The following is a 102,595-nucleotide window of genomic DNA, read 5'->3' on the forward strand; positions in this document are numbered from 1 at the left end:
CTCCTCACCAAGCTGAGGTCATGTACTTTGGGCAAGGAAGCCACCCTGGGGCTGCCACACCCTAGCCAGGCCAGCCTCACTGTGCAGTGACCACACAGTTGTCTCCACTGAGTGCCTGAGGGCAGGTCGTCCAGGCTGGGCTGGTGTCCCAACCACAGAGCACTCGGCCTGGTGACCATTCCTACTGCTGTTGGGCCCCTCCCTCACTGACATGCTCACCTCGGTCCTATCAGTGGGGACTCCTGCTTTTTTTAAATTAACATTTGTTTGTAGAGAGAGGGTAAGGGAGGGAGGGAGGAAGGGAGGAAGAGAGGGACAGAGACATCAATGCATGGTTGCCTCTCTCATGTCCTGCACTGGGGATCTGGCCTGCAACCCAGGCATGTGCCCTGACTGGGAATCCAACCAGTGACCCTTTGATTCACAGGCCGGTGCTCAATCCACTGAGCCACACCAGCCAGGGCATTTGTTGAATTCTTGTTTTCCTCATTCTGTTCTGGTTGAAGGTTTATTTCTTCTTCTCCAAATCGTTGATTTGAGTCCCAGTTTATTTCCTGTCACTGTTGGTTCCCTATACATTTTCCTTTATTACCCTTTGCATACCCTTCACTTTTTCCTCTATTTCGCAACCACACTCAACCACTTTTGTGAGCATCCTGATTACCAGTGTTTTGAACTGTGCATCTGATAGGCTGGCTATCTCTTCATCACTTAGTTGTATTTTTTCTGGAGCTTTGATCTGTTCTTTCATTTGGGCCACTTTTTTTTTTTTGTCTTGATGCACCTGTTACTTAGTGAGGGGAGGTGCCTTAGGCGTTAAGCAGGGCGGGGCAACCCAGGTCCCTGTGTTGTGGCGCTCTCTGTGGGGAGGGGTTGGAGAGGGAACAATGGCACTTGCTCAGCTCTTTGTTGGATTTCAGTCACTTTCCCCCCTACCCACAAGCAAGTGGGCCCTTCTGGTACTGATTCCCCGCTGGGTGGGTTTGTGTATGTTCTAGGACCCTGTGGGTCTGTCTCCAACAAACTTTCCTGTGCGGCTGGGAGTTTCCCCCACTGCCTCAACGTGGCAGACCCTACCCAGCAGAGTCCACCTGTTGTGGTTGACGATGAGAATCAATGCACAGGTGACAACAATCCTGTGTGGAAAAAGGGGACAGGCACGACTACTCTCTCAAGAGGAGAGTGCCTATGGATGCCTGAGCCACTCCCTCAAGAGGGGAGCACCCTGACCCTTGCCTAGACAGGCTTTTATTGTTTTCCTGGGGTCTTACATCAAAGGAAGATTTATTATCTGTCACATAGAATATTATTGTCTATTTTCTAGATACAATCAAGGAAATAAAAATAACATGCAAAGGGGGATGGCAATGAGCTGATTAGCTCTGTCCTTGGGAGAGCTCACACAGGCTTTGGAAATTACTTTGAAGATAGACAATAAACATTTGTTGCTTTAGACCAGGGTGAGGGAGTTTTACCAAGAGCAAGCCATAACAATCTGTAAGCATTTTCTAGGCCTGATTCCCACGGGAAAACTTGGTTTGCAAGTCTGGGTTCTGCCCACCACTTCGCATCTGTAGGTTTTCCATACAGAGCTGAGTCACATTTGCCAGGCCAAGACAAACCGGTCCCCTACACCTCAACTCCCACAAGTGTTTTCAGCCAGAGGTTTGAGCCTTTATTTCCCCCTCACTGGAACCCTGGGTTGTGGGTCTGTCTTGTCCCCAGCTGTTCCTCCTGGTTTATCCACACCCAAATGTGGGACCGCCCGCCCTGGTCCCCCAGCTGCCGCCTTGCCGTGAGTCCTCTCTGTCCTGGCTGCCCATCTCTGCCCCTCCTGTCACTCTAGTTGATGTTTCTTCTTCAACTGCTTGGTTGTCAGACTTCCATACAGTTCGATTTTCTGGCAGTTCTGGTTACTTTTTATTTTTTAATTTGTTGTTGTCTTTCTTTTGGTTGTGCGAGGAGGCAAAGTATATCTACCTACGCCTCCATCTTGGCTGGAATCTTGCTTTCTAAATACCATCCTCCACTAGGAAGAAACTGCCATTGGAGAAATGCTGATTCCAGGGCTGGGGCAGGGAGAGTACAAATTGAGCCTGGAACATCTTGTGCCAGAAGGTAAGGGGGGGGGCACAAAGATAAAGAATGATGGGGACATGTCAAAAGAACTCAGGAGCCAGCTGAATGGGGCTCTCATGGGCCAAATTGGGAGTTTTAATATCAAAATAATGAGAGCAACAAAATACTACCCATTCAATAAAATACAAACTCATGAATCTATACTGATACACACAGATGAATATAAAGTAAACAGAGAGGGACTTTTTTTCCTTATACTAGAATGCCAACTAGTAAATGTTGCAGAGATGATGGAAACTTTAAAAAGTAGTATTTGGCAATGACCTAGGTGATTCAGGCAGAAGTCAATGGTAAAGGTTAAGAAAGTCAGGCAGAGGTTTAGGAATAATGGTGGGATCTTGAAAGAGCTCCCTACAAAATGCTAATCCACAGACGGAAAGATGGAGAAACCTAGCAGATGTCGGTGTGACTGGCAATCGCCTTGCGCTGGTGACAATCACACGGATGGTTCTGTGGGCGCAGGGACAACGCGCGCGGGCCGCCACCCTGACAGCTCCTGACGTCGCAGAGGCCCGCGCACCTGGGCGGGGGTGGCGAGGCCTCCGGTGCCCGCCGCCGCCTGGCTCTGACTCAGCGTTCCGGCGCCGCGCACGGGTTCAGTGCGCCAGCGCACAGCTGTGTCACGGTGACAGCGCCCCCAGAAACTGCTGGACTGTTGGAGAAGGAAGGTGGAGGGACGAGAGAAGGGGGAGGGTCGACGCGGCGGAGCGGGACAGGATTGGTCGGCCTGCTAGTGACGTTTCGAGACGCGACGCGAACTCCGGGCCGCGGCGGGACGGGATTGGCCTGTCTGGGAGTGTCGTCACCGGGCGCGCGGGAACAGTGGAGTGTAGGCAGCTCTCACTCATGTCGGTAGCGAATAAATGCCAGGGACCCCGGAGCGGCGAGATGCTGCGCTCTTCCGCGGGCTCGGATTGGAAAGGGTCACCGCTCGGGTCCAGTTTTCTTCTTTTCGACCTTGTACCTCAGGGCTGACCACGGAGGGGGCGGCCCAGCTCCGCGTCTGCGCCACCTTCGGCCCGTCTCCGCGACTGTCGGGGCTTCCCAGGAAAGCCAGGTACCAGGCCGGGCTGGGGCGGCACCAGGCGTCTTGGAGCGTGGCGCCAGGGTCACACGCGGTCATAAACGTCGCCAGTCGCCTGAGTCCCGGCTTGTGCGGAGAGATACCTTACTAATGCCCAAGCAGAGGGACCCCCGGTCGGGGGCTCTCACGCCGCTGCCATGGTATCCAGGACTGAAGTCGGGTTGTCATCAGTTCCTTCCACAAGGGTTCGGGGCACTTACTCGGTGTCCCGCGCTGTGGCACAGCGACAGGTGAACCCGATGTGGCCCCTTGCTCCTCAGGGCTGATGGTAAAGGACGGACCTTTCGTGGGGAACCAACGATGCCCTGAAGAATGACCGGATCCTTGAAGGGTAGCGGGGCTCTATGACTTAAGTGCAGCGTGGTGAGGGTGGTGGCAGAGGCCCTTTTGAGGGAGTGGTGCTGGACCGAGGGGAGGGGACAAGGTTGTGTTGGCTGGGGTTTGGGGGACCACATAGGAGACGCTCCCAGCCCCCAAGACTTGACTCCTGGGAGGGGCGAGAGTCTTCAGAGGTTGGGTGGAGGGGACCTCTCGGAGGCCGCGCTGGGCCTGTTTCCTCCCAAAAGCAGTAGCTCCCCTAGTTGTTTTCGTGTTCACGTGGTCAGCCCCAGGCAGTCATTACCGAATAACTTCTGAGTGAAACCCCACGAGCCAGGGAGCTAGAGCAAGGAGGGACAGAGCTGCATGTCTTTGGGATAGTATAGTCCACAGGTGCGATTTCGCCCTTAGTAATGGGCTTTTGTTTGTGTCCAGGAGTGCGTGGAGTAGAAGGGACTGTGACTCAGAGTTCGCTGAGGCTGCAACTCTGGCTGTCAGTGGTGCAGACTGAACTTGGGAGCCCTTTCAGCAGGAGTCCAACCTCGGACTCAGGAAAACCGGAATTCGGGGCGAGCTTCCTAAACTGGGAGTCCAAGGGGGTCGGTTCCAAAGGAGCGGGACTTGTGCTGCCCCTCCCCCATCTTTCTTTTTGCTGAGGGACAAGAGTTTGTGAGGTTTTAGGTTCCGTGGGGGGGGGGGGGGGGCCCTGGGATGATGGGAACGCCTAGTGTTTATTCTCTTCTGCTGTGAGTCAGACCCTAGGGGTGGACATGCTGCCCATCCACTCCTGCTAACCAACCGCCTGGGCTCCTGCAGGTGACCCCGCCCCTGCGGCTGCTCTTCCCACTTGTGTCTCACCATGGAGTTCCCGGGCTTGGGGAAGCATTGCTCAGAGGAGACGTGCAAGCAGCTAGGTAAGCGCTTCTCAGAGAATATTAATACAAGGTGGGCGTTTTGTTGGCTGTTTTGTGGGAGGGGAGCTGGCCATCAGAGTAGTTGCCAGGACCCAGTGGACAGAAGATGCTGCCTAGCGCCTCACAATGCCACATGCTTGCCCTTGAGACAGAGAGCCTCACGTGTGTTAAGTCAAAGGTGTACTTGATAGCCATGAAGAGCTCGGTGTAGGGGAATGCGTGCCTAGCATGGCAGTCCTGCAGTTCTTTTAGTCTCCAAACACTTTACTGTTGTTATATTTGTTTTTCCAGATTTTCTTCCACTAAAATGTGACACATGTGAACAAGAGTTCTGTAAGGATCATTTTGCTTATGCTGCACATAAGTGCCCCTTTGCATTCAAGAAGGTAATTACTCTCTGTTCAAAAGAGTCTCTCCCTCTCCAAAGCTGTGTGCTCCGAAGTAGGCACTGGCCTCATGTAGCTCATCAGTTGAAACAGAACAAAACTTTACACCAGCGCCTCAGTCACACTGGCTGTGTCTCAGGCGTTCAGTGACCGTGCGAGTACAGAGCAGGTCCACCGTCACAGGAAGTGTCGGACAGCAGAGCTCTGCATAGAGAAAACTCTATTTCCAGGGATTCATGGAATCAGATTGTTGTGCCCAAACATTCAAAGCTTACTTTACGTGTTACAATACTTAGTTGCTTTGACTTAAGGAAAAACAGAGCTGTGTTTTCCTGGGGCACAAGAAACAGTTTAATGTTTGCTGTGGAATGTAACCCGAAAGGTATTGAAATGCCTCCTTCTCTGGGTGACTGCACACTGATGTCACCTTTAAGTAACTCAGGTAGCACAGGACAGAAACTGGGAGATGACTAAGGACACCAGCTCGCTGAGTCCAGAAGTTTAAGGCCTTAGTTACGGACCTTGCAGGTGGCTTCCAACCTGTGCGAGCCTCGTTTCAGGGTGCCATGGAGACGGTTTCGGTGAGCTCTGGGTTGGCATTCTGCGGCGCCACCATCTCAGTGGTCGGTAATGGGATTGCCTTGCAGTCCATGCTCTGATCAGTGCCAGCCAGAGTCTGACCCTCCAGCAGGTCCCAGGTCATGGGGTGGGGCAGGGTGACTCACACATGTTACTCATGGTCATGGGGTGCTGATGACAACACCAGACTACCTGGCTTATTTCTGGACTTGACCTGCCCATAGTGTGAGGAAGTCAGAACAGGTCAGAATGGCTGTTGGCAGGGGGGAGGGAGCCAGACGGCTTCTAGTGGGGTTTTCTTCTGCCATCTCCACTCGGGGGTTTTGGGCAGGTTCACCTCTCACCCAGACAGTACAGGACAAGCAGTCCTCGTCCTGAGACCGCGGGACTGAGCTCGCCAGCTCCCTTCCTTGGCTGCCTTTACTCACTGACTCAGGGTCACTCTGTAGGTGGTTAGTGGTCCTTATGTTTAAATTCCAAATTCTACTGGATTCCGCACAAGGCAACTTCAAGTCCTAGGGCCACACCATTAATCCCGAAACTAACAGTGCTCTCTTCTCATGTGTGGTCAGCTTGAACTCTGGCTGCTTTTAAACGCACTGCACCTCTGTGCCTTTTCATCATGTGGGTTCTGCTCGTCTCATCCTGGAATTTCTCCTTCTGCGCATTATCCACAGGATGTTCAGGTCCCCGTGTGCCCGCTCTGCGACCGCCCGATCCCAGTAAAAAAGGGAGAGATACCAGATGCTGTGGTTGGCGAACACATCGATAGAGATTGTAAGCTCCGTCCTAGGAAGGAGGAGAAGGTGAGGACAGTCCTGTGTCAGCTTTGTGTGTGTTGACATCCTTGCGGGGCGGGCTGGTTCCCAACTGAGAGCACGCCCTGGTGCTTCGAGGACGGGACAGAACTCTGGCTGGACGCTGGTGTCGGCCCGTGTCGGGAGTAGCAGGCTTTCCACAGTTATGTGTACCGGTCCTCCGAGTAGTGAGGTCTGTGCCGGGGTTTACTGCCTTCACAGGAACGTCACGCTTTTCTCCTAAGATAGAGAGAGAACTTGGTTTTTGAGAACTGTCCTGTTAACATGCACTTTTTTCCGAGCGCCCCCCAGGGAAGTGTAAGAGCAAGTGAAACAGCCAGCCCGGGTGCCTGCTCGGCAGCGTTGGGGTTTCGTCCAAGCTCTGCACCTGTGCGTGGGGGGTGGGGCTGCTCCTTTGGCCCACTGCCGGTGTGCACGTGCTGTTAGAACTCAGGTGTGGCGTGTTTGCGCTGGCCTGGGGCGTCACCTGTTCACCACAGTGTGTGCTGAGTGCCGGGCTCCTGTCCCCAGTCTGGCTCTCATCCGTGTTCTTCTCCTCATGTCCCGCCTCCTAGCAGGTATGGGGTGGGCTGTGCTTGAAGACATAGCTGAGAGGTTCCCTGTGCGCTTCTCTGTCACAGGGCGGAGGGTCCCAGTTTTCCACACCTCCCTTGCTGTGGGTCCCTGGTCTCCTGTGTCCTTGGTTTATTCCCCTATTTTGGTGGTGGAACGTCTCCCACTCTCTCCCTGTGAATGAGGACTACAAATGTCCCCATTTGGAAGACAAATGGACCCGAGTTTCCAGGGTCTTTATCCTCTGCTTCTGCTTGGCTGGTTACCTGCGCTAGCGTCCTTGCTCCGAATTCCTCCCTCGGGCACCTGCAGGTGTAGCTTCATGTCCTTGGATCTACTGTTAGAGAATTCGCAGGCTGCCTTCTGTGCTCCTTGGTGGAACCAGTTTTCCTCTGGGCAGCCTGGAGGGTCTCCTCTCTGACCCGGAGCCTGGAAGCCACATGGAGCGCTCCTGGTGTGGGCCCGCCTTCATCTGGTGAGCAGGGCCCACAGAGACCCCTTCCAGACTGGAAGCTCCAGTGTTTTCCCCTGGAATGTCATCTTGGAGTCTTTCACTTCTTCCAGACCCCTAGTGGGGGCTCTGCCTTCACTGTGGTCACCTGCTCTGTCCACTCCTCAGGAAAGCGTGAAGGTCTGTGTTGTCCAGGCTTTCTCTTGAGCCAGTCCAATGCCCTGCCTGGGGAGCACACCCCTGGCTTCTGGAATTCCGGAGCCAAGTGGAGAAAGCAGTCAACTCTCGATGTGGAGCATGCACTCCACGCTGTCCTCCGAGTCCTCACGTGGTCTCCTGCCCGTGCCACACTCGCCCAGGCCAGCAGCTGCTCCTTGAGCCTCTCCAGGGCGCAGGCCTCCTGCTGGCATGGGCGGGGCCTGCTGCCAGCAGCAGACTCTCAGTGCCAAGTCCCTGTGCTGTGTGCACACGCTCGTCTCCCCGGAGGCAGCCCTCGGCCGCCAGGCCTTGCCGGCAGGCTTCCCACAGGCTGCTGGGCAGCGCCTCTGCACTGGCATTCCTACCTTCAGGGACTAGGAGGTGCCTGCAAATTTCTATCACAACCCCCCCAAAAAACCCCAAGAACTAATAGCTGTGGGGGCTAGAGAGGGCTGCTGTGGTTCCTGCACCGTGTGGGGACGCTCCCTTGTCTGTAGAGCCCCTGGAGCCAGCTGCTCAGGACCCCACATGGTGTCACATGCTTGGCCCCTTCCCTCTGTGTCCCTGGTCCCACCCCCACCTGGCACACCTTTAATCCCCTATGTGAGTCCCCAGCTGAATTGTTGCTTTTGTAGTTGTCACTTGTGAAAACTTCTGTCTCCTTCGTGTTCACTGTTTGGCAGAAACCTCGACCTCTTGGTTCCACACAGCCAAGCACTGTTTCTCCTTAAGTCCAACCAGGGGCTGTCAGGTAATTGCCTACTGAAGCAGTGGAGATGCTGACGTGACTTTGGCCTTCACAGATTTTCACGTACCGGTGCTCAAGAGGCGGGTGTAAGAAGAAGGAGATGTTGCCGGTGGCTTGTGACCAGTGCGGCGGCAACTTCTGTCTTCAGCACAGACACCCCCTGGATCACAGCTGTGCACGTGGGCGCAGCCCCATCAGCCTCCCCGGGTGAGGAGCCGTCCTGGCTGTGATGTGCTGGCCGCACACCTGCTGTGACAGGGGCCAAACCAGCTCCGTCTGCCGAACCTGCGCCACGGAGAGGGGAGAGCAGCCTGCGCAGTGCTCTCTGCTGGGTGGTGGTGGACGATAGGTATTTGCCGTAGGAGTTTGCGTGAATATGTTTTCCATTAAGGCTGGACTTTAGCTTGAAGTGGAGTCCAGCTGTCTTGTTTCCCGGGGCTTCCAGATGAAGAACCACTGCTGGGGTGGCCTCAACGACAGGAGTTCCTCACCCCTCAGTATAGAGGCTGAAGCTGAGGTCAAGTGTCTTGGGCTGGCTCCCCTGAAGGATCTCAGGGAGGGTCTGTCCCAAGCCCCTCTCTTTGCTGCTGGTGGGTGCCACCAGGCCTTGGGATTCCTTGGCTTGCGGACACATCCCCTGATCTCTGTCTTCATGTTCACGTGGCATTCTCCCTGTGTTCGGATGCCCACTCTCCGTAACAAGGCCGGCCGTGTTGAACTGTGGTCCCACCCCCCCCCACCCCACTGTGAACGCATCCTGATCAAGTACACCTGCGGTGGCCCCACTTCCACATGAGGTCAGTCTCAGGTTCCAGGGGTTAGGACCTCAACCCACCATTTTGTGGACACAGTGGAACCCACTCACTACTAATGTTAACCAGAAGTACCTTCCTCAAGTCAGTAGAAAATCTGCCTACATTTGCTGTTGAATAAAAATAGAAGTGAGTTACTTTCTCCACTATGTCGTGCTGTCCCCCCAGGTATATGCCGCCCCCACCCTCAGCTTCCCTGCAGCACTGGTGGCTGAGTGTGGGTCATCCTTTCCGTGTGGGGTTCAGCTCCGAGTGTCAGGTGCTCTGAATCCAAACCGGCAGGCACTTTGAACGCACTGGCTTCCTGTTAGCCAGCTTAGTGACTCCGGGGTGAGTCTAGATGGCACATGTGGTCAGTCATGCTTGTGTTGGGTGTGGCAGTCCCTCATCCCCGTAGCAAATGCTGAAAGGCCATTGCAGTGCGGCTGCTAGCTGGCCGTCGGAATGGCCCCCGGGGGTGTGGCTGAGCATGCACAGGGAGCATCTGGACCCCAGGCTTCTCGAGCCCCGGGGCCCATGTGCAGTGTGCTCCAGCTCAGGTGTCCCTGCGCAGGGACATGGCGGAACGGTCTCTGAAGTGCCCTGTCTGGCCTGTTCCTCTGTGATCCACCCTTCTGGGGGCGAACTGGGATGAATCTGAAGGTCTTTCGTTCTCTTTCGGGCCAGAAATAAAGAGATGGCCTGTATCTGTTCAAGCTGCACACCAGCTTATTGTTTGTTTTTGAATACTCTCTCTGTTTTGTGTGTACCTCTGGCACTTCCATACTTCTCACAGCAAAGGTCTGAAACTCTTTCAAGTTTTCCAGCAAAATGCATAAATCCTTTTTGCAAACTCAGCCATGAGAGGGGCATTCTAAGGTGGGTTATGCTGCTCTAACACTGTCCCTCCAAAGACTGTAAAATAAAACAGCTTAAAGAGCAAAGGGGCTGGGTGTCAGACCAGAGGGTGGCTCTGCCCAGGGCTGCAATTTTCTGAAGTCTCATCACTGAAAGAGCAGATGGCTGGTCAAACTCCGGTTTCATCATGAAGCTTCTGTCGTGACATGGCGGTCACCTCAGGAAAGGGGGAGGACTTCCACCCACCTTGTTAAATAAGGGTCCTGGTCCAGAGGCGGCCCCCAGCCCACTTCCCCGACTCCCCTGAGAGGACTGTCCTGGGACCACACTGACTCCAAGCGTTAGACCTAAACCAGCAACCTCAGTATGTGGCTCGAGAACTCTTGCTTCCTGGGCCCTCGGGTGTTAGGAAGTGGGGGAAGCAAAATGCCACCTGAGCTGGGATTTGATGCTGACCCACTGATCATTCAGCTCTGTGTCCCACACATGCATTGCCCTGGGTGGACAGACCCTAGTAGTTACTCTCTCTTCTGGTTTCATAGCCTCAAAATACTACAAGGGAAGGGCCTATATTCAGTGTCTGCTGTACAAGTAGTTGGTCAGAGCTCTTTCTGCAGTCGTCTCGGTGTGATTTGTTCTGGACCTGCAGTTCTCCAGCCTTCGAATGCATTAGAATCGCCCAGAGGCCCTGGGGGTACTATGGGTGCTACCCCCAGTGTGAGCCCAGGGGCTGGCGTGGACCCTTCCAACGTGCGCCCAGGTGAAGCTGCCACTGCTGCTTCGGGGACCACTTCCTGTGCTGGGGTCCACTGTGCGGTCACAGCAGGTGCTTCACCAAACATGCCAAAGGTGGTCAGCGCATCCGCTGCACTTGAACTTAAGGTTGAAACTATTGATTCAGTTACTAGAAAACTTCAGAGCATGTTAGGAACTTGGGTATGTGGATCTTTCTGAACTCTACATTCTATGAAATTTGAGTACAGACCAGGTCTCTCATAGAAATTACTGTCCAAACAGAGTAAAACACTGGGCTTTGAAAACAGTATCAGAAATTTAAAAAGTAAAGTATCTCACTGTTGAAAAGTTACATGTTGAAACGACAATATTTTGGATGTGATGGATTAAATAAAAAATTAAAGGTTTTTTTTTTTTTTTTTTACCGTTTTGGATTTTACTGGCTACTAACTAGAACTTTTAAAAATAGGTGGCTTGCATTCTATTTTTGTTGCACTGTTCTTGATCCTCAAAAGTAAAAGACAAAAACCATCCACATTTTATCAGGAAGAATTACCAGCTTCTGAGTCAGCTCGTGTTTCCTCCTTTGGGTGGGATTGGACCGTGTACCTGCTACACCAAGTTTTCTGGGGAGCTTCAGGCCCCCCGCGGCTCCCCGGTGCACCACGTCAACAACAGGCGTCCGGGTGGTTCACGGTGGAAGGTTAGGGGAGCACGAGGCCCTGCCCCTGTCACTCCGCGCGGCACTGAGTGCTGTTTGTGTCCAGAGGTTTTAGTTACTTACAAATTGCTTAATGGGGTGGGGAAGTCACAGGGAGATTAAGTTTTAATACGAAGTGCCCATATTAATTAGTATTAGGGAGTTTGGAGAATTGTCCGTAGTGTCAAAAGTTTGCAGGCGTCCTCCGTTCATTTACGTCCAAGGGACGCCGCACTCGGAGACACCCAACCCAACAAAAGCAGTCCCCCAGGCAAGGCACGCAGGTGTGGAACCCCAGCCCAGGCCGCTGCACGTGTTGGGAGGTTGCCTGGCAACCGACTACTCTCGGAGACTAGTGGCGTCCGGAGATGACGCCTCTGCCCGCGCCGGCTCTGCCCCCTCACAGCTGCCGCTTGCCATTGGCCCTCTGGGAGACGGAGGGGGGCTCCGGCCAATGGGCGGTGCCTCACGAAGGCGGGACCGCGTTAACTGGGCGCAGCGCCTGCCGGAAGCCGGAGTCGGTGGCCACGCGCAGGTAGGCCAGCACAGCGAAGTCCCGGGGTTGCTGGGTGGCTGCTGTGTTGGGGCGCGGGCGCGTCTGGAGGGCCTGCGGGGGTGCAGCGGGAGGGACACGCGGAGGGCTTCAGCGTCTTTCGCCTTCGGGGGGCCCTGCGGCACGCGGGGACCCAGCCGCAGGCCGCCCCCTTTTCTGTCAAGGCGCTTCGCGTGGCTCTGGCCTCTCCAGTTACCCGAACGTCGGCCAAGGACAGGTCTGGTGCACTTGCATGGATCAGGGGAGGGGGGAAAGGAATCAGAAGGCGGTGATGACCGCCAGGGAGAAACATCCCGCGTTATTCCTTGTCGTAGCGCTTGCTGAGGGAGCACGGGTGTGGGGATCTGCCCGGAGCGCTGTGCGGCCGAGGTGAGAGAGCGCGGGCCGCGGGTGGGGAGCGGGGACAGGGAGAGCGCAGGGGGCGGGAAGGCAGCCCCTGAAGCCTGCAGGCCTTGGCGGGGACACCCACTTTCTCCAAGTGAGGTGGGAAACCCTGGGCCGAGGGTTTCCAGCCGAGGCCAGACATAATCTGGTGCCGCGTTGTAAGTGGATTGGCGGGCTGGGAGACGGGCCCTGTCTTTTGGTGTTGGCTGGATGGTTTTGGCATCCTGGAGTTTTTCTCAGGCTGGCGTTTTTTAGGGGGATTAGCATCGTCATACGGATGCGGCCTTGAGCCGTTAGAAGCTGTGTCTGTTTCCTTCAAGTCTTTACAGGCCAGGGCTGAGGTCTAGTAGAGAGGGGGTTCAGAGGAGCCTGCTGGCAGCCAGCCAGGAGAGGATCTTTCTTGTTAGTGCACGGGTGTCACGCATCATCTGATGGTAACACTTTTGGTAGCTCTGGGGTGTGAAAGCCCTGTGGGAGGGGGAGGAGGGAGAATGGTGGGGGGGTGAGTGCAAGTGGACCGCTGTTGAGGATTTTTCCAGAGAAGGAAGCAGGCTCGGGGTGAAGAGTGCCTGGAACGGAGAGTTTGTAAGATGAGGGACCTTGTGGTTGATTCACCGGAGGGGAAGGGAGTGCTGCCTGGAGGAAGCGGGGACAGGCCCCTGCCCGCCGGATGAGCTCTGGACCTTCTGTCTTCACTGTGACTGGAGAGGAGGAGACATAGGGGCTTGATGAACTCCTATGACCGGGAGTTGAGTTCTTCGTTGAGATGGGAGAAGGGGAGGTGATGTTGGAGCTGGAGGGATTAGGAGAGGTGAGCGAGTGGATGAATGTCCGGGCATGTGGCCACTGTTGGGGAGAGTGGTGGACTTACTGGGCAGCCCGGAAGAGCCCTGTGGACCAGTGATCCCAGTGGGTCCGGTCCCAGGGGTCCAGCTGGCAGGAGCAGGTGCTGGAGTTGGGACTTTGCCAGAGGAGGAGTGGAGAGTGTGTGCGAGGGCGAGACTGTGATGACGGACCATGGACCTGATGTTGTGGACATGGAATGAAGAGGGGTGGGGGGCACTGGACCAAGGAGGTCCATGGGTTTCAGGTCTTGGTGAAGTTGAAGGGTTATTGGACTCCACAGTGCCAAGAGGTGGTGAGCTGGAAAGATGGGAGGTGGTGACACTTGTCGTAACAGGGTTTCAAGCTCAGCTGTGGGGGTGGAAGGGGTAGCAGAGGGTCAGGGAGCAGAAGGACAGAAGCTGGAGGCCATAAAACTTGGAAGGGTCCTGCATCCAAATGGACGGGAGCAAACCCACAGCCCTGGGTGTGGGAAGTGGGCCTCTGCTCCCAGGTGCCTGGGCCTGATCTGGAGGGCTGTGGATTGTGGGGACCCAGGCCTCCCTCCAGGCCCGCTGCCCTGTGAGTTGCGAGGTGCCCTGTGAGTTGCGAGGTGCCCTCTCGTTACCTGTCAGGACATCAGAAGTAACTTAGATGCACCGGGTAAGAACGGATATGTACACCAGGAGGGATTATTTTCAGATTTAAAGAGGCTGATTGAGTTTCCAAGGCCATGTGCAGCTGTGGCTGTCTGGCAGCCAGGGCCAGTTGGCTCTGACAGATCCCATCAGTGGCAGCCTCTGGGACTGCACAGAGTGCCTTTCTGTTTTCCGTTCCTTTTTAGGCTCCGCCCAAAGGGGCTGGAGGCAGGTAGGGTGTGTGGGGCTGGGGGGTTTCTTGATGCTCCCGCCAGGGCCCAGCAGCAGCTGGAGTTGGTTCAGGTTCTGCTTCTCCCTCCAAGAATCAGCCGGGCACTCCCTCAGGCATCCTGCTGTGAGGATGAGGGCTCTCTGCCCTGACCCCTGTGACATGCTTCTAGGCTCCTGGTCCCCCCCACCACACAGCCCACGGAAGTGATTGGTATTCAAATTCTTGATCCTCCTGTGCTTGAGAAAGCAGACACACCAGGTTCCGTCTGGCTCCTCAGGTCCCTTTATGTGGCCTCAGTCTCTGCTTGTTTCTCACTCCCAGGAGGCTGTCCCAGCTGCACCTGGGCTCCACCTGTGGGCGCCCAGCACCCAGGTGACAGTGCACTAGGCCCCCAGCAGCCTTTCTCTTGGGGAAGCCCGAGTCAGCCCAGGGAGTTTTTTCTTACACCCATTTACTGATTATTGTATATTTCCCATACGTACCAACAGCGGTCAGCCTACTGTTGCCCGCCCTGCATGTTAAAATCCTCACCCAGAGAAAGGGAATTCCCCAGGCTGTTTCTTGGGTCATTTCAGGTGCGGAAACGGGGGGTTGACTCTCTTTCACTTTTATATACTCTTATATTTTCTGAAATAGGTATTTGTTTCATAATAGGAAAATATAAAAACATTACATGGCTCAAGACCTTTTACTTCCAATTTATTTTCTCTGCTGCAGGATGGCAGCACAGAAGAGGAGGGTCTCTGGAGTGCCGGAGAAAAAGAGGAAAAAGCTGAAGGCAGCAGCGGCCGAGGCACCGGGGGCACGTGAAGGCGCCCAGGCCTCTGAGCAGGCACCTGAGGTAGGTTCGGTGCGCGCATGGGCCCCGCCTCGTGACCTGACGGGGACAGACAGCAGAGGTCCTGGTGCTGGCGTTTCTCTGGGTGGCACAGAGGATGGAGCAGGTCACCGTGCATGTGCTCAGTGACTTCCAAAAGCAACTGGCAGATAGGAACTTCAGTCACCTGTAGGTTGGAGCTCTGTCCGCCACTGTCCTCCCTCAGCCACCAGCCTGTGTTCTCAAGGGGCCCCGATGGCTCAGTGGAGGCGCAAGCGCTGGCACCTCTGGGCTGTGCGCAGGGAAGCCAGGGGTGGGGGGGGCCTGGAGACACAGAGCGTGGCCCTGGGACCGGAGTTCGGGAACTCCCGTGTGAAATGTCACGTCTAGCATGACTTCGGTTCACCATGGAAGTTTGTGTGTGTGTTTAAATTTGGTGCCCGAGTTCCGAGCAGTAGTATGTTGCCTCAGCATCAGGCTGTTCCTGGAACACGGGGCGTGCAGTGACCGAACGGCGCAGACCATACTGAGGCTCCACTCAGTGCCAAGTGGAGCCTGTCTGGGCGCTCCTCCCGCGGTGGGTGGGCACCTGGTGCTGGCCACTGCAGCGAGGCCGGGTCAGCGTGGTCATGTTGCCGTTTCCCATGTGCAGGGATGAGAGGCTCTGCTGTGGATGTGGCCTGGTCCCTGCTCTCGAGACGTTCTGCAGGGTTTGGCACATGTCCTCAAGGCGGACGTTTAGAGGCCTGCCATTCAGCAGCCTGACCGGGCCTTCCTCAGACGAGGAAGAGAAGCACCCAGCCCAGCTGAGGGCGTGCTGCAGGCTGGTGTGCGCGTTCACTCTACCACCAGGGTTTCAGGCCCTGACGTGGCTCGAGCCCCGGTGGTGTTTGACCCCGGGCTCTGTGCCCTGGTGCAGCAGGGCGACAGGGTGCCTTCGTCCCAAGCATGAGGAAGGGCTGATGTGCAGGGGGTATGCGGCAGGGGAGCAGGCCCTCCTGAGCCTCTCTTAGAAGGGATGTTAGCCCCAGTGCGCGTGACAGAGGGCCCTGGAGTGGGGTCCCCAGTGGGGTCCCCGAGGTCGCTGTGCTGGGGCTCCTTGAAGTGTCAGGGAGACACAGGGTCTCATGGCTGCTGGGCTCTACCAGGTGGGCAGCTTTGCCCCTGGAAGGCCACGAAAGCAGGCCCAGCTATCGATGGGGCATTGGAGGGGCACAGGGTGTGTGCAGAAAGATGCTTACTGTGTCTGGGCACCGTCTCTGAGCTGCCACTGTCCCCGCTGCGGGAGAAGTACAGGCTGGGACCCAGGGCCCCCACTTGTCCTGGGTACCCCCAGGGCCTGCCAGGTCTGCGAGTACATGAGAGCCAGGACACCTCCCCCCGTTGCCACCGCCCCAAGATCAGCACGCCCCTTCCCTTCGAGGCTGCCTGCCTTGCTGCACGCACAGACTCGCACAGACCCCTGTGCCCTGTGTGACCCTCACTCCCTCCCCTTTACCACCACCTGTCCCCAGTCACAGCTGTCCATGGGCTCCTGGAGCGGATGCACCCGTGGCCCCGCCCATCCTGCCTCCTGTAAATGCAGAGCCTCAGTCACATGGGATTTTCTTGGACCCTTTCGGTTGCTGCTTTCCTGCCTTCAGACGCCCACAGTTTCTTTTAAGTGGAGGCCATACAGTCACCTTCGTGACTTTGTTTTATCGTGGAATTTGCAGCTTCTCTTCCTCATGACCTCTGTGTGCTGCCGCTGGTCACTGCAGGGCCCGCAGGCATGTGGCTTTGTGGGGAGCACTGTGCAGGACAGAGGTTCTTCTGGTGATGTTCTTTTTGTCAAAGTGATTGTTCTTCATTATTGAAGTACATGTGCATTTAAAGAGATTTGGGAAATACAGGAGGAAAGCTTCATGGCGCCCAGGCACGTGCTGGGACTCTGGTGCAGTGGTGGGGCAGGGGGCGGGGCGCCTGGTTGAGGCAGCCACTTCTGCTCCATGCCCCACCCAGCTGCTGAGGGTCCCACTGCGGGAGACCCTCCCGCCTCGCCCCGACTGGCCGGCAGGGGGCACCCAGGGAGTTCTCGTTTTCCCGTGGGTCCTGGGCTTGGAAGGTTTTGGGGTGGGGGTGTCTGAAAGCTGGGCGCTGGGCTGGGGCTTGTGGCCCAAAGCCTTCCTTGTCTGGTGGGGGCCAGTCTGCCAAGGACATGCAGGTGGCTCTCCCCCGGCCCTAAGCCGACAGTGGTGCTTCTCCGCTCACTGCGGTTCTCACAGGAACTACGGCAGTGGAGCATTGGCCACTGCACCTAAGTGTGCGGAGGCTGGGCCAACGGGCCCGGGAGCTGGTCCGTCAGTGGGAGCTTGTGGAAAAGTACTGTGCTGTGCGCACCACCCCGGTCTAGGAATAACCTCCAGCATCCAGTGGAGAATGGAGACACTGTTGTCCCCACAGGGGCCACTGTGTTGTCCTCTGGAAACATCTGTTGGGGGAGGCTTGCGGGTCTCAGTGCTGTCACTTCCCATGGCACAAGTTCCCTGAGTCAGTGCCAGGATAGCCAAAGTACCCCCGTGTGGCAACACTTCGCCCCTGGGGGTGTCTGGAGGGTGTCTGTGGGAGTTAGAGTCCCCTCCCTGCACACCCTGGGCTCTGTCTGCTCCTCTCCCTGGTCCAGCCTCCGCCATGTTCCGTCCTGGTGCTGTTGGTGCTGCACTGGGACCAGCAGGACCTCTGGCTCACTGCTCACTCCTTGGTGCACTCAGCCCCACTAGCCATTAGCCTGCACTGGCCCTGTGGGCCTGAGCGGTGGACAAGAGGGTGCTCTGTGATGTCCCACATTGTCATGGTGACCATTCTTGGATAGGGACCCCTGTGAGGTAAAGCGGGCCCCTCGGGGGGCTCCAGGTCTTTCTTCTGGGGTCTCAGAGTGCACTCTGCCCAGAGCTTCCTAACCTTCCTTGTGAGCCCACACTCAGGGGCTAGATGGAACTGGGTCCTGTCCTGGCTCCAAGTTCATTCCAGAACCAGTTGATGAATTGAAAGGGTGGGGGGTTGTGAGGAGGAAACTCAGCAAGAGCATGGGGCAGCTGGCCTGGGGCATCAGGTGGTTGGGAGGGCGGGCAGTGGGGCGGGCTCTGCCGCACGAGGGAGGACAGGGAGGACCACCCAGCACCGCCATCGCAATGGGAGCCATTCAGTGTGTGCGCGCCATGGCCTCTCTGCTGCTGTTGTTGCACCTTCAGCTGCCTGGAGACAGGAAGGGCCATGGCCGGGGGGGGGGCCCTCTGCCGGGGTGTTCAGCGGTCTGGGGCACAGGGACCCCGTGTGTTTGCAGAGTGTTTGTAGGGCACTTCCCCTTCATGAAAGCACCTCAGTGTGGGACATCGGCAGCCCCCAGAGGTGGAGGGCCTCAAGGCGAGGCTGGGCCACCTGCACAGACACCTGGAAGAGAGAAGTCCCGTGCTTGGTCTCTTGGTTCTGGTCACCCTGTGGAGCACACGGGGAGAGACGGGGTCCTGCAGTGTCTGCTGCCCTGGCCCCCAACGTGCTGGGGAGAGTTGGTGTAGGTGGGCAGCTCAGGCCGGTGGTGCCAGCCCTACTAAGCTCTGCGCCGGGTGATGCAGGGTGACAGGGGCAACTGCTGAGGCTGCCCCCCCCAGCACTCCAAATCCTCTTCCATCCACTTCAGTCCCCTCGGTGTGCATCTGCTCCTGCTCTCTGACATTGGGCTAAGTGCTGGTCTGCACATGGGGGAGCCACAGGCAGCTGGATGGGCTGGGCTCAGAGCACTCGGTGGCCGAGCCCCTGTGACAGCAAGTGCAGTGCAGGGCTGGAAAGGGTGGTGCCATTGGGTGCTTGCTCTGTGTTTGCTCAAAGAAAAGTGACTTTTGCAACTATTGTAGGTACGTAGTCGCAGAGCAATGACAGGGACCACACCCTCTGCCTGGGTCCCCCATTTGCCCAGGTCCCCTGTGCTCGTTGCCCAGGTCCCCCATTCAGAACGGACTATGGTGTCGTAGCCAGGAAGTGGGCATACGGGCTACCCCCAGGCCCCATCTGGAGGCCGCTGGGTTTGCACTGGTGTCCCAGGTGCAGGTCTCTGTGAGCACTGTCACCATCATGGCACAGAGGTGCCCTTGCCCCTCGGCTCCCTTGTGCCACCCCTCTCTATCTGTTCCACCAGCCAATGAAGGACCTTCGGGGTGGGCTCCCAGAGCGGTGCCTTGACGAGGGAAGCCGCTGCAGACAACTGTGAGCATGCTTCCCTCTCTGGGGAGAATGCCCGGGACTCCCAGTTGCTGGGTGACTTGGTGAGTGGCTGTCCCATTTCACCTCCCCAGACCCTGCAAGCGAGCCAGCAGTTGGCGCCTGGCTGTTCTGTACGTCAGCCCTCCAACACAGCATTGCACCTGGCAGAGGACAGCCACACTGTCCTGGGCCCAGCACAGGCAGTGTCAGAGCTCCGCCCTCCCAGGCTGGGGCGGGCTGTAGTTGTCTGTGCCGGCTCTGGAAACTGCCAGTGGGCAGTGCGGGGAGTTTCCTGGCCTTGCAGCATGCATGCATGCCATGACCTTTGTCTGCCCCCTCATGTGACATCATGTCTTCCTCCAGGAGCTTGCGGCAGCATCATTCAGAAGCAAAGGTGAAGGCTGGGGCCACAGGCACACTGTCTGCCCACAGGCCGGCCATGAGCATGTGTGCCTGTCAGGTGCTAAAACGGGACCTCAGGTCATTGATGAGACCCTGAGGGTCTGCCGAGGGGCTGGGAGCCATGTGGCTTTCCTGCCGCCGTGGGGGTTCGGCAGTCCTCCTTTGGGGCCGAAGAAAACGGGAGCCCGCCGCCCCTTCCCAGCTGCCCTCTTGCTGCACCTGAGGCCGTAGTTGCTGCTGCGGTCAGCCAGGGAAGTAGATGTGAGCTTTGCTTCTGTGTGGCCAGCAGAAAATAACTCAGCAGAATGTAGTTTTGAAAAAGGAGTGTTTATTGTTTTTGCTGAGTTATACACGACCAATGTTCAGGGAGGGAGCGTGAGGACAGCAGCGCATGTGGAAGGAACCTAAGAGCCTGACGCCACCCTGGGCGGCGCTGCAGCTGTGTCCGGGCTTGTCCTCCTGGTGTCTTCACAGCAGCTGTGCTTCCTTGTCCCCCAGGGAGGACCCACGCAGCCCCGGGCTAGCCATGGGGCCCAGCCCTCCAGTGTGACGGGGAGGACGCAGCACGGCACGTCCCTGTCAACCGGCCGCTTCTCCTTTGCAAATGCCCGCGTGTGTTCACCGGTGCCGGCCGGCGCAGTTTACCTTCTCCGTGCTGATTGCAGACGTGCTTTTCATCCCGAGCGCTCTTTGTCTTTCCTTATGAATCAGGGATTCTTCCAGCTGGGTTGTTTATGGTATGGCTCTTGCCCTAAACAAATAGCGCCCCCCACCACCACTCTCAGGCCGTGGGCCCTCTGCTCCCCTCTGGTTTTGCCTCAAGTGCCAAGAGTCACGTGCCTTTAAATGTGGATTAGAAAATGCTGCCCACTGGACAGAGAGGTGACAGGAAGCTGGGACTGGGGGTGTGACAGAGTCCCTCGCCCAGGAACTCACGCCAACAGCTGTGTCAGCACCTGGACAGCGACCACGGTGGGAGCCCCAGTCCAGAAGTGGATGCACAGGCCAGTGTGGACCAGTGGCGTCATGGGCTCTGCCACAGAGAGAGAGGCGTCGCACCACCCACAGGCCCCCCAGGGGGACGGGCCGCAGCAGAAAAGCAGCGTCCTGAGGACCTGAGAGTGAGACGGAGCAGTACTCAGGCTGCGAGCAAGGACCCCCAAAGGCTTTTGCTGTTTCAGACCTTCACAGGGACGAAGCTCCCTTGCCTGCAATGTCCAATGGGAGAAGTGCTGACGGAAAAGGAAAAGGAAGACTGTGGGAGTCAGGAACTGGACAGGCAGGTTCAGCGCGGCCCAAGAGAGCGCTGGAAGCCAGCAGGCGGGTGCAGAGCGGCCCCTGCCTTGCACAGGGAGGTGCCAGGATGAAACCACCAGCAAAGCTGAGAGGCGGTGACTCCAGCTCCCAGTTAGAGGGGTGGGGAGAGGCCAGAGGAGAAGCAGGAAGACGGCTCATGTGCAGAAACAGGCTGTGGCAGGGGTGGCTGTTTTGGAGGAGCACGTTCTGCCCTTTGACAGCGGTGACGCTCTGCTGCACCCCCCCCCCCCACTGCCACCCTGTGCCGCGGCCTTGCTCGAGGAGAGGCGGCCCGGTCAGCACCCTGCCAATGTCTCTGCAGACCAGCTGATGGGGGCAAGGCTGTGCCCTGCCACATGGGGCAGGGACCGTGGTCCAGGGAGAAGCAGCTTGGGACCATGGGAACGTCACTGAATGTTTGGAGCCGGGACAGTGCTCGTTCAGTGTCCTTTTTAGCAGAAACTGAGCTGAGAAAAGGTGGAAAACAAAACAAAGTCTGTGTGCCTTTGCGGCGGGGCACTGCGTCTCGGTCAGCATCGGCGCAGCTGGAGGAACACCAACCTGGACGGCCTGCGGGCGGGGCCCTGTCACTGCCGGGATGCAGGGGAAGTGCCAACCAAGTGTCGCCTTCCTGCAGTTTGGGGAGAGTGTTTCATCCGAGTTTGCCCATGTGTCTGCAGCTGTGGCTGCCCGAATGGCATTCTGTGCCCAGCCGGGTGGCTCGGCACCGTCCCAGCATCTGCATCTCGGGGTCTGGGGAGGTGGCCCCCTCCCGTCTTTGTAACCACGAGCGCAGAGCTCTGCGGCCTCGTCCTCATCCTGTGCACCAGGCCAGTGCAGGCCTCCAGGCGACGGGCGTCCCAGTCCCCCGCCCCGGCTCCTCTTGCTTTGGCTCCCTGTTTGCCCACCCCTTCTTTGATGATGGGGGGGGAGCACCGAGCCACTTCCCCTGCACATCTCGTCAGCGACACGGCAGAGGGGCAGCGCAGCTGGTGGAGTGCTGGTGCCTTGTTCCTTCTGGGGCTGGGATGCCCACCTCGCTGTCTTGTCTAGTGGGCCAGTGCTCCCTCCTCGTCGCCTGTCACCTAGTCCGGATGCCCAGGAGCAGGGTCAGCACAGGGTCACTGCAGCAGCAGGTCTCGGGTACATGAGTGCTATGGCCTCCTGCCCTGTGTGCGCATCCTCTCTGAATCCCCCCCACGGTCCCCTGGGCCTATGAGTCCTGTCTTCCCCACCGAGTCCAGCCTGTCACCTCGGCTGACACGGGCCATGCTGTCTGTGTGGATCAGTCCGAGTGCGCCCTGCACAGGAGGGCTCCTTGCTACCCACAGGAGAGTCCAGCCTGTAACAGCCTTGAGGACAGAGGGCGCCACCCTACCCGGCATAGGCCTGGCCGCAGGGGCCCTCGGAGGTGGTGGCTTGCTTCTGGGGCTCCGTCCTGGCTGTGCTCCAGGAGGCACCTCGGGGTCTTTGGGAAGCCCCCTTGCTGCTTTGTGTAGGAAGTCCCAGTGGCGTCCCCAAGGCCAGGACTGCCGGGTCTTAGGGCTGCAGGTGTGAGGGTGGCTGTGGAGCCAGCGTCTAAGAATGCCCCTGCGTGGTGAAAAAGCAGCCGGTCCGGGCGTGTATGCAGTGCATCCTGGAGAGGCTGTGCCTGTTCGCTGAACAAAAGCATCAGAAAGGTTGCCCGGTTCTGCCTTTCCCACAGCCGGCTCTCCCTTCCCAGTCCCTTCCTTCCCTGTGCTTTCATGAGGTGGCACCTTCCTGAACAGGTGGACTTGTGTTCCTGTGAGACCGATGGACGACCCGCATTTTTAACACCAGGTGTGATGTAACTTCACAGAATGAAGCCCCTGCCTTCATGGAGTGACACCTGCCCACGGTGGGAACACAGGCCACATGGGAAGGTTGGCGAGGAGCGTTTGGTGTGTGAGCGGGCGTGTGGCTCTTCACACGTGTGTCTAAGAGCATGTCTGGCTCTCGGCTTTCATGTGTCGCTTTATTACATAATTTCAAAGCCACAAATGGTGGAACTGTGACTGTTTTTCAGCCCTTTTGCCATTTGTGAGACTGAGCTGTGTTTGGCTGGCCAGTCCTGCGGCGGCGTTCCCAGAGGCCCCGAGTTGTCACTCCCTGTCCTGTGACAGCCCCAGGGGGTGAGGGGCTGGGACTCTCCCTTTCTGCCCTGAGGTGAGTCCCTCCTGTGCTGATGGCAGAGCCGGCCAGGAGCCGGCCTCCTGGTGGAAGCTGCTGTTTCTCTTCATGGCTCTAGAAACGGTGAGGTTGTCTGTGTCGGATTGCTGGTCACGGCATATTCTGCACATTGCAGAGTTTATGGGGGTTTCTCCCCACCAGTGACGAGAGCTGATCTGGGATGTGCTCCCTCCCAGGTAGCTTTGCTCCCCGCTGTGCAACTGCTCTTTCCTGGGACTGCCCAGCATGTCCCTGCCACTGTCAGGACGCTCTGCAGACAACACGCACAACACACTCCCTGCGAGGCTGTCCCCCCTTCCTGGCCACTCAGGGGAAGCCCCAGGACCCCTCGCCCCATGAGGGGGCCAACCCCACTTGTGTCAGGGAAGCGTGTGTCATGGTGGCACTCCCTGACGGTGGTGAGGGTCACTGGTGCCCACCCGCTCACACAGGCCCACTGGCAGACTCTGCGGTAGCAGAGTGGGCAGGGCAGGCAGAATGTTTGTTCGGCCCTTTCAGAATTATTTTTGTAATGGTATGACAAGATTTCCCAGGATGGAGCCTTTGCAGCTGAGAAAACAGTCGCTGCTTTGAAGCAGTTTTCCCAGGCACAGAGCTTGTCTCCTGCTGTTCGCAGCGTAAACAGTGTCTGGTCTAAGTCACCATTCCTGTGGTCAGTTTCAGCAGCGTAAGGCGCCCTTGCCTAGCCTCCCGGTCCCATCTGGGCGTGGCACTGCTTTTGGCCCCGCCCACCTGAGCGGGTGTGTTGTGGCTGGCAGGATGTCCTGCCTGGAGGCCGCCAGCTCTTGCCTGTACTCGTATGTAATACCCTTAAGGCTGAACACCACAGGGAGGCCAGGTCCCGGCCCCCCGCCGACCCTCCGGTGTGGCCTGAGCGGTACTGCCATCCTCACTGGGCACAGCGACCATGCCAGCCCGCCTTCACGCAGTGCGAGGTCACGGGACATCGTATGGAACTCTGCGCTTTGTGGCTGTGGGATGTCAGCTGTGAGCGGGAGTGTGGCAGGTGCCGGTGCAAGGGCTCCGTTTGCGAGAGAGGTGCTCAGCAGCTGTTGTAGGAACAACCCAGGACGTGGGCCTGAGGTGAAGCTTTGCAGCCACGTGCCAGTGAGGGCAGAGGCCTGCCACTGCGACCCAGGACAGGTCCTGAAGTCCAGCGCCCGACATGGGGCGGGCATTACTCACAGTCCGCAGCAGTGGGGCCGGGCTGGGGCAGCCATCCACAGGTTGTCTGGGGTCCCAGCTGCATGGTCAGAGGGACCCCCCATGCCCCACCGCACATGTCTTCATTCCGGGGTGGGGTGGACCACGTGAGGGCTGACAGCTGCGCTGTGATGTAGGCGGTCTGGAAGCTGCACTCGCCCGCCAACCACACCTTCGAGTCAGGTCCAGCTGTGGGTGGGGCCTGGGTGGCCCCCCAGGGGCAAGAGGGGAGCGGGCCCTGGGGTGGGCTTTGTCACGCAGCCCTGTCCTCGTCTTCACTTCTCTCAACTTTTGGCAGACACTGTGTTCCAAGGCCCCTGCCCCAGCCCGGTTGGCCACTTCTCCAGGGCAAGGGGTTGGAGACTGGGGGCTCGCTGCCCTTTGAGCAGACAGAGCTATGGACCTGTGCACTTGTGTGGTTGTGTGTCTGCATGCTCACTGCGTGTGTACAGGCATGCACTCTCACACCTGGGGCACACTGGTGTGCACACACCGTGCTCTGCCATGTGCTCCAATGGTAGAAATCTCCGAGTCAGAAGGCCCCTCAGCGCCGTCCGGGCCCACTGCTGCTCCTGGCCACCCCGTCCGCCCGGCCTGCATCCCCAGTGCCTGCGCAGGTCTAGAACATGGAAGGGCTCACGGAACACCACCCTCCCTCTCGGCAGAGGTCTGCCTGCAGGCTCAGGGCGGGGCGGGGCCCACGCCCGTCCTCACGGAGAGCGTTCAGCACAGAGAAGCCGGGCCACAGGCGGTGGTGCTTGTGGCTCGGAGCCTGTGAGCAGGGCCAGAGGGCTGGGTGACCAGAAGCAGCAAAGCAGGCAAAGCCTTGGTTTTACCCTGCGCTGCTCCTGCCGGAAGTGGGGGGATTGGCCTCGGCGCTCTTCAGAAGGTCTGCACGTGACTGAGTGGGCCGGCTGCGCACGGAGCCCCCACTGTCTGTCTCAGACGGGAGCTCCAGGGTCTCGGTACAGGGTCTCCGAGGCTCGGAGGCCACCCCTTGGTCCAGCCTCTGGTTTGTCCGGAACCCCTCGCCTGCACTCGCCCTTCCTGGGACCCTGCATGCTGTCCATCTGTCTTGCAGGCCCTTGGGGCAGCTCTGCCCGGCTCTACAGGTCAGGGCGTGGGCTGTGCCAGGTCAGAGGCAGGAGCCAGGCCCAGCCTGTGTGACCTGTGCCTCAGGCAGGTGCCTGCTGGGGAGGCAGTTCAGAAACAGGAGGTGACTTACAAGGGCAAGAAGGACACACTTGTCCTGTGGGGTTTGAGGTGGACCCAGGACCCCAAAGGGAAGCTTTCTCAGCTGCAGCTTGGGGAAGGGCATGGACATCTCAGCTGGACACAAGGAGGGGCCCCAGGAGCCCTGGAAGGCACCTGCTGTGCACCGCCCACGGTGGGTCTGGTGCGCCCTGCGGAGCGGCCGGGCCCGAGCCCACAGTGCCCAGCTTCTCTGCGGTTCGCTCCCCTCTGTTGGTGCCAGGGGTCGAGGAGGCCGTGGGGAAAGCACTCGGGCTTCGAAGCTAGAGACAGGGCAGCTCGGGCTGCGTCCTCATTGTCTCAGGGTTCTAGCAGCCACAGACGTGGCCTCACCCTCCAGCACGCCATCATCACCCCGGCCCTCCCCATCACAGCTGTCAGTACAGCATCTTCATTGCCCCTGTTCGAGCTGCATTGGAGTGGGGAGTGCATGCGGCGAGCCCCTTGTGTGGTTGGGCGCACGATGCCGGAGCCCGTCTGCGCCCACGCTCAGTGGGGGACTGGGGCCCAGCACGCACCCTGTGCGATGGCCCCACCTGCTCTGACAGGCATGTGCTTGCAGCAGAGCTGTGGAGGGTGGAGCAGAGGGAGCATCTTTCAGAGAGGGGGGTGACCCCATGCCCTCCAGGAGGGCCTGAGAGGCCGGAAGGGGGTGTGGGCACTCTTCCCAGGAAGTCCCCCGCCACCAGCTGGAGGAGGGCTGTTGAGGAGGGGCTCCCCATGCTCCTGCTTGGACATGAGCCGGGGTGCTCATGCAGCCCACGGGGCTGTGGGAGGGTGTGAGCCAGGGAGACAGCACCGCTGCAGGCTGGTGAGCGCACATGTGTGCAAGGGGCAGGCGCCTGCTCTCTCAGAGACCTGTGTTCACACAGAACCACTGAAACAGAAAATGGCTTGTTCCAGGACGGGCAGCCCTGCCTGTGCGGAGACCCTCATGCCTGGGTAAACTGGGCCATTTTGGGGGAGCTGCTGGGAGGTGGCCCGCAGTGGCGTGGCCGGGCAGGAGCACCCCCGCCACGTTCAGGTGGGAAAGGGAGTCCGAGCCTGCTGCTCTGTGAGTGCTTTGAGCCAGTGCAACACTGCGGCTGATGCTGACAGGTGGAGCCTTCTGGAAAAGCAAGGGCACCTGGAGCATTCGTGCCGGAAGCTGGTGCAGCAGGTGTCAGACCCAGGGATGCCACTTTGTCCAGGGGCTGCGTTTGACGCTGGGCCTTGAGCATGCTCGCTGCAGGGGGCCTGGAGGGCCCGGGGGCTCTTTTTGCTTGAGAGGAAGGAGTGGTTCTGCTGCCCAGGCCTGGGGAGGCCCCCACCCCGGCCAGCTCAGGAACCCTTGTGGGGTCTAGAAGAACAAGCACACATGCGGAACTGACAAAAGCTGAATACTGCTGGCAGCTGTTAGCCGTCACATGTTTACGTGTTAATGAGAACTGCCGATGTGTTCGTCATTCCCACCGTCCCCATGCATGCGGGAGTGTCCTGCCGTACCACCTAGCCGCCCATCAGTGCCGCTCCACACACATGCAGGGCAGAGACACCGTTGGCACACAGGCACTGTCTTACTGGGTACCACATGGGGTGGCATGGGCCTGCCCCTGGAGAGGCACCTTCCCAGCCCAGGCGGCCGCCTGCTGACTGGGGGTGCTCACGCGTGACAAGTTTGGGACTGTGGGCATGGAGGCAGTTCCAGGGTCTAGTTCAGACCAGTCCCCAGCCCTCGTTTTCCCCAGGGTGGCAGACCCATGGCACATCTGCCTTGAAACTGGGACCCTGCACCCAAAACACCCCTCCATGTTTGCTCTCGGTAGCCCACATCAGCAGTGACTCTGCATGATGCAGTGCAGGGAGGACATGCAGGCCACACTGGTCCCCAGTCCCAGCTGTCACCCTGTGACCTGCAGTCGGGAGTGGGGTAGGTGGGCACATCTCTGTGCAGGAGCAGCGTTGGCGGCCAGTGGGGGGCCGAGAGCCCAAGCAGGATGCTTGAAGGCAAGTCTGTGCCAGTGCTCTGCTGAGTCCTGGCCCCAGGGCAGTGCTGTGAGCCGGCTGGAACCGCAGGTCTATGCCACACTGCTGAATCTCACCTCTGGCTGCTCGGGGCTGTCTGGAATGAAGGCCTTCAGGGCCGCGTGACAGAAACGATTCAGAGCCGACACATTTGTTTTCTGCTCGATGTACAGCCTCAGCTTGTCTCTAAAGGTCTCTCCCAGGAAGCTGTAGATGAGGGGGTTCAGGCAGCTGTTGGAAAATGCTGCAAGGTTGACGATGTGGCCGGTGAGAGGGTAGGCGTGGCGGAAGGACTGCTGGCAGGGCGAAGCCCCAGGCGGCGTCCGCTGCAGGAGGTGCACGCTGATGAAGACATTCTCAGGCAGCCAGCAGACAAAGAAGACGAGGACCACGGCCACGATCATCCGTAGGGCCTTCTGCCTCCGGGGGCGCAGGCCCCGGTGCCGGTGAGCCTGGACAAGTGCCCGAGCGATGAGGGAGTAGCAGAGGCCGATGATGGCAAAGGGGATGATGAAGCCCAAGGTGACTTCCAGCCACTGCACCTCCTTGACGTCCGCGAAGCAGAAGCAGACGTCGCCGGTGTGCTGTAGGTGCACAGCGGTGAAGGGCAGCAGGGTGGCAGAGACCGAGGCCAGCCAGATGAGGCCGCAGCTCAGCCTGGCGTGATGCTTGGTGCGGAACGGGCCGCAGCGCACAGCCCGGGCCAGTGCAAGGTAGCGGTCGAAGCTCATCCAGGTGAGGAAGAAGATGCTGCTGTACATGTTGACCTGCAGGAAGAGGGACATGAAGGTGCACAGCACGGCGATGTCGTAGTACTGCTCGTCCAGGTTGAACACCTCGATCAGGGAGTCGGCCACCAGGATGAGGTCTGCCGCCGCCAGGTTGATGAAGTACAGGTCGGGGACGGTCATCTTGTCTCGGAATCGGATGTTCACCACCAGGATCAGGATGTTGCCCACGAAGCCGATGGGGAAGAGGAAGATGGTGTAGAGGCAGGACAAGAAGAGCCCCACGGCGTACTGCTGCTGCACCGGGAGCTCACCCGTCCGGTTCGCCAGCACCTGGGCGGCCATCACGTGGGGCGGGTTGAACTCCGTGGGGGTGTCGTTGTGGGGGCCGGGGCTCGTCTCCATGCCAAAGGTGGGCGCTCAGGAAATCACACGTGTGTCTGCACCGGACGCAGCCTCCCAGACCTGCCTCTGGTCTCGGAGAGGCCCGCCTCAGCCTGCAGGCCTGTCTTCCAAAAGGGCGGTCCCGCTCTCTGCACGGGGCAGCCCCGGCGCACGCCACCGCCGGACGCCACCCCCGAGGACACCTGGGGAAGCAGAGGGGAGCGTGAGCCTTTCCTGACTTTTCATTCCTCGGGGCCAGAGCACCACAGAGTTGTGGGGTGGCACTGCCTGTGTCGGGACAGGCCACACAGGGCTTTCGTCACCTTGGAGGGACAGCAGTCAGCCCTCATTTCTGTGCTGAGGCCGAGAAATCAAATGCGGAAACTGCCCGCTCCCTCTGCTGCGAGGGCTCCCGGAGCCGCGGGGTCTGAGCTGCAGGTGGCAGTGAATCAGCCTCGCCCTGGATGCTGTTTTAGCCGTCGAATTGCAGGCATGTGAGGTAATGCGGATGTTGGGTTTGGAAGTCTTAGGAAAACTACTGTCTGTCGGGGAGGAAGTGACATTTATCTCAGCAGCTGCTGCAGAGAGGAGTGAGCGCGAGGGAAAAACCCAGCTTGTCTGAGCGGCAGTGGGCCCAGGGCGCCTCGGGACTGGAGCAGGGCCTTCTCCCCAACAACAAAACGGTCAAAGAAACCTGGCTTTTTGCCAGTCCTAGTACTAAGTGTAGATGCCACAAATGAAGTTTTTTTCTCATATTACGGCATGAAGGTCAGAGAATGAGGAATGAAAATGGTAATTATTTTAGGAAATACAATTGAAATTTACTTAATGTTTCGACAAATTATTGTCAAACATATTGTCATCACATATACTTCTGTGATGCTGTTTGTCACCTGGACACTTGGTCACCTAGACAGCCGGTGAGGAGAACGTCCTTCCAGTTCACCGCTGCTGGCTAACTGCGGCCATGCCGCTGTCGAAACTGGGTTTCTGGTCTTGGGCCACATTTCCCCAAGGGACGTCCCCACCCCTGAAGTGCTCTGTGGTGTCAGCCAGGGACACCGGCAGTGTCTGGATTTGGGTTGTCACAGTGGGGAGGGGGCGCCATGGGCAGCAAGGAGGCCCTGCAGCCCACAGGACGCCCCCGCCCCACCCCAGGGAGGCTCCAGCCCCGAAACCCACAGTGGCTGAGTGGTGATGCTAAAATGGACTTGAATTGTTTTTTCATTTGAGATTTTTCATTTCATTCTGTGAGGCAATTAGTAACCTTTTTTTGAAGTGTTGCCAAACCAAGCTAGACATTTATCGACTATTGCTCGGAAATGCGACTCAGAGAAAAAGAAGCAGACCGACCACGCCTGTGACGTCAGTAATCACTTTAGCGTGTTCAGTGCTCTCAGCTCGCTGGGGTTGGTGGGCTCCGTGTTAGAAGCCTCTGCATTTCACTTCTTTGTAAAAGCTGCTCGGCCTCTTTGCTTTTTGCTCTCCGAGGGGGGAGGTCCTGGCGCGTCTCGTGCAACACGGAGAGGGAAGCTCACAGGTGAGGCTGCAGCCGCCACCGGCCTCTCGCCCGAGCTGGTGGCAGAGGCTGCGAGGGAGAGCTCCCGAGCCCTCTACTCTCCCCATGTGAGTGGAGTCTCCCCTCCCCGACAGATCCCATTCGTGGTCTAAGGCAAAGGTACAGGAACTTAGGGTTGGTCTCCTGCTGACGCACTGTCCTCAGCAACACCAACCACAGGCCGTAAAGACTTAGGTCAGCATTAGGCGGTCTGTGGTCACCTTGTTTCCAATTTCCACTGCTAGTCCAGATCTAAAGACGCTTGGCTGGGCGTTGTCCCCAAACCCGAAAGGTTGCAGGTTTGATTCCTAGTCAGGGCACCTGCCTAGGTTGCAGGTAAGGTTCTTCACTGAGGCAACCGAGTGATGTTTCTCTCCCTCTTTCTCCCCCTCCCTTCTCCCCTCTCTGAAATCAGTGAGCAGGTCTTCAGGTGAGGAGTGAAAAGAGAGAAGACCACATTTTTCTCAGACCCTCTAGGCATGTGTCTGTGTTCAGGAACAGCAATCATTGTAAGTTCCGGGGCAAGTGAGGACCAAGGGCGGTGCTGCAGGCAGAGCTGGGGCAACCTGTCTGTCCCGCAGGGTACTGGGTCCTTGCCGTGGGGCAGCCTGGGGACAGCGTCCTCAGTGTCCTCCTACAGGGAAGCCCAAGCACCAGTCCTGCCCTCCGGCACCGGCACTGAGTCGGGGCTTTCTGGCAGGAGCAAGGGTCTGCCTGGAAGCCGGAGCCTTAGTCCCCTGTCCCGGCCGGTGCCCGGTCTGCCCATGTCTGTGTCCAGCTGTTACCCTCAGCAGGCAGCTCTCCGTCCAACCTGAAGGCAGAACCAGGACCCCAGGACGGACTTACCTGTGCCGCAGCCGGTATCTGGCCTGGTGTTTTCTCTGGGCAGACCCTCCTCGTGGCCTTCGGGGTCTTCTGGGGCGGCCTCAGAAAGTGCTCTCGGGGCGCTGGCCCCATGTGGAGGCAGAGGCCTGCCTGCCACTCTCTCTGACAGCAGACGAGTTGCCCTGCAGCGGTGGCGGCGGTGGCGGCAGCAGCACTGGCACCGAGCAGCTTTATAGGCCTCCCGGGGCCGCCCACCCTCGGACAGGGTGGGAGGGCCTCCCCCGGAGGCCGAGTTAACCCCTCCCTGCCGCCTTCTTCCTCCCACACAGCCCGGTGAGCTCAGTGCTGCTGAGTGTCTTCAAGGAGGTTCCAGTTCAACTGCCTCCTTCACCCACTGAGACCATTCTCAAGTTTGAAGGGATTGTAAATAGATCTTGTTCATCCTTTAGATGATAACCTATCATCATTTGTTGAAACTTTAAATATTCTTGCTTGTTTTAGCAACTGACTGACCTTAAAACTAAACACCAGCCCTGGCTGGAACAGCTCAGTGGGTTGGGCGTCATTCTGCAAAGCGAGTCGCCCCGGGGGTTCACTTCCCAGTCCAGGCACACGCTCTGGCTGCAGGCCAGTCCCAGGTCGGGGCGTGTGCGAGAAGCAGCCAATCAGTGTTTCTCTCTCACACGGATGCTTCTCTCTGTCTCTTGCTTCCTCCCTCCCCTCTCTCTAGAAACAAAGTCTTTTTAAAAAATCCCTTAAACACTCAGTTCTCTCAGTTTAGAGAGTAGCATGTGAATTATACAGAGACTTTAACCTAGGACTTTCACAGATGTTTGCAGAGTGAAATTTAAACCCAAGAAATAGCAAGTAGTTCAGCAAGGAACTCAGGAGTTAGAGTCACTTTCTGCTCTCATTCTTGACGGCGTCAGCCATGCCTCCGCTCCCCCTTCCCCGCCCTCCTGAAGCCACCAGCGTGCACTTGTCTGGCAGGTGTTGGTGGCAAACCGGAGAAGCCTCCTCCTTCTGTGGCCCCCACCCTGCCCCTTGGTGCCCAGCGCCTGCCTGTGTGTCGGGGGAACTTAGTCCCCGGTTCCCAGAACCCACCTGCTGGTGGTCGGCATTGTACCACTGGCCAGGAGAGGGGCTGACGTCCCCAGACGTCCCCGCGGGCCTGCGGTTCGGAGCCGCACCACGTGTCGGTGGACCTCGCGCTCCTCACAGTGTCGTCTTCCCACCGTCTTAGTTTGCTGGGACTGCAGGGCTGAGGTCAGGGTGATCTTTTCGTTGCCGCGTCACCAGCACCCTGAGCCAGGGTGTGTGCTGCCCAGGGACACAGGCCACTCCTGTCCGGAGCCCCAGTTGCTGGGGGCCCAGGGCCGCCAGTGTCCTGTTCCCTGCAAGGCAACTGCAGACGAACCAGGCAGCGAGCTGAACGGCGTCATGGTGACTTTCAGAGAAGTGTCTGGGAGATACACATTTTCAACAGGGTTCTGCCTGCGTTCTCGTATTCAGGGTCCCTTCCAGCTTTAGCATTCCAGCTATGAAGCCGGGTGGTAGCTCCCTGACCAGTGGCTGGGCACGTGTTGGTGGCCCGAGTCCAGATGCACTCTGGGCAGCAGCAGACGCCGGTGACGTCAGCACTGACAGCGCCTGAACCGCCGTTTTGAAAGAAATGAGCCGTGAGAAAGTGCAGCTTCCTCTTCAGTTAAATAAACAAATACAGTGCAGCCCAAACCTGGAAATAGCCACCATGCCACTTGCAAACAGCTGCTTGCCACTAGCCACCCTGCCTGCCCCGCTGCTGCCCCTTTGCGCTCGCCACTGGGTCCGCTTCAGCACCGTGGTCCTGTGGCTGGCCCCCCAGTTTTGTGCTCGAGGCTTAGAATCAATGAACTGGGGCTGCCAGGTTTGGGGGCACCCACCCCTAGCACTGGGTGGGGCTGTGCAACTGGCTGGCCCTTGCAGCACTGCCAGGCAGGGCCAGGACCGGGTGCTCGGTGCTCAGTCCACTGAGCCCTGGTGAAGTCGGACGAGCAGCCCTGGTGGCGCACACCAGACCCTGCCCTGGGAGGGACCATCCGGTCCCAGGGCGTCTATGGGCAGAATGTTCCAGAATGTCAGGCTGGAGGCCAGGGTCTTTGTCCTGGCCCCATCTAGTGTTTCTGTGACCCCCCCCCCCAAGCTCCGTCATTAGGGAGCCACAGGGGAAAGCTGCACAGCCCCCTGGAGGGCCCATGGGGCCAGTATGCGGGGCCGGGAAGGCGCCAGGGTGGTCAGGGTGTTCACGCAGCCTGCCCAGCCAGCACCTGCTCACAGGCTGCTTGTCCCTCCGGGATCAGAAGTTGCGGCACAGGAGCCGCGCAGTAGTAGCCTCCACACTGCCAGGTGGGCAGGGCCGCTGTGCAGCCAGCAGGGTGAACCGTGCTGGCCTGAGGCCCAGGCTGACCTTCCCAGCCTTGCACTGGGGCTGGGCAGCCCCATGTAGCTGCCTGTCGGGCCCAGAGGGGCCACTCCATGGGCCGAGTGGCTCTGCTGCTCTGAGACAGAACGCGCTGATGTTTCTTCCCATCTGCCGGTGCTGGCGGCAGTGAGCGATGGCCCCGGATGCTAAGTGGCAGTGAGATGAAGATGAGTGCCTGGGGCCAGAGGAAGTGGTTTGCAGTGTTGCTGTAATTACGGCAAATCAGAAAGAAGCTCCCATGAACATTGACAGCCAGTCAGGAAACAGCGTCAGCTGTCCCATGTCCTGTCTCTGTGGCCAGCCACACTACTGGCGCTCCCAGGGCCTTTGTCTGCAGGGGCCACCTGACTTGCAGCCATTGGCTCTACCATTTAATTTGTCCAGGCACCTGGTCAGCGGCCTGTGGACAGAGGCACAGGAGTCCCAACCCAGCCTCCAGCCAATGGACGGGCTTGCGGGTGGTCTCTCGCCTAGTCCTGTGCTTTCTCCAGAGGTGAGGGGCCTTCCTGAGGGGGAGGGTGTCCAGGGACAGCATGTCTTCCCCCCTGCACCCCTGTGCTGACAGGGTCCACAGCTAGGGCATTCTGTGGGCACCTGCTGGCTGGGCATGGGCCACCTGAACCCTGGGGTCTCAGCCCTCCTGCCGAGGGCACCTGCAAGAGCTTGGGGGCGGGGCCACACACTTGGCTGCTGGCAGGGTGTGGCGCTCCCTGCCCGTGTCCGCCCTGCTCCAGAGTCTCTCAGCCCCACCCACCTCCAGGTCGGAAACAGGCCAAGCCCAGGGCCAGAGGTGTCTCACCCGCCACGCTGGACTGCCCGCTGCTGCACTCGCCACCACATCGGCTTTTACAGGCAGACCTCCAGCTGTGAAGGTCTCTGGTCCCCAACAGCTCAGTCCTCCACACGACAGCCCTTTCACACAGGCACCTGTGTGATCTCTCTCATACGTCGTTCAGGTGCGATGCGGTTTTCGGAGAAATAGCTTCTGGAAAGAGTTGAGTTTGAGAACCAAGGTTCCACTGTGTTTGGGAAGATTAGTTCTTCGAGAAATTGTCCCCAGTCCCAGCTCTTTACCTCCCCCCACCTTGTCTCCACGGCATCCCGGGCCTCTCTTTGGCCCTGACACCCCGCGCCCCAGAGAGGGGGGTGGGCCTCGGAGCCTCCAGGTCAAACCGTCTCTGCTTACTGAGTGCCCAGCGTGTGCCGGGCACTGCTGGAAGCACTTCCCATGTGAGAGTTCAGTCCAACATGCTTCCCACTCGAGGCAGGCGCTGGTGGGCCCTGTTCCAGCTGAGGCAGCGCCTTCACACAGAACGCAAGCGACGCCTCCAGGTCTGACCTGAGCCGTCCAGCCCAGGAGCCTGGGCACTGTGGGAGTGTACTTGCAGTCGGGGTTCCAGGTCTGCGTGGGCCACACAGGGGCCCTGGTCACGTAAGCACCCCTGCCTGCCGGCCAGCCCTGGGTGGTCAGCCCCGCCCTGCACCCTACGCCTGGCACCACTGCTTCCTGTCCCTGAGCTTGACTTTTCCAGAACGTCTGTCCCTGTGGCCCTGGTGTCTGGTGCTACCTCTTTGCATTGCACATGGAGACTCGCCCGTGGCGTGCGGGGGTTGGAGCCTCGTTGCTGAGCAGAACTGGACTGTGCAGATGCGCCGCAGCGGTTCCGCCACTTGCCTTTGAGTGACGTGTGGGCTGTTCCAGGTCTGGGCCCTCACAGGCAAAGCTGATTAAATATTTGCACACAGGTTCTCACGTGACATGAGTTTTCTTTCTTGGGTGAATGCCTAGGAGTGTGGTTGCCGGTTCTCATGGTAAGTCTGTATTCCCCTCACATGTAGCTGTAGGCTTTTGCATTGCGCCAGGCAGGACCCTTCAAGGTCCCGCAGAGGCAGAGGCTCTCACCTGGGGCTCGGGATCCCCGGGGGGGACGGAGGATCGTCCAGGGCCAACCCCATGGCTCCTCTGGTGCCAATCTCCAGCCAAGAACCAGGGCTCCTGCGGCCTTTCCTGAACCACCCCGAGGGCTGCCACGGTCTGGCCCCAGGGTCCTTGGGCGCTCACCGAGCTTGGCCCTGGGAAGGCTAGTGGGTCGTTGTTAGTGTGTGGAGTGAGTGAAGCTTTGGGTTCTCCCCAGGCGCTCTGAGTGCCAGGTGGACGGAGACACTGCTCAGATGCCGACAAGCACACGCTTTCCTAGATGCCTGTGGTCTCGGACTCGAGTCTTCCTGGGCTGTCATTCTCAACTCTATGCCCTGATGACCCACAGCCTGTGCCACAGCGGCCTCTCCACATCACTCCTGCACTGAAGGCAGTGGCAGCGCGGTGACTCTGTGGGACAATCTCAGCTGGAAACAAGGGGCACAACCCTGTCCCTCCGGCCGGCTCCTCCCTCCCTCCCGTGTCCCTCTGGCAGAAGCGGCCCTCTCAGCGCTGGCTGGTCTTGCCGCGTCAGTGTTTCCAGTTGAGCCTGGGCCGGCTGTATGGCACTGCTGCATGGGGTGAGACCTGGACTGAGTGTGTGGTGACGATTGTCATGGCTCCCTCTCCACGTCGCTCACGGAGACTCGCCTGGGGTGTGTGAGGGTCGAGCCTCACTGCTGAGCTGGACTGGCCTGCCCGAGTTGGCCGTTTCCGTGATGCTGCAGCTGCTTCCAGGTCGGGGCCCCGCCCCTGTGGAAAACCCAGCCGGCCCCATGGCCTGAGGGAGCAGCGCCCCGTTGCCAAGTTTCGCCCCTGAAAATGGGCGCTGCAGATCGCCTTGCCTGAGGAGGAAGCCCAGTGGTGGTAGCTCATCTGCAGCAGGTGACAGACCTGTTCTGGCTGTTCACTCAGGAGACAGAGCTGGGGCTCCTGGCCACCCTTCCCGAATGACCAGACCACCAGGCCACCGTGGTCCCAGTGCCAGAGAAATGGGCTGTTTGCCCTGGAGCAGCCTCTAGCGTGCGCAGACCTCCATTTTCAGGAGAAACTTTGCCCAGCAGCGAGTTGCTGCATCTCCATTTAAATGCCATACACCACAGCCGGGCTGGGCGGGGTGGGGGGCCAGCAGCACGCGCCTGTGCCCCGCACCCACTCCAGCCCTGTTCTGTCGCCTCTGCTCGCAGCCTCACTCTCCCTTCAGCTCCCTGTGCTCCAGAGAGCAGGCAGGCACGAGACCTGCGGTCCTGTAAGGACAACAGGAATTCGGCCTTAATTCAAACCACACGTTGCATTTTAAGCAGAGGCTGGTCTGGTCACATGACCAGAGAGCCTCAGATGGACCTGGGAGGAGGAGCCTGGTGCAGACAGAGAAGGCTGTGTGTGCGGCGGGGTGGCCCCTCCCAGGAGGCAGCCTGTCTGCACTCAAAACAGGACCTGCAGCCCCACCCAAGCACAAGGGGAGCACCCCCAATCTGTCTGGCCGTAGTCTGGGGACGCTCCAGGGCTCTGCCTTCTGCCCCACCAGGGAGGGGATCCGGCCGCTGGCATCCTAAACGTGGAGCCCTGTCCTCACCCCTGCCTGCAGGCCCGCATCCAGCACCTTGCTCAGATGGGCAGGGCGAGGGCGCGGCGCCTGGAGGGCCGTCTAGAAGAGTTCCCGCTGCATCTGGTCCACAGCACGCCCTTGCTGCGCCTGTCTTGAGGCTGGGTACAAGGCAGGTAGGAGTCTCGGAAGGCATGGCCAAGGACGGGCACGGGGTCAGCGAGGTCCCGAGCACAGCTAGGCACCCCAGGTCCTGAAGGCGGGAGGCTCTGCCCAGTGGAGTGGAGAGCGTCCTCTCTACTGTCCCCTAGCCAGCCCTGGGGACAGCAATTCCTCTTTAACCCCTCTCCCGCTGTGCGGCTGCATCCCTTCCAAAGTGGAGCTTGCCCTGCATGGGTGTATGCTCGCGGCAGGACTTTCTAAGCATCACTCACCCGTCCAGGGCCCCTGGCAGCACCCACAGCCACTGGAGGTCTGTGGGGCGAACCTGGGTCTAGGGGGCCCATTGGAGCTTTCTCAGGGGTGGGGGAGCCTCATGGGGGAGTAAGGACTCCTGGGGCTCCTCCGCCCTGGGGGTGGGGAGCCAGAGGCTGGAGAGTCAGCAGGGCGCCTGTTCGTCTCTCTGGCTGGGGCCTCCCAGCTCCCAGGAGACTAGCACCTGGTCACTGGGCCTCCAGCCTCACCCATGCTGAGCACCCCAGGGATCCAGGCCTCGTCTGTCCAGTCCTGTTGCTGTGAGGGGCTGCCGTGAGGACCTGCAACACAGCGGAGCAGGCAGGCGAGGGAGACCCAGGCACTGCTTGGGGATGGGAGGGGTGAGATAGCAGTCACATGTGTGTGGAGCTGGCCCTGCTGACCTATGCTCCGGGTCACGGGGCTTCTGAAGGAGGGACTCGTGCTTGGGAGGCAGTGGCCTCCTCTCGTGCTCTGGGGCTGTGCTGCCCCCGCTCAGGCCCAGAGCCTTCTTGCCTGAGCCCTGCTCCCTATAAGGCCTCCAGCTCTCCCTGTGGCCTGGCGAGCCACCGTTTCCCGCCCCCCCTCCCAAGGCTTTTGGCTTCTCTGGTCCACAAAGGTGAGACCTGCACTCCCTTGGCCCCGAGGCCGCCAGCGCACAGTGAGCGGCAGCGGCAGCACAGTTCAGCGATGGTTAGCACAGCTGCAGGGCCGTGCCGCAGAGCCCAGCTTGCCGCACAGCTCCTGCCACGCGTGTTGGCCGCTGTGTGTTCGGCCTTCCTGTCCTGCTGCTCTCTAGTCAGCAGAGGAAGGAGGATGGGGCTGGCTTGCGTCCCTTCCTCTCTCCGGGTGGCACTGGCCGTGGTGCTGACGGCCACCCCGTGGGCACCTTCCTCAGTGCCTGGACCCTTTAGTGGCCTCACGACCTGTGGAATCTTCGACGGCATTGTGGGGAGACATCTTTGGATGGGTTGGACCATAGCAGGGAGACGCTAAGGGGATTCTGGGCTCTTGGACGGAAGCTTCCCTGAGAACGTGCAGGCTTGTCCTCCGCCCCCGCCCCACTTCTGGGCGCCCTGCCCACCCGAGTCCTCTTCCAGCACCCGGCTGGCATGCACCGTGGCTCCGTCACCTCCCAGAGCACCCTCTGCCCTGGACAGGGGGCACCTGCATCAGGTGTCAGCCAGGGGACCAGAAACCCTCTGTGGGGCTGCCGTGTGCACACCCCTCCACTCCTGACACCCAAGCCGGGGCAGGCCTCTGGTGGCCAGCTGTGCGTGTGCGCGTGTGAGATGTGCAGGTGTGTAGGTTTGGATCTCAGTGTCCACAGGGGACAGTTTCTGAGGGACACATGCATTCTCATCCCAGTTGCTGTCTGTCAGGTGGGGGTCAAGATGTGACTGCTGCCTCCCCTCCTGTGGCCCCTCCCTGGGACCCCACAAGTCTACCGCCGGCCACTGGGGAGCGCCCCACCTTTGCCTGCTTGTCCCTTCAGGGAAGGGCTCTGGGGCGGCCCGTGGTGCCACCTGACTTCTCAGGCTCACATCCTTCCCAGTGCTGTGGGCTCATCCCTCCCCCATGGGACACAGCCCTGTAGGGGGGCCGCGGCTCTGCAGAGTCCCCGAACGACACTCGCCCTGGGGTAGTGAGGGCCTTTCCCCCTCCCCACAGCTGCAGCTTTCCCCAGAGCTAGGCCCGGGAGGGTCCCAGCAGGTGTGGAACTGCCAGGGGCCCAGTCAGGGAAGGGCCAGGTCTCTGTGCCTGTGAGGCAACTGAACTTGAGAGCTGGCAGGCCTGGGCCTGCTCCCCAAGCACAGGGGATTCTGACTCAGCAGCACTGCCCGGTGACCCAGTCCGCCTGCAGAGCACCTGCCTCGGGTGCACCTGCTCAAGAGGGGGCCTGGGTCAGGAGGGGAGGTGCCGAGTATATCGCTCGGGTCGCTTTCTTGTGTACGTCACAGCTCCCTGGAAATACAAGTTTACGAATTCAGGAATTGCATGATAAGTACGAAATAATTTAACAATCTTCAGCCGTGTGGGGTTTTCTTCAGCAGTTTCTTCTTTCTCGAACATATAGAACCTCGGGCGAATGGTGCGGCCCTTGGGGCAAAGGTCATAGGTCACATGAGAAAGCCCTGAACCCCAACTGATTTAGAATTCAAGATCTGGATGTGTAACTTAACTTTCTCAGTAATGAAGCGTGGCAAAGGAGGTGAGTTTTTGTAAGAAAGTAACTTGAAGATTACAGTAGGGAAGAAGTGTTGTCTGCAGAATTTAGGGCCTTGGGATGTAAAGTGGGAGTTTGTGTCCTGGCACCTGCACACTCAGGTACAAGAGTGGTCAGGGAAGCATGGGGTGAATTCACATTCTGCTTCGGCTTTATCCAGAGAGCTCCCCACGCCCCTCTGAGGAGCTCAGAATGCCCCCGTCCCTGAGCGATTATGGTGACAGCTCTGGGCCCTGGGCCTTCAGGGTGTGGGAGCAGTGCAGGTCATGTGGCCCGTCCCAGAAGACAGGTGTTGGTGCAGAGTGGGTCCTGTCCTGGGGGGAGTGGGGGAGACAGGGCAGAGGTTAGCTTCTGGCACCCAGGCTGCCCAGAGACTCAACAAGGACAGGGCCCCCGGGGAGAGAGGTCAGGCTCTGTGGGGGCCAGGCTGCCCTGGTTGGTGCCTGCAGGAGGAGCTGCCCACGCGCACAGCCCTCTGTCACCTGTGGGGGGTGGGCACCAGGACAGGGCCAGGGGCTGCCCAGACCCCCAGGTGCCCCTGAAACTAGCCATATTGCGGCCAAAGCCCCGAGAAGTGGAAAAGAGTGACTGTAGACCCCTCTTGTGGGGGAGGCGGGTCGGGCTGAGGGCCAAGGCTGTGGGCAGAGACTGTGAGATCCGGACTCCCCTGCACCCGGGGGCTTCCGCTTGAAGCCCCACTCTAGGTCCCCGACTAGAGCTGGGCTGGGTCTGGGGGTCTGGGCCTGGACCCTGCAGGGGAGCAGCAGCAATGGCAGTGTGCAGGGCGGGGCCCGTCGCTGTGCCCTGGGGTGGTGCACTTGGGGGGGTGGGGGTCAGGCTGGAGCCTTAGTCAGGTTGGGAAGTGCTGGCCCCCTGCACACCTGGGGTGGCAGACAGGGCTGTGCCCTTGAAGAGAAGCAGTGCTTTCAGCGAGGAGGCAGGCTGGGGCGGTGCACTCCAAGCAGCAGGAAACAGCGGGGACCCACAGACATTTCCGTGGTCGGGTCTCGAGGGTCCTGGCTGCCAAGGGGCCACCTGCTGCCCATGGGCTGCAGAGCCCGGGTGGCTCTTTCCTCCAGATGCCTGGTTAGGCTTGCTACCCAGTGATTTGCTGCAAACCTGAAATAGGTCTTTCTGTCTGTAGGACTTTTTAGGCTTCGAAACTGGGGTCAGAGGGTTGTGGGCCTGTATTTTGGTCATAAGGCCTGGGGTGGAGGCGAGGGGGCCGAGATTGAAGGGGCTCCCTCGTCTGCACGCATGGAAGGAGGTATGGCGCTGGTGGAGGCGAGGGTGTAGTGCGCCTGTGCTGGCCTTCCAGCCACACCAGGTGCAGCCACGTCCCTTAGGGAGCCGGCCTCAGGCCCCCACCTCCTCGGGATGGGACTGTGGGTCATGCTCAAGCTGGGCCGCCCTGTGGGCCCAGCCTCCAGACCGACGACCCAATCTCTGGGCTCTTTCCTGTTCTCAGGCCCTTCCAGCTGCTGTGCTGGGTCCTAAATCCTTGCAGCATTTTCTTGCCTCAGTTTTGAGCCTACTGTGGGCTCTGCTTTGGGTGGACCAGCAGCAAACAGCATTACCTGTGAGGCGGTGGGGTGTCGGCACATCTGGTAGGCAGAGGAGCACCTCAGAGCTACTGAGGGTACCTGCCTAAACCAGCCCCACCAGCTCTCCCTTCTTGGTGAGACATGCCGTCACCCCAGGGTGACAGGCACGTCCTCCAGGTCCAGCCGTGGTGCCTCGGGGCCTGTGCCCACACAGCTCCAGCCTCGTCCCCCACAGGACCCTCGAGGAGCACCAGCCACCCACCCTCTTCAACACGCATTCCCTGTCCTGTTTCCTTCATTTTAATACTTTGTGACTTTTCCTTCAAACATCTCTCTTTCTATAGACAGACGCAAGGGGGGATCAAGTACTTTAACGATACACAAAGTATAAATACTGGCTTTGACTTCCATCACTTCATCTGGAAAGCCCCTGTTGGGAGGCTGAGAGAGCAGGCTGAGGGCGGGGGCTGGCAGGGCAGGAGGCCGGCCGCACAGCCTCCTGGGGCCAGGGAGCCCCGGGAAAACACAGGAAAGGTCAAGAGCACACGTTTTGTGCTGTTGCGTGTGCTTTCCTCAGTGTGTCCGACGGGGTGAGAGCAGCAGAGTGTGCAGGTGACAAAGTGCTGTGCGTGGGACAGAGGTGTCATTCGCCTGGTCCCCCAGGATGCGAGGTGCAGGTGACAGGAGGGAATGACAGCTTGGCCTGGGCACTGGGCACTGCCTGCAGGCCGTGCACCGGCACTGTCTCCGTGGGCTGACCGGTGCCACTGGCTGTCTACGCCAGCACCTGCTGGACCCCTGCCTGGTCCGCAGAGCAGCTCTGACGCCCACAGGGAGTTTTCTTCACCAACCGCCGCAGCTTGCCGGGGAAGCTCCTGTTGATGTAGCGGTAAAGCAGTGGCGTCACTGCGCTGCTGGAGAGGGCGAGGCATCTGGACAGGTCCTTCACAAAGAGCAGCATCCCCAGGTGCTGCCCGTCCACAGGCCAGCCCTGCAAGGCCAGGGACGTGTGCCCCAAGAGGGTCAGGTAGTGCGGCGTCCAGAGCCCAAACTGCGTGCACACGGTGGCCACCAGGAGCCGGTGCACTGAGGGGTCCAGCCTCCCCGACTCCTGGTCCAGGGGCGTGTCCTGCCTGCGGATCCGAGAGACGAGAACAAGGGCATAGAGCACAGCCAGGCCGGGTACCAGGTACCCAATGAGCACCATGATGGCGTCAGCAGCCTCCGTGTGCTGCATCTGGGCGCACTCGACCAGCCGGGCGGCCACGTGGCTGCAGATGTAGAAGAGCAGGGAGGAGAAGCTGGTGAGCAGGGCACCGCCCCAGACGAAGCCACACACGTGCCGGCTGTTGTAGACGCTGGACATGTAGGTGCGTGGCAGAGCCCGCTCGATGTAGTAGTCCAGGCTGAGCAGGGCTGTGCAGTACATGGTCACCAGCGCACAGACGTCGAACAGCACCAGCAGCGTGACATGGGCCTCGCTGCTGGAGCCCCACAAGGCCCACCCAGAGGTGCCGGGGCCCAGCAGGAGCGCAGGTGCCAGGGCACTGAGCAGCAGGCCTGCGATGGCCATGTTCACGAAGTAGACGTCAGGCATGGCCATGCTGCCCTGCTCGTGCAGGTTCACCAGGATCAGCAGGCTGTTGTAGCCCAGGCCAACCGGGACGCCGATGACCAGGTAGAGCAGGGAGACGGCCGACAGGGCCAGCTGGGCATGCTGGCAGAGGGGCTGGTCCTCGGCCCTGTCGGTGCTGTTGAGCGGGCTGCAGCTCCACATGGCACAGCAAGCTGTGGGGAGAGGGGGGTTAGCTGTTACCTGGAGTCAAGCCCTGGGCCTGCAGGCTGCTCGGAGGAGCTCGGGGACAGCAGAAACTGTCCCCGGAGTTTCCTGCGATAGCCGTTGCAGGGTGCCCATCTCAGGTCCCACGGGGGGCCAGTGCCTGGAGGGTCATGTGCTACAGGATCTTCATGGCGCAGCCAGCCTCCTAACCCTGTTTCTGCGAGAAAGGGGGGCAAGGGTCCTGGCTTCCCGTGGGACCACTGCGTCCTGGCCATGGCAGGCGCTCCACCTGCTGACCCTCAGAGCACCTGCAGAGTCGGGCTTCTCTCCACCAGGAGGGGGCGCTCTGCAGGACCCCTGCTGGCCTGGGCCCAGGAGCCCTGGAGAGGTGAGTACTGGGCCAGGACTCAGACCCGGGCTCAGTGTTGCCTGCTGGGCTCAGCCGCGTGACAGGGCACTAGCCTGCCCTCCCCCGGCATTGTCCCTGGAGAGCAGAACAGGGAGTCAGAGTGCCTGCAGGGCACCTAGGGGCAAGCCCCATGTGCCGTTTGTCCTAGGCCTTGCTGTGACAGGTGTGACTCAACCAAGGTCAGGAAGGCCTGCAGTGCAGGGAGGGGTGGGCTGGCACTCTGCCACCCAGCCAGCACATGGCCCTGCCTTCTGGCATCAGCCTGGACCCTGCCAAACATGCGTGGGGATCCACAGCCCCTCTGCCTACCCCCAACCCCTCTCTCCTGGGCCTGGAAGAGGGCAACAGAGCCTGGAGTGCTCAGGCCTTGGTGCCTGAGCTGCACTAGGCGAGCTGGGAATACTTCTGGGGAGGGCTGGCTGTATGGCTTGGAGACCCGAGAGAGAGCCGCAAGTGTATGTGAGGCCTGGTCCCATGGGCTCAAGAGGCCATCTGCAGGGGATCCTGTCCCTGTGCCTTTGCCTCACAGGCCCTATGTGGGCAAGTGGCCCAGGGTGGCCTGTCCACCTGGTATGTGAGGCCTGGGTGAGAACTGGCAGGAAGGACAGATGTCACCAGCCTCTGGAGGAGAACCTCGAATTCAGAGACTGCTGGGCCCCAGCACACCTCCACCTGCAGAGCACAGAGCAGCCCTCTCCCCCGATCCAGACCTGGCCCTGTGGCCAAGGCCCAGGACACAGCCAGCCCACCGAGCGGGCGCAGGCCGCACCTAGGTGACATGGACAAAGGGCTCTGCTGCCTGTGGACAGGCTAGTCTGTCCCGCCCTGTGTCTGTCCCACAGGCCTTCGCTGCTGCCTGCTGTGTCCCGCTACCTCAGGCCGGGGCGACGAGGGCACAAGGTGCGGTGCTTGGCAGCGTCCTCCTGGCCCCCAGTGGGAGCGCATCCACTTGGGACCCCAGCCCCGTCTGACCCCCCCCCTCCGGGCCAGCCGGGAGGGATGTCGAGTCCAAGGCAACGTCGGCAAACCTGGTGAGCAGCACCTGCAGCCGGGACAGCCGGTGTCAGACGGCAATGAGTGTGCTCATGGCTGGGCCCAGCTCCACCCACCCACGCTGCCATTCCGCCACCATGAGGGACAGTGAGGGGACAGGTCCTTCCATCTGGATGGTGCTCCTTGGCCTGCGGGGCTGGCTGCCTGGGCAGGAGAACCACTGGGCCGGGAGGCACCCCCACCCTGCACAGCTCCTGCAGGAACAGCCACTGTAGTGCACGGCCATGGGCTCCATCCAGGGGACCTCACTGAGTTCAGTTCTGAGGAAGTGCTGCACCCTTGTGGCTGCTGTGGATGTTTTTTACCCCAGAGTGTCCAGGCCTTGCCTGGCTCACATGCCTTCAAGGGCCTGTGGAGACCACCCAGGACATCCCCACCTGCTCCTGCTATCAGCCTTCCCCACCACGGGAATGGAAGGTGGGGGCTGCAGCCCCCCATTGGGAGGGTTCACTAGCAAAAGGTACAGCTCTGCCCCCACTGCCAGGGGCCATGGCCCTGGAAGATGTGCTCCCGGTCCCCAAACCAGGCCTTCCGAGCCCTGCCTGCCATCAGCTGAGCTTTCACCCACCAGTGGACAAGCCCGCCCAGCCCCTCCCGTTACTCCAGTTCCACAGGTCCCACCCCAGGACAGAGAGGCTCCCCCATGCAGCCTGCAGCGGCACCACGAGGACGCGCGTCCCCGTTTCTGCCTCCCTCGGCAGGCCCCATGGACCCTCCCTGTATGTGTTTACAGCCAGTCTCAAACGAGGGACTGTGCCTGGACAGGCCAGTACTGCAGGCTGCTCCCACCTGTCCCCTCAGCGGCCCTGGCCTCAGCCCTGTGTACCCCAAGCCTGTGTGTGGGACACTGTAGTTAGGAGCTTCTTTCCCCTGAGAAGATAAACTAGCAGACATTTGTGAGTGGGAACTAAGGACACAGAGTCGACCCTCTGGGCCATAGCTGGACCTCAGGAAGGAGTCCAGCACTTCCCAGGGAGGGGAGGGTACACCGAGAGTTCCGAAGCAGCCCAGTGCAGCCAGGGGGCAGGTGTCCAGTTGGTGTCACCGATGAAGGGACAAGCTCCTCCTGCAGGCCGCTGCAGGTTCCTCTGCCCCAAAGCCCCCCCACTACAGCTGCAGGGGGGTGGGTGTGGAGGGGTGGCAGGGACCGCGCTCCCCCAGGGCATTAGCCTGCCTTGAAGTACAGCAGGAAGAGCAGCCAGCAAACATCCGGTGCTGGGCTCAGACAGGCTTTGTTCCTGGGAAGTTGTCACGTGGCACAAGACCTGCTGAGAATTTCCCTGAAGTGTTCCTGTGCCTGCAGCCCCCGCCTGCACAGGCGACGGGCATGGGGACGGGGACTGTGCGCCTGTGTGGCAGATCAGAACCACACTGCGCGTCTCACTGGCAGCTGCTAGACAGGGCTGTCAACCGGCCCCCGCAAAGTCAGCGTCGGAGTGCCATTCCCTGCTGTGGCAGCTACGAGGGTGACTCTGATGTCAGGTGATGTCAGGAGGCTGAAGGTGCCGGTGGTCATCCACTTTCAGTTGGAAAAGGGCCCGCTGGGCCGCCTGTCCAGTGTGCTTCCTGGGGGCAGCAGGGCACCTTGTCTGTCCTGCTCAAACTCAGAAATCTGGGGAGCAAATGGTGGCTGTCAGAGCTGCCTTGTTTTACAAGTGCAGGTGTGTGGCTTTTCCAGAATGGGGACCACTAACTCTCACCCCTGTGAGGTCAAGGGGCGAGAGGGTGGAAGGTTGTCACCTCCCAGCTGCTGGGCACAGGCAGAGGCAGGGCTGCTGGGCTTGGCCCCGCCTCCTCCCCAGTCCCATTTCCCTGAAGTCAACCCCCCCTCGGAGCATTCAGGCTTGTGAGCTGGAAAAAGGAGTAGTCGGGGGAAGAGGGAGGGCCCGACCACAATGATGTTCTGACCGCTCCCCCTCCCCGCGGGGCACAGGCAGGCACAGGCGGGCAGCGGCTTCTAGGTATCAAGCCTGTTCCTTCCTGAGAAAGAGGAACTTGGAAGGAACTCAGTTGAGCAACTCAGGGTTCCAGGAAGGGCCCAGAGACAGGGGTGGAGGGTTCCAGTGTCCCTGTCACCTGCTGCGTTGCCTCAGCTGAAGGGGCCTGGCTGGGCGAGGGCCCTGTGCACTTCTCCTCCCACTACCACCCCCTGCCCCTGCCTGCCAGCCCCGCTGGGCTCTCGGCTGCGTCTCGGCACCTTCTTCTCATTCTCACCACTGCCTCTCCCCTCCCCCCACAGCACCCGCCCCCAACTCCTTAAGACTTGTACCCACGTGTGGTGTGAGGGCACTGTGCCCCACGGGACCCCAGCACATGCAGCAAGCTGCCCAGTTGGGTCAGGGGCTCCTCTCTGAGATGAGGGGACGTGCCCAGGCCCCCTGCCCACGCACTGCAGGGGACCAGGCCCATGGGAACCTCTAAGGCAGGGTGTCCAACCCTGTGACGCCTCTGGGACACATTCAAAGGAGAAGAGTTGTCTTGGGCTACACAGTAAATACACTGTGACACAGAATCACAAAAAACTCAATGTTTTAAGTAAATTTACAGTGTTGTGTTGGGCGTGGGTTGGACACCCCTGCTCAGGGAGCAGAACCATGGTCCTGGCCTCTGCAGGCGGGAGGGGCGCCTCTGGGCTCCAGCAAACCCACCAGTTAGAGGAAGGCTGGGAGGAGGTTCAAGAGGCCAAGTTTCCAGGGTCAAAAACGCTGGGGCCCCACCTGTGTCGGCAGTGCTGCTGCAGCCCCTCAGACAGGGGGGCCAGGCCTTCTGACTAAGGGGGAGGCCACGGGACTCGCAGGGCCTGTGTGTACGTTGTCCCCACCCCCGCTGCAGCTGTCTGTCTGCAGGGCTCTGTCCTCCTGGACCCGCAGCCAGGCCCTTGTGTCACCAGCAGGAGGAGCCGCTCTTCTCACACGCTCCTGTGTGCCAGCTCCCAGGACCTTCGGGGCTGCGGTAACTAGTTCCCGAGAGGGTGCTGTCCCAATGGCCTGCAGGCAGTCTCCAACCCTGGGCCAGGTGGCCTCCTCCTGGGCAGGGCGAGGGCTGTCTGGCCAGGTTCTTGGTGCTCCAGGCAGAAGCTGGAGGTGCCTGACTCCAGGCCGGGGTCCCAGCAGTGAGCACAGGGCGGCCCCAGCTTTGGCCTGTGCCCCTCTTACAGCTCCCCACTCCACCTGGAGGTCCCACAGCCCTGGCTCTGCCTCTGGTTTCCCCTGGGGGGGGGGGACCCAGGCCGCCTCTTTGGGAGCCAGCCATCAAATGGCGTGGAGGGCCGAAGACAGCCTAGGCCTGGGCGCTGGGCCCCCTGCAGCCTCTGGGTGACCAGTGAGCCTGAGTGCTGGCAGAAGGGCCTTGTGGGACCTGGGTTTGGAGTGGAGGCCTGCTGGGGGGCGCCAGGACAAGGAAGGGCAAGCTGCACGAAAGCTGGAGACCGACAGGCCTCCCAGGGCTCTGCCCACTGCCCAAGACTCGAAAGTGCGTGCGGCATGGGCACACGGACAACAGCAGCCCCTCCCCTGGAGGTGGGTGCCAGGGTGGCAGTGGTCTCAGGTCTGGGAGATGGAGGGGGACAGACAGGCAGGTGCCCAGCAACCACGCCCCAGCGGGGCCCAGCAAGGCACAGGGGTGAGTGTCCCAGGACTGCACTGCCACGGGGTCCTGTGGAGTGCCAGCCCAGGGAGCCTCCTCCCTGCAGGAAGGCAGCTGTGAGCCTGGCAGCGCCGTGACCCTGGGCCTAACCCCCAGCCCCGCGTGAGGGAACCTGAGCCCAGCCCGTGCTCAGGGGAGCTGATGCAGCAGCTCCACACCCTCAGCCACCGGGCGTCTCCACAACACTGGAGGGACATCCAGACTCCCAGCCTCAGGCACTTCTTGCCTCAGTTTCCCCAGTGTAGGAAGCTCCATGTGAGGCTGTTGGAAGGACTTAACCAACGCAGTACACGTAGCACAGAGGGGGCCTGGCCTCCCCTGGTGCTGGGAGGGTGAGGGGCGGCCCTGCCTCCCCTGCAACCCCGTTCCCCACAGGAAGCTGCAGTATGAACGTCCTCTCAGGTCCTGGCAGCTGGCACATGGGAGGGGAAACCAGGGCAGGGGGGTCGAGCGCACAAGCACTTTCACAGTCAGGTGAGCATGCTCGTGGAAAGGACCCCGGGAGGGCGCACGCCGGGCCGCAGGGCTCCAGACCGTGTGCAGGTTGGGGTGCAGGTCATGGCACAGCAGCGACGCCCCCGCAGTGGCCCTGAGCTCCTGGCCACATGCACAACCATCCTATGAACGGGGCTGGGGCCGGGAGAAGAGCTGCACGCAGGGGCACCCACCAACAGAAATCGCGGTCTCCGGGGAGGCGGGATGCAGGCATGGGCAGAGCAGCAGCTTGCGGACATGCGCACATGAGTGTGAGTTCACACAAGGCCGGCAGAAGTGACAAACCAGCACCCTGCTCCCATGGAGCCGAACACACGTCACTGACCTCACCTTTCACCCCCGGCCTCTGAGTCAGTCGCTCAGTCCCGCAGCTGGGCCATCCGAGCTGGGCCTGCTGCCGCACCAGGCCGCCGGAGCCTCTCTCTCGTTCTCCCTCTCACTTCCTCCGCCATCTCTACACAGGGTCGCTGGCCCCGGATACTGTTCCTCGCTTCACCCTGGCCACTCGGCCAACACCAGCTCTCCCTTAAACTTCGCAGGCATCAGCTCCTCGGCCTCCCTGCCCACTGTCCCCTCACACAGCCACTCGTGCCCAAAGCCTTCCTGGCAGAGCCTCTGTGGCCCTGACAGTGGTGCATCCTTTGACGTGCAGGGGACCTGGGAGTGGGCACAGGAGGCCAGGCCAGGCAGCGCATCCTCGGGGCAGGCAGCTCAGCTAGGCTGCCAGTCCTGTCGACCTGTTGTTACCCTGAAACTCAGCCTCACGTAAGCATTCTGGGACAATCAGAATGCTTTGAAAATGACTCCTGAGCTTATTTCCTTAGTACTAATAGGCAGAGAGGCCTTAGATGCAATTTACATCCAGCTGGTAGGAGCCAGGTGCTTTAAAAGACTGATGTGTCCACAGGTCTCCCCTGGAGAGCTACACACCCCGATGCTATCTCACACTCGGGCCTCCTCTGGGCGATGAGAAATGGCTCGTTATGTAGGCGGGGGTGTCTGCATTCCACAGCCATGTGCTTTCCGCCATCCCAAGAGGCCGTGTGGCAACAGCGACCCTGGCAGCCTGGCTCAGTCCTCTCATTCTCCATGGACAGCCGGCCTGTTGGCTGGCTCCAGAGTGGTTGTGGGGACTGAGACCAGTTGGCTGGGTCCTGGCCAGGGGAGAGACTGGCCATGGTTTCCTCTCCTCAGAGCACATGGGACACACGTGCTCTTGTCTGTGCAGCACAGTTACTTAGTGTCTTTGTCACCGGAGTAACTCAGTTGAAGCTCAGTCTGTCTCCAGGCACGCCAGACCAGGGAAAAGCAGACAGGAAGAGGCTGGCTCAGAAGTTCAAGGGCCAGCTGCGTGGGTCTAGTCTCCATTTCAGACTTCGGGTGTCCTGTCTGCCCGGCTTTTCACTAGGTGTGCTCTTACCTGGGGAATGTGCTCGGAGCCACAGATGCTATCACCACCTGCAGTTCTTTCCGAGGGCGGGGCCAGCCAGTCAGTCTCATTTATCACAATTGCTCCCTCAGTTTGCTGGGCTCTAACTGAACCGGAAGCTCTGGGGCACACTCTGCTGACAGGTGTGGGAGGCAGGGGACCCAGGGCAGACCTTCTGGGGATGCATGAGACAGCAGGTCCATTTCACCCTGCCCTCTGCCACCAAGGGTGTCCCTGTTACTTGCAGAGACGCCCAGCAGCAGCGTGCTCTGGTAGCTCAGCTGAGGGAGAAGACTAACTTTTCTACTCTCCAGACCGAGTCCTTTCTGCTCTTTGATGCCTGGGCAGTGTTTTGAGTCCTGGGCCTGTGGGACCCCGTGAATAGATGCAGCCCAAGGCTGCCCCTTCACGAGGTAGCTCAGCCTTAGGTGTTTAGGAGGCAGCAGCCTGCAGGAGGAAGTCCTGGAAAGCACTGTTGAAGGCAGCAGCCAGGGTTTCTGAGAGGTGGCCCCACCCTCGCCCCAAGGCTGGGCCCAGAGGCAGGATCCCCAGTACGGGGCCGGGCCAGAGGTGGGAGCAGCACGTCCCTCTTCCTACCTATGAATCACACAGGCACCTCTCCCTGACAGTTCTGGGCAGCTCTGTCCTTCTTTCATCCTATAACAGGTATGGTTGGTATGCACCTTGTAACCTGAAACCCACTGCACGTCAGGTGGCTGTTTGAGCACAGGGGACAGCAGGTCTGTGTTGATGGCTGCATCCTCCCCAGAGCTGTGCACCTCAGTCCTCTGGACACTTCTGTCCTCCCTGGAGAGGCAGGGCAGCAGCAGGGACCCCGGCCCAAGGCCTGGACTCTGTGCAGCCTGGGGCGATGGGCTGGATCGCCCAGTCTCCTGCCTGTGCCTGTGGGCACTCCATCCAGAGGGCGATCCTGACATTCCAGCTTGGAGAGCATGTTAGCAGTTCAGAGTGCTGCTCCTCAGTGTCAGTGATGCCTGGCAGGGACCCGGGGAGGATGACAGAGGACTTGTGCTCTATGAAGCCCCAGCAGCCTGGGGACAGCTTCAGAGCCACCTCATACACACTCTTGCATTTGCAGAGGCCATAGGGCACACTTCTGGCCACCTGGTGAGTGCTAGTGTGCGCCTAGCCAGTCGTGGAGATAGGGGAGGAGGCCGCGGCTGCCCAGCTGAGATAGGGCACTCCTTGTTTGAAGCTGGAGGGAGTGGAGCGCCCATCCGCACCCTCAGGGAAAGCAGCTGTGGTGCGCACGCAGGTGTCACTCCACAGTAAACAAGAATGAAGTCTTGCCACTGAACCACAGGAGTGGACCCAGGGGGTATTATGCTAAGTGACATAAGTCAGAGATCTCACTTCCAACAAACGAAACTGACACAAAAAAGGTGGTGCAGGGACCTGAACCGAATCGTCTCCAGTGGTGAGAGGACGTGAGACACCAGGTCTCCCTCCCACTGGCAAGAGTGACCCTGCAACCCAGGACACAGCGAAGGGGGCTGTAATGGTGACTGCCCTAGGGTTCTGGCTCCGAGGCAGAGGCGCTAGGTGTCTGTGGAGCCAGTCTGCGCCAGAAGAGGGCCGTCAAGGAACCAAGGCAGTCCCCGCAGAGCGGGTCTCCGCTCGCGCGTCCTTCAGGGTTTGCTACGACGCTGTCATCACGAAAGGGACAAAACTCCAACACTGGGGACATGAGCCGGCTGGGCTGCTGGCCACCCGCGGGCACAGCTCCAGGGCCTGACAGGTTAACGACCGCTGGGCAGCCGCCCTCCTGGCTCCCCTCCCAGCGCCGCGAGGCTAGAGCGCCCCCGCACCTAGAGGACCACCCAGGGCCGGGCCCAGGGACCTGCGGGTCCGAGTGGAGCGCTCGGCCGAAGGGGCCACCGCAGCCCGGGGCTTGCCCCCCCCCCCCCGCGCAGGCTGCGACCCCGCGGGCGCCTAGCCAACCCGACCCCGACCCCACATTTGGCGCCCACTCACCGGCTCCCTGGGCCGCGCAGTCCCCGCGGGCGGGCAGCTAAGGGCTTTGGAGACGGCAGGCTCACGGCGCACGCCGCGCGGGGGGCCTGTGTACACACGTGACCGCGCGCCCCGCCCCCCCCGCGTGGCCCCGCCCCCATCACGGCCGCCGGTGCTGGCCTGCTGGCCAGGGTGGTGGAGCCCTTCCGGGACGGGCGGGCGGCGTGTGCAGGGGCAGGCCTGGTGGCAGAGCCAAGGGGCTGAGTCAGTGCGCTCTGAGATAAGGGGCCGGGCCTGGGTGCCTTCAGGAGCACCTGCTGCCGCACTCCCTGGAGCCCCGGTTTCTATGTGCACTGACCTGGCCCCAGGAAGCCACTTAAAGAGACAGTACATGGTGTGAAGCCAGCCCCAAAGCCACTTAAAGAGACAGTACATGGTGTGCAGCCCCACTGACTTTGTAGCTGCTGTTACAACAAAATGTTGGCGACGTTTGAAGACAAGATCCGTTGCTCCACTAACCCCTGTGGTGCGAAAGAACACTGCAGCACACTAAGGTGCGGGCTCCAAGAGCATCTCTTTCTGAAAAAAGTCCGAGTGTGCAGGATGCAGGGTTTGACGTGGGGTCCCTGGGACAGAGCGGGGCAGGCATCATCAGGGCAGGCAGGACTGGGCTTGGCAGGGGACCAGGCCTGTGGTTGAGGGGCAGGGCCGAGTCTCACTCTGTGCGCAGGCCATTCGTAGACCCTTTGCCCCCCACCCCACCCCATGACCCTGTTGGAAATACCTCAACAGACTCTTCAGCCAGCACTCCTGTCCTAGGCCCTCAGAGCTGCCTCTCAGGGCGTAGACTCCCAGAGCTCACCAGCTCTGCACCAGCACCCCCCCCCCCCCGACTGAGCCTCACTGTTGCTGGATGGTGAAAAGAACACCATCTGCTGGTCAAGCTCTGACGCTGCCGAGTAAGCAGCACCCCAACCTGAGAGACTCTCCCACGAGAGACAAGATGTGGTGTCAGTGTGGAAAACGGTCTCCTCATTTTGTTGTCCTGGGCCTCAGAAACTTTTAGCAATGTGCCCAAGGCCACAGAGCAGATAGTGGGGTTTGAACCCAGGTGGTCTCGGGCTTCCTAGATCAGGCCTGGGGACGTCCGGCTGTCCTGGCAGCTGCCTGAGTAGTAGTGTGGCCTTCTTTGTGTGTACGGCCACAAGCCTGGAATCCCTGGGGAACAGCCCTTGGAACACCCAAGGGGCGTCCTGTGGCGAGAGCCTGGCCTTTGGGTTCTCTTGAGCCACTCAAGCCCCAAGGTGGACAGGGTCAGCAGCAGGGCAGGGCTATGTGTGTCCGCAGTGAGAGTCAGCCCACCTCCCGCCAAGCCAAGGTAGCCCTTTGCTGCCAGGAGTGCAGACCCACTCCCAGGCTGTGGCTGACTGAGCCCCCCCCCCCCATGCAGGCTCACTCCCGTGTGAGGCTGGGTGACAATGGGGGCAGCTGCCCTGGCACATGCCACATGTGGACCCAGCTGCGGGAGGCCTGTGCGGGTGAGCCTGATGCTGGGGCTTGTGGCAGCACCCTCATCTGCTGGCATCCCTGCCTTGCTGGGCACTGCAAGGCTCTGCAGTGAGCAGGGAGGCTCCAGCCCAGCACCCAGCTGCAGCAATAGCAGTGCCACTCCATGGACTCTGGAAGCATCCTGGTCGGTCACTGTGCTCACCAGTCCTGAGACTTGGTGCCCTTCCTGTTTGACCTGAATGGCAGTCCATACAAGGGGCTGCCTCCACACCACAGGGACTCTGGACTGCAGGTTGGGGACTTGAGAGCAGCCTGTGCACTGGGGTCTGTTTGCATTTGGCCTTTTTCCTGGGGGCTGGGAAGGTGACGTGGGGATTGCAGCGCCCTGCTGAAAAGGTGGGCTGGCTTTCCTTCTGAAGGTGCAGCTCTTAGCCACAGCACACTTCCTAGGCGGACATGCTCTGTGTGGCCTGTGGGTCAGGGGCCAGGAGTGCTCACAGTGGATTTGCTGGTTATCCTGAGTGCGGTTCATGACAAAGCTGCACTTGGCCCTCTATGTGGCCCCAGTAAGGTGTGAACTTTGGAGAAAGTATGGAGGGAGGGCTGGGTAAGAGCAGTCAGTTCTGAGCTGGGCCGTGGCCCCTCTGTGGTCAGGACAGATCAGTGTGGCTGCCTCCCTGCTGTCACCCCACACAGCCCTGAGTGCCATTTTGCCTGTTCTGCCAGTGCCCCCATCCTCTGGGGTGGCGGGTATCCTCTTAGTGATAGGGAAGGGCCCTGGGTGGGTTTTTGACTGTCCTAAGGGCTCTGGCCTAACAATGAGACCAAGTGGCAATTTTTAGCTAGCGGCTGTGAGCCGCCTACAGCATGCAGTGTGGCCAGTGGAACCGGGTATCTGCCTGCCGACTGTCCCCTGCTCGGTCCTGCTGGGGCTGCATCTGCAGTGGGGCAGGCACACTGGCAGTGTTAGAGACCGGAGCTGTGTTCTGAGTGTCCACTCTGACCCGGCCCGGCCTCCAGGAGCACCCGCCGGGGCAGACCTGCCGATGCCACAGCGGTTCCTCTGGGAGGTGGCACGCATGGGAAGTCGGTGTGGCGTGTGTGCAGAGGACATGTCTTTGTTATTTCTGTGGTGACCCCAGAGGCCCTGCGGGACCTTGGGTACCTGGCACCCAATGTAGAAAGCTCATCCTCACGCCTCTGGAGTAGTCTTAGCAGCAACTCAGCTTCTAGAAGTCCAGCGAGGCAGGTCTGCTCCACACCCTACCCTCACATCCTCAGGCTCCCTGGCTTCTCCTCCACCCCGAGGGGCTTCTGTGCCCCTCTGCCAGGACCGCCTCTCCCCCAGACAGCCAGGCCGCATCCTTGCCTCCAGGTCTCAACTCAGCTATCCCCTGTCTTCCTGGCACCATTTTCTTTGACCTCCATCCTCCCACAGCCTTTCTAAGTCACGATGGGTGCACACACTGGGCCTCTGTCTGCCCTCCACACTGTGGCCTTCCCGCGCACCCCTGCTGCGGGCTGGTGTCTGTCTGCATGGGTGGCTGTGACGGGCACCACAGCATTTACGCCCCTCGGTCAGGAAGGCTGGGGTCCAGCCCCAGCAGCCCCATGTCTGCGGGGGCCACATCCTGGTTCAGACAGCATCTTCCCATTGTGTCCTCCTGGGGCGGACAGGGCCTCTTCTCAGAAGCACTCCTTGGGGCCCCACCCCGTGAACAAGTCACCCCATAGCCCGCCCTCCTGCCATCGTCACATTGGGGGTCAGGGTTCAGCATGTCAGTCTGTGGCAGCAGCACTTGTGTTCGTCCCCCATGGTCTGCCAGCAGGAAGAAGTGGCGTAACATGTTTGTGCAGTGTGTGCCTGTCACATACCCAGGCTTGTGACCAGGAGCCACTGCACTGACTTGGTGTGTAGGGGTTTGAAGGTCTCTCAGTCCCCTCGGGGCGGACCCAGCTGCTGCCTCCAGCTGCTCACTGTAGGTAGGCCTCTTGGTCACAATGTCCCGCTCCACAAGCTGGACCTTGTCCCCAAAGGCCCTGGGGGGCCATATGAGGTACCGTTCTTCTTGGAGGCCCCTGTGCTGCAACCCCCGGGGATGCAGTGAGCAGCCCAGTGCCTCAGTGTATGGCCTGGAGGGACAAGGCACATCTTGCAGGCTGGCCCCAGGTCAGAAGGACCAAGGAGGGAGCACTGGGTGGGACACAGACAGGCCTGGTGCGCTGTGCACCCTCTCTGAGCCTCGGTTTCCTCTCCACTGAATGTGGATGGTGGAGCGGTTGGGAACGTGAGATCCTGGGCCACATGTCCCTGCATGTGGTGTCCTCAGCCAGTACCCATCCTGCTGCCAGGCTGGCCCCGCATCCTGTCCCCCAGGGCAGCCCGTCACAGGACTGAACTAGGGCTTGAGAAAGTGGGCAGCAAGCCCTTGGGTCTGAGTGCTGACCCGGAAAGGCACCAGGAGGTCAGCACATAGGCACACTGGCATCCCAAAGACCCAGCAGTGAGCTCATCCCATGGAACCAGCAACCTCAGAAACTTGAAAATGCCTCTGAGTCTCACCCTCATCTGTGCAGTGGGGACAGGTGCCAGCATCCCCAGGGTTAAACAAGAAAGCCCTTTTGCGGGGAAATGGCATAAAACCGCAGTGGAACAACAATAGAAGAGGGAACAAAAGCACTGCCCTCCCACCCATCTCCCTTCATGCCTCCCCTATCTGCCCCCCCCGGGGGGGTCTCTGGGAACAGTGGGAAATGGCCAAGAAGAAAAATAGGGAAATACGTGTCTTGGCTCCAGACCATGGAGATCCTTATCAGGCTGGGAAGTCACACCCAGAGCAGGAAGCCCACACCCACTAGCGTGCCCTGTGGCTAAGGGAAGAAAGGGCTTCTAGAGAACCCCTCAGCAGCCCAGGTACAGGGCATCCTGCCACCCCTGGGGTCCAACCTTTGCCAGAGCTGATGGGTGAGGCAGGCTGGGTGCCCCCAGAACCTAGTGAGGGCCCTTGGGTGGGGCCGGCAGACTCCTGACTGCTGGAGTGTGGTTTTTCTTGGATCATAAAGTTGACCTGCAGTCTTGCCTTAGGTGAGGGAACAAAGCTGTAGAAGGGGTTGACAGTGTGCACCAGGCAGGAAAGAGGGTGTGTGACTCACGCTTTGGTTCCGTGAGCCTTGGTAGAATCCCACTTTTTGCTGGACGCCAGTGCAGTGGCACTAGCTCCTCTCCTTGTGGAGCTGAGGTGTGGGAGCTGTTCGTTCGTGAGAACTCCAGGAGGGAGAGCAGGGGGCTGCGCAGTGAAGTAGACAAGGTGTCCCTGAGGTTGCATGTGACCTGCGAGCTCTGGAGGCAAGGGGAGTAGCCTGTGCAAAAGCCCTGGGGGCTCTGGCAGCCCAGGTTCTAAGGGCCTACGGTCATGTGGGAAAGGGGACAGCGCACGGGGCCCAAACCTGAGAACGTCTTGGGCCCATGTTACGTGCAGAGAAATGCAGAGCAACTGAGAGGGGGAGGGTGCTAAACTGCACCCGTTGGATTTCCTGCCTCCTAGGTTGGTGAGCCATCAGGGAGGGCTGGAAGCAAGGCCTGGCAACAGGCCGGGCTGTGGCCCAAGATGCGGCCGGAGCTCCCCACCTCCCCGCCCCGTTCGCTCTCCTGCACAACCCCGAGAATGAGGGAGCCGGTGCCCACCACACTCCGGGCAGGGCTGGCGTGCGAGGATCCCTGCGCGCGTGCGGCGACCTGGCCACGCCCCCTCCCAGCCGGGACCAGAGGATGCCCGACGGAGAGTCCCGCCCATGCGCTGAGCGCCTGCGCACTTGTATCACCGTACAGCCGGCTCGATCTGGTTCGAGCCGAGCCCGGGTGGCCTGACATGCGCAGTGCGCGAGAGTGAGGGTGGGGGCGCGGGCCTGGGTAGACCCGGCAGCCGGGGACTCCGAGGTCAGTGCGCCAAGCCCGGGAGTGGAGCCGCGGGGCAGGCGCGGGGTGGGGGGGCGGGGTGTCTGTCCTGCCCGAGCACTCTGCAGGGCAGGGGCAGGCTGTTCCCGGAGGAGTTGCGGGGGTGTCGTGGCTGGGTGGACGCCCCAGACCCACTGCGTCCCCGTGAGGGCGTGGTGTCCCTCCCCCACTGGGTTGGGTCGGGGTTGGGGGGCGCTTCGCTGTCGTCCTAGGGTCACAGCACGGTGCCCCACCTATCCCCCTTCTTCCCTGACCCTGGTTACAGACCAGGGAGGGGCGCTGCGCCCGGGAGACCTCGGGTGCCCACGGATCCTCCTCGGGCTGCCGGAGCTCTATGTGCGGAGCCCTAGGTGTTCCATCCTCAGCTCCAGGCCCTGTGACCCTGGGCAAGCCCCCTTGGGTCTCCCACACTTTGTCCCATCTTCTTATCCGTAGAACGGGGGAGCGGTGTAAGCCACGTCCCTGCCCCCCAACGCGGACCAGCCTGTCATCGCTCCTCCTCTTCCCAGGAAGAGTGTTGATCGTTCTGACCGGTGGTGAGGGCCTTCGAAGCCCCGGCCTCCGTTCATCTGCAAGGCCCACCCCCTGGCACTTTAACACCCGGGTTCTAGAGCAAAATCCCACAGGGTGTTTGCCATTTCGCTTGCGAAACTACTTAGCTGTAACTTATTAAGAATGTGACCTTTCCTTTTTTATTGTTGTGTACGCTTAGGAATTCTTGGAAAGTTGGGAAAACCTAGCCTATGGTTTGCTACTGTGGTGAAATCATTTTGAAAAGTACCTTCAGCAATTAATGAAATGGACATAATGATACACTTTATAGAAATTTAATGCAACGTTTGTTTTGATTTTGCTGTTTCTTTATCTTGGGGCCAATAACGTGTTTTGTTTTGTTTTATCTGTAGCTCAAACCTTTTTCGGACCCTGGATGCCCTGGAGGGCAGCAGGATCCCGTAGGGCCCCGGGCTGGGGTGGGAGAGGAAGGGGCCGGAGGAGAGAATACTTTCTCCGAGTGTTTGCCCTGCCCTGGAGTCACAGTCATGGCATTTTTTTTTCTTCCTGCACCCGGCTCGGAGGCCACCAGGGAGGAACCCTGTTGGAAAGCCTTGTGCAAACTTTTTTTTCCCCCTGAGGGAATAGCAGCTGTCAGAGGGCTTGCCTCCCACGCCTGCTCCTGGAGTCCAGGCCCCCTCCATTGAAGTGGCAAGCAGGTGTCCGTTAGGTTTGGGGGGTGCGGCTTGCACATTTTAAGAACGAGATTGTCTAAAGTGGCAAGGTTAGTGCTGCTAAGTCAGCAGCAACCGTCATCTGCTCTCAGAAGACTGGGAAGTGCATTTTCTGTCTATTGAACAGGATTTCTAGACTGGGTTGCACTTCCTGTGCTTAGTACCAGTTAGCTCTGCCCGTGGTAGCTGGCTGTCCACCTGCAAGAACCGCCTTGCCAGGTGAAAGCATAGGCAGCGATGGGGTCCTAGTCAGTCCCATGTTTCCAGGTGGAAGGGCGGACGTGTGCAGGCCAGTACCTGCAGAGTGCCGTGGCCTCAGCAACGGGGAAGCGTGATGTAACACGACCTTTGCCTTCCGGTGTGGGGCCAGTGCTGGGGCGTTCGTTGCAGAGCCTGGCTCCGTGTGAGGCACAGTCAGCCTGGCAAACCCACAGGCAGCGTCCCAGTGCTGGGGTCAGGGGGGCCTGCTTGCTGTCCCAGAGGCTCAGCTGAGGTTCCAGGGGACAGTGGGGTCGGCAGCCTAGGGGATTTGGGGGTCTAGGAGGGCTGGTCTTGGAGCCAGGACCCAGGGCTTGGCCCCTGCCTCTACAGCGTGGTTGGCTGTTTCCTTTGGGGAGTGGTGTCCCCGGGAACTGTGTCCAATGTCTGGGCTGCCTCTGGGCCATGGGAAGGGACTGTTTTAGGGATCCTTCTTGCTCTTCAAGGCCAAAAGGGCTGGGTCCTGCTCATGCTCGGCAGAGGAAAGCCATTCTCTCATCCCTCATGGGGATGGAGCTGCCACCAGGCCACCGTGTCAGCCTCCTACCCCTGACACCCCCACTGTGTGCTGTGATCTCCCCCAGGATGCAGCAAGGCCCTGAAGGCCACGTCCCTGGCTGCCCAGCAGCAGGGGAGCAGGCAGTCTGTGTGCCCGTGTGGCTCCCAGCCTTCGGGCACCACTGCTCACGTCTGAGTGAGCATGTCCCGTGAGTCCTGCCACAGCCAGGTGCCGCTCACACCCCAACTGAACACAGCTGGGCCACGGGCCGGGGCAGTGCTCTGGCAGAGGTGCTAGGGCCACCCAGGTCCCTCATTGGGTCCATACTGTTCCCAGGCCCTTTGGTAACGGTGCTAAGGCGTTCTCCCTGGGGAGGCCTACCCGTGCATCACCTTGGGAGGTGGGAGGCTGTTGATTGGAATTTCTACCAGTCGGGACCGACTGTGGCAGAGGAGGCTAGCTGTGACTGGTTTTCTCTGGCTTACAAGGTGAAGGGGGAGGGGATATGTTTTTCACTTTCAGGGACACCTGTCATTTGTCTCTTCTGGTCAGCCCCAGGTCCCAGTAGGCACACCGGTGCCTTTCCTGTCAGACTGTGGCCCCTCATCAGCTCAGGGCCCAGAGGGGACCCCCAGGGACCTCTGCCCCAGCTCTGCCCCCCTCTTCCCTGCCAGGGTCCCTGTGTCAGCCTGAACTGGGGAGCCAGCCTCCCAGGGGGCTGCCGTGACGTCCACCAAGGATAGTTCCACCTCGTGGCAGTGGCACAGACCTTTGCATTGCCGGAAACCCAGCCATCTCAGAAAATCACCTTCTCAGGACAGAGTGGGTCTGCCTCCTGCCAGTGGTGCTCCTCAGGGGCACCTCCCCCACTGCAGAGAGTGGGGGAGGGGAGAGGCTGGCCCAGTCAGCAGACTGCACAGCTCCTCCTGGGAACCTGGGGGGTCACACCTCTCCAGGGGAACTGAGAAGTTGGTCACATGCAGCTTTGGGAGACCTGTAGGGCCTGGCTTGTATCTCAGGCTGAACTGTTGAGCTTCAGGGACATTTAAAAGGTCTTACAGTGCCGGTTCCTCCCACCTGGCTTTGGTGCCTGGAGCTGTACGTTGTGTGCTATGTGTATTGGCATGTGACATTCAGTTCTTGAGTTAAAAGGCAAGAATAAAGTTAAATTTTCAGTGTGTCTTCTGAAATTCAGCTCTGCTGCCAAAGGGCTCCTGTGGCCACCCCATCTCCAACGGTCTGGAGTCTCCAGTTCGAGGGTGTCTCGTTGCACGCGGCCTACTGAGCCCCGAGGGTGGCCTCTGCTGCAGCAGTCTGTGGCGAGGGCAGTGTGCCCACACCTGCTGGAGCTGGGACTAGGTGTTGGCTCCTAGCTCCCCCTGCATCTGGGATGCAGACCCCCATGAGCCAAAGCCACAGTCAGTGTGGAAGGCCCTCCCAGAGCACTGGCCTGTCCTGCACTTGCGCTGTGACCATAGAGAAGACTTTACTCCTCAGTCCTTGTCACTAAGCTGGGGAAGGAGGTGGCTCCATTGTATTCTGGTGTCTGAGCCCTGGGACAGGGTTCCCTGTGGGCATTGCTGTGAAGAGGGCCCAGCAGGTACCCTGCAAGCTGGGAGCGGAGGGGAAGGGAGGGGCGTCCCAGGGAGAGCCTGGCCTGGTTTGGGCAGGCAGCAGATGGTGGCAGTGCTAAGGGCTTGGGGGTCAGGGTTCAGCTCTTAGCCCCATCTCAAATTTGGGGAGTTTGAACCTGCCTGAGAAAGTCCATCTCCAGCTGCAGTTCAGCATTTCCTTCCACCGTGACTGTTGGCAGCAGACCACGGTGGCATGGGCACAGTCCAGGCAGAACTCGGCCCAATGCTGCCCGTACCTGGCTCTGCCTGTAGTCACTGACTGTCCGTGGTGACGAAGGACCAGTGACCTTTCTTACATTCCTATCTTTCCTCGCGTGTCCCGTGGGTTGTTTGGTGCACTTCAACACCTGAGATGGGGTCTGCAGGAGCCCAGCGCCACAAGGAGGCCTCCGCCCGCCCAGCCCTGCGGGGCGGCCGCGCTCCCTGTCCTCCAGGAGCTCGCTCATGTCGGCTGTGCGCTCCTCGAGGCCAGAGCCCGCGTCCGCCTCAGCGCCAGCGCTAGCGCCAGCTGGGACCCTCGACATTCACGGAGTCCCCCAGCTCTGGAGGACACGCTGTGCTGTCATCAGAGCTTACGTGGTTCACCCTGCAGCAGCCTCCCAAGTTGCTGGTGTGCGGATTCCCGAGCCACTTTGTGTGAGGACACTGCAACCAGTGCAGGGAGAGTTGGCCATTGTTCCTCAAGGCAGCAGCCCAGGCAGGTGTGCCCATCGCCTAGCTTGGCGTTTTTGGCTGAGGGAAGAAGGTTGGGGGACTAGCCTTCAGAGACCGTGACTGGGCGCCTGTGTTCTCCGTGCTGTCGACTGGGATGTGTCGGAGTGTGTGTCATGCAGCTCTGGTCTTGAAAAAGGCCAGCTGACCCTAGTGGTGGCCTGGGCCCTGGCTCTGTAGGTCTAGCGCCAGGAAGCTGGGTGCCGGGCCCGAGTGGCACGTGTCCTTACTGCAAAGTAAAGAGTTTTGAATCAGAGGGTGGCCCCCCGTTCGATTCCCAGTTAGGGGACAGGCCTGAGTTGTGGACCAGGTCCCCAGCAGGGGGCACTACACATCAGTGTTTCTCTTCCTCTCTCCTTCCATTTTTCTCTAAAAGTAAATAAAATCTTAAAAAGGAATTGTGGGAAACAGTCTGCCTTTTTAGTTGTTTTTGGGAAAAGTAATTTGCTACCATGCGTTACCATTTTGAATTTTAATAATTGGGATCTTAAGTCTGGTGAACGTTTACGCTCTGGCATGTGTAGGAGGAGACCTTGGCTTCGGGGCAGAAGGAGGGAGGCTTCTCAGCTGGAGAGGTGTGGGGCTGGCTTTGGGGCACGAGACTTGAAGGATCAGCAGACAGCAGCCCACTGCACCGTGACTTATGAGGGGCCTCTGGCCAGTGGCTGCCCTTGTGTCTGCGTCTGCGAACAGTGCAGAGCCCGCAGCTGTGCCACCCCCACCAGCAGCCCTGACCCCGCTCACATCCCTTCCTCCTAACCCAGTCCGCACCCCAAGTGCGGCTGCTTTGCAGTGTGTGTCCCTTGTCAGTATTCAACATGCATTTCCCAGCCCACTAACTGTGGGGTAGTTGGTGGGTGGGTTTTGCCTGGGCTTAGAGAGGTGGTGGGTGGAGGGGCTCCACCTGAAAACCCGGGTGCTTCAGCCAGCCGGTCCCCAGCCCACCTCTGCTGGGGTCCTGCCATCCAACCAGTGGCATCCAGCAAGGACCAGGCAGGTGAGCTGTGCCACCGCAGGCCTTTCTCTCCCGGGCGTGGTCTGAGCACAGCTGCCTGCCTGCCTTGCTGCCTGTGTAACTGCCATGCCAGCCCTGTGTCCAGTGCACTTGCAGGGTGTCCAACCTGCAGCCCAGCAGCGCACAGTCGTGAGTTTACTCAAACCACAGATGTTTTTTGTGATTGTCACAATGTATTTAGTGTGGCCCAAGACACCCAGCGGTTGGACTGCCCTGTAAGTTGAAGGAGTGGGCATGGCCCTGGACCGTTTCCTGACCCTTAGCGTGGTGCTGCCCAAGGAGAGCTGAGTCCTGCCACCCCACCCTCTTGCCCCGTGGTGAGAAGGCTTCCTGTGCCGAGTGACAGGCACCTCCCTCTGGCCCTGACCTTCTGCCAGCAGCAGGGTTGGGCAGTGGCTTCGCTTCTCCTTGGAGCTTCTGAGTCCTCTGACCCTCCACCAAGGCCCAGGCCGCGGTCCTGGTAGGCAGGCCCCGGGCAGTGGAGTGGCCTGAGAAGGCAGCCCCGCACACGTGTGTGCGCCTGGGGCCTTGGTCACAGAGTTTGGGTCACTGCGGGGTCAGGGTCAATTCTTGGGTCTTCCTTCTCCTGCTGGAGGTTTTCTCATGCCACGCTTTAGAAAGAGAGTGCCCAGCAACTCTGAGGGGGTCACACTGTCACGCAGACAGGCAGAGAGTCTCTTCTATGTAGGGCACAGAGCTGCCTCGGGGCCTGCTCCACCCCCACCCCCTCCACGCTATGGGCTTCCCCGCAGACCCCACCAGGGAAATCATTCCCCTTGCCTTAGAAACTCATTCTGAGTATCGAGGTCAAGTAGCTCCTTGTTTTCCAAGTGGGAAGTTCCAGAGGGTTTGGTGGTTTGTCTTCGTTCTCCAAAGCCAGTGGTAGGCTAGCTCGGTCCCTGGTCCCGGGGGTGTGTCCACACCCTCCGCCACCACAGGGCTGCCCCATTGAGCCTTCTGTTGTCAGCAGATGGCCGTATATGGCCAGGGGCAGCAGCCCCCACTCTGTGTCCTCAGCAGGCAGTTCCTCTGCCTGGGTTTCTGGGGCATCCAGGGCCACGGCCTCCTTCCCCCAGCTCACTTAAAGGACAGCGCCCTGTCGCTGCTCCGGGAGACACAAGGGCTTCTCTGCAGTACAGAGCTAGTGTTGACCCTCGCTGGGCCAGTGGCGGTGGCTGGACCGCCTGTGTCTGGGTGGGGCTGACCCCCAGCGGCACCCCTTTCCAGCCCCAAGGCTCAGGGCAGCTGGACGGACTGTTCAGCCGGGCGCCCCACACGCTCTGTCAACTTGTCAACAGCACCGTCCGGTGGGAAGGCATGGTCTGCGAGCGTGGGTCAGACTGCAGTGGTCAGGGGCTTGGGAGGAGTAGTGACCCAGTCTCCACCAGGTGAAGGAGTGTGCCTGCCATCTCATTGGGCAGAAAGCCCACCTGGCCCATCCAGAGCCTCCAGGCCAACTTCCCAGGGCTGCACTTGGGGGCCCTCTCTGAAAGGACAGAGAGGAGGGGGCAGAGGCTCTCCTGGTGCTGTGGGCGGCTCTGTCCCGTCCCTGCTCCACCTCAGCGAGCCCTGGCCTCCCACAGGCAGGGCCCAGGCACAGGCTGCCCGGTGCACAGACCTGGCGCAGCACATGCCAGGCGCACCCCTCACTGTGCCCCCGGTCAGACTACACTGTGCCTGCAGCTGCCGGCCAGCGTGGGTGCCGGCCCCCGTGTGCTGCGGCACCCAGGCCTCCCAGTGAGAGTGCGTCGCAAACTGGGCGTCTCGTCCCCAGAGGCCAGGGGGGAGAGCTCGGGGTGGGAGACTCTGCCCTCTTGTTCTGCACCCGCCTCCTTCCCACTGCGTCCCGGCAGGCTCCCCTGGAGAACGGCCCGTCCGTAGGGGTCTGTGGGGTGGCAGCGTGTCCTGGGCCAGCAGGGCCCACCCATCTCTGCCCCGTGTGGCTTTCTTAAGACCCCTCCTCCCTTCCACCCAGGCTCACACAGGCAGCGTCGTTTCTGTCCCTCCTGCTGCCCTGCCTGTGCCTGCCCCACAGGGCTCCTGGGCCTGCCGGGTGTGTAGGGAGCCCTTGGGGAGTAGGCGCGGCTCTCCTCTGGAGCAAGACCTGACCAGGCCCCTCCGGGTCATGGCCGATGGCAGAGACCTGTTCTGGGACAGCCGGGGCCCTGAAGGTGCCCCCTCATGGGGCTGGTGTCCCCCACCCCCCAGACCTCCGAACCTGCCTCTTCCCTTGGAGCTGGTGTTGCCAGGAGGGCCCAGCTGCCCCTGCCCAGCCCTGACCCTTCATCAGGACCTTGGCCAAGCAGCAGGGCATTGCCTGCACCTCCCACAGCTGGGCTGATGGCCGTGGGCACTCAGGCTCTGTCAGTGACCACAACCCACCCCTGTTCAGCACAAGTGCTGCACAAGCCCCTGCTGTGCCTCCTCCGGGTGCCTCTGGCAGCAGCCAAGGTCTCTGTGTGCACAGCAAGTGCGGTGCCCCGGCCACTGTGTGTCCCAGGCCCATCAGGAAGCTCCGCCGGCCTGGTGGTCTGTGAGCCCCTCACCAGGAGCGGAGCTCGCGTGTGCCTCTTGGCAGGGCTGCTGCCCTCACTCCGTCCCCCGACCTTGGCCCTGATGCTGGTCTAGTCCAGCTGGTTTTTAAGGGGGTAGGGGCTGGGCAGATCTGGAAGTTCTTGGTTATAGAAGATTCCAGAAGGAGGGGGTGTCAAGAGGGAACACAGAGGTCAAGGTCTTGGCATTCTATGCGTGGCCCGTGGGAGAAGAGGGCACGACCCCTTCCTGGGAGCTTAGGGCCTGAACCAGAGTGAACACACTGGGGCGCCATCTTCCCCAGGGACCAGTGTGGGGTCACCCCACAGCCCCCCCCCAGTGTGGCTCTTGTGTGGTTGGTTAGCTGAGGGGGAGGAGGTCTGTGCTTTCCTGGTGGGGTGGCTGGGGGAAGATCGCATCGGGAGGCCGCAGCCCTGTGAGTCAGAGCCCACAGCCCTCCTGCTGCCCTCCGTCAGAGGAGCCTGTGTCAGGAGGGCTCAGGAGATGCCCACTGAGTCCTGCTCTCAGCCCGGCCTGGCACCCTGCAGGGGCGGGAAGGCGGCCACTCTGACGGGCACAGGGGTGGCTCAGAGGGACAGTGGTGCTGGGCCCCCAGGCTCCCGGGGCAGGGAACCCTGAGCAGCCCCTCCCTCCCTCAACACAAACCTCACTCAGGGGCCTGGGGTGAGGGCAGAGCTTCCAGAGACCCTGACAGGCAGGCCCCCTTGCCTTTCAGAGAGATGGCGTATGCTCAGACCCAGAGCTGACCCCGGAGCTGACCCCCGAGGAGAAGAGGGTGCTGGAGAGGAAGCTGAAGAAGGAGCGGAGGAAGGAGGAGCGGAAGCGGCTGCGGAAGGCGGGTGCAGCCCCGGCCCAGCCCTTGAGGGCCCAGCGCTCCCGCGCCCAGCTGGCCCTGGACTACCTCCGGGGGTGAGAGGCTGCGGCCAATATGGGGACTGGAAGGGACACGGAACCTGGGGACCTGGTTGAAATCTGGCTCTCTTGGGACTACTGGTTGTGGGTCGCTTCCCAGCGTCACCTCAGGGTGTTTGGGGGCTGCAGACCCTCCTCAGCATGGCAGCATCCATTAAGACGGGACGGTGGCCTCCATGGGCTCTGCCCCTGGGCTGCTGTCCCCGTGAGGGCTTGGGACTGGGGACATCCACAAGGCAGGAGGTCAGGGTTTTCCATTTAAGCTGACGATGTCTCTGTGGGGACCACGTCTTCAGGCAAGTTGCCCCCTTTCCTCCATGAGCCCTTCCTCGGCCTGTGGAAGCCACATTGTGCCAGTCGAGCTAGAAGGAGGCGGGCGGGGTGAGAGGTGGGCGGGGCGAGAGGCAGGCTGTGCCCCTGGGTCCCAGGCACCCTCTGTACAGCATATGAGAAGGACCCAGTGTGCTGGGGGTGGCTTGTTCCGGGTCAGGCCAGCTTCTAGGCAGAACGGTGGGCCGACTCAAAGGTGACGCTGCACAGGGGTCAGGGCACGGGCCTCCCACGTCTGCAGCCTGCTACCCAGGCTGGTTCCTCAGGCCCAGTCTGGGCACCAGAAGGGACCTTCCTCTGTCCCTCAGTGAGGTGACATGTTCTAGTGAGGCCAGGAGAGGGGATGGCAGGGAGCTACCACATAGACACCCAGCCCCTGCGCTCTAAGGGTAACCGAGAGCAGGAGCCGCTGCCAGAGAGCTGGGTGGGACACATGAGGACAGTGGTGGGGCAGAGTAGGAGACACTGGGTATCAGAGGGTGAATCGCCCAGGGCCATGCTGGTAAGAGGCTGAGCCCAGGTGGGAGTTGAGGCCAGAGCCCTGGGAGGCCGTGGTGGCCCGTTCTGGCCTGGGGCCTGCTCTGTGGCGGCCACGTGAGGCTCCCGGGGCCCTGGGGAGAATGTGTCTGCGTTTGGGTGGTGTGTGCTCCCAAGGCGTGTGTGCGGAGGGGGCCAGCCAGGCCTCCCTGCCCTTCCAAGTGTAGGCACGGAGTCTGCGGCCAGAACAGTGCGTGCACACCTTCCCCCAGCTGCCCTGGCCGTTGGTGCCCTCGAGTCCCAGACCCTGAGGCTTCCCCCAACCACTTCAGAGAGCCAGCCCTGCTGTCCTAGACAGAACGCCACCTACTCTGATGTGTCCCCTGCACAGACCATGTCCAGGTGTCTGCTCCCTCCTCTTCCCGGGTGCCTCCCTCCCCCGTGGGCTCCACCTCCAGCCAAACAGTGAGGCCAGCCGCCGTCCTGGGCTCAGGGCTGGTGCAACCAAGGCTGCGTTCTGTGATGCTGACATCTGAGCAGCTCAGGCCACATGGCCTTTGGGGCCAAGGCCCCTGGCTCCTCCCTGCGTTCTCTGTCCTCCTCCGTGCTTGGCTCAGGCCCCTCACTTCAGAACAGTCATGGAAAACCAGGGAGTTGTCGAGTGGGCAGGAAATGGCCCTGGGGCCTCTGGCACTTTTGTCCTGGCTTGGTCGAGGACCCCAGCAGTGTGTGCGTGCATCCTCCCACCCAAGCCCCTGACCCCTCTGCTACATATCGGCACTCTTGGGGTGTGAAGGTCCCCCTAGGACTCCTGCGGACACCCTCCGCCACCCCCAGCCAAGAAGAGGCCGCCCAGGCCCGTCAGCAGGCACAGACCCCCGCCCTGTCTGGTGCCTGACGGGTCCTGTCCTTGCTTCCCCAGCTGGGCCCAAAAGCAGGAGGACTGGAGGTTTCAGAAGACGCGGCAGACCTGGCTGCTGCTGCTGCACATGTATGACAGCAACCAGGTATGTGCCCCAGGTGCAGCCCCCACCCCTCTCTCTCTGCCCTGAGCCCCAGGAAAGCAGAGCTGGGTGGAGGTGGATTCCTCCACACCCCTGCCGTCGCTGCCCCGACACCTCCCAGGGTGTCACCCTCCTGGACGGGGCTGTGGCCTGGACTGAAGTACGGCCCCACCAGCCCTCGGGACAGTGGAGCAGGCATGGTGTGGGCTCTTTGCAGGTACTGCCTGGCCACCCAGGCCCCTTGGTCCCTGGTTCCAGGACTCTGTGGGCTGGACAGTCCCCTTGTGGGCACAGGCCAGGACCCGGGGCCCACTCCACAAGCATCTATTCCTCCAGGCTCAGCATCCACCCCCAGCCCCCCCTGCTGGCGTGCTGAGCAGCCCTTGCTGCCTCCCATCCAGGTCCCAGAGAAGCACTTTCCCGCCCTGCTGGCCTACCTGGAGGGGCTGAAGGGCAGGGCTCGAGAGCTGACCCTGCAGAAGGCTGAAGCCCTGATGCGGGAGCTGGACCAGGCGGGCACTGATGACCTGGACCCACCCCTGCAGGCAAAGACTCGGCGTGTCCGGCAGGTGCTGCAGCTGCTCTCCTAGGGGCGGTGGCCATGAGAGGCCCTGCCAGCCTGGGGGCCCCACCTTGGACTGCCTCCTGCCAGTGGGGACAACAGGGTCACCAGCAGGCCAGGGGCTTCTGGGTCTGGGGCCTCTTCCTCTTGACACCCGACCTCTGGAAGGACCTCCCGCAGCAGCCCCTCCTCGCCAGAGCTGTCGAAAGGCGGCCACAGGCTGACACCTGACGGCGCACACACCCTGTGCAGCAGCCTGGGGCCCCGGGAAGGAGCTTGTGGGGGAATGCCTGGTTCCTCCCGGGGGCTCTCTCGGAGTGTCCAGAGCCTGCTTCCCACCAGCTGCGGGCCGCCCATGTGGGGCTGGGGGCCCCTCCCGCGCAGGCCATGCATCTGCTGGCCGCTGGCCTGCCCTCAGCAAGCATGCCGGGCTGTGGCTGCCCACCTCCCACTCCTCCTCAGGCAGAGCCTGGCCTTGTTACCCAGCTGCAGGGAGACCTGGCTGTGTTTTCAATTAAAGCAGCGCCCCCCTTACCCTGGCTCCTCCTGTGTGGTCTGTCCTCGCTTGCAGGTGGGAAGAGGGCTTCCCAAGAGGGGAGTGTGCTGGCCACAAGGCCAGCTGTAGCCATGGCCTCCCCAGGATGCACCCATGAAGCTGCCGGTCGACCCTTTCTCTGCAGGCGACCGTTTGCAGGTGGCAGCAGGAACACAGCTTGGCCGCCCACAGCCACCCAGCTGGAAACACTCCTGCCGTCTGTGTGCATGAAGACGGGACCTGCTCCTCGTCCCCAGAGGCATGCACACATCGAGCCCCCAGGCGTCCCAGCACCAAGGGCTGGGGGCTGCGTTCAGGGCAAGTGGGGCGGCAGGGCTGGGCACGTCCACGCAGCAGCCTGCTGGTACCCTGGACGCCCTCAGACAAGGGGTGGAGGAGGGGACAGCGGCTGCAGCAGCCACCTGGGTCCTGGTCCCGTGGGGCGGTCACATGTGGAGGTCGGGTGGGCGCTGAGGCGCCAGCGAGGGAAGCAGAGGTGAGCCGCCTCCCCGAGCGCGGCTCCCACTTCTGGTCCCCACACTGTGTCGTGGGGCCTCAGTGGGCGCAGAGCACGGAACTGCATGGAGCGAGCAACCTGGTGACGTTGCGAGTGGCAGTGCAGCCCTGGCCGGGTGGCCCAGTCAGTCTGAGCATCGTCCCGATACGCCAGGGTTGCAGGTTCAGCCCCAGTCAGGGCACAGACAAGGACCGACCAATGAATGAGTAGATGAGCAGAACACCAAATCAGTGTTTCCTCCTTTCCTCTCCCTAAAATTAATAAAAGCGATTTTTTTTAATGACATGCTTCCTTGGCTGGTGTGTGTCTCAGTGGGTTGAGTGCCAGCCTGCAGGCCAGCTTGATTCCCAGTCGGGGCACTGGCCTGGGCTGTGGGCCAGGTCCCCAGTAGGGGGCGCTCGAGAGGCGACCACACACTGATGTTTCCCTCCCTCTTTCTCCCTCCCTTCCTCCTTCTCCCCTCCCCATCTCTCTAAAATAAATAAAATCTAAAAACTTTAAAACATGACAGTGCTAATGAGACTGAGCTGGGCACCAGTTCTGCCTGCAGACCCTTCACTCCAGGGTCAGGCTGGGCCTTCTTGTAGATACGCTGGGCTGGGCCCACTAGGTGACCTGGGCAGGGGGGGCGGTCATGGCCTCAAGCAGCCTCCAGACCTCGGCTGGTGCCCTTCAGGCACCTGAGCCTCAGTCTTCGTCACCCTGAAACACCACGTCAGGGAGGGCTCCTGAGTGGCAGAGGTAGGACCCCAAGGGAGGTGACCCTGCCAAGGAGGGACCCGCTTGTCCCAAGGGGCCAGGGCAGATCCCTTGCTGACCACTTGGGGCCTTGGCCCCCACTCACCTGCAGCCCAGAGCTCTGGTCTCAGGGTCATGGAGCCCTACTCTGCCCAACACCCAGGCCTGCCGGCCGGCCAGCCCACCCTCCACACTGCACTGCAGCTGGTGCAGCCGCATCCTGATCTCATGCTCACGCTGACAGGCATGCCTCTGCGCATGCCCATGCGTGCACACCCTCACACACAGTCACATGCATACATGGGCACATGCCAGGTATAGAGCCACAGGCCCTGCAGGGCGCAGGCAGCCACCAGGCCCTCTGGGACGTGCGCTCCTGCCCCTCCCATGTGGCCCCATGGGTGCTGATGGGCCCAGCAGTGTCTCCCCAGAAGTCCTGGGAGCAGAGGCCACAGCCTGAGCATGTCCCGGGGAGTTTGCTCACAGCTTGCTGGCCAAGTTGCTCTGGTTCTCATGCACTGGGAGGCCCCTGCAGTGCAGCTGGGGGCCAGCTTCCCGTGGCCCTGAAGTCCCTCCCCTCGAGACCTGGAGACAGCACTAAGCACAGGTGCTCGGAGGGCCCACCCACCCACCACATCAGTCCTGCAGGCATCCCGTGTGCCCCCTGCCCGACCTGCAGGGCGCTGGCCCTGTCTGTGCAGCTGGCGGGGGCCAGGCCCCGTGCAGTCCCTAGGATGGGGGACGTTGCATCCCATCTGTGTGGCGTGTGGCTGGCAAACACCCCCCATCTCAGGTTCCATGGTGGTGAGTGAGATGACATGCTCACTCTCAATTTTATTAGATTGTTCTCCCACTTGAGAGTGGGGGCCTGGCTATTCCCATGTGGGACCCCCAGCGCCTCACTGGCCTACTTCTCCATGGAGGAGATGAGGGGAGAGGCCACGGAATGGGGCCCAGTGGGGCCTGGGGCGGTGGAGGCAAGGGTTTCACCAGCCAGACAGACTTGAAGGAGAGGGGGCACCAATGGGCTGTGGGGGGCCCAGCAGAGGCTGTGGTGGGGGTGTGGTCCTGCTGCAGACAAGGGCCTGGGGGGGAAGGGACAGATGAACAGAGGTCGGGGCCTAGCTGTCCTGGGAGAGGGGGGAGGGGATTGAGGACTGAGATGCAGGGTCCTGGAAGGTGGGCTGCCCCCATGAGCCCTGGGGCAGGCTCAGCCGGAGCCACACAGGCTGCAGCTGCGAGGGCCCTTGGGCAAAGCTCTGCATGGGGCCTGTGGTAAGAGGAGGGGCCCAGGGAGGGACCTCGACCCACACCCACCCCAGGCCCTGGGAGTCTGTCCAAAGCACAGGGCAGACCCCTCAGTCAGTGTCCCTGGAGCCTGGGCACTGCGCACAGGGCCTGGGCAGGCGGCCGCATGGTGAAGGCTGGGGCGGGCACGGTGTCCAGGTCCTCAGGGCGGAGGCCAGGTGGGGGCAGCAGGCGGAAGCCCCGCAGGAGGCCGGCAAAGAGCAGGAACAGCCCGGTCCGGGCCAGGCCCTCCCCCACGCAGACACGGCGGCCTGTGGGGAAGTCGAGGCCCAGGGTGGGGGCTGCCCAGGGAGGCGGGGGGAGGGCAACTTGGGAACCAGGCCTGCAGTGACGGGGACCCAGGTCAGCTCTGGGCAGGCAGGGTGGGGGTGGCAGCAAGGGACAAGCCTGGGGTGCCCAGTGACCAGGCCGCCCAGAGGTGGGGGTGAGGCCCAGGCCCACCCAGAGGGAGGGAGGGCGCCGCACCTGCAGAGAAAGGCAGGAAGGCCTCACGCTTCACAAAGTGCCCACGGGCGTCCAGGAAGTGTCCCGGGTTGAACTGGCGGGGGGTCTCCCACTGCGTCTTGTCCAGGAGCACGGAGTTCAGCAGGGGGACCACGGGGGTGCCCTGCAGGTGGGGCAGCCGGCGGCCAGGCTCAGTGCCCTGTCCACTGGGGCAGGCCCCAGGCCGGAGCACTGAGAGAGAAGGTCCCAGGGGGCCCTTAGCCAGCTGGGGCGGGGCCACTCCCCTGGTGCGGCCCTGGAGCCAGGACCCAGGTCTGCTGCTCTGGAGCCCCTTCCCCTGCCTCCCCATGAGAGGAAGCCCTGGCATCAGGCACTCCAGGGCCCCACCCCCAGTGGAGAGGAGAGAGGGAGGGAGGGTGGGGGCCAGGCCCAGCCGCCCCACCTTGGGGAGCAGGTAGCCACGCAGCCAGGTGTCGGCCGCTGTGCAGCGGGGCACGTGGGGCAGGAGGGTGATGAACCGCTGCACCTCGTGTAGGGCGGCATTGGTGTAGGGTAGTGAGCGCTGGTCCTCCGGCCGGGGCGGCCGCCTGGGCCCCAGGACACGGTCCAGCTCCTCCTGCACTCGGCCTGCGGGTGAGCGGGTGGGCACCGGTGTCCCTGGGAGCCTCCCTCCCCGGGCCCCGGGGGACCCATGCCCACTGGGTGCTGGACAGGGGAGTAGCACAGCCAGCACATCTGCCCTGCACACCCGCCCTGCACACCCACCCTGCACACTCGGGTGCTTGCCCATCAGGAGGGCAGCCCACTGCAGCGTGGCGGAGGTGGTCTCCGTGCCAGCCATGACCATGTCCAGGACACAGGCCACCACGTTGTCCTCGGCAAACAAGCCGTTGGGGTCTCTCCCCTGCAAGGTGGGGGTGGGCAGGGCTGAGCAGGAGGGTGTACCCATGGGCCCCCCCACCAGCCCTAAGCTCAAGAAAAAGGGTTAAAGACAAGCTTGGTGGGAAGGACCGAGCCAGACTCCACAGTACACCCACTGGGTCCTGGCTCACCGCATACTCCCACCGAAGCAGGCTCTGAGGAGCCCCATTTCACAGGTGGGGAGACTGAGGCTCAGAGAAGCCCTCAGGGAAGAGGTGGAGGATCCAGTGGGAACTGATGGATCTGTCCTGCAGTGGGCACCCCGGGATGGCCCCAGGCCTCTTAGGGGGTGGGTGGGTCTCATCCACACCTGGCCTTGCTGGATCAGGGCATCCACGTAGCTGCGCACGGGGCCTCCCCTGGGCGAGGCCCCCCGGCGCACGGCCAGAAGGTCCCTTAGGATGGCACGCACCTCCTCAATCTTCCTCAGGACTGGCCGGTGAAGCTGGAGGAGGGCCCCAAGCCAGGGGTACATGTTGAATAGCTGGGGGCAGAGGACAGAACAGTGAGTGGGAGCACAGGCCCATCAGCCCTACCTGCTGAGGGACGATGGACCTATCAATCCTTCAGCAGCTGTGTTCAGGACCGGACTCATGGGGCTGATACTACTCGAGGCCACAAGAGGGCGCTGAGCAAGGGGCCTCAAGGCCCTGCCTTGTGGGACCAGCGGCCTGGACCCCTCTCAGGGCAACAAGAAGGGGCCTGGCGACAGACAGCACCCCAGGGGCTCCTGCAGGTCACAGCAGGCCCTGCAGCCACACCTGCTCCGCACCTCAAGCTGGTGGAAGCGGAGAGCAGTGCCGCTGTGGGGAGTAGAGTCTGCAGCCAGCTGTTAGAAGAGGGGAGAGTTTGCCCCCTTCAGGCTGCGGAGCCCCCACGTCCCCACCCCTGGGGACCCTGAGCAGGCCAGCCGGCCGGCACCAGCTCAGCACTCACTATGCGCCTGGCTGGCTGCCCCTGCAGGCTTGGGACTGAGCCTTTGGGACGGGAGGCTGAGGGACCTGCTGCCACCCCGGAGCTTGGGCCTCTGTCCCTGATGCTCAGCTCGGCCTTCCGAGGGGCCCGGGTCCGCCTGCCCAGAATGGGCAGTCTGTCCGCCTCCCTGGTGGCTCCGTGAGTTACGTCGGGAACGTCCGGACGGCTGGACGCGGATGTTCTGGGTTTGGGGAGAGAATGAAGTGCTCCGCCCCCAGGGCGCGGGGAGGAGCAGGAGCCACGGCTCGGCTGCACCCCTGCAGAGCTAGTGTCTGGGACCCCTGCGTGAGGCGGACGCCAGATCCTGGCCCTGCCCCCACCTCCGAGCAGGTGTGAGGAGCAGAGGGGAGGACCCTGGCCCAAGACTCGTCCCTTCCCAGACTGCACAGGGCCGGACCGGCAGCACGGGCCGCTGCACAGGGAACAGGACCGGTCTGAGGCCTGTGCTGCCTTGTGGGCCAGAGCTCACCCCCGCCGACCAGCGCCGGCCCGCCCCACTTGTCTCAAGCTGGCACCCAGCTCTCTGCCCCCGCCTCAAGGCCAGGGAGCAGCAACCCCTCACCTGCAGCCCGGGGGTCCCCAGGAGGACCATGACCTCGTCGATGAGGCCCAGCAGGGACAGAAACACGGGGTCCTGGTAGTCGAACCGCTGGCCGAAGAGGAGCGTGAAGGTGATGTTGGACGGAGCCCAGCCGAGCAGGGCCAGGGGGAAGGGCCGGCCTGGAGGCACCGGGGACAGGCTTCAGTGGGGAGGACTCCCGGGAGGGAAGGGGGCGTCCCCAGCCCCCACTCACCTCCGTACTGGTCCAGCTGCCCCAGGAGGCAGTTCAGCTCCTGCAGGATCTTGCCGGCCATGGGCCCCCTCCCCACCCCCAGGGTGTGCAGGGTGCGCACAGTGAGCTGGCGGGCCACCTTCCAGGGCTCCCCGGAGGAGAAGAAGACGCCTGCAGCCAACATGGGGGGCCACCCCCGAGATGCAGGCTCAGGCCTCGACCCCTCCTGGGGTGCTGTGGTCCCCTGTGCACCGCCCCCCCTGCCCCATCCCTCCCCAGGGGCAGAGCTGGTGACTGCCCCTCCCTACTGGCCAGGACCCACCCCCCCAACACACACCTACCCCTGCCGCCCTGGATGAGCTGGAAGATGGCAATGGGGGGCCGGTCGGCCAGCTCCTGCCCTGTGCCCACCAGGGCCTCCCTCACCGCCTCGTAGCCACTCAGCACCACTGTCTTCTGGCTTCCCAAGTGGACAGTGAACACCGGCCCATACTGTTCTGAGAGCTGTCGGGACAGGTGGGGCCCCCAGCCCCTCAGGCCGAGCTGTGTGGGTGGGGGGGTCCAGGTGGGAAGGGGGATCCTGTGAGCAGAGGCCTAGGAGCCTCAAAGGGAGAGCAGGGTCTGGGGCAGTGTCCACTGCCCCCCCCCACCGCCCCAGAGGCACCAGGGAGGTGGGGATGTGGCCTGCGGGGGTTCCTTGAGGAAACTCTCCAAGGGCTTCTTGAGCCCCAGGCGGGCCACAGGGCCAGCGGGCTGTGCACTGGGAGCACCAGGCCCCAGCATGGGCAGGAGTGTGGTGCCCACAAGCACTGGGGGGGGGGGGAGGACACGTGTGCCCGTCCACGTCCCCTTCTGTCCGTCCCCACAGCGTCCCTGCTGTCGCCCCCCCACACAGCTTGAGCTCGGCCCTGGGCCCTCTGCTGGCCACCCCGTCCCTGTCCACTCTGCCCCCAGCTTCTGGACTGAGACCCTGGTGCCTGCGGCTGGGGGAAGGACTGCTCCAGTCCAGGCCACTTCGTGGGTGACCCACAGTCCCTCCCCTACCCTCCAGGCCGAAAGAGCCACGGCCAGCCTGTGGGCCCCCAGCTGCCCCTCTGGTGGCCGTGGGTGCACTGGAGCACCTGCCCCCTCCCCTCTGCTGCCCGAAACCTGACCCTTCCTCAAGGTCTCTTCAAACACTGCCTCTTCTAAGAAGCCCTCCTGGCTCTCTGCTCCTTCAGCAGCCCGTCCTCTTCAGTGTGGGGTGGGGTGTCTTTCCGCTCCCCAAGGCAGGGCAGGCACTTACACCCCGGGTCCCTCACAGGCCTGCGCCCAGCTGGACCACAGACCTTTTGACCCACGGGAGTCCTGGAAAATGGGGGCTCTGCCTCCCCAGACACGGTGGCCCCCTCTCACCTCCATCAGCGCCTGCTCCTGCCGGGCAGCCCACAGCAGGTGCAGGTTCCCGATGAGCGGCAGCGGGCGCGGTCCTGGGGGCCAGCGCGGGGCTGCGGTGCGGGCACAGCCACGGAGCAGAACCCAGATTCCCAAGAGCACCAGGAGCCCCAGGAGCAGCGGGGCCATGAGGACCGCGGTGGCGGGGCCCCAGCTCCCTGCCTGGGCCCACGGTCCCGCCCTGTGCCTTGTGGGCCTCTGGGAGGGCGTGCCGGCACCCCACCCACCCCACCACCCCGAGAATGTGGAACAAGCAGTTTGCAGGGGACAGCCTGGCGGCTTAAAGCGACAGGCGTGCGTGGAATGTGGGGTCGAGTCTGTGCAGGGAGCAGCCGGGTGCCGCCTGGGGGCAGGTGTCCCCACCCTGTGTTGGGGTTCCCAAACCGGGACTCCCAGGGCTTGGGGACCCTGCCCGGGTTCCGAAGGGAGCGGTCTGCCCTCCCCACACTCGGAGCCGCCCTCCTTCGGGGCCCCACAGGTGCGAGGCATGTGGGCCTTTCCCAAACCCACCACCCAGTGTCCACCCACCTCCTGTCTGAGGGGCCAGTGGGGGGTACCAGTTGTGCAGCCCCCAGGGCTGTCCCTCAGGGGTCTGCACAGCAGACGCCTCAAATCCCAGGGCCTTCAGCAGGCGCCAGCCACATCCCCCACCAGGCTGCCTAGGCCCTGACGCGAGCTCTCCCTGAGCAACAGTCTGCTCCCCGCAGCTTTGAGAGCCGTCACCTGGGGCAGGAGGCACCGGGCTGCACCGGGACAGGGTGGGGCTGACAGCAGAGGGGCCCACCCTGCAGCCAGGGCCGCTGGTGACAGGTGGCTGGGTTTACGAGCCGTCGTCTGTCTGGGTCTGGGCCACACTCTTGTCCCCTCAACCCTGGCGGCCCAGCTGGGAGGAGAAGAGGCCCCACTTTGGCAAAGAGCTGGGAGGGAATGGGGAGGCTGCTGGCCCTAGAGGCAGCTGGGCTTCAAGCCGCCTGTGCCGACAGGAGGCGGCTGGACCCGCACAGGCAGGGCGGCCACAGCGGGGCCTGCACCTGGGGCGCCGCCCATGCCCCCCCTGCAGAAAGTCCAGGGACTAAGGGGCCTCACCCACACCCAGCCTCGGCTTTTCCAGCTCCAGGGGCGAGGCGCTCACTACCTGTCAAGCAGCCTGTGCCATTGCACAGTTGTAGGGGTAGAGGGCGCTGGCTGGCTGTAGGAGTTACAGGTCCTTCTGGCCCAGCGCCACTACCGGGGCTGCTGACACCCTGCTGGCTGGGGGTCCTGTCTGCCCAGGGAGCCCACTCTACTCGGCATTGCCCACTGAGTGCCCTTGTGTGCCAGGCTTGGCCAGGAGATGGCCGGGGAAATGGGTGGTGGGGGCGGTCCCGAGGGCGCCCCACGGTCCCATGGGGGCAGTGGGAGCGGAGAGGGCCGGGGGTCTGTGGAGGGTTGGGCCCGGAACGGGTCCCAGGTTCTCCCAGAGGGGTGACCTGCGAGAAGCCTGGAGGCATGAGGAGCAGGGCCAGGGTTGCTGGGCAGGGGCAGCCTGAGCCCAGAGCTCGGTGGGCACCTCAGGGACGGGGGTGGGTGCTGCCGGCAGGGAACTCCACGTCCTGGGCAGGGGCTCGGCCCCCCCATAGCATCCTCCAGGAAGGTGCTGGGCCGTGCCGGGCTCGAGGTCTAGGCCTTGGTGCGGGCACAGGGCCCCTCTGGGACACCTATGCAGGAACGATCCTGCCCAGCCGGTTTCTGGTGCCACCTGGCTTGACAGAGCCCCACTCGTTGGGCATCGCACCTGCAGGCGATGTCACTCCTACGACAGCTGAGCCGGGCGGCCCCTGGTTGTGGGGGAGGAAGCAGGGTCTCCGTGGAGAGAAGTGGGGGCACTGACAGGTTAGGGGGACCAGGGGGGTCCCCAAAGTGCCCACCACAGGCCTTGCCTCAGTACTGACCACTTCAATGGGCGTGGCCCTGCGAGCGAGGCCTTGGGAGGCAGCAGACTCGACCTGGGACCTGTGGGCCTTGGAGTCACGCAGCCTTGTCACCTCAGGGGCCCCTGTGCCAGCCCAGACCCCAGGCTGGGGAAGTGGGTGGGACCAGGGAGCTGGGAGCACCTGCTTCAAAGGGGGTACGCCAGACCACAGACGCCCAGGGGGGGTGACCTGCCCAGGCGGACGATGACAGAGAAGCCAGGTGCGTGAAATGCAGGGAGAGGGTTCGACAGGGTCAGGGCGGGCGGCATCTGGAGTCGAGGAACAGCCGGACAAAGGTTCTCTGAGGTCCTGTGCATGGGACAGTGACCTCGCTCCCGACCGCTCACTTTCACACCAGCCCAAACGTGGAGGCAAGCGCGACATGGAAGGTGTGCTCTCAGATGCAGCACCCACTTGTAAAAACGGGGCAACCCGGCCCTGGCTGGCATAGCTCAGTGGATTGAGCGCGGGCCTGCGAACCAGACAATCGCGGTTGGATTCCCAGTCAGGGCACATACTGGGGTTGCAGGCCGGTTCCCTGCAGACCAGTTCCCAGCAGGGGACGCACGAAAGGCAACCATACATTGATGTTTCTCTCCCTCTCTCCTTCCCTTCCTCTCTCAAAGATAAATAAATAAAATCTTAAAAATATATATTAAAAAAACAAAAACAAAAACGGGGCAACCCGGTGAACAGGCACCTGGCCTGTCCTCCTGCCACACCGCGGGGCAATCGCAGGCGAGTCTCACCCACTCATCCCGCAAACCACGATGGTCGAAGGAAAACACTCGCAACCTCGGTCACATTCATGTCTGCTGTTCACATTTTTTTTTTTAAGATTTTTAAATTTATTTTTAGAATAAGGGGAAGGGAGGGAGAGAAACCTCAGTGTGTGGTTGCCTCTCGCACGCCCCCTACTGGGGACCTGGCCCACAAGCCAGGCTGGTGTCCTGAAGGGGAATCGAACCCTTTGGTTGGCAGGCTGGTGCTCCACCCACCGAGCCACCCCAGCCGACCCCCAAATTTTGTATTTCTATCCACTGTGCTGTCTAGAGAGGTTGAGGTGAAAAGCGGGGAAGCAAAATGAATGCTGATCTAAGGTAGTGATTTTCAAGCAGGGAGACCCCCGACCCTGGGGTCATGTGGTGACGATAGAGAAGTCTGTGGGTGTCCCCTCTGGGGATGTGGGTGCTGCTGCGTCCAGTGGGTGGCCAACGTCCCCCTCTGCACAGGGCGGTCCCCGCACAGAGCCACCGAGGCGCAGAGACCTGATGTAAACGTCTTCATTTCTTCACTTGGCTCCAGCTGAGTAATGAACTGTGGGTTTTCAGTCCCGACCACAGGAAACTCGTTAAGACGCTGCTTTGAACTTTACAATGTGGACAGTAATTTTTTTCTGTCTCCAGAGTGCTTTGTGCCCTGAAACGAAGGGTCACACGCAGACGGCAGCCCATTGGTCTGCGGCAGGATGAGGCCAAGGTGCGCGGGGGCGCAGGAAAGGAGACAGCCCGGAGCGGGTTTTGTTCTAACTGCGCCGGCTTCCCTACGCCTCGCGCTCTCGTGGGAACGCCAGCCCTCCCCTGGGGAAGGAGAGCTGGCGGTGACCAACCCCGGTCACGTTTCTCAGGGAATCTGCATGTACTGTCGCAACGGTGCGTCTTGGACAAAAGGGAGAGTGTGAATGGGCCGAGTCTGACTCAGGGACTCGGCCCCTGCAAGGCACGAAAGCAAAGGCGAAGGATGCTGTAAAATAAATCCCTAGAAGGAGGATCCCCGAGTCAAGGGGTTGCAGCTTGTTAGATTCCAGCAGCTGATCCACAGTGACAGGCAAGGTCCCGGTCCCCATCGACCCACCCAGAGGGCATCAGGAGGTGCCCCCACCTCCAGACCTGACCCCCAACTCTCGGTGCCCAGCCTGTCCGCTGCTCCTGCATTTCTCCATGGGCAGGGGGGATGGGGTGGCCTGAGGCTGAGGCCAAGCAGCCCCAGCTGCTGCTGGATGGGCCGTCTCCCCAAGGCCGGCCCCCACTGTAATGTCATGGGTGAGGCAAGTGAGGCCCCCCACTGGGTGTGGGAGGTAAGGCACCCCGACACCAGCTCCTCCACAGAGACTTGGCCTCTCTGCGTCTGTGCGTGTAAATGAGGAGAATGGTAGACACCAAGGGGTCCGTTCTTCCAGGAGCACCAGCTGGACTCCCACCCCATGCCAGTCCCTGTTCTGAACCCCAGGATCCAAGGGAAGCAGCCTAGCACGCAAGAGGGCTCCCCAAAACGTCAGTTCCTCCCCCACTTTTCCTATCTGTGCGGCTAAAATCCCCCACCCCCATCTCCACCCTAGCTGAACGAGCAGTAATCATTCTCTAGGAACCACAGACTCCATTAAAAGCTGGCCGCCAGCTCGGGGTCAGTGATCCCCCAGGGCCACGAGGCCAGCGGCTGTGGACAGCCTGGCGGGAGGGGCGGTCCCGTTCTCAGCTAAGTGGTTCGATCCAGCGGAGTGGAAAGTGCTGCTTGCTGTTGATAAGGCCGCTATTGTCGGCAGCCCTGGAGTCTGTCAATTAGTAACCTGTGTGGCCCTGGCTCTGGTGTGTACAACAGTGGTTTATGAGACAAGAACAAGGTGCGATTTCTCTTCCGTAGTTGTCAGGGGGCCCAGACCAGCTGACTGGGTGGGTCTCCAGCAGCCCGGGGGGGGGGGGGGGCTGTCCCTGTGGACCCACTGCCAACGCCCAGCAACACCAGGTGCCCACTCTGTGCTGTCCTGGACACAGAGTGGGCACAGCCTTGGGAACCCACCCAGCAGTTGTCACTGTGGACAGGACCCAGCAAGGTGTGGGGAGCCTCCTGGAGTGTAGGGCACCCCAAGCCAGGCCCTGGGCTGGGGCAGTTTCGGCCTGTTGGCCAGCACCTCCCTGGAAGCCCCTTTGTGTCTGGAGTAGGCTTCTCCTCCTGACCTTAGAAGGAGTGGAAGTGCTAGGTCACGGACGGGACCTGGGGGGCTGGCCAGCGAGCTCTGTGACCCTGAGGACCCTGCCTGCCTATCCAAGGGCCTGGCGCCGCCTGGTGCCCAGTGAGTGGTCATCAGGTGGACGAAGCAGACAGAGCTCCTGGCAGAACTACAGGGGGCAGACAGCTGCGAGGAGACAGTGACCTACCTCCCCGTTGTCTGGACAAAGAGGGGTGGCACAGAGTGGGGGTGCACAGAGTTCAGGGCCTGGGGAGAGCTGGGGTCTCCACTGAGCCCTCCCACTGTTGTTACCGCCACCGCCAAAAAAAAAAAAAAAAAAGGAGCGAGCAGCAGGAGCTGGCCTCTTTGTGATGCTCATGTCCCTACAAACTTCCCAGTGTCTCAGAAACAGGGTTGTGGCAGGAGCAATTAACTACAGTGAGGTGATTAGGGCGGGCCCTAAGCCAATGATTGGCCGGGAAATCTGGAAACAGATATGTGCATGGGGAAGCCGGGTGAGGGTAGAGGCAGAGCTGAGGGGATGGGTCTACAACCCAAAAAATGCCAAGGGATGCCTGCAAGCCCCAGAGAAGAGGGGAGTCCTGGGGCAGGAGGATCCAGCCCTGCTGGCACCTTGATCTTGGACTTCAGCCTCCTGTCGTCTTGAGCCATCCCAGGAAGCCCATCCATGCTCCCAAGAGCATGGCCCTGGGGCCCAGACGCGGGGATCACAGAACCCAGCAGAGGCTGCCAAGGACCCGCCTGTCGCTGCCCTGCGACTTATTGTGCACTGAAGCTGTGTGTCCTCGGGCAAGTTGCTGAACCTCTCTGAGCTTCCGTATCCTTGGCGGTGGGGTTGCTGTGAGGGTCCGCAGGGCTGGAACTGGAGAGGGCAGAGGGAGCGCGATCCCACGCGGGGTCAGGTCCTTTCAGAGCCTCTGGGGAAGGGGAAGGGGCCGTTTGGGAGAGGGCGTGGCCTCGCGGCAACGGCGGCTCGACGTGCTCGGCGCTCTCTCCGGGCCTGCTCGGCGCTCGGCCGCCCGGCCTGCGTAGAGCGCGTATCGCTTTCCGAGGCTTGGGGGCAGTTACCATCATGTCTACCGCCATGAACTTCGGGACCAAGAGCTTCCAGCCGCGACCCCCGGACAAGGGCAGCTTCCCGCTGGACCACTTCGGTGAGCGGCCGGAGGTCCCAGAACGCGAGGGCTGCCCTGTCGGCGAGTCTCGCCAGAAGTCCAGGACGTAAATCCCTCCTCCGGGGTTGAGTGTGCGGTTTGTTCCGCTGGAGCCGGACTGCCCTTGGCCATAGCGCTTTATGGAGGACCTCCCAACGGGCCCGCTGGGCCGGCCGTTCCGGTGTAGTGCGCGTGTCCAGAGGGGCGGCGGTGCCCCGGGGGTCCTCTGGGAGCGCGTCCGGCGCCGGCTTTGGGGACAAGTGCTGTATTCTCTTCCGCCCTAGGTGAATGCACGCGCTTCAAGGAGAAGTTCCTGAAGTGTCTCCGTGAAAACAATTTCGAAAACGGTTTGTGCAGATACGAATCAAAAGAGTACTTGGAATGCAGGATGGAGAGGCAAGTGTCGTTGACGCCCCGCCCCGGCTCCCCCCGTTCCCCGGTCCCCGCCCGGACGCTTCTTTCCCGCGGCCGGGATCGCGCTCCCTCGGGCTGCCTTTTTCCCAGCCTTGTCCCTCTAGCTTTGAGTGCGGGGGGCGCCGTCATCAGGGTGCAGAGCGACAAATGGGCGGGTGGCAGTGGAGACCACGCAGATGTGCGCTGCGCGTTTGGTCACCTGGCGTATGCTGGGAGCACAAGAGGCTCCTTAACAAATAGCAAAAGGCGAAGGATACGCTGCACCCCATTTCTGAAACAGCGCAGAGTCGCAGTGAGGACTGTGCTGACCTTTCCCAGGGATCTGTGGCTACCCTTAGGGAGCAGCAGGGGTGGGACTGTCCCTGAGTGGTACGCAGGGACCCGGCCCGACGGCAGCCTTGTCCCCCGGGTGGACACCAGCCAGTCCGTTCGGAGCCCCATGTCCGTATCCCCAGGACAGGCTCAGTGAGAGGGTTTCCCCAAGGCACGATGTTTTTTTGCTCTGCTGGCCGTTGGTGTACTAGGGCTCTTGGGGACGTTGGGGTTTTGAGGGTGCATTCCCTGGTCCCCCCTCTAAACTGCTGAAGCTGGGACCCCAGTCCTGTGGCGCTGCTCGGGGCAGGCTGGTGGCCAGCTAGCAGCCTGGATGGCACTCCTCACTCTCCTCACTAGCCCCTTGATACTTGTCTGTCTGTCTGTCTGTCTTCTAGGCAACTGATGGTACAAGAGCCCCTGGAAAAACTGGGGTTTGGAGACTTGATGGATGGAAAAGCGGGCAAGTGATAAATTTCAGTGGGAGGATCGCCGGCTGGTCATCTGGCACAGAGTGGTAGCCCTCGCCTGTCACCCTGATGTCGATCCCAAGGTGGCGTGACTGAGAAAGGGGTGTCCGGGCACCCCTGAAGCACCGTGATGGGCTCAGCCCATGGCAGGGAAGGGGCTCAACCTCAGAGCCTGCCAGGTTCCTTGGGAATTTTTCTTCCATTTAGACTCTCCTCTCCCCCAAGAGTGTCCAGTTCTGTCTTTAAAGGCCTGTGTGATGGAGTTCCTGGGAGGCCCATGTGGGCTGAGGGGGTCTCACCAGTGCAGCCCTCCCCCGGGGCCCCGGTGTGGAGACTCCATCTCAGGGCACCAACGTGTGAATGTGGTCGTGCTGCATGTGTGTGAATTTCAGAAAACTGTCCCTAGCAAAGTGGTTTCTTTTTTTTAATAAAAATGAAAAGGCAGAATCCAGGAATATCTGTAGTATGTTAGAAAGAGATGTAAAAAACTAGGTGTACCTGTGTATTTGAACAAAAAAGAAATTCAGGAAAAAGACAGGCTAGAAACTAATGAGAATGGTCACCATCCCGTAGTTTAGTTCTGACCGAACCACATTCAGCTTCCATGCACTCAGAGATGGGCCAGGCCATGGCGGGCCCCAAGCGAGTGCCGGCCCAGGGCGCCTGTGTTGCCTGTGACCACTGGGCGGGGCTGGAGGCAGAGGGAATGGTGGTGTCACTAAAGCAACAGCCAGAAAAGCAGGGTTCCATCTCCAGGAGTCAGTTTGCTGTTCGAGTGGAGAGTTCCGGAACTGTGGTCCCAGGGCGAAAAGACTAGTAATGCAGTAGGTGAGAGCCAGGCGTGTCAGAGTCCTGGTTTGCTGGCACACACACTTGCTAGATACAGAAACAGGCATGTGTGCATGCACATGCATGTGTATACATGTGCTGTGTGTCGTGTGTGCCTGTGTGCCAACATTATAGCTCTGAGCACGGAGGGGCCTGGAAGCAGCCGGGCCCAGCGGCGAGTTGCAGCGCCCTGGACAGGACTCCTTGAAGCGGTGCCGGCTGCAGGCCCGGAAAGTGCGTGAGGATCGTGGACCATCTGGTGTCAGAAGGGAGGAGCTGCTGAAGAAACGATGGGGGTCGTCCAAGGACTCAGGAGGCCACGCGGAGAGCGGTGGTCGAGGGCGGGGCCTGGTTTGAGCAACAACATTGATACTGTAGTGGGTTGTGGTCCTGGCTGGTGTGGTTCAGTGGATTAAGCACTGGCCTGTGAACTAAAGGGTTGCTGGTTCAATTCCCAGTCAGGGCACAGGCCTGGGTTGCTGGCCAGGTCGTGAGAGGCAACCACACACTGATGTTTCTGTCCTTCTCTTTCTCCCTTCCCCTGTTTGTAAAAATAAATGAATAAGATTTTTAAAAAGAAACCATAGCTGAAAACTCGGATGGGATGGAACACATCAACACGAGCACCCAAGTTGTTCAGTTCCTCCAGGTCAGATGAACTGGGGGAGACTCCTGCGGGACACCTCACCCTACGACTCCCAAGGCCTGACGTGAAGAGCCGGGAAAGCAGTGTGAGGAGCAACACCCCACCAGAGGGCTCTCACGAAGATAGAAGGAGGATTTCCCACCAGGGACTCAGGCCCAGAGGGTGCTGGGCTGACATGTCCGAGGTGTCAGCTCCCACACTGCACACGGTAGCTGAGACGAGGTGGCCCAGCGGTGCCCAGTCAGCAGCAGACAGTGCCTCAGTCCCACTAGACAGCGAGCTCCGGAGAAGGGTGGGGTCGTGGCTGCACATCACCGTTGTCAGGGGTCCGACCAGCCACCAAGAAGGGCAGGGCAGGAAGGGTTATGTCCTGTGCATGTCACACCTGTGTTACCTGTCTTCCCAGAGGCCGACCTGCCTTGCCTCCCACCCCATGCTGAACCACCACTCTCAACGCCCCCCCTTCCCCTCATCCCTGTCCACCTCCAGCCCCTCACCCTGTCAACACGCTGCCTCTTTCACCTGCCTGCCTGGTGCCCTGGATGTGGGACAAGGGCCATTGTGGTCCTGTCCCAGCGACCTTCCCAGCCCCTTCGACACCCTGGCACACGGAAATGCTCCATCAGGGTTTGCCGATGGTGAGAGCTGTGTGGAGCGGTGAACGGGCCTTGCAGTCTGCCCCTGTAGAGTGCGACACAGACGCGTTAGGGATGCTCACGAGGCCACACCACCCTCCGCCCATCCAACTCCTGGACATTCTCATCCGCCCAGGAAGAAAGCCCCGCCCACTAACAGTCACGCCCCCTCTGTCCTCAGGCCCTTGCCCTTCTGTCTCCGCGGTTCCCGTAAATGCAATCACCCAGGTGCTGCCTTTGCGACTGGTCCCTTTCCCTAGGTGCGGCCTCTTTAGAGGTCACCCGTGGAATGTCCACCCACACTTTACCGCTCCTCACTCTTCCCACCTGACCATTTGGGTCCGCACAGCACCCCTTACCCGAGTCAGCTCAGATCCACCTGCTTCCTCGGTGTTCCCCACTCGAAGCATCCGTCTGCTCTGGACCGTGTGGGGGTCTTGGAAAGAGGCGCCTGGCCCTGCTGGTGGACTCTCTCAGCAACCCGTGGGGACCAAAGCCCTCACTCACCCTCCGAGTCTCCCATCCCTGGCTTCCCTGATCGAGGCAAGCAGGTTCCAACCTCCTGCCCACAGGCCTGGAGGCCCGTGCGGCCCAGCTCACTTCTGCCGCCAAGTGGCTAGAGGTGGGCATAACACCCGCTCCCGCCTGGCGTGTGGCCCCGGGCCACCGCCTGCTTCCTGCCACATGTGGTGAACCCGCTTTCACTGAGGGTGGTCCGAAGCCCAGAGCCCGGCTCCCTAGGGACCTGGTCCTGGGACATGCCCCTGGGTGTTTGAAAATGCCCCTGCCAGGGCCGCATTGCCATCGGCCCAGTGGGAATCCCAGGCCTTGTGTTTTCCCCACCTCGGCGGGCTGAGAGCCACCGCTGAGCTGCCAGCCCCTGGGGTGGGGCCACGAGTCCTGTTGTCCTTGTCATCCCCTGCGGCGCGGGCCCCCTGCATGCGCTCCACAACTCAGAAAGCGCACGCGCATCCATGGGAGGAGCGAAGGGCTGAATACTGTAGAGATCTCTATGAAACAGGTGTCTGGATGGAGAGGAAACCACCCCACACTCGGGAAGTGGCCACGGGCAACCGGCCGCTTTCCGCCTCCCATCTCCCGGGATGGACCTGCCCACGGGGCATTTCCCGTGGACCCAACCACCCACGGGCGTCCTTCTCTCGCCCAGACTGAAGCTTCCTGGGCTCCTCCACGCAGTCGCCTGCCAGCACCTCAGTCCCTTCAGTGGGCGGCCGGGCTCGTCCCTGCGTCTGTGACCCACGTAGGCATCTGGGAGGTCAGCTCGCAGCATTCGCACGCAGGGCCAGGAGTTCGTTTCTCATGGATCTGACGGGGCACGTCTTGCTCATTCCCGGGGTCCCCGATTGTGCCTGAGATGGCTTCTGTGACAGGAAGGATGGCCGTCTGTGACGCGTGGGAAGATCCAGAGTTGGCCTCAAATATGTAGTCCCAAGTGAGGCCTCAGCCCCTCTTTTCACACAGCTCTGTTTGCTCGGAGCTTCTCCAGTTGCCTCCACTTTAGCCCCCAAGCCCCTGCTCTTGCCCAGGATGCCCCTCGGGAGGGCTGAGCACCCACTTGTCCCATGGACGTTGCCTCCTCCTGTCGCTGCAACCGCTTCGTCCCGGCCCAGCCTTGAGCTGCGGATCGAGTCTTCTGGGTGAGCCCGTGGACATTCCAACATCGCCACCACCCCCCTCAGCCTGTGAGGAAGGGGCCCGCAGGCTGCCGCCTACAGGGAGGTCACAGGGAGGCTGAGGGACATTTTCTGGGACCCTGACCCTTTCGCAGGATAAAGAAAGTATGCACCCCCATTTCCTCCCACCCAGGAGCCTGTAGGTGCCGGCCCCCGGAACACGAGCTGGTGAAAGCTGAACTGTGCCATCGTAAACATACAGCTCAGAGCACCCAGTGATCCCACTGCCATCACAGCAAGCCCCTAAAGTCCCCCAAGGCTCCCCCAGGGCCCTGTCCAGCCCAGTGGGAGCCATGGTTCTGCAGCCAGTGGCGTCTGTGGGTGCGGCCAGCTTGCACAGATGCGCAGAGCACAGGGCCCTGGATCGGGCCTGCCCCTCCGCACGGGGCCCCACAAACAGCAGCCTCCTCAGGGGCTTCCGAGACCCCGTCCCCGTTCCTCAGTGGAAGCAATGTCTTCAGGAGCGTGTGGCCCTCACAGAGCTGGGCCTCGTGGTCCTGCCTGTCGGGTTGGTTTCCTCACGGCCCCTTCACCTCTCAGGGTGCGATTCCTTCCTCGCAAATCAACCTCCCAAAAGCAAGGCGCCCAAATGCCCAAGGAAGCCGAAAATCTGTTTTTCTTGCCGACCTTTCATGAATGTAATGTAACACCAGGACAAACTCATAGAAAGACCATGTACTCTAGTGGTCCCTCGATGAATAGAGCCCAGCAGAAGAGACAGGAGAACGGCTCTTTAACCAGAGGAAAAGGAAAATAAAGTAGATGTAAGCTACATTCTGTGGCTACGTCATTTTAAAGAGAAGTAACAAGGATATTAACTTCCATAACTTTTAATATATTCGGGGAGAGATTATTTAATTGCCGCTCAATAGCAGGTGATAAGTTTAGGGAGATTGGGATTAAGTTAGTTTCTTAACAAAGGTAAACAGCCCTGACCGGTGAGGCTCGGTGGGTTGGGTGTCATTCCAAAAAGTGGAAGGTCGCAGGTTTGATTCTCGGGCAGGGCATATGTCTGGGTTGTGGGTTCAGACACCCCAGTGTCGAGGCCCATGTGAGAGGCAACTGATATCTCGCTTTCTCTCCCCCTCCCTTCCCCTCGCTCTAAAAATAAATAAATAAATAAAGCATTACAAAACAGAAAGACACAAGTTTCACTTTATAGGGTTTTTAAGACTCGGGACATGTACAAAGTCATCTTTCCGGGTCACTGCCACAGACGTCAGCTGGGCAAAGGTCCCTTCATCTGAAAGCTGCACCGCATTACCTCGAAGTCAGAGCACAGCCTTCTGGGTCCCACGCGCTTGCGTCGGGCCCCTGCCGGGGTCTGGTCGGCTTCTGTTTCCTCGCGCTGGGGGGCTGCTTCAGAGGGCAGGCGGGAGGGCTCCCCTTGGCTCCCCCGGGGCCCTGTCGGGGCCCTGTCGGGCCCGCTGCTGGGCCCCGGAGCAGCGGTCTCCGCCGAGCACAGCTGCGGGCTGGGCGATGCTGAGTCTCTGGGCACCTCCCTGGTCCCGCGGAGCCCCGGCTGGGCGCGCGGGGCTGGCGCCAGCGGGTGGCGCTGTTCGCCAGCCGTTGGCCTCGGCCACCGAGCCGCCGCCCGCCCGCCCTCCTCCCCTGCCGCTAGTCTTCTCGGATTTTTATGTCTAAAAATCACATCGTTATGGGTGAGCATACAATTCAGAAATTTCTTCCAGGACTGGACGGGAGGTGAGGAGACCATTTGGAACTCCTACTCGTCGGTGGTTTCCTTGATCCGTAGGTTGGAAATGCACAGACCGAGCGTCCAGAGCAGATTCCCGGGACACGTCCTCAGAGGTGCGGGCTCCCGGAGGAAGCGCGGCGGCAGCGCCTCCGCCCGGAGGCCAGCGGGGTGAGTGGGGAGGGGCGCACGCCTCTCGCTGCACACTGGAGCCTCGCGGACGGATGGCGGAGTTCACATCTCATAGGAGTAGGGTGCCAGCCTACAGCAGTGGCTTCACTTCAAATGAATTTGGGGGAAGAAATTTGACATTCAGTCACTGCCTAGACTCCAGGCCCTAACGTGGACTCGCCCCTGCACAGAAATCCCTGACAAGGTGTCAGTGAGACGCACAAGCAGCCTGGCTCCTCCTGCAGCCTGTGACCTGCGGCCCTTTTGGATGGGGTCAGAGACCCCAAGTGCCCATAGGAAAACCTCACCCCCAAAGAAGGGCTACCAGACCCCTTTGGACTGGGCACCAGGTCAGCACGGCTGTGCAGGGCAGCGTCGCCCCATCGTCTGGCTGGACGGCTCGCTGTCAGAGGCTCCGACGCCTGTCGGGACACCCTGTCAGGACACCACGCAGCTCTGCTCTTTGTTGGAGGGGCGGGTTTCTAGTGTTAGAAACGCACTCGGGTGCAATGACTTCTAACCCACACTGACACGCACCCCGAGGAGGGCAGGTACAGGAGTACAGAAACCCTTGTTGAGTGGGAGGGGCAGGGTGCCCACGCATGTTCATGGCGGAGCAGCCGCTTCTTGGGCCTGACCCCCTGGGAGGGACATCTGCCATGAGGCGGAAGTGCAGGCTGGACGTCCAAGTCCAGAGAGGCCAGCAACGTATTTATTGTTACGAAGGAAAAATAAACCATTTTTAAAAATGAAGTTTGGGCCAAGGGGCTTATTTTCTTCCAAATTTCTCACCTACCAAAACTGTCTGCATTGAGGATCTTGGAGGATGCTCCCGCCCCACTGAATTCCAACGCCTTGTGGTCAACCCAGCAAACCTGGGCACCGGGTTCCGGCCCGGGGGAGGCAGGAGTGCTCGGGAGAGCTGCTGGCCACCACCTCTGTCTGGCTGCTCCTTGGCCCTGGGCCCCAGGAAGGCTGGGTGATGGGCAGCTGCCTCTTGCTGGCCGTCTTCCCGTGCTCGCTGGAGTTCCTGGGACAGGTGCAACCTCCCCTCCCGCCGCTGGGGTGGCTGTTGGTACAGCGCTCTGGATGGACGTGGCGCGTGGAAGCAACTCTGTTCCCCAGGGCCCCGGTCGGCCAGCCTCCCCTCCCAGGGCGGCCCCTCCGCCGGCCCGGCCGCGCAAGGCACCCACGGGAGGAGACAGTGCTCTGCCACTCTGTTCCAGAAGCCCTTCTGTGCAAAGGTGAGCCAGCGGGTTTGAAACTGCTCTCGGCGGCCACCAACACGCAGCTCTGTTGCCACACATCCCAGGACGGCCCTGGTGTCTCTGGCGTGGAGACAACCAAAACGCACCCTGTCTGTCAGAGAGACTGGGGGCCCCGCACACCGGCCGTTCTCCACTCCTGCCTGTCACTGGAGGTTTACCCAACTGGAGGTCGCCAGGCACGCGCCCCGGGACTCCACGCACTCTCTAGGCAACAGGGGTGTGCCAGGGGTCTGCCACTGCTGCCCCTCAGCCACGTTGGCCTCCCACCTCTGGGTGGTCATGCAGGGGTGGCGTGTGAGCGCACTCTGCTGCCATGAGCCAACTGTCCTGCCTGTCCTCATCCCCCCGAGCCCCCACGGCACCGTGTGGGCTGCTGTTAGAGTAGACGGCCCCTCCTGTCCTCATTCTCAGCTCCGTGGGGACAGGCTAGCACTGCTCCAGGGAGGTGGGGGCAGTAGGACAGTGGATTCCACACTGTGTGATGAGTGGCCTCTGCTCACAGAGTGCCTCTCCCCGGCACTGACGCACGGGTGTGTGAACCCCACTCATTTGTGCAGAAAGGGGCAGACCTGGTCTGCCCGGAGGAGCAGCTGTGTCTCCTCCGCATGTGTGGTGAGCGGGTTCTGCAGACCCCTGGGGGCCACTGCCCAGAGCCCCTGGAACTGCTGACCATTCGGACACCATGCCACTGGCTCTCTGATCCCAGCGTCTTGGGGGTCCATCTCATTTCTAACCCTCAGGCTCCACTCCACAGTCTGGAAGCCAGCAGAGCCGGCCCCACTGGGCGAGAAGAGGGCCCGAGGCTGCTCCCCATGCAGTGGCCGCCGCCTACACCACCTCGCTGTCCCTGAAAGCTTCACTCCCTTCGTAGCCTTGACCCCCAGCTGCAGGAAGCCCTGTTGTTACAGGAGGCTTGGCTGGTGCTCATTGAGGCTTCAGCTGGTTTGCCTTCTTCCTGCCTTTCTTTCTAGAGAGAAGGGAAGGGAGGAAGAAAGAGAGGGAGGGAAACATCAGCATGTGGTTGCCTCTCATGCGCCCCCTACTGGGGACCTGGCCTGCAACCCAGGCATGTGCCCTGGCTGGGAATCGAACCAGAGATATTTCGGTTAATAGGCCAGCGTTCAGTTGAGCCACACCTGCCGGGGTTCGTTTGCTTTCTTTTTAACTGCTGGTCCCTTTACGTCCTGGTGTCCCTGGTGAACTTCCGCAAAGGCCAGGCCACAGCAGAAGCTGCTGCGGGAGCCCACTATGTCTCTGAGTCGCCCGAGGCTGGTGACAGAGCCAAGCACGTCCTGTCTTATTTGCCCGTCAGCCACCCCCCTCCCAGCCTCACTTTGGCCCTGCACAAGGATTCACTCAAATCTGCTTTCTCTGCCTTGTTCTCCTTGTTCCTTTATGGCTCCCAAACCCCAGCACCCAGAACACCGTCCTCATTGTGGAGGAGAGCGCCAGACAGCGGCTGGCTTGGTTTAGTGTTCAGAAATAGCAGGAACAGGCACCCCGAAATCCACTAACCAACGTTCCCCTCGAGACCCTCACAGGAACACAGGGGGCCCGTCCATACATGCCCCCACCGAGGGCCTCTTGCTGGCCCCTCCGGCCGCAGCCTGGTCCCTTGCAGACCAGCCTCGTTTAGTGGTGGCCCCACACCAAGGAGCCTGCGCTTATTTGGATAACTACGTTTACGCTTCCACTTTGACAGACAAATCATCGTCTTGGGCTCCCTGGTGGTTGAGAGCCCCAGCCCCCCTCGTCCCCCTGGGGGAGCCGCTCCCAGAGGCCGGGGCCAGGGCCTGCTCTCTGCCTTGGTTGTCTGCCGCCGCCTCAGGGTGACGGCGTGCCCTGGAAGAGCCCACACACGCCGTGTGTGCGAGCACTCTCCACGCTCTGCAACTCCACGTACGAAGCAGGGAAAGGCACCCACTCCCCGGGAAAGTTTGAGGGGAGCAGAGCGGCCAAAGGTGGGTTTTTCAGCTTCTCGGCTCACCAGTGGGTGCCCCCCCTTCCGTGTTTTGACCCATGGACCCTGAAGGTTCCACCTGGAGCCCACGGGTGTCCCAGAGCCGACAGAGAGCCCCCGTACCGCCGCACACTGGGCTTGGATGCCTGTCATCTCCAGATATGCCAAATAGCCGGTGACCTTGCTTTCGAAGTTCTAGGAACACCCTTTGGAGACTCCCAGCTCTCTCTCCCGAAAATTCCCCCATGTGCGGGGTGGGGGTGGCAGCTGAGGCGGGAGGGATGAGCGCTGGGCCTCTGTTCAGACTGGAGCTGCCGGCCCCACCTCGCTCCTTGGGTAGCACTGGGGGGTGGGGAGGTCAGATGAAGGGGCTGTAGGCCGGCTGCCAGGTCGCACTCCAAACAGCTGGGCGCCAGATGTGCCGCGTGCGTGAGGCCCACTGCTGACCCGGCGCCGCACTTTCCACAGGGCGGCCACTCCGCTTCACCGGGGACCAGACAGGCCCAGTTTCCTTTCTGCCGCCCCCCGGCCCCCACCCCTGCCTCCATCCTGCGGCATCGCCCCTGCCTGGCAGCTGCTGGCGGCTCCTCAGATGCAATGCCAGCACCAGGCCTGGGGCACTGACCGAGTTCTCCGGGCCGGCTGCCTTGGTTAAAATTCACTGGAGGGAGACGAGCTGGCAGGTACACTCAGGTGGCAGTCTGAGCTGTCCTGCCACCTCTGTGTTTCCTGCCATTGTCCTGTGTGTCTCTTAGGTGGGAGTGAGCCTCTAGCCCTCTGGGGGTCAGTGCTTGACCCTCGTCCCCTCAGGGGAGGCAGGCTGGACCCCAGTCCGGCTGCCTCGCCAGCTCCCAGCAGGCTCCCCAATCTCCCCGGCCCCAGGTACACCATTTGTGGAGCCCATCTTTGCAGGGTCTCCAGGGCATGACCAGGCCCCACAAGAGCCTGGGGCCACTCACCCCCTGCTCCCTTGGTGAGCCCTCGGCTGCTGAGTGCCGGGGGGGGGGTGGTTTCCTCTCCAGTTGGAGCATCGAAGATTGTTAGCATATTTCAGAGAACACAGATGTGGCTGATGGTGACATCCACGCTCTGCAGGAAACATCCTGGGCAGCCCGGTGCCAGTTCTAGGCAGCGGCTGGCCTGTCTCTCCTCCATGGCCCTCGTGAGCAGTCCCAGCAAGGGCAGGCGCCTGCCACTGTCACCACTGTCCCCTCGCCAAGACAGGCAGGAGGAAAGGACCCAGTGGAAGCTAAACACCGAAAAGTGTAGAGAGCAGTGTGCTGGCTACTGGAAAGTCAGATGTGGACCCCCCAAAGAGTGGAAGAGGGTGCAAGCTCATCGCTGCAATGAACGTTCATGCCAGCTCCGCCCACAGTGGTTGGAGGAGGCTGGTGTCCATCCACAGAGGGACGGGGGGCGGGGGGAGCGTGTGTCCTGAGGTGAGCCGTGGCCTCGGGGGAGGGTGCCCGGGGCCACCGGGCAACCGGGGCCCCTGGACACACAAGGCACGCGGTGTGTGCGTCCCTGTGCACCAGCTCGAAGTGCCCAAAGACAGGTGGGGCCGGGCCCTGCGTGGTGGTGGTGCCCAGAGCGGGGAGCATGGGTGGCCACGCGGCACCGTGAACAGGCCGTGACGAGGACGTCCATTCAGACAGTGGCTTTCATGGTGTGCCAACTTCCTCGGAGAGAAAAAAACCTTTCAGTACCACGCACTCCGAAAACGAACATGCAACAACAAACGTACAACAACAGAGTCCCATCTGCCTGTCGCCGGCTGAGGGCTCTGCACACCCCTACGCAGGTGAGAGGACGCCCCCCTCCACGGAGCCCGAGGCCCCGCACCTGCGCCCACGCCCTGAGATGCTCTTTTCCCAATGCGGCCTGTTTCCCATTTGAACTAATTTGGGATCAGCTCTAATATTTTTTGCTTTAGAAAAGTAGTAAAAATTAATTAATCTACAACTGCACTGATAGGAAAAGTTAATAGAAATTTTAATAAAAATACAACCTCAATAAGCTTCCCTATTGTTCTAATAAATGAAATACTAGTTTAGAATTGTAGATAAAAAAAATTAATAAGACAGCCGAGGCTGGGGACCGGCCTCTCAGCCCCTCCAGCCAGCGCAGTGAGGAGGTGACCACGGAGAACAGCTCTCACTTCATGCTGTGCCCGGGGAGTCTCTCGAGTGTCTAATTAATACTCTTGATTTGGTGGCTTATTTTTAATTATTCTGATATTTTCAGGCAACGCCACAAAGTTTGCAGACAACCGAAGCAAGCGTCAGAAGTGCAGGGCCACGGTCACAGCGACAGCGGGAGGGGACAGGGTTTCCGGGAGGCGGGCGGGGCTGCTGGCGGTCTCTGGGTGGCACCCAGTCCCAAATGCTAGTCGTCGTGTGTTTGACGGGCTCCTCTCTCCACACACACAGAAAGCCGAGTACGGAGGAAGCCGCTGACCCTGGGAAAGACAGCTCAGGCCTCCTTCTCAGGGGGGCGTTCCCCCATGTCTCCTACCCAGGCTTTTCTGGGCTTCCCATCAACTGCTCCTCAGGATGAGTAAAAAAACTCCAGGTGAGCCCTGACCCCTGTGGCTCGGGGGGCTGGGCATGGTCCCGCAAAGCGAAAGATGGCTGGGGAGATTCCTGCGCAGAGAACAGGACTGGGTCGCGGGTTCAGTCCCCGTCAGGGCGCGTGCAGCAGGCAAGCAATCGATGTTTCTCTCTCTCTCTCTCTTTCTCCCTCCCTTTCTTTCTCTCTAAAGATAAAAATAAAGAAAGCCTTAAAAAAAAAAATTCAGGTGTGATGAGTGAGGCAGCGACAGGCAGCTCTCCGGAGACCTGGCTCCTACGGACACCGACTCGCCGCTGTGCAGTGGGCAAGGTGGCTGAGCACGAAATCCGTGGGAGTGGCTTTGGTCAGGTGGTTTTTTTTTTAAAGTGAGGCAAGTATGGAAACAAAAGGAGACAAGAGAAAAACACTTTAGTGAGTTTTAGTATAGGCAGCTTTCTCCACTAAACGGCCGAACTAGAGCTGAACGGTCAGAACCCAGTGCTCTGCTGTTTGGAGAATGCGGGTGATGAGCCAGGCCCGCGCAGGAGCTGACGCGGTAACAGGGGAGCCTCCAGAGGGGCCCCGCCCAGCGCAGAGAGTGAGCGGTGGCAGCGATGCCCCCTCACCCCGGCGGACGAGGATGGGCAAAGCCCGCTCCCTGGGCCATGGCGAGCCTGCTTCAGACCAGTCCTGAGTCCTTCCTGAAGGAGGGGCAAGAACTGGCCAACAGGACAAGAGGCTACTTCACGGCCAAGTGCGCTGGGAGGAGAGAAATGGAACCCCAAAGACACCTCTGCAGGGTCTCCCCACCTGCAGCCCGCTGCCCGTGCAGAGACGAACAAGAACCACCGCTGCTGGGGCAGAGCCTGGGAAACCCTCTAACTTCGCCATGTAGACTGTCCTCCGTGGCAGGAAGCAGAAATAGGCCACGGATCCCCACGCACGCATCCCCAGTTCGTTTGCCTCTCCCCTCTGCAGTGTCTTATTGCAGGGAAACATCACACCATGGAACTTGCCATCTCGACCATCTGCGTGAGGCCCAGCCACCCCCACCACCCAGCCACAGAACTTCCTGGCCTCCCTCGCTGAGACTCTGTCCCTCCCCCCACCCAGCCCGGTGCCCACCCTCCACCACTGGTCTCCTGTGGGTGGGCTCACACAGTCTGTGTCCTTTTGTGGCCAGCCTATCTCACTGAGCACCGTGTCTGCAAGACCCACCCACCCCTCTTCACTGTTCTAGACTCAGTAACCTTGACTCCCTCCTGAAACCCAGCAGCACGCCCCAGCGGAGACCACTTTGCTCCCTTGTAGAGCAACGGGCCCTAAGAGCTGACGCCTGAGGGTACTCAGGACCTCTGCTAACAATCCTGGCCCTCATGACTGGTTCTGCACCCGCACGCAGTCCCTGTATGTTGCCTCTCCCTACTTCCTCACAGCCCCAGGAATCAAAGAGGTCAAGACAGAGGACAACACCCTGCCCTGCTGTCCCCAGAGGAAGCTGTTTTGAGCACAGGACACTTGTGCCGGTGCACTGGTCTGCGGGATGTCCTCGCAGAGCCAAGGAGGTTCTGACAGGCCCGAAAGGGAGCAGGGGTGGGCATGGGGCTGGCGGAATCCTGGAGGCAGAGCCTGGCAGGCAGGCGGCAGTGGGGGCAGGGCTCTCCCAGGCTCAGGCCACTTGCCCGCTGCTGTGTGTGTGTCTGCGGATGCACGAAGGGACAGACACACGGCGGGGAGCTCTCCTTCTCACGAGGGCGGCGGCAAACCACAAAGAGGAGCCTGGGGACACAGCTGGGGTGGGGTACGCGACAGGGAGTCCGTGGTGATTGAAGTTTAACCATGCACGTCTAGCTGCCACCTTAGCTGTCAGCCCCAATGACATCGCCGGGTGCCAGCTTGTGCTAGTGACTCTCACTGGCGGTCACTTCTTGCAAATCTGCTGCCTCCCCACAGGCCGCAGCGGAGCTCGCTGCCAGCATGCTCTTCCCCTTAGTTAATTCAGGCTCTTAAATGCGCTCGTTTTTCTCCTGGAGTGGAACTGAACAGAGTCTAGGAGAGTCCAGGCAGCTAGTGCGACCTCTGTTCATGAACTTCAGAGCCCATGAGCCCTGCTCCCACCCACTGCCCTGACTCCTAGACAGGAAAGGGCAGAGAGACTGGCCGGCCTGAGCTAAACTGCCCAGGGGGTCCGCTCTCACCCCTGCCTCAGTTTCTCTGTGTGGAAACAGCTGGGCAGGGTCAGTTGAGATTTAATCAACAAATGTGCACCAGTGTTGGTGGGGTGGGTGTTCTGCGTTTAGTGGTATCAAATAATTACAGCCCTTGGATGGTGAGCCCACCCTGTCATTGATTTGATGTGTGATGATGTCATTGTGTGCTTTTTCACCAAGACTTTATTTTACAAGAGCTGGTCTTGGCAGTTTGGTTTCCTTTCTCTCTTCCCTTTAATTTTAGACTCCGGGGTTATTAGCAGACAACAGCTCATTTCTGCTGTAAATTAAAAAAATATTCATTAGCTATCCAGTGCTGGGATTGCTAGGTGTTCAGCTTGTACAGAATGGAGAAGGGCAAGATTGGGTGTTAAAAATAGGCTAAAGTCAAAAAGGTTTTTTTGTTCAGGAAAAACAAAATGGCATTTTATTAAACTGAGCAATGCATTACAGTCTCGGTCACACTTGGCAAGGCCTATCTGAAGAATCTTTTATGACAGACAGAAAAGAGTGCTGATGATGGAAACTTGTGTCTGGGGCTCAAGCGGCGGCCACAGCACTCCTACCCCCGCCCGGCCCTGGCCTGGTCCCCAGGTGAACCTTCTCTCACAGGTGCGTTGACGTCAGTGCAGCAAGAGCCGGTCCTGGGCTTCCTCCCACACTCCTTTACTTGTACCCTCCTTTCCGCGCTTGCAAAGTTATCCTTGTCTGATCCCCAGACACAGAAAGGGGATGAGTGGTCTTCAGGGGCCAAGGCGGCAGGGGTCGAGGACCGGGAGCCACTGATCATTGGGTGCGGGTGTTTTACGGGGGATGAGAATGTTGTGGAATTAGTGGCGACGACACCACCACTCTGGGACCACCCTAAAGATACTGCTGCACCCTTTAGAGGGGGAATCTGATGGCGAGTGAGGGGTATCTCAATAAAGTTGTCATTTAAAAATTATCCTCGCCTCTGGCGAGGGCCTGGCCACAGCCCTTGACACTTGAGCGCTCCGCACAGTCAAGGCCCACGCCATCCTCCTCCGCTTTTGCCGGAACACCTGCGCGGGGTGTCCAGTGCGGAAGAGCCCACCTTCCGACTCGGAGTCCGGGACAGACGGACCAGGAGCAGGTCCGGACCCGGACTTCCGGCGTGTGGTCCGATTGGCTTCTGAAGTCCAGCGGGAGCAAACCCGAAACGCGGCTTCGGGCGGGGGAGGGGAGGAGAGGCGGAAGTGCTTTCTTTCGGGACTAGTGGGAGGAGCGACGGTTGGGACAGCAGCAGGACGTGGCTGAGTCCCCCCACAATCAGACCAGGTCACGTGCACGGAGAGGGGCGCTGGGAGGAAGCTCCAGGGAGACTTGGGCCTTCTGAATACTCCGTCCGCATTGTTTTTCTTGCAACTTCTTTATTTATCCTCTCTTTCATTCTTTCTGTGATCTCCCCAGATGTGGCCCAGGGCCCCCTGGCAGACACTAAACATTCAGAAAACCTGCGTTAAAGGTAGAAGAACAAGTAGAGGCTGATGGGCGGCGTCACCAAAGGTCCTGAGCACGAATCTGTGGCCACGTGAGGAGGCCACAGACAGTCCCTCTGCTGAGGCTGCACCCTGGGTGGGCTCCGCCAGGAACTCCCCCTGGCCTGGGCCATGAGCAGGGAGGTGGGGGGAGCAAACGACAGACGTCAGCCACCAGTTCATGGTCGGGTTCTCCCTTATGACGTCAGGGTCATCACCCTTGAACCTTTATGGGTTGGGTTCTGAGATGGAAAGGGTTAGGGTTAGCTGCATGAGGGTGAAGGCCAGAGAGATCTGGTTAACTTGCGTTTTTTATCAAATAAATCATGGGAAAAGCAAGCTGTGCAACTCTGAGAAATGAGAAGGGAGGGATGGGGAGATGGGTAGAGAAGAAACAAGACAGAAGAAATGGCCTCATTGAGACCACTGACCCTCTGAGGCAGAAGGGGTCAGCCTCCGGAGCTGTACTTACCAGGCCAACTTGACCCTGTGGTCCTCGATGGACCCTTCGCCACCCCACTCACCGACTTGTAAATCAACAGGCTGTAAATCCAGCCAGGGGTTCTGGTGGTGTCATAAACCACAGAACCACAAGCTCAAGTCACCGGAAACCCCAGGATGGAATTACATCCTGTCTTCCGAATCCAGGCAGCTCTGGTCACTGCCAGTGTTTTCTGATGTGATGGCAGTGAGCGACATTTAACCATGTGTGTGTGGCCTTTCTCACCCAGCCGCTGGCCCCCTGGCCTCTCCTCTCCTATCCACTGTGTTCTTCCCAGAGGGTGTCCTTGAGGAATGCCCCCACCTTACTGCGCCGCCCCCTTCCTCTTTCCCCCAGATCTACTGCTCTGCTGTCTCCGCTCATCAGCCCCTACCTTACATCTGCTTTGCAAGAGAAGGTCAGTCTCTTCCGGCCCTGGGGCCATGTCCTGAAGAACAGACCCCATTGTGTGTCTGAAATACATCTCTGGAAGTAGCAGGAAAGAGAAGTCATGTTCTCAACAAACGAGGGAAGTTTACAGCGGAACGAAGCATCTTTCTGAAACAAACGACAGCTTCCAAGATCCTCTTGTTTTGTTCTGGACCCTGATTTTCAGAAAGTTTTGTGGAACACAAAACCTCACTTTACCTTTAGCTCTGCTGAAGCCTGAAGTGGGCACAGACACCGCTCTGGGAGCCTCTCCAGAGGGGCAAAGCCTCAGGGAGGCTCAATACAAACAGCTGCTCTTTCACGAGTGTCCTGTGTCTCAGATGTGTGCATATTCTTCCCCACTTGCACAGAGGTGTTATTCCCCTCACTCTGTGGCTCAGAGACGGGACTCCTTTGCCCGAAGTCCGACCACTCCTCAGGGAAGCCCAATCTGACCCCCGCCCAGCCGACTCCAAGGCCCTCGCTCTCTCTGGGTCCCTCCAAAAGAGACATTTGCAGGGGACTCTAACAGGATTTCAACAGCGGACCTTCAATAACAATGACTTTTTACATCCCAGAAGTGATGAACACCCTACACTAGTCCAGGAAATAAAGCCAAAAGGATATAACAATGTTCTGGGCACTCAAAAAGCAAATCATTTTAAAAGGACTAATTCCCTCCTCCCCCTGCCAAAAAAAAAAGTCCTCCAAGTCCACATGGATATGACTTGGCAGAAACAAGGTGAACCAGTGACTCTTTTTACAAAGTGTCACTCACCCCCCCAAAATGCAAAGGAAGCTGCCATCCTGAGAACTGAACTGGTGTGTTATGGATGACACTGTATAGAAAAGTGAAAAATAAGAATAAAAGACATGGTCCCAAAGAATCCCCTGAGTCTCATAACATGCGGCTAAGAGGCCAGACAAGATGGCAGCAGGCGGGTATGTGGCTCAGCCACTGTTGCCCAGGGCAACTTCCCTCCTGGCCACTATCGCGAGAGGTGGCCACTGTCGCGAGAGGTGGCCACTATCTCGAGAGGAGGCTCTTCTGAGGCAGATACGTCATGACAGGCAACCGTCAGGTCCCTGACTTTGTCTCCGCATGCCGTTTCCTGTGGTAAGTCCCAACAATAACAACAACAACAATAATAATGGGGGAGGGTCAGTATGGTCTGGAATGCAAGGAGCTCCATTGGTGTTCGTGTTTGGGCCGCACCTGTGAGTGGGGCCATGCGGAGCTGTCTTTCTCTGGAGCTCTCAGGTCCCCCCAGGCCGGCAATAGGATTTCCTTCTTTTCCTCAGCTGTGTTCCTCAGAACACAGCTGAGTGGTGTGTTCTGTTGTGTAAAGGCCCGTCAGTGGCTTTAACCCAGTATTTATTTATTTACGTTATATTTACCTATGGCGAAACGTTGGTAAGAAAGCCCAAGAATCAAGGGCCCCTAAAATCGGAGTCAGAGGCCGAGGACCCAGCCGTGTCCTTTCGGGGCAGCTGGAGCCCACGCGGGTGCCCGCGCAGGTGCCCGCGGCCTTGTCAGCAGAAGGGTCTCTGTTTGGTTGAGGCCCAGATGTCATTCCCTGTAATAATTACGTCCTTTGGCTGGTGATCGGCCTTATTCCCTCAACTGGTCCTTGTTTGGCCAAGAATCAGCCCCTGGGGGACCTTAAGACTGGGTGATTTTCATGATTAAGGGAGATGCTATTTAAGAAGCAGTCTTCATGAGACCAAGGGGGGGGGGAGGAGCCTGAACCCCTGGACAGGCGGAGAGAGCGTTCAGCGGGCGTCCTGTGAAGCTGGGAGTTTCTCCTGGCACCTTACCCCCCACAGGTGTTTTCAATCAGTGGTTTGAGGCTTTATTTCCCAGCGCTGGGACCCTGGGTTGTGAGCTCTTTCTTGTGCGGTCTGTCTCTCTCCCCAGTTTTGCCTGGTTTATCTGCGTGCGAATATGGGACTGCCCGCCCTCCCCTCCTACCGGTCTAGATGGATGTGTCTACTTAACTCCTTGGTTGTTGGACTTCCACACAGTTCGATTTTCTGTGGGTTTTGGTTGTTTTTGTTTCTAAATTGTTGTTATCCTTATTTTGGTTGTGCGAGGAGGTACCGTGTGTCTGCCTATGCCTCTCTCTTCTCATTTTAAGGCACCTCATACCCTTTTTGAAATACTGTGTGGAGTAAATGTAAACACGTACAAGGTTTTTTTTAAAGGTGGCCACTTCCAGAAGAATTCATATGTACGAGTCTGACAACCTAGGCTCTGTGTGGTGTGTAGGGTGAGCCCCAGGCTCTGAGGGGTGTTCCCGGTGCAGAGGCGGGTGCCTCGTACCCAGGAGGTGTCCTCTAGTGGCTTGAGGAGAATGAGAGTCGATGCTTCAGGGGTTAATGACTTCAGGGTTTTGTGAACTATGATGGTGTCGCCACTGAACCGAAGGCCCCAGGCGGAGCACTTCACAAAGGTAAGGCAGCTGTTTTGCGTCATTGGAAACTGGAGCCCTCTTCCCCTTGGGTAGAGGGTGACATCTCTCTGCTCCATCGACGGGGTTTCTCTCTCTTTTCTGGGAGGAAAATGGGATCAGGAGGGGTGCCATTGCTGAGCCCCAGGATGGCATTTGGGGACACAACGAAAGGAGGCCCCAGGGGGAAGAGGGGTACTTTCTTGGTTACTGCCATGCACGTGCGTCTCAGCCCATACCTGCCTGCCTTCCTTCTGCCACCCCAGTTCCAGCTGTTGGGACAACCCTGGGGCAAGGGTCTACCTCCCTCCTAACACACTGGTTGGGTAGCCTGGGAGGGATTCCTCCAGAGCAGTGAGGACACAGGGGTCCCCCCTCCCTTGAGGTGCAGGCCTGCGCCCGTCCCCCCCACCCCCAATCTAGGCAGCTGCGGTGAGTCCCAGAGAAGGCCCTTCAGCTCCCATCTGTGCTCACAGCACAGGGCTCTGCTTCCAGAAGCCAGTGGGTGGGCAAACAGGGGACCCTGGACCGCTCCAGCTTGTCAGGTCTGGGCAAGCCCTGCCCAGAGCTGAGGAGCTGTCTGGGGAGGCCTTCGCAGCAGGGTCCATGGTCCTGCCAGCATCACAGGGGTTTTCCTTTCTTTTCTGGGAGTGAAATGGGATCAGGAGGAGAGGCAGCCCCTGCCTTAGGGACAGGTTATTGACCTTCCTCTACCAGCCCCGGAGGCAGACCTGCCCCTGTCCCCGAGGCTTGCTCTCTGGGGCCCGGT

General features: G+C 60.6%; 6 protein-coding genes and 1 long non-coding RNA gene across 10 annotated transcripts; 4 read left to right on the plus strand and 3 right to left on the minus strand.

Annotated features, from left to right (window-relative positions):
• The first annotated feature begins 2,934 nt into the window (after nucleotides 1-2,934).
• On the plus strand, nucleotides 2,935-10,880 carry ZFAND2A (zinc finger AN1-type containing 2A). Its single transcript, XM_037137866.2, has 5 exons — nucleotides 2,935-3,196; nucleotides 4,358-4,455; nucleotides 4,747-4,841; nucleotides 6,098-6,226; nucleotides 8,243-10,880. Exons 2-5 carry the CDS (start codon nucleotides 4,401-4,403, stop codon nucleotides 8,396-8,398), a joined length of 435 nt encoding a protein of 144 aa, XP_036993761.2. The 5' UTR covers nucleotides 2,935-3,196; nucleotides 4,358-4,400; the 3' UTR covers nucleotides 8,399-10,880.
• Nucleotides 10,881-11,744: 864 nt separating this feature from the next.
• Nucleotides 11,745-68,928, plus strand: CUNH7orf50 (chromosome unknown C7orf50 homolog). Of its 3 annotated transcripts, none has more exons than XM_037137869.2 (5): nucleotides 11,745-11,806; nucleotides 14,618-14,741; nucleotides 65,825-66,018; nucleotides 67,751-67,835; nucleotides 68,234-68,928. In XM_037137869.2, the coding sequence occupies exons 2-5, from the start codon at nucleotides 14,619-14,621 to the stop codon at nucleotides 68,420-68,422; spliced, it is 591 nt and encodes a 196-aa protein (XP_036993764.2). In that variant the 5' UTR covers nucleotides 11,745-11,806; nucleotide 14,618; the 3' UTR covers nucleotides 68,423-68,928. The 3 variants fall into 3 exon arrangements, with proteins under 3 accessions (XP_036993764.2, XP_036993767.2, XP_036993766.2); XM_037137872.2 differs by lacking the exon at nucleotides 11,745-11,806 and adding an exon at nucleotides 11,919-12,041; XM_037137871.2 differs by lacking the exon at nucleotides 11,745-11,806 and adding an exon at nucleotides 13,672-13,693.
• GPER1 (G protein-coupled estrogen receptor 1) lies at nucleotides 25,245-33,430 on the minus strand. 2 transcript variants are annotated; one of them, XM_037137867.2, is made up of 2 exons: nucleotides 31,920-33,430; nucleotides 25,245-28,635 (listed from the first exon to the last, which is right to left on the minus strand). In XM_037137867.2, the coding sequence occupies exon 2, from the start codon at nucleotides 28,451-28,453 to the stop codon at nucleotides 27,374-27,376; it is 1,080 nt and encodes a 359-aa protein (XP_036993762.2). In that variant the 5' UTR covers nucleotides 28,454-28,635; nucleotides 31,920-33,430; the 3' UTR covers nucleotides 25,245-27,373. The 2 variants fall into 2 exon arrangements, with proteins under 2 accessions (XP_036993762.2, XP_053512984.1); XM_053657009.1 differs by lacking the exon at nucleotides 31,920-33,430 and adding an exon at nucleotides 30,837-31,005.
• Nucleotides 41,249-52,087, minus strand: GPR146 (G protein-coupled receptor 146). The gene is made up of 2 exons (XM_037137868.2): nucleotides 51,771-52,087; nucleotides 41,249-42,752 (listed from the first exon to the last, which is right to left on the minus strand). The coding sequence occupies exon 2, from the start codon at nucleotides 42,739-42,741 to the stop codon at nucleotides 41,740-41,742; it is 1,002 nt and encodes a 333-aa protein (XP_036993763.2). The 5' UTR covers nucleotides 42,742-42,752; nucleotides 51,771-52,087; the 3' UTR covers nucleotides 41,249-41,739.
• LOC119043774 (uncharacterized) lies at nucleotides 57,084-58,061 on the plus strand. The gene is made up of 2 exons (XR_005081482.2): nucleotides 57,084-57,195; nucleotides 57,649-58,061. It is a non-coding gene; the product is annotated as an uncharacterized LOC119043774 (long non-coding RNA).
• A 2,105-nt stretch (nucleotides 68,929-71,033) lies between the features above and the next one.
• Nucleotides 71,034-76,168, minus strand: LOC119043754 (cytochrome P450 2W1). The gene is made up of 9 exons (XM_037137846.2): nucleotides 76,001-76,168; nucleotides 74,947-75,109; nucleotides 74,627-74,776; nucleotides 74,395-74,552; nucleotides 73,168-73,341; nucleotides 72,702-72,840; nucleotides 72,379-72,563; nucleotides 71,958-72,099; nucleotides 71,034-71,743 (listed from the first exon to the last, which is right to left on the minus strand). The coding sequence occupies exons 1-9, from the start codon at nucleotides 76,166-76,168 to the stop codon at nucleotides 71,547-71,549; spliced, it is 1,476 nt and encodes a 491-aa protein (XP_036993741.2). The 3' UTR covers nucleotides 71,034-71,546.
• Nucleotides 76,169-81,871: 5,703 nt separating this feature from the next.
• LOC119043775 (cytochrome c oxidase assembly protein COX19) lies at nucleotides 81,872-84,718 on the plus strand. The gene is made up of 3 exons (XM_037137873.2): nucleotides 81,872-82,113; nucleotides 82,398-82,509; nucleotides 83,238-84,718. Exons 1-3 carry the CDS (start codon nucleotides 82,032-82,034, stop codon nucleotides 83,308-83,310), a joined length of 267 nt encoding a protein of 88 aa, XP_036993768.1. The 5' UTR covers nucleotides 81,872-82,031; the 3' UTR covers nucleotides 83,311-84,718.
• Nucleotides 84,719-102,595: the final 17,877 nt, after the last annotated feature.

This window comes from Artibeus jamaicensis, unplaced genomic scaffold (genome assembly GCF_021234435.1).
Source record: "Artibeus jamaicensis isolate MK-2021 breed Jamaican fruit bat unplaced genomic scaffold, CSHL_Jam_final scaffold_3151, whole genome shotgun sequence".
In the NCBI taxonomy this organism is placed as follows: Eukaryota; Metazoa; Chordata; class Mammalia; order Chiroptera; family Phyllostomidae; genus Artibeus; species Artibeus jamaicensis.

Bases quoted from the DNA above. Each gene is read 5' to 3' on its own strand.
- LOC119043754 (XM_037137846.2), bottom strand. From the start codon at position 76,168: ATGGCCCCGCTGCTCCTGGGGCTCCTGGTGCTCTTGGGAATCTGGGTT. The intron at 73,342-74,394 runs GTGAGGGGTTGC...CTCTGCCCCCAG, and splicing joins TGGGGACCCCCGGGCTGCAG to CTATTCAACATGTACCCCTG. The intron at 72,100-72,378 runs GTGGGGCGGCTG...CCCCACCTGCAG, and splicing joins GTGGCTACCTGCTCCCCAAG to GGCACCCCCGTGGTCCCCCT.
- CUNH7orf50 (XM_037137869.2), top strand. From the start codon at position 14,619: ATGGCAGCACAGAAGAGGAGGGTCTCTGGAGTGCCGGAGAAAAAGAGG. The intron at 66,019-67,750 runs GTGAGAGGCTGC...TTGCTTCCCCAG, and splicing joins GCCCTGGACTACCTCCGGGG to CTGGGCCCAAAAGCAGGAGG. The intron at 67,836-68,233 runs GTATGTGCCCCA...CCTCCCATCCAG, and splicing joins ACATGTATGACAGCAACCAG to GTCCCAGAGAAGCACTTTCC.
- GPR146 (XM_037137868.2), bottom strand. From the start codon at position 42,741: ATGTGGAGCTGCAGCCCGCTCAACAGCACCGACAGGGCCGAGGACCAG.
- GPER1 (XM_037137867.2), bottom strand. From the start codon at position 28,453: ATGGAGACGAGCCCCGGCCCCCACAACGACACCCCCACGGAGTTCAAC.
- LOC119043775 (XM_037137873.2), top strand. From the start codon at position 82,032: ATGTCTACCGCCATGAACTTCGGGACCAAGAGCTTCCAGCCGCGACCC. The intron at 82,114-82,397 runs GTGAGCGGCCGG...CTTCCGCCCTAG, and splicing joins CTTCCCGCTGGACCACTTCG to GTGAATGCACGCGCTTCAAG. The intron at 82,510-83,237 runs GCAAGTGTCGTT...TCTGTCTTCTAG, and splicing joins TTGGAATGCAGGATGGAGAG to GCAACTGATGGTACAAGAGC.
- ZFAND2A (XM_037137866.2), top strand. From the start codon at position 4,401: ATGGAGTTCCCGGGCTTGGGGAAGCATTGCTCAGAGGAGACGTGCAAG. The intron at 4,456-4,746 runs GTAAGCGCTTCT...TTGTTTTTCCAG, and splicing joins GGAGACGTGCAAGCAGCTAG to ATTTTCTTCCACTAAAATGT. The intron at 4,842-6,097 runs GTAATTACTCTC...CATTATCCACAG, and splicing joins GCCCCTTTGCATTCAAGAAG to GATGTTCAGGTCCCCGTGTG.